Source organism: Neofelis nebulosa, chromosome 5 (genome assembly GCF_028018385.1).
Source record: "Neofelis nebulosa isolate mNeoNeb1 chromosome 5, mNeoNeb1.pri, whole genome shotgun sequence".
Classification (NCBI taxonomy): domain Eukaryota; kingdom Metazoa; phylum Chordata; class Mammalia; order Carnivora; family Felidae; genus Neofelis; species Neofelis nebulosa.
Genome location: NC_080786.1, coordinates 5,005,100 through 5,126,995, shown reverse-complemented (window position 1 = coordinate 5,126,995; position 121,896 = coordinate 5,005,100). Strand labels below are relative to the sequence as shown.

The window sequence follows — 121,896 nt, the reverse complement described above, 5'->3', positions numbered from 1 at the left end:
GAAGTAGCTCCAAGTATTTGGAGACTAGAAGTGCTTCCCAAACTTGGGAAGTAGGACTGGGAGGATAGGGCAAAATCGTGAAGAGTCTCAAATGCCCAGCTACCTCATCTGGTCTCTAGGCAATGGGGCGCCACTGAAGGATTCTGAACTGGAAGTAATGCAATGTGACATTTGCGGAAGATGAATGGACAGAAGAAATGGGAGGGACTGAGACTCTAGAAGCAAAGAGACCACCAGCTACACTGATAGGCTAGTTTTCTTTTTAATGTAATTTATTGTCAAATTGGTTTCCATACAACACCCAGTGGTCATCCCAACAGGTGTGATAGGCTAGTTTTTGACTCAGAGTAAACAGCGCAGAGAAGGACACGGGTTGTGTGCATTAGTTATGTCCGTGTGTCACCAAATCCTCCCTGCCTCATTGGAAGCTGTACTGCCCCTCTCGGAAAACTCTGTGGTGTTCTCCTCCCTGCCAGGGGGCTGCCCAGTGTGGTGGGCCCGGATTGATCAGAGAATCACCAGGTGGCAGTGCAGGCAAAGCCTTGTTGACCCAAGAGAGGAGCTTCGAGCTTCGCTCTCGGCTTGGGCCAAACCCCAGGTGTGTGGCAAAGTGATCCCCGTACCAGACAAGCTGGGGGCCAAACCCGAGTGGTGGTTGAGAGGCTGTGCAGCCCGTTGCGCCCATGACAACCGAAGGATAGATGGCAGTCACCTTAACTGTCTCTAACTCTTTGAGTCATCACTGCCCTTCCAGGAGCTTCCCGGCCATTCCGCCTGTAGGGAGAGGCGCACTCCTGGGCAAGTACAATGAACGCGGCTGTGAGCGTGGAGACGTCGGGGGTGTCCCTGGCCTCTTCCCAGGGACAGGGTCCCTGTCCCTGGTCCCTGAATGCCCAGCGTCCCCAGAATGCAGGCCCGAGCACACAGCGCTAGACAGCCAACGAGTGACTGCCCAAGGCGACCACGAAGTGGGAGCCAGTGGGCGCGCTGTTGGTTGCCTGAGCCTGGTGTCCCTGGTTTCTTTGCTGGAGGGGGCGGGAGGCAAGAGAGGAGGCGAGCTGGGGCCGTCAGCTGACCGTGTGCTCGGTTTACCCCACCATCCAGGCGGGCCCAGCCTGAGAACGCAGGAGTCCCCGAGGACCCAAACGTGTCGCAGGGGCGCGTGTGCGCGCTCGGTCCCTCGTGGCGGCCGGCTCGAAGCCCTCGCTTTTCAAAGGCGGCCCGGGAGCCACGCCATTGGAGCACTCGCACGCCTGATGGGAGACACCGAAACGCCTCCTCTGAACACGGTGACAAACACGCCCTCCCACCCAGCGGCGACGTGCACGTGACAGTCCTCGGGCTCTCGCAACTACGTGGAAACTTGGAATAGGTCTGCGGCTGCACACAGCCCGGACGCCGGGGTCCCCGCGCCCCCGCCCCCTCCGCGCGGCCGGGGAGCCGCGCCGCCGCCGGCAGGGGCCCCCCGCGCGGCCGCCGCTCCCGCCGCCCGCGCCCGGGGCCGCGGCTCTCGGGCTCCGGCGCCGCGCCCTGCCCCCCCCGGGAAGCAGCCCCCCAGGCGGCGGCGGCGGCCCCGGCCATGTGGGACCCGCGGGCAGCTAGGTGCGTAGCGGCGCGGGAAACGCGGGGAGCGCTTCTGGCCTTGCGGGCCCAGCGCCTCTGCCCGGCGGGAAGCGGCGGCGCGCTGGGGCTGGCGACCCCCGAGCGGTCGTGGGGCCGGGGGAGGGCGACCCGGGCCTGTCGCGCGGGGGGCGCGCAAGCGGGGGCGGCTCCGGCCCGGGGGGTGGGGTGGGGGACGAGGGCTCGCGCGGCCACGGGACCGCGGCGGCGCGCGGCCTGCCCCGTTCCCACCCGGGCGCCGAAGCTGCGGCTCCCGGGCCCACCTCCCACCTCCCGCGGGGGGACCCCGGGGCCGCTGGCCGGTGGCGCGGCGCGGACCGGCGGACGCGCCCCCGGGGCACGCAGTCGGGGCTGGCAGGTCCGGACGTGGGGCGGGATTTACGGGAACTTGGACGGCGCCGGCGGCCCCCCCCCTCTCCCCCGCCGGCGGGAGGAGGCTCGCGATTCCGGCCCCGGGAGCCCTCGTCTCCAGCCCGCCCGGTCGGGAGCCGGGCTGGCCCGCAAGGGGCCGTCCGGTCCTCCATCCTCGGCTAAACGCGCCTGGGGCGGGGGCAGCAGCAGGGCCCCGCGGCCGAGAAGCGGGGGGTTCCGCTGGCGAGCGTTGGCAGCCGTGGGTTCCCAGCCCGGAGGCCGGGAGGCGCTCTCCGCCCCCCGCGCCGCGCGCCCCCTCGGAGCCCCGCGGCGCGGCTGGAATAGCGCCTCCCTTGGGTGCGCCGCGCGGGCCGGCTCCTCGCCCGGCCGGAGGCGGTTCCGGGAGCCCGAGAGCCTTCGTGCTTCCCCGGGACAATTTCTAGGGAGGTGTCCAATTTGGAAAATAAAGGGGAAATTTTTGAAAAGGGGGGGGGGGCTCTGAGGTCTCTAGCCCCCAGCCCAGCTGCTTTCGGTCCGATTTCTGTCGGTGGATCTTTAGCAGGGAGAACGAGCGGGGAGCAAAGGGCCTTGCGTTCCCAACGCCCAGGCTCTCCTCCGCTCCCCCGTGTTGAGCCTCCCGGGTGCCAGGAGCCTTTTGGAGGCAAAGCTTTTACCCGGATGACTTGGTCTTTTGTGGAGTATCCTGTTTTGTGTCTCAGTGAAAGGGCTATCGTAGTAGGAGAGTCAGAAGTTTGTTTCAACTGTTTTCCAGTCTAGTCTGTTTTGTAGAATTGCAGGCTGGGTGACTGAGTTCCAAGTAACCTTTGCTGGCTCCTGTATCCTCCGCAGGGCGTGGAGGTAGGAGAGGTACGTGTGGCATTCACCCCCTGGAGTAGGATCCCACTGCCTCAGGATGTGGGTTTCCCCATTTTAAAAAAATTTTAATTTATTTTATTTTTTAATGTGTGTGTGTGTGTGTGTGAGAGAGAGAGAGAGAGAGAGAGAGAGAGAGAGAGAGATTGTGAATGGGGGAGGGGCAGAGAGAGAAGGAGACACAGAATCCGAAGCAGGCTCCAGACTCTGAGCTGTCAGCACAGAGCCCCTCCTTGGTCTGGAACCCACAAACCCAGAGATCATGACCTGAGCGGAAGTCAGAAGCCTAAAGGACTGAGCCACCCAGGCGACTCTCCCCATCTTTTTTGAAAACCAGATCCACAGTCCAGACCCACCCCTGCCCCCATATATACAAGTATAAAATTGCAACAAGGACTTTACAGTATATTATTCTTTCTTTTTTTTTTTTTTTAAATTTTTTTTCAACGTTTTTTATTTATTTTTGGGACAGAGAGAGACAGAGCATGAACGGGGGAGGGGCAGAGAGAGAGGGAGACACAGAATCGGAAACAGGCTCCAGGCTCCGAGCCATCGGCCCAGAGCCCGACGCGGGGCTCGAACTCACGGACCGCGAGATCGTGACCTGGCTGAAGTCGGACGCTTCACCGACTGCGCCACCCAGGCGCCCCAGTATATTATTCTTTCTACGGGGTGGGGCACAATGATATTTTCTATTTTGTTCTATTTTCTGTTGCTCAAAAACGCTAGTCATAATCCGTGAACTTGATTTTGTGATCGACTAACCACTTTTAGGTGGCAAGTGCAAAGCTCTCTTTAGGGCTGAGGAGAACATCCGCATTTCGCGGAGAAACCAACTTTGGGAGGGGGGAGTGGGTGCCGGAGACATGAAGGAGGCTGAAGTTCAGACCGGAGTAAGGAAATTCATACCTGGGTCCTGAGAGCACCACAGGGCATGGCTGTGTGGTTCCCATCAGTAGCATCGACAAAGGCAGACCAAGGGATGCTTCCAGTTACTGTGGTTCTGTCTGTCCACAAGGAGCTCGCCACCTGCCATGGAGGCCAGTGGAGCCTTGGTTAAGTTTTGGAGAGATAGGGGCGTAATGTCTCCTTGGCGTGAGGCCTTTTTTGGGGTGGTGAAGGAACAAAGAAGGAGGGTGCTGCAAAGCTGCCTCAAATTCTGGATTCATAAATTCAAAAGAGGATCCTTAACATCTCTGCCCAGAATTCCACAGTTGCAGTGTTAGGAGCAGGGCCATGAACATTGTATAGATGGAAAGACAGAGGCCCATCACCTGTTAGTCATTACAGCTAATGAAGGGTAGCCCTGGGGTTGAACACCCACTGTCTTGACTTCTCAGCGCATGACTCTCAAGGACCAAATAGAGACTTTGCCCTTGTGGACTTCTCAAACTCCTCTTTGCCGATTCTTTGTTTCCTGGGTCCCTACCAAATGCAGGCATATACCATCTTACCGTTTTATCTTTGCGTCTTGGGATGAAGATTCTTTTTTTTTTTTTTTTTCTTTTCTTCTTCTTCTTTTTGCCTGGGTTTCCCCTGCATTTGCTAGACTCAGGAAATGCTTTTTGGCAATAAATTGTGACAACCGTAAGGTTCTCCCTCATTTGTTTCCCATCTCTCAAGATCACTGGCCTTCCCCCTGACCCTGGCCTGGTTTTGGAGTCCATAGCTGCTGAATTTATTTTAGTTTATTTATTTATTTTTTTAACTTTAGATTCACTGAAAGTGTGACCCCATCTTTCCTCTTAAAGCCTTAGCTGCCACTGGGAAAATGTCACAAAGAAATGTTTTGGATTACAGTACCACCTTTTATCCTCCCTAGATACCGAAGATAAATGCTGTAAAAATCATTTTATGCATTTACTATTTACTCAAAACATTTGGTGAACATCTACCATATCCTGGTCACTGTTTTAAGGGCTAGCTTATTTATTTATTTATTTATTTATTTATTTATTTATTTTGGGATTTGTCATATGCCAGCCATATAACCTCATTAATTATCAATTAAGATTTGAAATTGTGTTGAAGGTGGTGGCTGTGTCTTAGATATCTTTGAATCCTTTTCTATTCATAGAACGGGTAACAGCATTCTGTACATATGGGTGTTACATTCAGAGTGAATTGAATGATGGAAAACAAAAATAAATGAAAATCTTTTCTCCAGAGTGAGAGATGCAAAGTTAAATCAGTTATGTTTTCTTTTTAATTTTCCTTTTTTAAAATCTTTAAATTTTTTTTATTTTGAGAGAGAGAGAGAGAGAGAGAGACAGAATGTGAGCAGGGGAGGGGCAGAGACAGAGGGAGACACAGAATCCAAAGCAGGTTCCAGGCTCTGAGCTGTCAGCACAGAGCCCGATGCGGGGCTCGAACCCACGAACTGGGAGCTCATGACCTGAGCCGAAGCCAGACGCTTAACCGACTGAGCCACCCAGGCGCCCCTTTTTAATTTTCTATTTAATAAATTTATACCCCCTTCACCCATTTCTCCCATCCTCCTTCCCCACCTCTGGCAACCACCAATCTGTTCTCTGTATCTCTGAACATTTTTTTTTTTAAAGATCCCAGGTATAAGAGAGATCGTATAGTTCTGCAGATTCTTTTAGTAGCCAAAGTGAAGCCCCTAGGTCCCGAGTTTGAGGAAAGTAAAGTGATTCTGTGGATGTTTTCAAGAACTGACGCGGAGGTTGGGGCCTGGGCCTCCGGCCATTGTCAAGGGCGTGGCATTGTTTCATTTGACCTTGAGGAACAAGCTCTCTGTTACCTTTCCCCACCTTGGGAAGTCGAGCCCATAAGTCACTGGCTTGCCTCTGGTTTTCCAGTCAGTGACACAACTGACGGTGGGCTCATGGCTTTCTATGTTTTAAAATTTCTTTTACTTCTTAATTTATTTGATTTATTTACAAATATTTTTAATTCAAATTTTAATTAGCATACAGTGCAATATTGGCCTCAGGAGTATGGCTCATGGCTTTTGTAACAAGTTTCCTTGGAGTGCAGCCTGAAGTTTTCAAGGCCAACAAATCCTTGGTGGAAGAAATCTTTACAAGGAAGAGGAATTTGGGGGAAATGGATAGTCTCCTCAGCAGAGGTGACACTTCAGGTTGCAGCAGAGACTGATGGGGACGGTGGCAGTGGTGAGAAGAACATTCAGGCTGAAACTCAAAAACTATTGAACGAGGTGAACAGACACGTCAGAACCCGCAAATGTCACAGCACCCAGACCAAGAGCAATGCTCGTCTGTTCTGCCTGACCAGACATTTTTCTTGGTCTCAACATTCATGAGTAAGCACTGCCTTGTTTCCTTGTTTCTTGTTGAATTTTTGGACAGGTGAACGAGCCTTACCTGTGACACCAGTTTAGCCGAATTGACTCCATCTTTTGTCCGGTCAGTGTCAGTGCCCACCTGCCCTCACCATGACATGTTTGCCCGAGCTCTTGTGGGCCTGGCTAGCTGATGGGACTCACTCCCTGTGTGTCTGTTAGAGCCGGGACAGGTGCGAATTTGGCTCTGTGTTTGAAGTTCCAACCACACGTAGACTGAGAATTTTTTTAAGCGCTGGGTCCTCCGATCCGTGGGGCAGCGCTGGGAAAGGGAACACGAGTGCCAAGCCTGGAAAACGCTGATGCTATCTGGGGGGAAACCATGCCACTGCCCGACAATGCAGAAAATATGGAGAATTACAGTGCCATACTGGGCAATTTGATTCCCTGTGACCAGAGTACTCGGGTCACAGCCTTGAGTCATATCCAGCTCTGGCTTCCAGGGTGCTCTCCTTTGGTCACCTTTGGGCCAGCTCATCCCTCAGCCCATTGGGGTCCCCTCTCCCTGGAGGCTCAAAATATGGTGACTTTGAGGGCTCACTCAAGTCTAAACTTGTTGGCCAGGGTCTAAGGGTCCTGATTGGCCCTTAGACTTTCTCTCTGACGAGCCCTTTCTTCTCCCCTCGGGGTTTTACCTCTTCTTACCTCTTTGCAAGTCAGTTCTTCTCATATAACTGAAGGCCCTGGATTGGCCTATGGAGGATAGAAACATCTGAGACACAGTTGCTTCTCGTGCTGGTAGAACAAAGCTGATGGCGGGCAGACCCGTGAGAAGACCTCAGTGGAGACGTAGACAAGTGCCCCGAGACAGTTCCCAGCTCCTGAATCCTTCCCAGGAGGAAGTAAGGGAGGCCACTTTTGAACGAGGCCTAGACAGACAGGAGAACTTCCAGCAGGCAGAGTGAGGGGGGCCAGGAGGGAGAGAGGGACAGTCCAAGTGAAAGAAGCAGCTTCTTAGTAAGAATAATACTGAACAAAAGGGCTTAGACTCTAACCGTCAAGAGAATACTAGCAAGGATAATAACGGTTGACCTGGAGCCCGGCTCTATGTTTGGTGTGTTTCAGACATTCCGTTATGTGATTCTCACAGAAGCATTGTGAGCAATACCCATATTTCAGATGTCCCTGCAGCAGAATGTAAGCTTCTGGGCAGCAGTGTTTTGGCCGGTTACGCTCAGCCCCATATCCCAGGCATCCAGCAGAGTGCCTGGCACGCGGTAGGCATTCAACTCATTTGTGCTGACTGACTGAGGACACAGGGAGTCCCGTCAGATAGGTGATGCTGTCCCTGTTTCCCAGGATGGACACTGAGGCCTCGGCTGCTGTGGTACCAGGTAACGTGTGACTTGATCCCACGTGTTGGGCCTTTCTTTCCTATGAGGAGGACACACTCGTATCCTCATATTCTCCTCTGACACGTGCCCCAGCCTTGCAGAGGCATGGGAGAAGGAGGGAGCCAGAAAAATCTGGGGTCGTGTGGCTACAGCAAGGCAGGCGTAGTGTTGGAGAATGCTGGAAAGCTAAGTTGAAGGTGGTGTGTGTGAGAGGCTGAGAATGGGAATCTAAGCTATTGAGAGTTTATTCTAAACTGTTTTAAGAGCCATGGAAAGTGTGTGCGTGTGTGTGTGTGTGTGCGCGCGTGTGTGTGCATGTGTGTACATGGTTCTGTGTTTTATTAAGAAGGCTGAGATTGTGGATGAATACATTGTTCAGCCTGGCCAAAGTTCATACTTTTTTCAAGGCCAAGTTCAAGGCCCTGTGTTTTGGGAATCTGTCAGCTGGTGTTAGAGAGGGAGCTAGAGCTCAGCTCGTCCCGGTGCTGCTAAGGGACCTCCCTTTCATGGGGTTGTCCTTCAGGGGCCCCTGTCTGGGGGAGACTGGCTTATGAGGCGCTCCTGGGCACCTCCAGACCCTCCCCACGCTGCAGTAGATGGTGTTTTAGCCTCTCTGCAGGGTTTGTCTTGCCTTCGAGATTGAGGGGGAAGCAGACTGCTGTGGTTTGAGGATGGGAGGTGCAATGGAGGCCATTAATCAGCATTTGAAAGGTTGCGGTTGTGGAGAGGCTTGGGGGTGGACCTGGGGGAGGAGGTGACTGGGCTGTGAGTATTCAAACTGAGCCCTCTCTGAATCAGAAAGCACCTTTTTTCAAGGGCTGTCGTAGGAGGGCTTTGTCTCTTCCTCGGGAGCTGCCCCTGACTTCACAAGCAGGTGCTCCCCGTGAGGGGAATATGGCAGTTATTCTGGCACAGAAGCCAGGTCAGGATTTGTAAGCAACCTGTGGTGGCCGATGCTTACCTCCCTCATCTGTCCTGAAGCAGAGTACAGAGTGCTCACTTTTCAGTTTCCTTCAGGTTTGCTTTTACGGGGATTTTATTTCATTCTTTCAAGAGTTTATTGTATTCAATTTATTTTTTAAAAGTTTATTTATTTTGGGGCGCCTGGGTGGCACAGTCGGTTAAGCGTCCAACTTCAGCCAGGTCACGATCTCGCGGTCCGTGAGTTCGAGCCCCGCGTCGGGCTCTGGGCTGATGGCTCGGAGCCTGGAGCCTGTTTCCGTTTCTGTGTCTCCCTCTCTCTCTGCCCCTCCCCCGTTCATGCTCTGTCTCTCTCTGTCCCAAAAATAAATAAAAAATGTTGAAAAAAAAATTAAAAAAAAAAAAAAGGTTTATTTATTTTGAGAGAGAGAGAAAGAGAGAGAGGGAGAGAGAGAGAATCCCAAGCAGGCTCCGTGCTGTCAGCGCAGAGCCCGATGTGGGGCTCGATCCCATGAACCGTGACACCTGAGCTGAAACCAAGAGTTGGATGCTCAACCGACTGAGCCATCCAGGTGCCCTATTTTTAAGGACTCTCTGTACCCAGTGTGGGGCTCCGGCTCGCAACTCCGAGATCAGGAGTTGCATGTGCTACCAACTGAGCCAGGCAGGCACTCCTGGATTTGATTTCAATTTTGAAGGCCATCCTTTATGTTTTCCCCGGTCACCCTCACCCTTCCTACATCCATCTCCCCGAGGAGCTGTGGACACAGATTTTTGGTAGCAGACTGGGGTTTGTACCTTGCTTGGAGAAATCCCTTCACCTTGATCAAAAAAGTTTCCTGATGTGTACAACCAGGATAATACTTACACCTCCTCCACTAGCACCGTCAGGGATGTTCCGTGAGAAAATGCCGGAGGAGGTCTCAGCACGGGGCCCGGCACGTAGTAAGTGCTCAATAAAGTTTAGCCGATGTGACCTCAGGCTGCTCTCATTCCAACAGCAAAATGGAAGGGTGCCGATCTGTGCACACACTGAGGAGAGGCCGTGCCCACCGCTAGCCCCTGACTGGGAGGGACGTCGAGAGTCCAGGACTCCAGTTCAGAAGTAGGAGTTGCGACTGAGCCAGCTTTGCATGCAGCGATATTTCTTGAGTAGCTTTCAGAGACCTGGTGTGGTTTTGGGAACTTGGAATGTCTGTCTCTCAAAGCTCATACCATCGGCACACTATCGAAGCCTACGATGCAAAGACCTTGGCCGATCCTTTTCCAAGAACGGCATTCTTTAGTCTGAGTTTACATTCTTCTTTCTTCTTCTTTTTTTTTTTGGAGTTAAAATGTTCCTTATTTTGTGAAATTATGGGATGGTGGAGGGTACACGTAGACATTAAAAAAAAATTTTTTTTTTTTTTTTAAATTTTTTTTTCAACGTTTTTTATTTATTTTCGGGACAGAGAGAGACAGAGCATGAACGGGGGAGGGGCAGAGAGAGAGAGGGAGACACAGAAACGGAAACAGGCTCCAGGCTCCGAGCCATCAGCCCAGAGCCTGACGCGGGGCTCGAACTCACGGACCGCGAGATCGTGACCCGGCTGAAGTCGGACGCTTAACCGACTGCGCCACCCAGGCGCCCCCAAAAAATTTTTTTTTAATATTTATTTTTGAGAGAGACAGAGACAGAATGCAAGTGGGGGAGGGGCAGAGAGAGAGGAGGAGACACAGAATCCGAAGCAGGCTCCAGGCCCCGAGCTGTCGGCACAGAGCCCGACGCGGGGCTCGAACTCAAGAGCTGCGAGATCATGACCTGAGCTGAAGTCGGACACTCAACCGACTGAGCCACCCAGGCGCCCCAACATTTTTTTTTAATTAAAAAAATTTTAAGTAAACTTTGTGCCCCATGTGGGGTTCAAACTCATGACCCAGAGATCAAAGAGTCACATGCTCTACTGACTGAGCCACCCAGATACCCTTGGCTCCATGGTATCCTTTTTTTTTCCTTTTTCAAGTTTTTATTTAAATTCCAGTTAATTAACATGCAGTGTAATATTAGTTTCAGGTGTAGAATGTAATGATTTATCACTTACCTGCCACATTTAGTGCTCATGCCAACAAGTGCCCTCCTTAATGCCCATCCCCCATTTAGCCCATCCCCCCACCCATCTCTCCTTCAGCAACCCTCAGTTTGTTTTCTATAGTTAAGAGTCTGTTTTAGGGGCGCCTGGGTGGCTCAGTCGGTTAAGCGTCCGACTTCGGCTCAGGTCACGATCTCGCGGCTTGTGAGTTCGAGCCCCGCGTCGGGCTCTGTGCTGACAGCTCAGAGCCCGGAGCTTGTTTCCGATTCTGTGTCTCCCTCTCTCTGACCCTCCCCCGTTCACGCTCTGACTCTCTCTGTCTCAAAAATAAACGTTAAAAAAAATTAAAAAAAAAAAAAGAGTCTGTTTTATGGTTTGCCTTTCTCTCACCCCCCACTGTGTTCATTGGTTTTGTCTCTTACATTCCACATATGAGCGAAACCGTATGATATTTGTCTTTCCCGGACTGACTGACCTTGCTTCGCGTAATACACTCTAGTTCCATCCCCATCTTTGCAAGTGGCAAGACTCCATCCTTTTTTATGGCCGAGTAATATTCCGTTGTATATGTATTATCACGTCTCCTTTTTTTTTTTTTTTAAGTTTATTTATTTATTTTGAGAAGAAGAGGTGGGGGGGGGCAGAGAGAGGGAGGGAGAGAGAGCGAATCCCAAGCAGGCTCTTCATCGTTGGCATGGAGCCCCAGGTGGGGCTCGAATCCATGAAGCATGAAATCATGACGTGAGCCAAAACCAAGAGTCGAATGCTTAAATGACTGAGCCACCCTGGCGCCCCAGTTACCATGATCACATCTTCTTTATCCATGCACCAGTTGATGGACATTTGGGCTCTTTCCGCAGTTTGGCTGTTGTCAATAATGCTGCTGTAAACAGCAGGGTGTATGTAACCCTTTGAATCAGCATTTTTGTATCTTTTGGGTAAGTGGTAGTGCAATTGCTGGATTATAGGGTAGTTCTATTTTTAACTTTTTGAGGAGCCTCCATACCGTTTTCTAGAGTGGCTGCACCAGTTTGCATTCATTCCTATCAACAGTGTAAGAGGGTTCCCCTTTCTCCGCATTTTCTCCAACATCAGTTGTTTCCTGTGTTGTTAATTTAGTCATTCTGACGGGTGTAAGGTGATATCTCATTATAGTTTTGATTTCTATTTCCCTGATGTTGAGTGATGTTGAGCATCTTTTTAATGTGTCTGTTAATCATCTGTATGTCTTCTTTGGAAAAATATTTATTCATGTCTTCTGCCCATTTTTGAACTGGACTATTTATGTTTTGGGTGTTGAGTTTGAAAAGTTCTTTATAGATTTTGGATCTTTACAAGATTGTATCCAATATGTCGTTTGCAAATATCTTCTCCCATTCTGTAGGTTGCCTTTTAGTTTTGTCGATTGTTTCCTTTGCTGTGCAGAAGCTTTTTAGGTTGATGAGGTCCCAAGAGTTCATTTTTGCTTTTGGTTCCCTTTTGCCTCCAGAGACATATCTAGTAGTTGCTATGGATGATGTCAAAGAGGTTGTTGCCTGTTTTCTCCTCCAGGATTTTGATGGTTTCCTGTCTCATATTTAGGTCTTTCATTCATTTTGAATTTATTTTCATATATGATGGTACACTTAAAAATTCCTTTTAATGTTTATTTATTTATTTATTTAATTTTTAAATGTTTATTTATTTTTGAGAGAGACAGACAGAGCAGGAGCGGGAGAGGGGCAGAGAGAGAGAGACAGAATCCAAAGCAGGCTCCAGGCTCTGAGCTGTCAGCACAGAGCCCGACACGGGGCTCGAACCCACGAACTGCAAGATCATGCCCTGAGCCGAAGTCGGACACTTGACCAACTGAGTCACCCTGGTGCCCCGATCCTGGAGGCTTTTTAACCCCACACAGAAGGCGATGTGATGGATTTGGGGACCATCTCCCTGGTGGCGGTGAGGAGGCCAAGCTGGAGTCGGGTGAGGCTGGGGTAAGGGGAGGGTGACAAGGCGGATACTGTAGTAACCCAGGCCGACGAGGAAGATGTCTCTGGAGGGTGTGTGTGAGCCAGACTTGGGGACAGCTCTTCTGGAAGCTGTATGCCGAGGTGGGGAAGAGCTGACTTGTCTTCGGTCTGTTGTTTCCTAGTCACGGCACTGTGGGTGTTCGTGCTTAGATGCCCAAGTTGATTTTTGGCCCAAATCTTTGGTGTGCAACTGGGAGTGGCACATAAGATTCGTCTGGGGCAGGGTGTACCTCCTAGGGTCAGTGTGGAGGGAAAGATTCTGAGGCCTCGTCGAGCCCTGCAGGGAGGGATACTGTGACTAGAGATGTCTGGAGTGGGGTGGAGGCAGGACACCCCTGATTTAGACCCTTGTCTAACGTGAAGCTATAAAGAGGCATGAAATGGGCACGCTGCTCTCCTTTCCCCCTTTCTAGCAAACGAAAATAACAACGATTCAAATTGCTTAGGTAAAAGAAGGAAAGTTCTAGAAGGTGGCCCATGACTTCAGTAACTAGGGAAGAGGCAGGGGAATGTGGAGGGAGCCCCTCTTTCTGCCTCTTCCGCTCTCTGTCCACTCTCAGTCCAGAGTGGCTTCTTCTCGGGGTGGGGGTAAGGCTGTACCCCTTTGGAGCCTCCTACCTCAGCTGCCACTACCAGAGGAGCTCTTCCCAAAGTTCAGGTTCAAAGTCCCAGGGAAAGGTTCTGTCGGGGAACGCTGGCCTGTAGGTCTGGCACATAGAACAGGTGTGAGGGCTGGGGTTTACCTCTGTGCACCTCACACCTCCTGTCAGAAGGCCTCTGTGGTGAGCCAAGCAGCCATCCCAGAGTGCGTTCACGTCGGTTCATTGGCCGCCTTGTAGAACTTTCCTTCTTTTACCTAAGCAATTTGAATCGTTATTTTCATTCGCTAGAAAGGGGGGGAAGGAGAGCAGCTTGCCCATTTCGTGCCTCTTTACAGCTTCACGTTAGACAAGGATTTATTAAGGCCTGTAAGCAAGTGTGGACCCTTCTTTTCAAAGGAACAATCACAGCAGAGAAGGAGAAAGTTGGGGGCCATTTTCAGATGTTGCAGTGCTGACCCCCTCTCTCCCCTCATCCAAGGCCTCAAATCTCCGATTTTCTCAGCTATAGCTATTTAACTGACTGGTAATTTCAGGGATCCCCTGTGGAAACAGGCAAATACTAAGGCTGTGTTTTCTACCAAATATTTTCTCTTTGCTGGGTAAACAAAGCAAAGGTTCTGTAAATGTTGCAGGGATTACACTCAAATAACCTATGGAGGTTGTCACGGCTGGTACCGTTAACCGAAACCTTCACAGACCAGGGGCAAGACCTGGGTTCTGGCCCTGGCTCTTTTGCCCCCGCAACAGGTGGTGTGGACCGGGGTGCCGGGGTCCAGGAGATAAGCCCAGGTTTGAACTCTGGTGCTCACTACATTGTGACCGCGGTCAGGCCCCCAAATCTTTGAGCCTTATTCAAATCTTGAGCATATTCAGTGAGGGTGTCATACTCGTTTGCTAGGGCTGCGATAACAAATTACCACAAAGTGGGTGACTGAAGTCAACAGAAGTTTATTCTATCATAGTTTGGGAATGTTCTTCCCATTCCCAGACCTACTCCCCAAAGATAACCACTCTTGTTCGCTTCTTTTTTTTTTTTAATTTTTTTTTTTAACGTTTATTTATTTTTGAGACAGAGAGAGACAGGGCATGAACGGGGGAGGGGCAGAGAGAGAGGGAGACACAGAATCAGAAGCAGGCTCCAGGCTCTGAGCCATCAGCCCAGAGCCCGACGCGGGGCTCAAACTCACGGACTGTGAGATCGTGACCTGAGCTGAAGTCGGACGCTTAACCGACTGAGCCACCCAGGCGCCCCTCTTGTTCGCTTCTTAAGGCCTTCCAGAACTTCTCCCAGTAGATCGAGCGTACACACATACACAAATATGTCCCTAAGCTTTCCAAGCTCTACAAATTGTTCTCCAGTTTGCTTTATTCACGTCATCGCGCATCTTGACATGGCTTCCTCTTACTTAGATCAGCCTCATAGTTTAAAAAAAATTTTTTTTAATTTAAAAAAAAATTTTTTTTTAACGTTTATTTATTTTTGAGACAGAGAGAGACAGAGCATGAATGGGGGCGGGGCAGAGAGAGAGAGAGAGGGAGACACAGAATGGGAAGCAGGCTCCAGGCTCTGAGCCATCAGCCCAGAGCCCGATGCGGGGCTCGAACCCACGGACTGCGAGATTGTGACCTGAGCTGAAGTCAGACGCTTAACCGACTGAGCCACCCAGGTGCCCCTAAAAAAATTTTTTTTTTAAGAGAGAGACAGAGAGACAGAGCATGAGCAGGAGAGGGGCAGACAGAGAGGGAGACACAGAATCCAAAGCAGGTTCCAGGCTCTGAGCCATCAGCACAGAGCGCGACATGGGGCTCGAACTCACAGACTGCGAGATCATGACCTGAGCTGATGTCGGAGCTTAACCAACTGAACCACCCAGGCGCCCCTCGTTCTTTCTTTTTAAACACTTTTGTAAGACTTTGTGGTGGAGAGCTGCACTGTGATTTATTAAACCAGTCTCCTGTCAAGGGGCATTAATGCTGGTCCCAGTCTTTTCTAATTACAAACAGGTTGACAAGTGAATAATCTTGTACATGTTCCATTTCCAGTGTGTGCAATCAGTCTGTAAGATTGATTTCCGGAAATGGAATCGCCAGCTCAAAGGCCGTGTGGATGTGTCACTTGGTTCAGTATTCCCAAATTTCCTCCTAGAGCAGCTGAAGATGAGCTAGAATGTGTACCTACATTTTCTCTTACGGCTTTTATGGTTTCTTTTCCTCAATTTTTTTTTTAATGAACTATTTGCATGTAATAGAAGGCACAGATTTTAAGTGCACTATTCAATGAGCTTTCGCAGGTATATATACCTGTGTGGCCACTAGTTCATCGAAATCTAGAACATTTCCATTCCCCGCAAAAGTGGCCCTCCCTCCTTAGGCAACCGCTGTTCTGATTTCTGAGATTTGCCGGTTCTAGAACGTCATCCAAATGGGATCACACAGTGTGTCCTCTTTTGAGTCTGGCTTCTTTTGTTCAACATATTTTTGAGGTTCTTTGTGTTGCTGTGCATTTTATCATATGACTTGTATTGGTTTTCTATTGCCCCCGTGTCAAATGCCACAGACTTGGCCACATAAACGGGTTGTGTCACAGTCTATGGGTCCGAAGTCTGGGTTAGCTTGGCTGAGGTCAAGGTGTTGGCTGGCTGGGCTCTTACAGGAAGGTCTGCAGAGAAGCGCCTTCTAGGCTCATTCACGTTGCAGGCAGGATCTAGTTCTTACAGCTGTAGTGTTGAGGGCCCTGTGTCCTCACTGACTGTCACCCAGGGGCCTCTGTCCCTTCCTCTTGACGTTGCCTTCTCTCCACCAGCAAGGCAGTCAGTGATGGGGCTGGGCTTTCCCTTGTTCCACATCATGTGCCACATCTCTCCCGCCTTCTTCCCTGGCATCTTCCTGACTCCAGCCGGAGAGGTTTTCTGCTTGTAAAGGTTCAGTGATTAGGCTGGGCTCACCCAGATAATCCAGGATGATATCCTTGTCTAAAGGCCTATAATCTTAACTACATATCCAAAGTCCCTTTTGCATTCACGGGTTCTGGGGATTGGGGCGCGGGCAGATTTGGCGGGGGTGTGTGTGTCCATTGTTTAGCCTAGCACACGGTATGAGTTAGAAATTTAACTTCTTTTCCAGATGGTCAGCCAGTTGTACCAAAGTGACTCATTCTTTTCCTATCTATTAAAAATCCGTCCTTATCACGCATGGAGTTCTTTGATAGTAGTATATATTTGTTTCTGGATATTCTATTTTGTCCCACCCATCTGCCTACTCCCATGTTAGTATCATCCTTTAAAAATCAGATAAGTTTTGTAAATATATTTTAAAATGTTAGAGATTTTCTCTTGATCCTTTTTTCTCTTTTTCCTGTAGAATATATTTCTACTTGGCACATCCCTGACGGCCGCACGTGATCCATTGTCAGGCTTCTGTGTGTTTCCCCAAATTGGGTACTTCACACCGTTCCATTCAGTGCCATCAGAATGGATCCTCAGGGCGAGGCTATGTGTGTGTGTGTGTGTGTGTGTGTGTGTGTGTGTGTGTCTGGAAGATAATTCAACATTATATCCATTTGTGTTTGAAACCAGAGCTTTCTATATTTCTTTAAAAAAATTTTTTTAATGTTTATTTTTGAGAGAGACAGAGCACGAGTGGGGGAGGGGTAGAGAGAGAGGGAGACACAGAATCTGAAGCAGGTTCCAGGCTCTGAGCTGTCAGCACAGAGCCCGACGCGGGGCCTGAACCCACAGACGGTGAGCTCATGACCTAAGCTGAAGTCGGATGCATAACCGACTGAGCCATCCAGGGACCCCTAGAGCTCCTATTTCTGTAACGCAAGGCTAATTTTGACTAAAAGCTTTGGAGTTGACTCTTCCTGCCCTTTAGTCCCATGGAGAGTGTCTGCCTCCTGAATGTGCCTTACACTGGTTCATTTCTCTCCATCTTGCCTGCAGCCAGCATGATGGAGTTAGTTTTTGTTAATCCCCAGCTCAAAAGCCTCTGGTGCTGTCCTGTCCAGTATGGTAGCCATGGGTCATAGGTGGCTGTGTAAATTAAGGTTAGTGAAGCTGAAACAAACAATTCAGTTCTTCTGTACCAGCCACATTTCAAATGCGTAATAGCCACAGGTGGCTGGTGGCCACTGTCTACAAAACAGAACATTCCCGTTATCATAGAAAGTTGGAGTGGACAGGGCTGCTTTCTCAATCGTATGTAAGATGAATTCTGGTATCCTTGGTCGGCCTTCATGATCCCAGATTATTTATCTCTTACAGCAATTACCAATTACTTCCCAGCCTCACTTCTGTCCCCACCCCCTGGCAGTTCTTGAACGATGAAGCTCAGGGCCTTTGCATATACTGTTGCCACAGCCCTATTCTTCACTGGGCCAACTACTCATTTTTGGGGCTTGGCTTACATGTCACTTGCCCTCCCCATTCTAAAGTTATATTCTCATTTTAAAAAAAAAAATTTTTTTTTTTTTTTTAGATTTATTTATTTATTTATTTATTTTTATTAATTTATTTTTGGGACAGAGAGAGACAGAGCATGAACGGGGGAGGGGCAGAGAGAGAGGGAGACACAGAATCGGAAACAGGCTCCAGGCTCCGAGCCATCAGCCCAGAGCCTGACGCGGGGCTCGAACTCACGGACCGCGAGATCGTGACCTGGCTGAAGTCGGACGCTTAACCGACTGCGCCACCCAGGCGCCCCTATATTCTCATTTTATAAGCTTTCTTTTACCCTCTACTTTTCTGCTTCAGAGGAACAATCCGTTAGCTATAATATTTGTGTGGTTATTTATTTTATGTCCATCTCTCTAACAGACAATAAACTTCTTGCAGGTGAAATAGTGGTTGCCCTTTCACCACGAAACCCCCGATGCCCAGGACAGTGCCTCACCCAGGTTAATTCCATGTAAATATTAACATTGGAGTAATCTAAAGTTCTAGATCCTCTTGAGAGGCACGAATATGTTGGGTGAGTAAGTGAAAATTTCATTAAAAGAGGCATAGCTTTAAAAGCAGTCAAGAGGGGCGCCTGGGTGGCACAGTCGGTTAAGCGTCCGACTTCAGCCAGATCACAATCTCGCGGTCCGTGAGTTCGAGCCCCGCGTCGGGCTCTGGGCTGATGGCTCGGAGCCTGGAGCCTGTTTCCGATTCTGTGTCTCCCTCTCTCTCTGCCCCTCCCCCGTTCATGCTCTGTCTCTCTCTGTCCCAAAAATAAATAAAAAACGTTGAAAAAAAAAATTAAAAAAAAAATAAATAAAAGCAGTCAAGAGACCCCACATATTAGGGAGATTGTTATTTATTTACGTTTAGGATGTAAATTTCACAAGGGTGGTTTGATGCTGAACTAGTCCATTGGTTTTCGAATCACAATCCTGACTTTGGTGAACGCGTAGTTGGGGGTAACTGAGGCTATAAATTAAGGTGGAAGTCATTTAAAGTTGTTGGATAAAGGGGGTTGGCTGGATTAGGACAGCCCTGGGGTTTATGGCAGGCCACTGAGCTGGGCTTTGGTGGGTTGGTGCAGGCTGGTGAGACGTCTGTGGGGTGGACACGGTTATCTGGTCTTTCTTGTTCTAATTAAACACCCAGGTAGGAAAAGCTTGGGTCCAGCACCTCATACTTTTCCACAGGCCTTTTGAAAAAAATTTGGGTGAGTTTCTCCAAAAAACCTCTACTCTTCCCCATCAGCATTTACAAGCCTTCCCCCCGGGGGGAGGAGGGGGGAAAGAAGAGAAAAGAGAAGAAAAGAAAAAAGAAAGAAGGGCAAAGAAAACAAATTGGAATCTCCAGAATGAGTTCTGACTTTGGATTTCTATCCCAGACTGTCTGTGGCCACCTTCTCTCCTGTGGGGAGTAGGAAGGAGTCAGTTTTAAGAACTCTTCCCCCTGGCCTTGGTTCGGAACTGTCTATCCCCAGCATTCCAGGGTTCGTCTTAAATCATTGACTGTCTTTGCAGGGTTTTTTGAAAGGATTTTCATAAAAAAGAAAAAAAAAACCCCAAGAACAAGAAAAGTGAATTTGCTATCAAGATTTCTAGTGCTCAGATGACGCATGAAGGTAAAGCTTCCCTGTGCCCATTTTTAGTGGCCCCATGCCCAGCCCTGTCTGAAGTTTTTGCTCTATTCCTATAAGGCAGTTACAGGGTTTCATGTGTATATAGACAACAAGTAATAAAAGCTATAACAACCTGGATCTGCTTTGTTTCAGACTTGCTGGTTTAAAAAAATCTACCGAGGGCACTTGTATTTTTCTTATTTCTACTTCCTTGGGTGTAGCCAGGCAGCCCATGACACCTCCCCACAACTGGACCTTGAATCCTGACGGGAACACAGTGAAAATGACTGCCAGCCAGCACCACAGCTGTGAGACTATCTACTTTGGGCTTTCATCACACCAAAAAAGACCCTGGAAGTGAGGGCTCGGTGCCAGCCAAATCATCACATGCCTTGGGGATTGACTGGGTGCTGACCTTTGAGCCCCTGTCCTGGCCTTTCAGACTGTAGTTCAAGGTCACGTCACCTAGGTGTGCACTGTAGTGCCACGACTTTCTGTGTCACTGCGGCAAGTAGCTTAACTTCTCTCTGCTGCAGTGTCCCTGTGTGTCAAACGGGGATGCAGTCATGACTCCCTCGTGGGTTTTCTTGTAAGAATGAAATGGCGTGATTGATGTCAGGCACATAGTAGGCACTGGGTACGTATTAGCCATCAACTGTATGTCATTACCATTTGTACTTAACAATTTCATCCTATAAACAGACTGCCCGGTTGCTTAAAAAAAAGCAGACTCAACCACCAAGCCCTCTGTGTTCTAAGGAAGAGATATAAAGCATTCTTCCCTATCATGAGACCGTGGCTGCTAATAAATCCTAATAAGAAGCCAAAAGCCGGGGCGGGGCACCTGGACGGCCCTGCCGGTCAAGCATCTGACTCTCAGTTTCAGCTCAGGTCATGATCTCGCTCTTTCGTGAGTTCGAGCCCTGCCTTGGGCTCTGCGCTGACCGTGCGGAGCCTGCTTGGGATTCTGTCTCTCTCTCCCGCTCTCTCTGCCCCTCCCCCACTCACGCTGTCTCTGTCTCAAAATAAATAAATAAAAACTTAAAAAAAAAAAAAGAGGCAAAAAGCCTTCTGTGTGGCTGGCAATCCCCCTATTTCCTGTGACGTCATCTTACCGAGAAAAAGCAGAAGCAAGAGAAAGAATACATTTGACGTTTGCTCACCTAACATTAAAAGCTCACTGTTGGTGGAAACAACCCGAAAATTCTGACATGAATTGTTTTTGTTGTATTCGTAAATAGAGTGGAAATGTTTTGTGTTTGAATTCTTCAATTAAGCCCTTAAAGAGTCTCATTTTAATAACATTTATATTCTGATTATTAATGTACATTGTAGAGCAGCTGGGAATTCAGAAAAGTACAAGAAGGAAAATTAAAACCCTGCCTAATCTCAATGGTGCTTCATTTTGGCATATTTTCAATATATTATATGTGTTAAAAATTCAGTTTGGGATTATACACCTATTTATGTAGACTGTACTTTTCATTTACTAACATAGCCAATCATTAAATGTTCTTTTACAACATGACTTTTAACGTTTATTTATTTTTGAGACAGAGAGAGACAGAGCATGAACGGGGGAGGGTCAGAGAGAGAGGGAGACACAGAATCGGAAGCAGGCTCCAGGCTCCGAGCCATCAGCCCAGAGCCCGACGCGGGGCTCGAACTCACGGACCGCGAGATCATGACCTGAGCCAAAGTCGGCCGCTTAACCGACTGAGCCACCCAGGCGCCCCTACAACATGATTTTTTAATTAATGGTATTCTCCCATATGGATATATTAAAAAAAATTTTTTTTTAATGTTTATTTATTTTTGAGAGAGACAGAGACAGAATGCAAGTGGGTTAGGGGCAGAGAGAGAGGGAGACACAGAATCCGAAGCAGACTCCAGGCTCCAAGCTGTCAGCACAGGGCCTGACGTGGGGCCCAAACTCACAAACTGTGAGATCATGACCTAAGCGGAAGTCAGAAGCTCAACCGACTGAGCCACCCAGGTGCCCCCCCCCCCCCCCCCCATATGGGTATTCTATAACCGATTCAAATCCATTACGAGTCATAGGACATTTAGGGTTATTTCCACATTTCACTGTAGCAAACATCCGTAAGACTGAATCTGTCCGTGATGTAGTACATTTCCCCTCTAAGCGGTATATGACAGCCCCCAACATTTGGGGTCATTCTTTTAATTGTTTAAGTATTTCCCCATGATACCTTGTTGCTGTAATTCTTCATTTCTTTGCTCTCTAGTGAGAGTGATCTTTTTTATTCACTCTCCATATATTTAGAAATTACTTGTACTCCTCTGTGAATTGTGGGCTTACAGCCTTACACATTTTGGACAAATTTGTGGCCTTTTCTTGCAGTGGAGAAGTATTTTTTAAAGTTTTTATTTATTTTGAGAGAGACAGAGAGAGAAAGAAAGAGCTAGCAGTGGAGGGGCAGAGAGAGAGAATGCCAAGCTGGCTCGGTGCTCAGGTCAGAGCATGACGTGGGGCTCGATCTCACAACTGTGAGCTCATGACCTGAGCCGAAATCGGGAGTTGGACGCTTAACTGACTGAGGCACTCGGGTGCCCCGGGGAGTTATTTCTTTTTTTTTTTTTTTTTTTTCAACATTTTTTATTTTATTTTTGGGACAGAGAGAGACAGAGCATGAACGGGGGAGGGGCAGAGACAGAGGGAGACACAGAATCGGAAACAGGCTCCAGGCTCCGAGCCATCAGCCCAGAGCCTGACGCGGGGCTCGAACTCACGGACCGCGAGATCGTGACCTGGCTGAAGTCGGACGCTTAACCGACTGCGCCACCCAGGCGCCCCGGGGAGTTATTTCTAAAAGAGGCATATTGGGACACCTGGCTGGCTTAGTCAGTAGAACATGCAACTCTTGATCTTGGGGTTATGGGTTCAAGCTCCTCTCTACTACCTTTGCTCAGCAAACACTTCTGGGGTCCATGGGCAGGTGAGGCTCTGGACGCTTGTCTCCGACTACACATCAGAGAGAATCAGTAACAGGCAACCTTCTGGGTTGCCTGGGTTATGGCATTCCTTCTGGGTTTGGCATTCCAATCTGTTACACCATGAATATTTAAATGGCCCTCATATGCTAGTCTGTAGGGTGATAAAGTAAGACAGAAGGTACGACCTGCAAGAAGTAATCTCGGGGACAAATACTCTGGGGATTATATTAGAGTGTTTGAGAAAGGGGGGAGGGTGGAAGAGGCAGTGGCTGTGGCCCTGTGTCCTAACCCCTCGTATATGGAGGCCTCTAGACCTTTCCCCCCTTCCAAGAGGATGGGAGGGCTATCCACTGAGTTTCGCTGCTACCAGTAGTCGATGCGGTGCAGTGGTCAGGAGCAGAAACTTGGCCATCGGGTCGGAACCGGGGGCAGGTGACTTGAACCTCCAGGAGCCTCAGTTTCCGCCTCTGCACCGCGGGGACAGCGCCTCCTTACGGGGGCCGTGGTGGTGGGTAAACAAGAAGGTAACAACAGTGCCAGTTTCGGGAACAGCCGCCGCTTCTGGGGCACACACGACCTGCCAGGTGTCAGTCGTCTTGTGGGCAGAAGCAGCCTCACCACTCAGTGCCTGGCCGGGCCATTAGCACAGAATAAATGGAATCCACCACCACCACCCCCCCCCCCACCGGCTGCTGCCACTGAGGTCGGAAAAAGAAGAGCCCCGTGTGGTCCCCTGGTGGTGAGGGGTGTTGTCAGGATGTGCTTGGCAGGTGGGTGGGGCCAGAACGAACCAAGTGCCTCTCCACACAGTCAGCAATGCAGACGTGAAGGGAGAGCGGCCGGGCCGCCAGCCTTTTCCCCCCCGTCTCTCTGCTCACAGGATGGACCCCACAGCTTACGCTGAGCTGTTGAAAGAATATGGCAACCAAGTTCTTAAGAACGGGAACTTCTCTCTGGCCATCAGAAAGTATGATGAGGCCATCCAGATTCTCCTGCAGTTATATCCGTGGGGGTAAGTGCTGGGATTTACTCCTCACCTTTCGTTTTTTGTTTTTGTTTGTTTGTTTGTTTTGTAGCAAATGGAAGGAAACTCACTCTGCCGCTTATGTTTTCATTTCTTATCACGCTGCCTAGTTTCTGTTCTCTTTCTCGCCCACTTCCTATTTATCTGCTCTGTGCTGTGAGCTCAGAAACTGCACAGAGAATACCAAGTACCGGAGAAATAGAAAGTGAAACATAGGACGCTGTTGGTAAGCATTGCACAATTTCGCCTTCTGTCTGGTTGTGGGAATCTGAGTTCCTGGGACGATCCCAGCCCCCAGCCTCTCTCAGTGGCCATCTCTCTCACTTTCTTGATCATCTGTGATGTTTACCCCCAGGCTACCGTGTGTACCCCAGGGGGACTCAGGTCCACCTCTTCCTCTGCCCCCTCGGCTTTCAGGAGACCTGTTCCCAAACATTTTTATTATCGCAGCATGCTTAACAGCTAAGAGCTGTTGTCTGTGTAGGGTGTAGCTTTCAGTAGAGCCTGTATTTGAATTTAAAACGGAGATAAGCTTAAAATACGTTTTTAAGCATCTATTGAAAAGATCAGTAATAAGCCCATTATATGTTAACGGAAGTAACACATTATAATGCAAAATAAGTATGTTTTCCAAAGCTGAAAATTTAGTGAGAAGGGTGGCTGGCCCAGTTTTCATTTTTGCAGACCTCTTTAATGTCTGTCCCAACAGAAGGCATCCGACTTCTCGCATCTGCTTCTGCGTTCAATCCACTGTGATACCACGCGTCGTGTAGCCTCTGGAAAATTCCCCGCACACATGGGAGAGAATGTGTGAAAAAGACACACGCGTGGTCCCCTGTTACCGCTGTGACTAATGACCACAATTTAGCGGCTGAAAACACCGTTTATTATCCTATAGTTCTGGCGGTCAGAAGCTGAGATGAGTCTCCCGAAGCTAAAATCGGGGTGCTGGTGGGGCTGGTCTTTTGCAGAGGAGAACCCATTTCTTGCCTCTTTCGGCTCTGGCTGGCTGCCTGCCCGGCTTGGCTTGTGGTCCCTTCCTTCATCCTCAAAGCGTCTCTTCCCAGTGTGCTGCCACGTCATGTCACTCTCTCCTCTGCTACAGCCACGTCTCCCTCTGTCTCTCTCCCATAAGGACTCTTGTGGTTGTATCCCGATCCAGGATAATCTCCCCCCAAGATCTGTAAATTAATCACATCTGCAAAGTTTCTTTGGCCAATAAGTGGTACCATTACTAGGGGACTATTATTCAGCCTGCTATCGTTGTGAAAATATTTTGACCTTGTGGGCCACCTGAGATGGTCTTGGGGCACACCAGACACTCCCAGACCATACTTGGGGGACCGCTGCAGTAGAGGAGGCCGAGATTGGCATTTGTGGGGTGCCTGCGGCCTACATTTGTACTGGGAAATGCCCCGGGATGAAATTACTGAATCCCGGCTCCCACCTCCTGCCTTCTGTCACCTTGGTGTCTACCCAGTAGCTGGATGTGGGTTGAGTGTCATTGATTTGGACCTGTAATTCCGCCCCTCCCGGCTCAGATCAGAACGGTGTCAGAGCTGGGCCCCGAGCACAAAGCATTTGACTTTCTTAAACAGGCAGTCGGGTGTAGCGGTTATGGTTGTAGACTGACCCCGCACCGTGGGGCCACTAACGGGACCCCTGCCCGGACCCTCCCCTATTATCTCTCATAACCTTCCTGCCACTGTTCCCCCCTGCCGCTGCCGGCTGACATAGGGATTTAGGTGCATTTGGTTTGCTGAGCAAGTGCTCTCAGGAGAAGGGGACTGAGGGAAGGAGGACGGGGCAGGGGCAGGGGCTCCGAGCAGGGACGGTGCGTCCTCTGGAGGCAGCTTCAGCCTGATCCCCTGGGGAGCTCTGGCGCATGAGCTGGACTGCAGAGCCCGTCCCACTTTGGGGCCAGGGAGCTGACCTTCTGGTTCCCATGCCAGCCAACCCTCGGTTGTAGGCTGTCTGGCCCCGGGGAGTTGTCCTCAGGAGTCGGGCTTGGGCTGCCAAAACAACATGCCATTGACCGGGCGGAGTCAACAACAGGAACTTACTGCTCACGGTTCTGAGGCTGGTAAGTCTGAGATCAAGGTGCTGGCCAGCTCAGTTCCCGGTGAAAGCCCTCTTCCTGGTCTGCGGATGGGTACCTTCGCTCTGAATCATCATCACACGGCAGAGAAAGAGAGAGGGAGAGAGAGAGAGAGAGAGAGAGAGAGAGGGAGAGAGAGAACACGAGAATGCTCTCTGGTGTCTCTTCACATAAGAGCACTAATCTTATCATGAGGGCCCCACGTCATGACCTCATCTAAACCTAATTACGTCCTGAAAGGCTCCATCTCCAAATAGCATCGCACAGGGGGGCCAGGGCTTCGACATATGGACGGAGAGGCACAATTTAGTCCGCAGCAGGGGCACAACTTCCCGGGGAGAGGGCAGCTCCCGTTAGGTTGAGGGCGAATCTGGAGAACAGGGCCATGGGAGCCCCTAGTGGCAGCCAGTGCTCACTGCAGCTGTGGATGGCTGCACAGCCCAGGTTATCTGGGTGGGACACCTGCAGTCAGCCCCTGCTGATCGATCACCCACTGACCGCCCCACTGCCTCTTCTGTGCACCTCTGGGGCCTCATCCCTTCAACTTAAGGGGACAGAAGCCGGAAACAAAGCACTGACGATGGGGCAGTTGTAGAGGTGATGTTTACTTTGCTTTTTATTTGTGCTTATCTGCATCACCTAACTTAAAAAAAAAATTTTTTTTTAACACTTACTTATTTTTGAGAGACAGAGACAGAGACAGAGCATGATCAGGGGAGGGGCAGAGAGAGAGGGAGACACAGAATCCAAAGCAGGCTCCGAGCTGTCGGCACAGAGCCTGATGTGGGGCTCAAACCCATGACTTGTGAGAGTATAACCTGAGCTGAAGTCGGACACTTGACTGAGCCACCCCAGCGCTCCAGGACCAGTCACCATTTTCACAGAAGCTTCACCAACGGTCTCTAAAAAATGAAAAGATCCTGGAGATCAGTCAGAGGTAGAACCAAGGTGTTGAGAACATCTGTCATGAAAAGGAGCAGAGGATTTGGGAGTGGTTGCACTTTGCCAATGCCCCGGGATTTCTAGGGGCTGGGGGGTCAGATGTGATCGGTGTAATTGGGACCTTAGCTGGTGATGGTGGCAGTCAGCCCCAGAATTGTGACCTCGAAGGTGGTTTTCTGCATTTGCAGAAAGATGGCTCGGGCTCTACTGACCACCGGTTGGTTCTTTCTGACAGGGTTCCCCCCAGGGAGCTGGCCATCCTGCTGTGCAACAAATCCAGTGCATTTTACAGCCTCGGGAAATGGAATGAGGCCTTTGTGGCGGCCAAGGAATGTCTCCAGTGGGATCCAACCTACGTGAAGGTACGGGGACAGCTGGGGGGCCCTGCCTCCTTCCTCCCTTCTTTTTAAAATGGAAATATGAGGAGTGCATCTCATTCAATCCTTTGCACTTCACACAGGTGCCCGTAGGGCGTGTGAGCCTGTCTGGAGAAGACCGGGAACACTGAGGGCCAGGTGTGGCAATGCCCTTGCAGGTGGAGCTCGTTGTGCTCTGATGTAGTTTCACCACTACTCGTAGTCCGAAGTGTACTTTGATGTTTCCGAGTTTCATTTGAGCTAAGCTGTGTTGCAGGTGCAAGCTGGGTGGACCCACATGGCACCGATTACTTCTTCCGAAGCACTTCTTCGAAATCAGCTCCGTTGGAGGGATGGGGGTGGGGGGAGGTTCGAATGGCCAGCAATCCACCCCCACCCCCACCCCCCCACCAGGGGTTAACAAAGATCGGTAAATGAGTATTTAAATGAGTATTTGATTGTTTTCCGCAGCTAAAATGCTGTCAGTCTTCGAGTTCTTCCTGCCTCAGGGTGAGCAAAAGGCCAGGGAGACACCAGCCCAGCTGTTGAGTAACTCTCGGTCAAGTTGGGGAGAGGACAAAAAGCAAAATCGGAGACCATAAAGGAGTTGCCATTCTGGAGCCATCTGAGGCACAGACAATTAAGTGTCACGTGAGTGATACGGACCATTTATGGCGAGGCTCCGAGGTCAGAAACGCGTAGGCCTTTCTCCGCTGCTCTGCTGTGCGGCAGACTGGTTTCAGCATGGGAGGAAATGCGTTTCCTTCCTTAAGCCTTCCTTTCCCCGACTGTGTAGGGAGTGGCTGCTTAGGTCTCAGAGTCGCTTCAAGGATTAAGGAGACCTTGGTTCGAGTTGTTGGCACTCAGGACATAAGAGTTTGTATTGTCTTCTCAGGGATCTGCGTTTTGTGTACGGAACAGTGGGAAGGGGCAAGGGGTTTTGACCCGCATGTTCTCCATCCTCGAGGGAGGGATTTGCCGATTTCACCTTCAGCCTTTCCTTCAAAAAAATTTTTTTAAACATCTGTTCATTTTTGAGACTGAGAGAGACGGAGTGGGAGTGGGGGAGGGGCAGAGAGAGGCAGACACAGAATCCGAAGCAGGCTCCAGGCTCTGAGCTGTCAGCAGAGCCCGATGCGGGGCTCGAACGCATGAGGTGCGAGATTATGACCTGAGCTGAAATCGGATGCTTAACCGACTGAGCCACCCAGGCGCCCCTATACATTTTTAATAGAGTGGCAAAGTGTGGAGGCGGGACAGACAAAGGAGAGGGGTTTAGACTTCGGGGGCTGCGGACTGTGGGAACGCACATGCACACACGTGGGGGAAACTCATGAGAGGGGAGATAAGGGCTATCTTAGTAATGTTTAGCAGCGCTGGGCTGGCTCAGTGCCAATGTCCGTCTTCTTCATGGCCATAAAAATTCCCTGGGAGAGAAAATTTATGGCAGTCCTCATTTCTTAGACTTTCTGCTTTTACTCAGATCAGGGAGCTCCAGGAAGGTTTCCTTCCACATCTTTTGAATCTCAAATGCCTTGGGCTCAGGATAATCCTTGCCAAATCCTAGGCCAAAGTGCCATATTTTGGGGTGGCCTATTCTGAACCCCTTTCCTCTCCCCACCAAAATAAAAGATGAAAGAAACTAAAATCTGAGGAAGGGAAGGAAGCGGGGAATTCTGTATCCAGCTTACTGGGTTGGGCGAAAAAAACCCAGACATTCTCCCAACCCTTTTTTTTCTCGTTGTCATCTAATGACGTTTCAAATGAAGGTGAAAACAAATCAATAGTCAGAGATTTGGTGTTCAGTGGAATTTTTAAGTGCTTGCTTTTTGTGTGAACCCAGTTGGTGGACACCTTTCATTATCTTAGAATGTTGTCATGATAGATCCTGGTGTGGATTCCTTTAGAGAATCAAAGAGGGGGAAGGCAATGTCATTTTGCTCCTACTCAAGGCACACCATTTTATGTAGGCAAAAGTCAGCCATTTTCCTCCAGCAATCATTGTAATTTTCCTCTCCACAGAAATAAAAAATTTTTGCCTCCGGTATACAATGCCTATAACGTGGAGCTCGATATACCTCAACGCTTGTCATGACAACTTTTTTTCCAGCTGTGTACCCGTGGAAGTCGTGTTGACTTTGATTGAAAGGAGCAGCGAACAAGTTCTGTGTTTACATGACAATCTCATTCTTTTCTGGAACACTGTCGTCGGAGGATTTTTTTCATTCCCTTCTTGCCAGGGCTGTGATTTGTTGCGTGAATAACTAAGCCACACATGTACTTGGAAGCGGGCCTGCTTCCTTCGCTCTGTCCTACGTTAGATGCAGTAGAAGTCATGCATTTGGAAATGATTGTTTTCTTGGCAGTTAAAAAATGACAGGAAAACTGTGGCACAGAACGTAACGTGGAAATCCTGTAGCCAGTGCTTGTTAGAAATCTGTGTTGACACAGAAGTGAAACCTCTCCAGCTCATTTCCCCATGTCATCAATCTTGCCTTTCCTTTTAGCAGCTGGTTAGAGGGATGGGTGAGTTATGGGTTTGCTTTTCTTCTGTCCCAGGGATACTACCGGGCTGGTTACTCCTTGCTGAGGTTGCTTCGGCCTTACGAAGCTGCTCGAATGTTTTTCGAGGGTCTGCGACTTCTCCAGGGCAGCCCAGACCAGATCCAGATTGCTGATTTCCTTGTGGGAGTCTTTACCACTATGGGCAGTAAGTTGGAACCGCGGGAAATCTGCCTTTCCTCCTTCCTTCCTTCCTTCCTTCCTTCCTTCCTTCCTTCCTTCCTTCCTTCCTTCCCCTTCCTTCCTTCCTTCCTTCCTTCCTTCCTTCCTTCCTTCCTTCCTTCCTTCCTTCCCCTTCCTTCCTCCCTTCCTTCCTTCCTTCCTTCCCTCCCCTTCCTTCTTTCCTTCCTTCCTTCCTTCCTTCCTTCCTTCCTTCCTTCCTTCCTTCCTTTCTTCCCCTTCCTTCCTTCCTCCCTTCCTCCCTCCCTCCCTCCCTCCCTCCCTCCCTCCCTTCCTTCCTTCTTTCCTTCCTTCCTCCCTTTTTCCCTTCCTTCCTTCCTTCCTTCCTTCCTTCCTTCCTTCCTTCCTTCCCCTTCCTTCCTTCCTTCCTTCCTTCCTTCCTTCCTTCCTTCCTTCCTCCTTTCCTTCCTTTCTTCCTTCCTTCCTTCCTTCCTTCCTTCCTTCCTTCCTTCCTTCTGTCTTTCTCTCTTCCCTCCTTTCTTTCTTTCTTTCTTTCTTTCTTTCTTTCTTTCTTTCTTTCTCTCCCCCCCCCCCTCTTTCTTTCTTTCTTTCTTTCTTTCTTTCTTTCTTTCTTTCTTTCTTTCTTTCTTTCTTTCTTTCTTTCTTTCTTTCTTTCTTTCCTTCTTTCTTTCCATGTCCTTGTTATTTTATTTGAATGGCTCCTGGAGAGATAATTCCAGGGGGTTTCTTTGTGGCTGATGTATGCAGTTTGAATGAAACTGATTTTCACATTAGAAAGCATTTTGGAAGTTGGGGTGGCTCAGGTTCTTGTAAAAACACCGAAATCGTTTTGCAGAAATCACTTAGAGCTCCGCCACTCTTGTTTCAGACTTCAGTTTTCTGTGTTGCTACTGAGAGATCTTTCCCTATTCATACTACTCGTTTTACGTGAATTGTGCTCTTTCCTATGAGTTTTGCATGGATTTATCCCATACGTGGAGGCAATATTTTTGTTCGCTGTCTGAATAGCCTGGAAGGGGTGATGGAGGGTCCCACGGAAGCTGCCGCGGTGCCCGGCGTCTCGGCCGCTATGGTCAGTGACGCACGGGGCTTTCTGTGTCACTGCCTTGAGTTATTACTCTCATGACCTGGCCCGTGAGCCGGCTTTGTCAGTGGCCTGGATTAGACAAAGACAGAAAGCCGTAACACAATGTAATGTACTCCCTGCCTGTGACCACGGAACTCTTTCTGTGTTTATCTTGGCGCAGTCTAAAAGTTCTGCCAATGACCAGCCCATTGTTTTCAAATATTGTGTTTTATCACATTTAAGATTGTACCCATTTAAGATGTGCCACTGAAACAAATGCTTTGCCACTAAGAGACAAACTCAATCGTCACACGCGTCCCGATTCTAGAGATGTTAGGATGTGAAACATGGCACATGTTAGAACGGTGGGCAAATGGTCTTTGGCTTTCAGAGGTGGGGAAATAAATTCAACTGTGACAGAGCCACCTGTTCCCACTGGGAGTGTGGGAAAGCGACTTGTGTGGTCTGTGGCCAGCATGCCACAGATTTTGGCAAGTTTGGCACAGATGGGGGGTGAGAGCCGCATCAGGCAGTGAGTGGGGGGTGGTTGGAGGTAGACACAGCCACGTCCCCGCAGCAGAGAAATGGAAGATGCCCAGATGAGTGCTGATGGGTCACAGCTTTCCAGGCACCCTTTCACTTCCGTGACGGAGCCTGTGTCCCATTCCTCTGAACCTGATGGCTTGGCCATTCCCCTTCGATCCCTCATGTCTTTTCTGCATCTTTGTAAAGTCACCGTTCGTTCTTGGCAACTGCTCCCCTAAGAAATCTGGACGGTTTCCATTCTGCTCCCATCCTGAGAGCGGCATGTCGTAGGACTCCGTAGGGCAACTCATCCCAGACTTTTATACCAAAGGACTCCTGTTTGGAGGGTGAATGGATGCCCACGGCCCGATTTCTAAAATTTGAAAAATATGCCTATGGAAATTTTGTATCCTTTTGTGCAACATCTATTTATTTTGATAGTTACCTATCTGTGGAAATTGATAATCCTGGAGGAGGTGCCATGCTATTCTGGCACCTGCCTTGTCTCCTTGGATAATCTCACCCATGCGTTTGAGAAATGTGGCTTTTGGAGGATCATGAGATGCATTGGGCCACTAGGTTAGAAGAATGTGTGTTGAATAAGAGAGTTGGTGGATCTGGGTTCCCATCTGTTTTGTCGTTAACTGGTTGCGTGATATGCCATGAAGCCTGGCCTCGTTTGTCTCTGTTTCTAATTGGTTTGAGTGAGGATAATATTTGTCACATCTTTCTTTCTTTCTTTCTTTCTTTCTTTCTTTCTTTCTTTCTTTCTTCTTCTTTTTTTTTTTTATAATTTCTTTATTTTTTAAATTTACATCCAAGTTAGTTGGCATCTAGTGCAACAATGATTTTGGGAGTATATTCCTTAATGCCCCTGACACATTGAGCCCATTCCCCCTCCCACCACCCCTCCAGCAACCCTCTGTTTGTTCTCCATATTGAAGAGTCGCTTATGTTTTGTCCCCCCTCCCTGTTATATTAGTTTTGCTTCCCTTCCCTTATGTTCATCTTGTTTGTATCTTAACATGCCTCATATGATGTCACATCTTTCTTAAGGGAAGTGAGTTTTGTTTTTTTTTTAACTTTTTTGAGCTTCTATTTCTTCCTAAGTGGAGATAATAGGCAGTGCCTTGTCAGTATGTTTGAGGGATTAAATATTAGCACATATCACTGGGCTTCACATATAGAAGAGCTAAGTGAGTATTAGCTCACATTATACTGCTTAACCCTTGGGGCATTGAGTTTATAGGTGAACTTAAAATGATTGCTGCTTCAGTCAATTATATAGGACTTTTACTTTGAAAGTGCCTCTCTTTCTTTTTTCTTTTTTAAAAAGTTTATTTATTTTGAGAGAGAGAGAGAGAGAGAGAGAGAGAGAGAGAGTGTGTGTGTGTGTATGTGTGAGCAGGGGAGGGGCAGAGAGAGAGGGGGAGAGAGAATCCCAGGTAGGCTCTTCACTGTCAGAGTGGGGCTCTAACCCACAAACCATGAGATCATGACTTGAGCCTAAGTCAAGAGTCGGAGGCTCAACTGACTGAGCCACCCTGGTGCCGAGAATGCCTCTCGTTCTGATATCTTTAATTTACCATTTGTTTATGTGTGGTCCTAAATGGAGGACCTTTTCCCAAATGTTCTAGACTCTGCCTGGGTTAAAATTTCTAAACTGTGGAACTTTCTTTCAGGCGACCCCATTGTTTTGCAAAGTTTCTTGCCCTGTTTCGATCATATTTTTACTACTGGATTCTCAACAGAAGTGTGGCAATCTGTAATAGAAAAGTTGGCAAAGAAAGGATTATGGCACGTAAGTAAAAGGAGATGACTCTCTTGTGGGAAAAGCACATTCTTGATCAAACAGATTCTTTCTGCTGGCACTGGGGAGGGGGATTGTAATTTATTATTTGTTTATCTTGATGCCAAAATAACTTTTTAACTGACACATCATTAAAAATGGAAAGTCACTGAGGTATATTAATTAGCCAGTTTTTTTTTTTTAAGATAGGAAACGTATTCAGAACACCTATAATAACATTAGCTAACGTGTATCACCCTCTCTCCTTGCCCTGTGTCTCCATGGTTATCATAGAAGTGTAAAGTCCAGATGCCAATGGTAATATGGAATGAGGAAAATAAATTTTGGAATGTTCATCTTCATATAATCTTTTTTTAATGTTTACTTATTCATTTTGAGAGAGAGAGAGAGGGAGTACGCGAGCAGGGGAAGGGCAGCAAAGGAGGGAGAGAGAGAGAATCCCACACAGACTCCACGCTATGACTCCCTCCCGATGTGGGGCTCGAACTCACAAACCGTGAGCTCATGACCTGGGCCAGAATCAAGAATCGGACACTTAACCAACCGAGCCATCCAGGTGCCCTCATGCAATCTCTTCTATATTGCATTTGCTAGTGTGGGCTCAGGAGACCTGCCTGTGCTGCCCCCAGCGCTTCTGTGTAGGCTTAAGGGACCGCTGCCCGCAGGTAGCAGTGAGGCTGCAGAAGCCGGCCCGAGGCGGGGAATCCGTGGAAGGGATTCCCGGTGCCCAGTGCACCCGCAGCCTGGGCTTTGGTGTGACACAGATGCCTCCTCGAATCATCATCTTCCACTTTCTGTTTTGGACCAATTATTTCCCCTCTGGGCCTCATTTCCGCGTTTGTAAGTTTCAGGATATAAACTTACTCCCTCGGGGCTTTGGTGAAGTTTAGAAATACCGGAGCAAGAACGCCTAATAATAATATTAGCTAATGCTTGTCAGGGGCTTATGATGTGCCAGGCACTGAGCTAATGGAGCTTCATGGTAGCTGGCTGTGTTACGTGCCCAGTGCATAGTTGTCATTGATGGTGGCCTCTCCGTGCTCGTGAAAAGAGGCAGCCGTGGATGGGAGTTAGGTCAGGAAGGGCCTGCTGGGCTTTCTAAAGCCTGGCAGTCCAGAAAAGTCACTAAAAGCCAGGGCAAGCCGTAAAGACTCTAGAGCCAGGCAGGGCGAATGACTTTAGAAGACAGAATTCTTCAATTTTTAGAAAGCTCATGGATTCCACTGGAAATCTAATGAAATCTATGGGGTTCTCTTTGTATACATAGTTTCAGGGGGTTCATGGGACATCCCCTAAAATCCAGCCACGAGTTCCCTGGAACTCAGTCCCATATTCCAAGGTCTTGAGAAAGCAGGTAGGTAGGGAAGGGAAGGCCCAAGAAGGCAGCCCAAGGGGCAGGTGCACTTGGTCCAATACCCCAGCAGTGGGGCCCAGGTCATTTTCACATATTGGAAACAGAGACCAAAAAAAAAAAAAAAAAAAAAAAAAGCCGGGTCAGCAATCAGGATTGTTAGAACCCTGAGTATGTCATCTGAGATTGGGGCCTGTGTGTTCAGGGTGAGCAGTAAAGAGAGGGCAGCAGGCTGAAGGAACCTGGAAACAAGATGTGGCCATAGGCTCAGTCCCTGTGGTCCCCATGTCCACTGGGCATACACGAGGGAGACTGATGCGGAGCCCGGGTCCCCAGTCATGGCCATATTGGGATGAGATGCTTGTAAAAGATGGGATTCCTCTGCTTGCTCGGCTTTCAGGATTTTGCAGAGAATCACTTTTTTACCCACTCTGCCCTCGGCAATGCTGCTTAACGTCAGCTGCTCCCGTCTGCAGCAGGCTTTGAGGAAATGTGGAGACAGCTTAGCTGTCAGCAGGAGCAGGACATCGGCCAGACGGAAGGACTTCGATTATCATGGCTCAGGCTGTAAAGCTTGGCACGTAACTTAAAAAGAGCGACAGGGTTGGGGCGCCTGGGTGGCTCAGCTGGTTAAGCATCTGACTTCGGCTCAGGTCATGATCTCACAGTTCGTGAGTTCGAGCCTCGCATCAGGCTGTCTGCTGTCATCACAGAGCGTGCTTCATATCCTCTGTCCCCATCTCTCTCTGCCCCTCCCCCGGCTTGTGCTCGCTCTGTCTCTCTCTGAAAAACAAATAAACATTTAAAAAAGAGAGAGAGAGAGAGATAGGGCTGGAGGGTATTTTGTTTTGGTTTTTGCTTGTTTGTTTTCACCCCGAAGGTAACGTTTGTTCCAATAACCTACGTGGAGAGCATTATTATTCCAGGTTTTTCTCTTTCTCCCTTCTCACCAGTCGTTCCTACTTCTGTCAGCGAGAAAGGACCGGCTACCCCGAAATATCCATGTCCCAGAGTTATCACTGAAGAGTCTCTTTGAGGTGAGGTGCCTTCTTGAAACATACGGTTTTAAGTCAGGCCACTTGGGGCTTGTATTTGGGACCTCTGCTTGTATAAGGGGACTTCAGCTGCCTCACTGCATATCGGTTGTGTATAATGATCTCAGGCGTGGGCCACAGCGAATCTAGGTTTTGCTGATCCCAAATTTTATGAGTGAAGGGGTTTGACGTTTAATATTGATGTAGTGACTTCCATGATTCTTCCTTTGTGTTTTTCTTCCCCCCCAGAAATATGTCTTCATTGGGCTTTACGAGAATATGGAACAGGTGCCCAAGCTAGTGCAGTGGCTCGTCTCCATCGGTGTGAGTATCGAGACGATAGGACCATACCCTCTTCATGCCCTCATGCGGCTCTGTATCCAAGCAAGTGAGTGTTCTTCTGGTTCACCCCACCCAAGCCGCCCTCCCGGCTCTGAGCTCCGAGCTCTGCTGAATTTAGCCGCTTGAATTTAGCCACTTGAAGGTGGCATGTTCAAACGATTTGAATATTCAAATGGTTTGATTATTCAGATGAATAAAGGCAGCAGGGAGATAGCATTGTTTGGTTTTGGTTTTAAAACGTTTTATTTTTTTTATCTTACAGAGAGAGAGGGTGCGAGCAGGGGGAGAGGGGCAGAGGGAGAGACAGAGAGAGGGAGAGAGAGAATGCCAAGCAAGCTCCAGGCTGTGAGTACAGAGTCCGATGCGGGGCCCGAACTCACGAGCCGTGAGATCATGACCTGAGCCGAAGTCAAACGCTCAACTGACTGAGCCACCCGGGCTCCCCAGACAGCCTTGTTTTTATTTCGCCCGGGACCTAGTAGCTACAGGGGCCCAAGCTGAAAGGATTCTGTGTTCCTAGACAGATCCTGGCAGCACAGGGGCACTGAGACCGGAGGAGCGACCTTGGGACAGACAGCCTTTGCTGGGCGGAGCTCCCCGAGCCGCGGAAGGCGCGTGTGGTCTTTCCCCTTGTTCGGGTTCATTTTCTCTCTAGCCGGAGAGTCGACCGCTTCAACACTCTTCAACACTGGCTGTTGTTGATAGCATCTGCTGTGGTTCTTTTAAAGGACTCCGATTTTCATAGAATTCTTTTTTTTTTTTTTTTTTAAGTCTTCACCACTTGGCTATAGGAGTTCAATTTGAAAATATTTAAATTTTATCATTCACACGCACGCACACACAAGATAAAAGCTTGTTTTTCTTTTCCAAGCATGTATGGCACCAGAGTTAGACATTTACCCATACTGTTTTAGAGCCAGAAGAGGCAAGAGAATTGTCTAGACAGTCTTCCTCTTCTAGGCTGGATTGCCTTCCTGGGAATGAAGGAGTGAGGTGGGTGGGCAGGGCCTCCAAGACCTGGGCCCCCACTTTCCTTTAACCAGATTTCCATTTCATGTACTGTGGAGTCCATGAAATGTTTTATTCTTGCGCAGGGACTGGTGGATCAAACATTTAAAAGTAAAGTCTGACTAAAAGCAATTTGGTCCAATCCTCCCAGTTTTTTTAATTTTTACTTTTGATTTTTGAAGGGCAGAGTGGGAGAGAGAGAGAATCTTGAGCAGGTTCCACGCTCCGTGTGGAGTCCAGTTCTGGGCTCGATCCCACGACCGTGGGATCACGACCTGAGCTGAAAGCAAACGTTGGACGCTCGACCGACGGAGCCAACCGGGTGCCCCCAGTCCTCCCAGTTTTAAACTAGGAATCTGGAGCCCAGAGAAGTGTGCCTCTGGTTGTGAAAGTCATGATTCCCCGCTGTGTCTGCTCTTTACGTTAGCTCCCATGAGTACAGGCACGTGTCAATATGATCAAGCGTTCAAGGTTATCCCTGATTTGTTTCTCAGAGGAAAACTCTGACGTGGTGACAAACCGTGTTCAAAGAGTTGGCAGAAGTGTGTGGCTTTCCTTGATCCCAGGAGCTCCAAGGAAGGAACTTGGGAAAATAACTTTTAAATATATGTCCCATCGGGGCTTCTGGGTGGCTCAGTCAGTTGAGCGTCCGACTCTTGACTTCAGCTCAGGTTATGATCTCACAGTCATGGGATCAAGCCCCGCACCGGGTGCCCAGCTGAGTGCCCTTGAGCCTGCTTGAGATTCTCTCCCTCTCTTTCTGCCCCTCCCTTGCTTGCATGTGCGCTCATGCACATGCACTGTCTCTCGAAATAAATAAACATTAAAAAATATTAACAGTCTTGATTAACAGTCTTATTAGCAGTATTGATTAGGGTAACCTTTTCGGATACTGACCTGCTTTCTGACACGGGCACTGTTGCCTCTTTACTGGAGGCCTCTTTACGACTAGTGCTCCCATCCCCACCTGCTGTTCCACAGCTGCCTCCTTGGCCAGAGAGCTGCTCTTGGCCAATCAGCCCCCCATTCTCTGGAGGCGCTCCCCCCTCAACCACACTCCCTCCCTAGAGGTGTTCTGGAGCTCTTGACTGACTGACACAAAGGTTAGCCCCTGCCTCCTCGTGGGTCAACACCGTGGTGCAGCTCACGCTGCAGAGCTCCCTGTGGGGTCAGGCTGAGGCCGACTCAGGGGAGACCACATCTCTGCTCACCTCCTTCCCCTGCCCCGCCCTGCGTCCCTCACGCTCTTTCTCCTGAGCTCCCTGTCAACAACTCACACGTACAAGAACCCTGGTCTCGGGCTCTGCTGCTCGGAAATCTGGCTGAAGTTAGAACTCGTCCTTTTAGTTTACAAACTCTGTGTCTCCCATTCTCGTGGTGAGTGGCACACGTGTGTCGGAGTCCCCATTTGGCTCCCTCAGGACGGTACGTGTCGATGTGCTTTCAGATTGGTTTTCTGTGTGTGGAAAATAACATCAGGAACTCATTTTAATTCCCTTCAGAGGAAAACCATCTCTTCAGGTGGTTGATGGACCACAAGCCCGAGTGGAAAGGCCGCATCAACCAGAAGGACGGGGATGGTTGCACTGTTCTCCACATCGTTGCCGCGGCTCACTACCCAGGATACCTCATCAAACGTAAGTGGCGACACCAGGCTGGAGGGGGTGCTGTGGGCTGGATGACCTCAGGCGTTAGAGAGCCTGACCACACGTTTTTACCCTTTTCCTCCTGGGATGGGCTCAAGAGGGCTAAACCTTTTGTCGACCTAAGCATGCCTGGGAGGGCAGGCTATATGCAGGAAAGATGCGGGTCAAGGGAAGGAAGATGGGCTGGGGTCCCCATGCTCTTTGGGCTTCGATGGCTTCTGTGGGGTTGAATGTCTCCGGGATATGGGCCTCTGGCTGCCCTGTTCCTTCCCTCATCACACAGTTACTATAAGCGCTTTATTTTATGCCAAATCTACGCTAACGAGCCAGACCACAGAAGTGGTCCTGCTTCCTGGCCACTTAGAATCGAACGCGGGGATCGCATCCTCCATACCTGCCAAGGCCAGACAGGCCACGAGGAAGAGTGAGGCTCGTGCATGCAAGGATGAAGTTGATTCTTTTTTTTTTTTAATGTACTTTTTTAATGTTTATTTTTGAGACAGAGAGAGACAGAGCACGAGCGAGGGAGGGCGGGGCAGAAAGAGACACACACACACAGAATCCGTAACAGGCTCCAGGCTCTGAGCTGTCAGCACAGAGCCCGATGCGGGGCTCGAACCCATGAACGGTGAGATCATGACCTGAGCCGAAGTCGGACGCTCAACCGACTGAGCCACCCAGGCGCCCCCTGGAAAGATGGATTTTTAAAAAAATAAGACAACTCAAGATTATAAAATGTCTGCTCAAAATTAAACGTGCCTGTGGACTAGACGCAGCCTGGAGGGCTCTGGTTGGGGACGTCCCGGGCACTTGTAGTCTTTTTTCCTCAACGTGTCCCAGGGAAGCCCAGCGAGGATTGTTTCTCTAATGCCATCCCCAAAGAACTGCGTCCCAGGAACCCACATCTGGGGAAACGGAGAAAGGGTGTGCTACAGATACTGTTTGGAGCTTTATCGAAATATAATTCAGATGCCATATAATTCACCTGTTTCAAGGGTCCGATTGCCTGTTTTTAGCACATTCACAGTGTTATGCAACCATCACCACGATCAGTTAGAAAACATTCTCATCGTCTCCAAAAGAAACCGCGGATCCATCAACAGTCATTTCCCATTTCTCCCTACCTCTCCAGCCCTAAGCAACCACTAACCTACTTTCTGTGCCCGTGGACTTCCCTCTTCCGGACATCTCATACAAATGGAACCATACAGTCTCGTGACTGGCTTCTGTCACTGAGCATGCTCTCGATGTTCACCTTGTAGCATGTATCAGGACTTCATTCCTTATTATTGCCAAATAATACCCCGTTGTGTAGGTAAACCACATCTTATTTACCCATTCATCAGTGGATGGGCCCGTGTCTTGTTTCCACCCTTCGGCTATTACGAATAATGCTGCTATGAACTTTTGTGTATGTGTTTTTGTGTTGGAATATATTTCCATTTTTCTTAGGTAGATACCTAGGAGTGGTATTGCCAGACCATACGGTAACCATGTTGAATCCCTTCAGGAACTGCCAGACTGTTTTCCAAAGTGGCTACACCATTTTATACTCCCACCAGTAACGCACAAAAGTTCTCATTTTTCTAAACCCTTGCCGGCACTTGTTATTGTCTTTTTTGGTGTCCTGTGTATTTTACTACCTTCTTCTCTTGTCCAGATCCAGTCCTACGCTTCCCCAGCCTCCCCTTCTCTTCTCTTTGTCTCTCTGCAGAAGGGGATCCCTCCCCTCTGTTCCTCTGCCGCCCAATGTATCTCTCCCAGTTTGCAGTCACCCACTTATGGCCCACCAGTTTGTCCTGGTAGGTCCCTGGAGGCATCTCTGTCACTTTGCTACCCGGGGTCTTGCAGTTCAAAGTCCTTTGGACTCAACACTGCTGTGTTCGAGAGACGAGGGAACTTCGGATCCCCCTACTTCTCCGCCATGTAGGATCGCTTCCTATTTTAGTACCTTCTTAAAGGCAATGGTATCCTGGCAAATGTTTGACAAGTGGGTTCTTCAGAAGGAAAAGCCCTGAATTGTGGTGTTTGCCAATTTTCTTGGTGTAAATACACCAAGACTTGGTGCCCCGAGTTTTTTTTGTTTTTTTTTTTTTTAATTTTTTTTTTTTCAACGTTTTTTATTTATTTTTGGGACAGAGAGAGACAGAGCATGAACGGGGAGGGGCAGAGAGAGAGGGAGACACAGAATCAGAAACAAGCTCCAGGCTCCGAGCCATCAGCCCAGAGCCTGACGCGGGGCTCGAACTCACAGACCGCGAGATCGTGACCTGGCTGAAGTCGGACGCTTAACCGACTGCGCCACCCAGGCGCCCCCCGAGTTTTGTTTTTAATGTAACCTATTTATCGTAAGTTTAAATGGCTATGTTGATCAACCATCTTGTAACATTTCTAGACATTCGACTACTGGCCCTTGTGGACTAGGGTGATCTGGTTCCAGCTAATGATAATTACCCTGGTAATTTATGGTTAATGTCTGTCCAATCACTGTGCTCTCCTTACACATCCCTACTCTGAAAATGCCCCCCCCCCCAAAAAAAGTATTTCCAGACAGGACTTTTCAGTTTGCAAAGAAACACAGCTCCAAGTCTCCTGAAATCCAGGTGGTTTGCTCAGTGTGGGGTATTTTACATGCATGGAGCGCCTCGGGTGCCAACTCTCTGCATTGATAACTTGGCAAGCATTTCCTTTCCTGGGACTTATACAAGGACTGTCCAGTACAAGCATAATGAGAGCCACATATAACATTTTAAATTTTCTGGTAGTCATATGAAAAAGTAAAGGCAAAACAAGTGAAACTAATTTTCGTCATGTATGTTATTTAACCCATCTATCCGACGTGCGTTATCCAATAGATGTTATTTAGCCCATCCAATATATGTTTATATATATTTAGCCTATGTATTTAGCCAATATATATAGCCTATATATATATAGGCCAGTATACTTAGCCTATCCAATAGATGTTATTTAGCCCATCCAATATATGTTTATATATGTTTAGCCTATGTATTTAGCCAATATATATAGCCTATATATATATAAGCCAGTATATTTAGCCTATCCAATATATGTTATTTAGCCCATCTATCCAGCATATGATCGCTCACATCTCAGTGCAGACTAGCCACATCTCAAGTGCTCAGTAGCCATCTGTGCCTCACGGCTGCCATATGGAACGGCAGAACTTTATACTGTTTCTTACAAAGGCAGAAACCTTCGGACTTTCTGCAACATGGGAGAATAAGCACGTGAAGTAAAGAGAGGCTCCTTTCTCCATGCAGGTGTAAACATGGGCTGTCCCCCGGGCATTGCCAAATGAGGCTTCACTACTCTTGCAGGATGCTTCTCTTTTTCATCAAAGAAGCTTTTTTTTTTTTTTTTAAATCTTCAATTTCAACTAATTTTAGACATACAGAAAAGAGGCAAAAATAGTTCAGAGAGTTTCTGTATACCCTCCCTCAGCTTCCCTTAATCTTAGCATGTTACGTGTCAGAGTTTGATTGTCAAAATCAAGAAGTTAATTTTGACAGAATGCTATCAACATACACAGACCTCATGCGAATTTCACCCCTGTTTTCATGAATGCCCTTTTTCCGTTCGGAGACCTGTACCTCACTTCCTTGTCGGGGCTCCCTAGTATCCTCCAGTCTTTGACAGTTCCTCGGGCTTCTGTTATCTTGACCCTTTTGAAGAGTACTGGTCAGTCGTTTTGTAGATGATCTATCAGTTTGAGTTTGTTTGATGCTTTCTCATCATTGGAATAAAGTCAGGCATTTTTGGTAAGAATTCTACGGAAATAATTTTGTGTTCTTCTCAGCATTATATCCAAGAGTTCGTGATGGCAGTATGTCCTGTGACGTTAGCCTTGATTGGCTGGTTAAGTTGTGATCTGTGGGACTTCTCCATTGTGAAGTTACCATCTTTCCTTTCATAGTTGTTAAATACCTTGTAGGAGATAATGTGAACTCTCCAAATACCGTCTATGCAAATACTGTTTCCCTTTAAACTTTTGCACACTAATTTTAGTATCCATTGGTGGATCTTGTCAGCATCAACTATTACTGTGACCTTTGGTTAATGTTGATTTTTAATTTTCTTCTTTCCTTCTACATTTATTACTTGGGATTCTTTTGCTATGAAGAGCTATCTCTTCGATATATGTATGTATGTATGTGTATTTTAATATGGACTCATGGATATTTATTCTATGGGATAAAATCTAATACTATCATTATTTATTTTGTTGCCCAAGTTGTTCCAGCTGTGGCCATGAGGCACTCTTTCCTTCGGATTGGCTTCTGTGTTCCTTTGACGAGCCCTATCATACCTCTGATTGCAGACCAACACCATGGTCATTTAGCCTTTTAAAATTTGTGACCGCTCTCTTCTACAATATATTTACTTATGTGCTCACTTTTATGAGTTTCAGACCTGCTATCCCATGCCTCTTTGAGAAACACATCCACTAACTAGATTTATGTTTGTTTTATGTTCATTTTATGTTTGTCTGTGTTCAGTTCTTTTTGTCTTCAACTTTACGGCATCCAGTCAAGATATTAAGTTCTTTTCCTCCCCACCCTATTCACTGTAGGTATGCAGCTCATTTGTAGTACCCCGAGGATTATTTTTTCAGTGTTTGCATTTCATTTTAGGGTTCTTCTCATGTCCTGATTGGTTTTGTTTATGTTTTGGTATGTGAAAGGCACATATGTGAAACATTATTATGGTTCTAGGAGTCTGAACTTTACAAAAAGATATACTCAGAGAAGGGTCATTTCCTCCTCCTCTCTTGACACCCTCAGTTCCCAATTCCCCCCTGCTTTCTGCCCCTCTCCCATCCGCTCCCTGTAAGCGATCAGTTTCTTTTATATCAGGCCTATTTTTTCTGGATTCCCTTTGCAGTGATGGGCAGATACACGTGTATTTTCTTACATCTCCTTTTTTACATGGAGGGTCCCCTTCTACAGATACTGTTTGGCACCTGGCTTTTTTTTTTTCCATTAACAGTTATGTCCTGAAGGTCACCCCGTATCATAAGTGCATATTTAGTTCTGTTAGATATAGTCAGATTTCCATCTGGAAGGACTGTGTCAATTTGCACAACTACCTGCCATGTATGCGTCTTTCCCCACAGATTCACCAACAGAATTTGTTGTTGGATTTCTAAATTTCTTCTGGTCTGAGAGGTAAAACTTGGTATCTCAAGGTTGTTTACCTTCTAATTATGTATGAGTTTGGATGTTGAAAAATACATTTGAGAACCATTTATACACACACACACACACACACACACACATATATACACACACATACTTTTTTTTTTTTTTGTGAGTTATATGTTCATGTCTGTTTCCCCTTTTTCCATAGAATTTTTGGTCTTTTGCCCTCAATTTTTAAGAATTCTTTGTTCATTAGCTCTTTGTCTATGGTATAAGATATGAATTTTTTTCTCCCAGTTTTTCAGTTGTCTTCTGCCTTCTTTTTTTTGTCATGCAAATTTGGTTCTTTTTATGTAGTCAAATTTATTTTGACTGATTGATTGATCAGTCAATTTGATTGTCAGTTTGATTGATTTCTTGCTTCTGTATTTGGCGTCAGAGTTAGAAAATCTTTACCTGCATCAAAGTTAAAGACTTCTGTTTTTTTCTAGTACCTGTATGGTCTCTTTCTTTCTTTTTTTTTTTTTTAAGTTTCTTTTCTATTTATTTGAGAGAGAGATAGAGCATGAGCGGGGGAAGGTCAGAATGAGAGGGAGAGAGAATCCACACTCTTAGCATGGAGCACAACGCGAGGCTCAATCCCACGACCATGAAATCATGACCTGAGCTGAAATCAAGAGTCAGATGCTTAACTGGCTGGGCCAGCCAGGTGCCTGGTTTCCTTTTTGACATTTAGATCCTTGGTCCATTGGAGTTTACCATTTTCCAGACGTCCACTTATTTGTCTCAGCGTTATTTATTTATTTTATTTATTTTTCGGCATCATTTATTTTTAAAGTGTGCAAGACCTCAGGGATTTGAGATGCCACTAATTCTGAACTTTCTCTCCTGGTCTACTAGTCTCTTTGCCTGTTCGTAGAGGCTTCTTTGAATCACCTTTCAAAAACTAGTTTAAAAATTAAAAGTACGCTTCACACCGAGATGGCTGAGATATAAAAAGATGACAGGAACTTATTGACGAGGATGTGGAAAAATTGGGAATAAAAAATGGTGCACCTGCTTTGCAAAAAAGTCTGGCAGTACTCACGTCACCATATGATCTGGCAATGTTACCCCTAGGTATATGCCTCATGGAAATGAAAACGTAATCCAGCAAAAACTTGCCCGTGAAGGTTTATAGCAGCCTTATGAGATAAGAGCCAAAATAGTTCAGGCAACCCAAATCTCCATCAATTGCTGAATGGACAAAAAAAGGCAGTACATCCATACAGTGCAATATTATTCAGCCATAAAAAAGAAGGAAATATTGATACATGCTACAACATGGATGAACCTTGAAACATTATGCTGAGTTCGAGCCCCGCGTCGGGCTCTGTGCTGACAGCTCAGAGCCTGGAGCCTGTTTCAGATTCTGTCTCCCTCTCTCTCTGCCCCTCCCCCTCTCATGCTCTGTCTCTCTCTGTCTCAGAAATAAACATTAAAAAATTAAAAAAAAAAAAGAAACATTATGCTGAATAAAAGAAACCAGACACAAAAGACCACATACTGCACGATCGCATTTATATGAAATGTCCGGAATAAGGAAATCCCTAGAGACAGAATCAGATTCCACGTTGCCCCTGGGGGTGGGACAGGGGAAATATGGAGTGACTGCTAATGCATATAAGGTTTCTTTTTGGGGGGATGAAATGTTTTGGAACTGGATAGTGGTGATGGTTACACAACTTCATAAATACACAGAAACCCACTAAATTGTACACTTTAAAAAGGATGAATTTTATGGTATGTTCAATCAAAAAATATTTTAAGGGGCACATGGGTGGCTCAGTCTGTTAAGCGTCCGACTTCGGCTCAGGTCATGATCTCACGGTTCGTGAGTTCGAGCCCCGCATGAGGCTCTGTGCTGACAGCTCAGAGCCTGGAGCCTGCTTCGGATTCTGTGTCTCTCTGCCTCTCTCCCACTCACACTCTGTCTCTCTTTCAAGAATAAATAAACATTTAAAAATATTTAAAAAATATTTTAAAAGCAAAAAAGAAAATTGAAAGGCATGCTCTTGGTTGAAAAGAAATCCAAACATTTAAAAAAGATATGTGATCAAAAGTAAATTCTCTTTCACAAAGTCAGCTACCAAGCATTTTTTCGTGAGTCTTGCCGGGATATATACATGTGTGTACCTGTGTGTACATGTGCGTGTGTGTGTGTGTGTATCCAATTTTTATTTTCCTGCTTTAAATATGAATGTGGGCATACTCTACATTTTATTGAGTAATTTGCTTTTTCCCTGAACAATATCTTGGCCATTTTCCCCTAATAGTAACTGCATAGCTATTTCATTTTTTTTTTTAACAGCTCACAGTTTTTTCTGACATGGCTATACTTCACTGATGGGTGTGTAAATGGTTTTCAGTTATTTTGCTACCGAAAATAAAACTCAGAGAATATTTTCCTACATACATCTTTGTGCACTGGTGGGAATGTATCTGTAGGATTATTTCCTAGTTGAGGGATTGTTTGTTCAAAGAATTGTACATTTTATTTATTTGGATGACTCTCATTTTATTTAAATTTTAAATAGATTACATTCACAACTCAAACGATACAAAAAGTATTGAGAGTCTTTGTCCTTTAGCCTTAAAAACCAATGTTACCAATATCTTATGATTTTTTCCTACAAATATTCTATGAATGTATAAATAAAAACATATGTGCAACTTTAGGATGTTAGCATATTGGTATGCATCTGGCTTTTGAAAGCTATTGCTAATTTGAACCCCAGAAAGGTTGCCCCAACAGTGTATGAGTTTTCTCCATTTTTAATACTTTTTTGATACATGGAGAGTCAGGAGCTCTCCAGCGACTTTAACGTGGCCTGCATTCCAGATTCACCATTTAAAATAATTGCAGCATCATCGAGCCTCTGAAATCATCAGTTCTGTCGGCACTTTGGTGGGTGGCAGTGTTACTATGGTCTTCTTGGCTCTGGATCAATGTGGTTTGGGAGGCCCAGGAGTACAGTCTCAGGGAATTACCAGAGCCCGGCAGCAGCAGGACCCAAAGCCTAGAAGCGGTCATCTCCTACAACTGACATCAAGCCAGGCCGGGAGTCGTTGCACTGGACTTGGTTATAAGCTGCAGACGCTCCAACTGCAAGAAAGGGGATTTATTGGCTCATGTGACTCAAGAGTCCAGAGTTGGGTCCAGGTACTCCAATGGTGTTTTCAAGAATCTTTCTACCTCTCAGCTCTGCTTTCTTCTGTGTTAGGTTCCTTCTTAGGCAGGCTCTCTTTCAGTTGAAGCCAGCTGATATTAAGTTTATCTTATGCCTATTTGTCAATCGCAGCCAAAGAGGATACCTCCCCTCAGTATTTCAGCTCAAGTCCTAGGAAGGAGTCTTGGTGACTTGACGTTGGTCACATGCCCTCCATGAACCAATCAGTAGAGCCAGAAGGATGGGATGATCTTATTGGCTAGTTCTTGGTGAGGCATTTTCCCCGGAGCTGGGGCTGGGGCAGAGCTCCGGGATGGAATGATCTGGTTGTCCAGATCCCGATCAGGCGTTTGCCCCTGGATCTGGGGCTGGGGCTGGGGCCCTGGCCGAGGCCGTTGTGGAGGATGTCATGGTGGTAGAATGTGTGTCTGTCTGGTGTCTACTCACATCAAGTCAGGTAGGCTGGGAAAGGTGCTTCTCAAAGGAAAACTGGGCTGTTGTTACCAGGAGAAAGGGTAATGGGTGCTAGTCAAGTAAAAAAAAAAAAGTCTAGTGTGTCTTCAAATTTTGCCTCTTTATCTCCTTCAAGACTTGAAAACCTATGCACTTTACGTGTTTTCATGTTGACATCTAGAATTTTTTATCTGTGAGTCAAAAATGTGTAAGAAAAGGTAATTTTCAGAATCGTGTACACAGATATTTAAAAATACACCTATTCTCTCTCTCTTTCATTTGCATATACTAGAATATAAATGCTACAGCAATTTTGATGTCCTCTAACATCTGTGTAAAAAATGATGGACCAGCTCTTTAGCAGCCAAAAATATCAAATTGTTCATTCATTTTTTGGGGGGATCATATCTCTCGTTTACTTTTCAGAGAGTTTACCCTAATATAATTTATGCCTGAAAGTCTCATCAGCCGTCCAGTGATCTTCTTCTGGAACAAAAATACTTATATGGCTTTAGATTAAAAAAATTTTTTTTTCCCTGTGATTTAAAACTCTAGAGTTAGTCTCTTTTCTAGATTTAATTATTACAAAATTGCTACTCCAGGTATCAAAGCCACAGCACTCTATTAAAATCTTCTGTAACTAATTATTAAAGAGAAAAATAATAATTTCGGAGGACAGTACGAGGGGGTAGCCTGTAGTTCCTTCGAAAAGAGTCACCTGGCGGTCACCTGCTCCTCCCTTCTGTTGATACTCTGCGGGCCAGGAATTTTCACCTCCTTGGGGCAGTACATGAATTCGCGGTCAGTTCTCTAGGCTGTGTAGCAGATCCCTGTAAATGTAGTGGCTCAAAACAGCTCAGTTCTGTAGGACAGTCGTCTGATATGACGTGACTGAGTTTTCCACTAGGTGTCCCCTGAGGCTGGTGTCAAGGTACTGACGGGGCTTTGTTCTCATCTGGAATTCCGGGCCCTCTTTCGGGGTCACATGGTGGTGGCAGAAGCCGGTGCCCTGCGGTTGTAGGACTGAGGTTCTCGTTCCCTTGCTGGCTGGCAGCCAGAGGCTGCATCAGCTTCTACAGGCCCCACACATTCTTTGTCATGTGCCCCCCCCCCCCCTTCAAAGCCAGCAGGGGAGACTTTCTTTTGTGCATCACACCCCTCTCGTATTTTAATTCTTTGCCCTCTTCCTGACCTGTATACCTTTGACCTTTATGTAGTTCAGGTGGTTAGGTCAGGATAATCTCCATATCTTCAGGTCAAGTGCCTTGGGGCCTTGATTACCTGTGCGAAGTCTCATCACGTTTTGACGTTTAAAATTTTTTTAAATGTTTGTTTATTTTCAAGAGAGACAGAGACAGAGACAGAAAGCAAGCAGGGGAGGAGCAGAGAGAGGGAGACACAGAATCCGAAGCAGGCTCCAGGCTCCGAGCTGTCAGCACAGAGCCCGACGCGGGGCTCGAACTCATGAACCGTGAGATCATGACCTGAGCCGAAGTCGGACGCTTAACCGACTGAGCCACCCAGGCACCCCTGATGTTTGTTTATTTTTGAGAGAGAGAGAGACAGAGAGCAAGCAGGGGAGGGGCAGAGAGGGAGACACAGAATCCAAAGCAGGCTCCAGGCTCTGAGCTGTCAGTCCAGAGCCCGACGCGGGGCTCGAACTCCCAGACCGCGAGATCATGACCTGAGCCGAAGTCGGACGCTTAATCCACTGAGCCACCCAGGCACCCCATTACATTTATTCATTTTTGAGAGAGAGACAGAGCACAAGCGGAGGAGGGGCAGAGAGAGAGGGAGACCCAGAACCCGAAGCAGGCTCCAGGCTCCGAGCTGTCAGCACAGAGCCCAACGCGGGGCTCGAACCCACAAACTGCGTGCTGATCGATTGTGCCAGTGCAGCTGGGCAGTTGGGGGCTGTCTTAGAATTCTGCCTGCCCCAGTGAGATCCTTGATGGGTAAGAAGTTTGACTTTGTAATTTTGTCTCATTTTTGTGAATAGGAGAAGGGCAGTTGTGACTGGGGACATGGGAAAAGGGAGCTCCGTGAACAGGACGATGCCTGGATAGGTGCCTTGTCAAGGTGGTGAATTTTAGGAAAACATGGGCTTGGAAGTTGGGGATCAGGCGTTGGTTTGCTTAACTCTCTGTGCCCACATAAGTCCTTGTACCCCCAGGGCTACACCCGTTCCATTCGGAAACCTGTTGCATCCGTGACCACAGAGGCACCTTGGTGCTCGGCAAATAGATATGTCAAAGCAGCAAATGGAGCTGGCAGCCAGAGGGTTGGGTCTGGGAGGGTGGAAACAGTGACAACGAAAAGACCCTGATGCGAAAGCAATTGCCACTTTCTTCTATCCCCAGACAGGCTTCCCCCCCCCCCCTTTTTTTTTCTGGAAGAATATTCTGTTTCCCCTCTAGGGAATAAAGAAATCTGAAGTCACAGCTTGCTGTTATCCTTACAGCTGTAACTGTTGCTTAGTAACCAGATCCCCCCCCCCCCCCTCCTTGCATGTTGCCAAGGAGAGGGGAGAAAGGTAGAGAGGAGAGCACTTCTGAACCTCTTAAAAGCTATTGTCCTACCCACTCCACACAGGACTTCTCGCTCTGGGAGTTGGGTGGATTGCCCAAGGCCAGCAGTTAAGATTCTAGAAGCAGAGGGACCTTGGTCTCCTTGCCCCAGGCTGCTTGGGCAGGGAACTGGGAGGAAGAGCCTTCATGGGGACGTCTCCTTATAGAAGGAACCTCGACAATCCCCTGTTGTCGTTTTGGCCTGCTCTAGCACAAACAGAGGACGTACAGATGCTCCTGAGCTTTGGGGCAGACCCCACCTTGCTGGATCGACAGTCCCGGTCTGCCATGGATGTCCTGAAGAGGAATAAGAACTTCAAAGCCATCGAGAAAATCAACAGTCACTTGGAAAAGCTGGCCACATGTTCCAAGGACCTATCAGGTACAGCTTCCGGTGAAATAACTTTTTTGGAGGGGGGGGAGGTGCTAAAACTGGGTCTGTGATATTAGATGCGAATCACTTTATACTTTCTTAGTATATGATGATGGAGGTGAGACCCCTCAACTTTGGAAAACTTGTTTGCCTGTTTGGAAAGATACAGTAAGACAACTCTTACTTACAGAGTGTCTGTGACATTCTGGTAACTTTGCTAGGTCCGCCTTTGGGCGGTATAGGTGACTTTTTTTTTCCATGCATGCACACAGTAAAAAAAAAATACATATTCATACAAAACAGGAGATAACAAAAATGAAGCCTACTCCCCAGAAGCAACTACAGCCAACAGTTTAAAATACATTCGTATCTCTTAAACACATATGGTTTATCAGTATGGGACAGCATCTATTGACTGGCTGCCGTATCCGATGAAATGCAACAAGTTAGCCTAATTGTTGTATTTTGCCTAGTAATGTTATGTGTGTCGTTTACATTCTGCTCCTTACCGCTGAGTTTTCTGTGCTTCATCCACAGATGAATTCCTGAAATGGAATTCTAGTAAATGGCATTTACATGGTAGTGTGGTTATGTAAATGATTATGTAAATTATGTTCTGCAACTGGTAGCCTAGCTGAAGCCGTAGAAAAGAATCACCAAATGTCCCGAAAACTTTGCTCTTTAATTGTGATACTATTTAAGCATCCCGGTTTAACAAAACATATACATTATTGTGTGGATGTGTGTATTTTTCCTGGAGGAGAGACATGGATAGTAGACTCATGGAGTTTTTTGAAAATGTCTTTATGTTGTCCTTACATTGGTTGAGTATAGGCAGTGTTTTCTTGAACACAGGTATTGTGTTTTGTCGATTCTAAATTGCAGTTTCCCCCCACATTTTAACGTCTTTAAAATCGGAGTGTGTTTCACATGTGGCATGTCGATTTGGGGGCAGCTGTTTCTGGTGTGTCCGTCAGTGTGTGGGGTCTTAGATTGATAGAATATTCTGTAAAACCTTGTTCCTCCCAACTTTGGGGAAACTGTCATTGTCTTCTAGCCTCCATTTGCTACTGATTAGAAATCCGATGTCAGTCTCGTTTACTTTCCCTTCTAGGACTTTCTCTGACCTTCGAGTTTTGAAATGTCCCGGGGTATTTCTAGGTGTGGGTCCTTTTTCGTTCTTTCCGCTTGGCTCTTGTTGGCCCCTTTCAATCTAACTTTTTTTAGCACAGGGAAATTTATCTTTTAGCATTTTGTTCCCCTCCGATGCCTTTTTGGTGCTACCATTAAATGGCTGTGCTTCCTAAATTTATAACACGTCTCTCTATTTTTCCCAAGTGTTTTCTAGGTGCTTTTTCTTCCCAGATCTTTAACTTGGTCTCCAGCGTTTCTTTTATAACTCAGCTCGCTCTTTGCATATTTTAATTTGGAAACTCAGTTTTAATTTCTAGCAACTCTTGTTCTCTGATTCTTTCTTATCTATGGCAGCTCATGCTTGTTCCGCATTCGTGCCTGTTCTTGAATGGCGTTTGAGAATATTGCAAATTTCAGGGCGTCTGTGTGGCTCAGTTGGTGAAGCATCTGACTTTGGCTCAGGTTATGATCTTGCAGTTCGTGAGTTCGAGCCTCGCGTCAGGCTCTCTGCTGTCATTGCAGAGCCCGCTTTGGGTTCTCTCTCTCTCTCTCTCTCTCTCTCTCTCTCTCTCTCTCTCTCTCTCCCCCTCCCCACTGCCCCTCTTAAAAGCAAATAAGCATTAAAAAAAAAAGAATATCAAGAATTTCTTTCCTAAAAGAACGTCCTCCTCTCTTCTCTGAATTATTTGTTTCTTTGGCGGTTATTTCTCTTTTGTGCTATTGCTCTTCCTTTTTTTTTTTAAATAACAAAATTTTTTTTTAATGTTTATTTTTGAGAGAGAAAGACAGTGTGCGAACAGGGGAGGGTCAGAGAGAGAGGGAGACACAGAATCCGAAGCGGGCTCCAGGCTATCATCGCAGAGCCCGATGTGGGGCTCAAACTCACGAACCCCTGAGATTGTGACCTGAGCCGAAGTCGGAAACTCAACCAACCGAGCCCCGCTGCCCTGCCCCTGGTGCCCCGCTATTGTTCTTCCTTAATTATCTTCTGATCTTTGGATGGTTTTTGTGCATGAATGAAGAGCTAGACTGCCTAATCCTCAATAGATGGTTAGTGTGTGTTTCCTGAAGTTATCTGGATGTGTTTCCCCCGGAAACACTGCCCCCCCCCCCCCCCCGGAGTGGGTAAGTAAGTGACAAGGTGAAGGAAGCCCATTGGGTGTGTGTGTTGGAACCAAAGGCAGTGGGACAGGCGAGGTCATCGCAATTGCCAGGGTACGGAAGGTTTTATTTGGGGGAGAAACTGCTTTTCAGTTAATATCCCTGTGCCCCTCATTGCCCTATGTTTTTATTTTCATTTACTTGTTTAAAATATCTTCTGTTTCCATGAGATCGTGGGAATGAGGGGACTGAAGTGTATTTGCAGAGTCGTCTGTTTCTCATAAATGATCTTCTAAAGCTGTGACATATCATGTTTAGTTTTTATTTATTTATTATTATTTTTAAATATAATTTATTGTCAAATTGGCTTACATACAGCACCCAGTGCTCATCCCCACAAGTGCTCTGCTCAATGCCCATCACCCATTTTCCCCTCTCTCCTACCCGCCCCCCCACCCCCCATCCACCCTCAGTTTGTTCATGTTTCGTTTTTAAATGGTTTTGTGATTTCTTCTGTAAGGTAGTGTAATTAACAAATCATTGTGAATTCTTTCCTGAGAGGTTTATGTCTGTAATCTCAGCTTCGGGATGGTTTCTACTGTTTGAGAAATTGACACTAACCAAACAGATTTCTTTGCCAGTGAATTTCCAGGTTTTAAAATAACAACAAAAAAGGACCACCTGTTGATGGTAGAAAATGGCCGATTTGTTTGCAGATTTTTCACTTATGTTTAATTTTGTGTTTGCAATTAATTCTAACCCTAATTCTTAGAATACTGTATGTGTGTGTATGTATGCTATATTTAGGGCTACAGACGTTAGCATTAAGTCATTCATTTTTGTTTAGTTTTCAAAGTTTTGATTTTTTCAAGTTTTTTTTTTTTTTAGACTAGAATCTTTGAATATCTGCTAATCCTAAAAGCATCTCAGTTTCTGAGACAGGGTCTTGTTCTCCTTTCCTCTCTCTCCACCTTCACCAACTAAATTTGTGGCCTAGGTTTGGAACTGGGAGAAGAGATTCAGTAGAATAGCAGCCAGTTCCCTTCTTACCTGTTAGAATTCAATTATACTCTCATGGGAAGAAAAGCACATTCAAGAGGAATGTGCCTTGTTCCAAGCCTGCCGTTTGTCTCACTGAGTAGTTTGTGATGACGGTGGATGCTGTGAAACCTACAGCTTGCGTTGGTAAGCTTATTGGATATTACTTTAAAGTTTTCCGGACCATCAACCACGAATTTTTTCTTGCCGTGTAGAAGAGTATTGAAACCATAGGGAAACCCTGAGTCAGAAAAGGCAAAAGAAACTGATAGATAGAAATTGGAGAAGAGGAGGATGACAGTTGTCAGGACGAGCTAGCGAGTTGGAGTCTTCTGGTAGTGTATTTCCCAAAGACTCTGAGCAGTGGAACCCTTGTAGAAGTCGTTGGAATATGTCTGTATTGAACGTCATTGAGCATCAATACGGCTGTGTAGAGTAGTGTGCGTAAATTTCATTTCTAAGATTTTTGCCAGTTGCACAAACTTTAAAATCTAAGGTGGGGCCCGGGAATCTTTGTAGACGAGTACCATGCAATATAATTTTCTGTAGTGATGTCAATGTTCTATATCTGCTCTGTCTCATGTGATAGCCTCTGGTCACATACGGCTAGTGAGCACTTGAAATGTGTGACCCATGCAACGGAGGAACTGGAAATTTCATTTTATTTAATGCATTTTAATTCTACTTAATTAAGTTAGTGGCCATCGTAGTGGACAGTGTAGTTTTAGACTTCAGCCCCAGCGTGGTCTTTCTCACCCGCGTAGTAGTTGAGAAGACAGGCAGAGGGAGGGCCCAGGGCTATGGGCATAAAGGTAACTCTCCAGTCATAAAGATTAGGGTTTTATGGACTTTAATCCTTCCCCATCCTCACACATTAATGGGCTGGTTCGAAACACACTATCTTTGGGAAGAGTGCTGCTAGAGAGATGGGGACCCTTGCTCCTGACCTGAGTCCACGAACTTAATCGTTTTGTTTTTTACATCTGGGGTCCCAAGTAAAGCGCCTTCAAGACCCTAGCTTTTCGTACCCGGACGGACAATATTCTAATGTACAGAGTAGGGTAAAAGAAGCTGTCACCCTGGGCTCATCCTGGGTGTCTCTGCGCCCCGTTTTGATGATTATGGCGACAACGTCTTTGGAGAGGATGGCTTTTGCACCTAGGTGAGAAATAAAGGGTCTTCCTGAAGACTTGTGCTGTTCTCTAAACCAGAGCTTCTGATGTTAATGGGAGCCATTTGGGAGGCTGTTAAAATGCAGATTTTGATTCAGCAGGTTCTGGGCAGGACCTGAGATTTTGCAGTTCTTGCAAACTACCTGGGGAAGCTAGAGCCCATTTGGAGGAGCAAAGCTTTAGTCCTAGAGTCGGGGTTACATACAGCAGTCCCCCGCCCCATCTGCAGGGGACACGTCCCGAGACTCCCCGTGGACGCCCGCAACCGTGGACAGTACTGAACCCCAGATGTCCTATGTTTTTTCCTATTCATACATCCCTATGATAAAGTTTAATTAGGGCCCAGCAGGAGATTGAAAACAATAACTAATATTAAACAGAACCGTTATAACAATCTAGACTGTAAGAAGAGCTAGGTGAATGTGGTCTCTCTCGCTCTCTCAAAACACTTTATTTGTACTCTTCTGGCCCTTCTTGTGATGATGTGCGACGATAAAATGCCTGCCTGATGAGGCGACATGAGTCTCAGGTGGGCACTGCGACAGAGCCTTAAGGTACTACTGACCTTCTGACGATTTGTGAGCAGGACCACCGTCTGTTTCTGCACTGCAGTCGACCGTCGACCGTGTAACTGAAACCTTGGTGAGGGAAACTCTTAATTGCCTTTCCCTGCCTCTCACGGCCACCACCAGGTGGCAGCAGGCCCACCGCTCTGGCCTCCGTCGCTCTTCTCTCAGGACCGGAGCCCTCATTTTCCTCATTTTGTACTATCTGATTCACTTAGAATGAGGACCATTCCAGGCCTCTGAGGCCTTCCCTCCAGGGCTCCAGTGGGAGCCAGCTGCGTTGTGTTGTGCACAGCCCTCGGAGGACACGAGAAGCTTCTCTCTGTGTGTGTGGGCTTCCCCCGTAGACGGAACTTGGGGCTCAGAGGCCCTGGTTTGTCATCTTACCAGCCCTCAGCACCGAGATGGTGCCCCATTTTCATACATACAGGAATCGACCTAAAAGATGTTCCTGATATGTTTTCCTTATTAAAAAAGCAATGTATTCTTTTTAAAAATTTCACAAAGTATAGAAAAGGAAAACAAGAAAATATTAATTTTCCATAAACTCACCTCCCTCCCCCCCCCCAAATTAATATGTTTGTGATTTGGTCATTTAGTCTTATTCCATGCTTTTAAGGTTATACATTTTTCTTTTCTTTTGTAAAAGTGAAATGAGTACATAAATTTAAATTGATAAAATGTGTGTACTGAAATTTAACCAGTTTTGCCTTTTTTAGCTTGAAAGAAGAATTTCAGGCAAAAATGAAATCTCTTTTTGAAATGGTTTGTTTCTATGTTCTAACACTTCTGAGCACGATTGCAACTCCAGAAGATCTCTTTTCGTTCTAACTTTTGATTTAATTTTTTTCCAAAAATTTTTAAATGTTTATTTATTTTTAAGAGACAGAGAGAAACAGAGCACGAGTGGGGGAAGGACAGAGAGAGAGGGAGACACAGAATCCTAAGTAGGCTCCTCAGAGGCCAGGCTCTGAGCTGGCCTCACGGAGCCCGATGTGGGGCCCGTGATATCGTGACCTGAGCCGGAGTTGGACCCTTAACCGACTGAGCCACCCAGGCGCCCCCCCAACTTTTAATTTTAAATCTGCTTATATATATATCTAGTAAACCTGATCATTGTAGAAAATTTGTAAAAACAGACTTTTATGTAAAAACAAACATTTATTTTATCCAGTCTTTTTGTTGTTGTTATTCAGCACTTACATAATCATCTTAAAAAAAAAATCTGTGATTATAATGTATAAGCAACTTTATATTCTGATGTTTCTCTTGTCTCTTATTAAGCTTATGGAAAATTTAGAACAAAACAGATTCAGAGTAATAAGCAAGTCGCCTGTGTCTGCCCAGAAACACCATCATCAGGGTGTTAGCACCTTTCCTTTTATGTGTCTTTTTAAACAGTTTTTTAAGTTTACTTATTTATTTTTGAGAGGGAAAGAGAGAGAAAGAGAGAGCACGAGCTGACAGAGAGGCAGAGACAGAGAGTCCCAAGCAGGTTCCGCACTGTCAGCACGGAGCCAGATGTGGGGCTCAAACTCACAGACCACGAGATCATGACCTGAGCGAAACCGAGAGTCAGATGCTTCGTCGACTGAACTGCCCAGGAGCCCCCTTTTACGCACCTTTACATTGTTGATATCATTCTCTGGTTTCTTTCCTGACGTGTGGAATTTTCTCTGACCCACTGCTTGACTATTCAGAACCACACAACCATGCGTTTATTATACAACCACATCTAATTGTCTGTATTGTCAAGCTAGGTATATTTCTGTTCAGTTTCAAGAAGACTTTTATACTAGCTTCCCTAGTGGAAGAATGACGTTCTAGAAAAGCTGTTGATGGCGTGAGGTCAGGCACACGAGACGGATGGAAGTGGCTCCTTTTCCAAGGGTCCGGTTGTTCTGTGAATTTCACTGTTGTGAGACACTGTTGTGTTGTTCTATGAATTTTCACTGTTTTCTATGTGTTCGTTGGCGTTTTAGGATGAACTTGGGAGGGCCGATCTGGGAGTGCTAGTCAGTCAGTGTTACACCACATACGCGTTTCCTGGGTCTCTGGCTGAGGTGATGTAGATCTTCCTTTGCCACGCGGTTTCCATTTCTTTCTCTGTGGAGGATGGTGTAAAGTGGGTCTTGCTTCTGTCTGGCACCTGGAGGTCTCTTGAGTAGAGGTCAAAGTGCGTTTGTCCCCGAGGTCAGTATGTATTGCTGTGTGGGTGTATGTGTGTGTGTTTCTGGTGCTGTGACGTGATGTGTTGAAAGGGGATCCCGGTGTATATCAGAAGGCACAGCAGGTAATGTTGGAACTGTGCTTGGATCCTGGGTCCCTTTCACCATTGTTGTGTGCTCCCTGACATGCTGTGCCTTCAGTGTGGGAAGCCAACACCCAAGGCTTGCTCTCGAGGAGACCGGCTTATGGAGCCAGTTTTGCTTGTGTTCCTTCAAACCAGGAGTGCTTGGGAATTTACACGCTCTCAGGGCAGCCTGCAGCCAGTGACACAGTGAGGTGAGCATTTGAAAGCCCGTCTCCCTGACTTCTCATGGGGACACCTGTTAGGAGTACTCACGTTGGAGCTCCCCTGTGGGTTCAGGCAAGGCCACCTGGCTTCCTCCCTGACCCCTAATCTGCTTCCCCCATTTCTCCGCTGGTCGCCTCCTTCGTGAGCAGCTTGCACACAAATCCTTGACTCGGGGCCTGCTGCTGGGGAAGCTGATGAAGACAGGATGCTTTCAATCTTTTTCTCATTTTCAACTAGTTCATCTCTTTTAAAGCGTCCCTGCTCTATTAGAACATGACGTTGAATATTCGTTCGTCTCTGCACGATGTGATGGCACTTGACGCCGTGGGCCAGGCCCTTTCCACTGGGTGTGAAAACACACAACCTATGTGCTCAGTAAGATTCCGTTGTAAGCACGAGCGCTTTCTGAGTGTATCACCTGATAGCAAAATAAAACATTTGCCCTTTTCAACATTGTCTCCGCGGAGGTTTTCTAATCATGGCGACTTTCTCAAGTAAATGGAACCAAGGGGGTATTGTCTTCCATTCTCTGGCCAGAGAGGTGGCTCCTTCCTCTTGGCTTTTTCCTGCTTGCCAGTAAGACTCACGGGTGGCTGGCGTATGGTTGGATGTTACTGTGGTGCTACGCCCTCCTCTTGCTGTCTTACTCCCCTGAACTGTTGTTATGTCAGTTATCTATAGCCGTGTAACACATCGCTCCCCAAATGTAGTCTCTTGAAGCAACCGGCATTTATTTCGCTCATGATCCTGCAGGTCAGTAGTTTAGGCTGGGCTGTTCTCGTAGCTTTAACTGAATTCCTCCAAGTGTCTGTGGACGTGCCGGTCTTGGCCAGGCCCTTTCACGTCTATGGAGCCTCAGTTTGGACAGCTGGACTGCTTTCCTCTTTGTTCTACGCTGTCTCTTGTCCTCCCAAGGACGAGACTGGACCTATTCCCATGGCAGAGGCCTGGGTCTCAAGAGAGCAAATAGAAGTAAGCCAGGCCTCTTGAGACCCCGCCTCAGAACGAGCATCAAGATCACACCCACTGCATTCTGGAAGTCCAGAAGCCAGGCCAGAAGCCAGGGTGGGGAGGAGAAAAGGCTCCACCTCTTGATGGAAGGTGATGCGAAGTCACCTGGCAAAGCACGGGCGTACACGGAGGGGTGGAGAACTGGGGTTGTTTTTGCAACCTGCCATGGCTGTGGCCCCTGTATTCAGAAGCACCGTCTGCTTGTTTTGTAGGACTGACCAATGGTGATGGACCCGCTAGCGAGACCGACACTTTCCGGAAGGCCGCTGAGCAGCTGGTCAAGTACATGAACTCAGGAAACCGGCTGCTGCATAAAAACTTTCTGAAGCAAGAGGTAGTTCAAAGGTTCTTACGCCTCCTTTCTTCTCTGCAAGGTAATTTTGCTCGCAACGTTCGGTTGTGCCAAAGGTGATTTATGCTCACTAAAACTCTTTTCTAGTATCCTTAAATTTTTTTAAACATTTATTTATTTTTGAGAGACAGAGAGAGACACAGCATAAGCAGGGGAGGGGCCGAGAGAGAAGGAGACACAGAATCCGAAGCAGGCTCCAGGCTCGGAGCCGTCAGCACAGAGCCCGACGGGGGGCTCGAACCCACAAACCGAGAGATCGTGACCTGAGCCGAGGTCAGATGCTTAACTGACTGAGCCACCCAGGCTCTCCCTGTTTCCTAATATCTTTAAAAAATTAATTAAAAAAAAATAAAAGTGATGAGCTACATGTAAAACATTCCAACAGCACAGAACATTATTCACTGGAAAGTCTAGATCATGCACCTTGAACTTTAGTTCCTAAATCCCACCCCCAGCATCAGCCTCTGTTTCCGGTTTATCATGTATCCTGCAACAGTTACTTTTACATATATGATCGTTTTTTAAATACTACAGATGTTTTTCTCTTCTATAGATAGTGGCTAATGTCGGGATATAAAGTTATTGTAGAATTGAATGTAATTTTTTTCATTAGGGGGAAATCAGGAAAGTTCTAGAAAAGAACTTCAGAGGCACATTCTAGATAACTAGGGAAGATTCTAGAAACCCTAAGTAGGTGAAAGTTAGTACTTTTAAAATTGGGCTGTAATGCATTCACTCGGACCATCCAAAGGGCTGAGATTTCTTAATTTTCCAGAGAATGCAGGAAGGAGTAGCCAGTGGAAGGAAAATGCTCTTCAGGGTATGCAGCAGATCTTTGTGTTTCAGGCTTGGAGTTTTGCATTTGAATCAAATGGATCTGTGGCCTTGGACCAATTATTTAACCTCAGGACCTTTGGTTTCCTCAACCCTGCGTTAGCTAGGGTCCCTACCTGCTGAGATGATGGGCGTAGAGCACCTCGTCCAGGGTCCTGTTTTTCTCGTTTTCAAATGACTATTTTCAACATTAAAGTGAGTGTTTATTTTAGAAATCTTCGAGAAAGGTGGGAAGCAAAAACTAGCAATGCACATTAAATTGCTCTCATTTAGGTAACTCTTGATTTCTTCCCTTCTTCTCTTCCTCCCTCCTTTCTTACTGCCAGGATTGCCAGACAAACTGCAGAATGCCAGTTGAATTATAATTAAAAAATTTTTTTAATGTTTTATTTTATATTAGAGAGAGAGAGAGAGAAAGCGTGCACAAGCAGGGGAAGGGCAGAGAGATGGAGACAGTCTGAGCTGTCAGCACAGAGCCCGACACGGGGCTCGAACTCACGAACTAACTGTGAGATCATGACCTGAGCAGAAGTGGGACGCTTAACCTACCGAGTCACCCAGGCGCCTCGAATTATAATTTTATTTAAAAAAATTTTTTTTTAACGTTTTATTTATTTTTGAGACAGGGAGAGACAGAGCATGAACAGGGGAGGGTCAGAGAGAGGGAGGCACAGAATCTGAAACAGGCTCCAGGCTCCGAGCTGTCAGCACAGAGCCCGACGCGGGGCTCGAACTCACAGACCGCGAGATCATGACCTGAGCCGAAGTCGGCCGCTTAACCGACTGAGCCACCCAGGCGCCCCTATAATTTTAGATAAACAATGAATATAGCTTAAGTGTGTCCCAAATAGTACGTGAAAGATTTAACTGGCATCCTATGTTTTTATTTGCTGAATCTGGCAATTTACTTACTGAGGACCTCTGTTAGAAGTTTCCCATCCATGGGCTATACCAGCGTCATGAACTGGGATAACATTATCTTGTCTCTGATGGAATACATCAGAGATCAGATGGAAACACTTGGCGTCTCGTGATGTGAAATTAGGAATTTGGGTTAAACCATCCTCTCGCTCCCATCCGGCAACTGTTGATGTAATTATTCTACAGTGCCTCGTTGCATTTCAGTGTTCCTTAAGCAGAAGACACTCTTTATATTATGCAAGACTTAAGGCAGGCTCTTGCCCTTCTAACCTCTGAAGAGTGGCCTGACTTACGTCTTCTTCTAAGACACAGTCATCTTTCTGCCCTCCTTCGGGGCCAGGCTCTACTCTCCTTCGAGTGTTTCTAACCCTCCCAAGAGGGTCACATGGCCGGTGCTGCTACTGATGTTTATGAGTGGCTGAGTTGTGTGCTCAAAGGAATGGCTTGTTTCTGTTTTCCCCAGTGCTTACAAACACTGACCGGTAAATTCCTGTTAATTATGCCTAAATGTGTTGAGCGGTATTTGCGTTCAGAAATCATATGCACCTTTTTTGGGGCGTGTGGTGTATTCTTATTTTTCAAAGAAATTCCTCCTGACCTGGTCTGTGACATTAACCGTGACTGCGCCAACACCTTCATCAAGTTTTTGCTGGAGAAACAGAAGTGGCCTGAAGTGCTTCTGCTGCTGACCCGCAAGGTAAATGGGGAGCCGCCCCTGGGCGACTGCCTCCTCAAGGGCTGCAACTTCTCCGACCTTGACCTCTGCGCCCTCATCCCCCGCCTCAGCGCTTGGGACCCTCGGAGGATGCAGCTCCTGGGCTGCCTCATCGACAGTGGAGGTGAGAAGGCCCGTGACGAGCCCTGGAGGCTTGTCCCCTGGGATGTCAGGCCACCGCTGGTCGCGGGGCTTTCACTTGGTTTTGGAGATTCCTCTAAATGTTGCCCCATTCTCTTCTTGGGGAGCGTCTCATTTTGCAACAGTGGCCGGGTTAATGCCCTGTCGGTTGGTGCTGGCCTGTAGCTGGCCTGTAGGAACTCTCTGCATCTTTGTGAATTCCACTTACCTTTCTTGTCTTGTCCTCTGCCTTGTGTGAGGAACCTCAGGTGCGTGGAGGGGCCCTTGGCCCTGGGTGTGGCCCACGGCAGTCTTTTCCTTCCGATGGCCGGCCGGACTCTTCCCTCCGCTCAGGATGCTGTGTGCATCCCTGTCAAACTCTGGCATTCTTTTCTAGTCAGTGGACTGGGATTTGGTGCTTGTTTTTAAAGACATGGCCAAATAATTGCTGGGTGGAAACATCTGCCATTGTAATCAGCACAATCACTGTATGTGGGTCAGTGTATGTCTGGAGTGAGCCGTCGAGTTGGTCTTCCTTCCTTCCTTCCTTCCTTCCTTCCTTCCTTCCTTCCTTCCTCTCTATTTCTTCCTTCCTTCCTTCCAACTTTTATTTATTTTTGAGAGAGAGAGAGACAGAGCATGCGTGCAAGCGGGGGGAGGGCCAGAGAGGGAGGGAGACACAGAATCCAAAGCAGACCCCAGGCTCCGAGCTGTCAGCACAGAGTCTGATGCGGGGCTCGAACCCATGAACCGCGAGATCATGACCGGAGCCGAAGTCGGACGCTCAACCGACTGAGCCACCCAGGTGGCCCGGATTGGGTTTATTTTAAAACTAATTTGGGAGCACCAGCCTCCTCCCACTTCCCTCTCTTCCCCCCTCTCCCCCCCTCCCCCCGCCCCCCAACTAATGCCACTACAAATTGTGGGGCTTCGGGCATGCTATTTCTGCCTTCATGTCCATCTTTATAAAATGAGAATGATAACAGCCCCCCCATTCTTAGGTTGTTTTGAATATAAAATGAGTTCATGCATGCAGCTTCTTGGAAGAACACCGTGGCTGTGTGGCTTTCTGCTTGCTTGGCTGTTTAAGGGGGAAGGCCGTTCATTGGTCCTCCGCTCTCAAAGTGCCACACAAAGCCTGCAGGCGTTGGCTGTACCCACATTTTCCAGGAGGTAGATGGAATGCCCCCCGTAGTTTAATGCCTTTAAACCCATTCCTCGAGCAGAGCGTTACTACTACCTTTGCCTGGACCCTGGCCGTCATGGGATTTCTCTTTCGTGCCCAAGTCAGCGAGCACTTAGGAAGTGCCTCCCTGGAATCGGGTTCTGGGGGGGCAAGGGCGGAGCGAATGTGTGGCTGCCGGGGGCGTGTGCGGAGTGTAGGGGTGGAGGTCGGCAGCCTGCGGTGCAGAGGGGGTGCGGACGGGGCTAGAAGGAAGCCGATGTCGGGGGTGGAGAGGTGTCACGGAAGATGGCACTTGAGGGTAGAAGGGCAGCCTCAAGAAGAAGCTCGGTAGATGCAAAAGATTCGGGGAAGCCATACTCCTATCACCTGATCACCGACTGTGTGTCAGGGAGGGCGGCAGGCAGGCCCCGGCATTTCCATTGTTCACGGGCCCTGTCCCCGCTCCCGGCCAGTGCTGAAGATGTGAGGGGGAGCAGAAGAGTGGGGAGCGGCACGGCCCGCGGACTTGGGCTTTCACCCGGAGGGCTCTGGGAAGCCTTCGCCTCCCAGAAGGGGTGGTGGTAAGAGGGGCTCAGAAGCCGGGTCGGCGTCAGCTCTTGGACTAAGTGGCAGAAGGGGGCCCCTCCTCCTCCGGTGAGCCAGGCTGTACCCCGTCACAGGGATGCAGCTCACGGGTGTCCTTCTCTTCTGCCTCCTCAGCCTTGCCCGAGGGTCTCCAGGACAGGCAGGAGACGCCGCTTGTCTTGTGCCTGAAACACGAGGACTTTGAGCTGGCTTTTCTTCTCTTGACCAAGGGTGCGGACCCCCGCGGTATCACCCTCACGGAAGGTGATACCCCTCTGCATGCTGCGCTCCACATCTTTTTAGATGTCAGAGGTAGGCCTTTATTTTTTAAGCAGTCTTCTCCTCGGAGGGGCAGCTGGGCATTAGAACTGATGCCGTGCTTTTTTGTCTTTCCTGTGGGGAAAGCCAGCGCTCTGAAAAAGGCCCATTTCTTGGTCAGGCCCACCTGTTGTCTCCCGGCCCCTCACCCATAGCTTGATGAGAAGGGGCAACCGTCACGGTGAAAGGTCGGCGCGGGTTGATTCTTCACCTGGTTGTCCGTAGCCGACAAATACTTCCCGGTTATCGACACCATTTTCAGGGGCCCTGACAAAAATCTTATGTCAGGAATTCTATGAAGCTATTTTAGGGTTTCTCAACCTTGACCCTATTGACATTTGGACTAGGCGATTCCTTGCTGTGGGGGCTGTCTCGTGCATTGTAGGATGTCTAGCAGCATCCTGGGCCTCTACCCATTAGATGCCCATCCCGCCTCCCAAAGTGTGACAACCAACGGTGTCTCCAGACGAGGCCAGGTGTCCCTCGGGGAGCAGACCGTCCCTGCTTGTGAACCCCTGGGCTGTCAAGTACTTGGGGGAAGTTTCGTGCTCTGAGATGCCCCTGGCTGGCATCTCTCCGAATCCAGGGGTCTCTGTGCCCTGGGGAGAGCGACGGAGCACTCACAGGGTTTGGTTTGTGTCTTTCAGCTGACATCGGTTTTAACTTCCTCAGCCACCTGCTGGATCTCTTCTGGTCCAACCCCGCTGAATTTTGCTACCTCAACCCCAACACCCAGGACAGCAACGGAAACACGCTGATGCACATCCTCTTCCAGAAGGGCATGCTGAAGCGGATGAAGAAGCTAATAGACCTGCTGGTGAAGTTTGACATCAACTTCAACCTGAAGAACAAAGAAGGCAAAGACGCGCGGCACCGGATCAAGAAGAACGACGCCCTGCTCTTGGCCTGGAACAAAGCTCTGGCCGAGTCCAGGCACAGGAGCCGGCAGGATTCTGCCGCCCACTCGGGGAGGCTCCCGAGGCCCGCCGCCCCCGGTCACACGTCTCAGCTCAGGTCCCAGGGTTCATCCAAGTCTCTGTCGTGCAGCATCAACGCCAGGACCCTGCCCAAAGGAGCTGTGGTCCCCGACAGCTGGGAGACTCTCCCGGATGCACAGGCAACGAAGCAGGAGCGGGGGGCCGTCAGGCCCTGCTCTCTGAGAGACCGGCTGGTGCGGGACATCACGGGTTTAATTCAGCAGCTTGAACCGAATCCGTCCCTCCCAGAGGACTGTTCTCAGGGCTCTGAGCCTCTGGAGACAGGAGCTGGTAGGGAGGTAAAGAAGGACGAGCTCCAGCGAGCCCTGGGGGCGCGAGGCTCCGACTCCAGTGGGAACAGCCACACCATCCTCGAGGCAGGGGGTGGACTTGCTCAGGCGGGCCTCGGGGCCTCGCAGCTCATTCCCGCTGGCCCCAGAGGGAGAGAAGGCAGTGACGATCTGGACAGCTGGAGCACGCAGGAGATCGAGGCCTGCCTCCAGGACTTCGAGAACATGACATGGGAGATCGAGTGCACTTCGGAAATGCTGAAGAAGCTGTCCAGTAAGGTAATGACTAAGGTCATGAAGAAGAAAGTCATCCTAGCCATCCAGCAGCTGGGGAACGGCGAGTGGACCCAAGGCCTCCAGAAGCGGCTGAAACATCTGAAAGGAAGCATCCGGCTCTTCGAGGCCAAGCTGGACAAGGGGGCCCGGATGCTCTGGGAGCTGGCCATCGACTTCTCCCCTCGATGCAGCGAGAACCCAGAGAAGGTCATCACCACGGAGCGGACCCTGCAGTGCCCGGAGAAGTCGGGTCGGGTCTACACAGAAATCATCCGGATCTGGGACATCGTCTTGGACCACTGCAAGCTGTCGGACTCCATCAGGGCCATCTGCAGCGCCTATAACCGGGGCCAGTCCTGCGTCCTGCGGAAGAAGCTGAAGGGCATCCACCAAGGCCAGGTGTCGGCCAACGTGAAGGTCCTCAAGCGCATACCCCGCTGCTACGTGGAAGACACGGAGGCCGAGGAGAGCCGGGGGCACGCGGACCCCGAGTACTTCCCGCCCGCCAGCGCGGTGGAGACAGAGTACAACATCATGAAGTTCCACAGCTTCAGCACCAGCATGGCCTTCAACATCCTCAACGACACGACGGCCACGGTGGAGTACCCCTTCCGGGTGGGCGAACCCGAGCACGCCGTGATCGGCCTCAACCCCCGGCCGCTGGAGCCCATCATCCTCATCGGCCGCAGCGGCACCGGGAAGACAACTTGCTGCCTGTACCGGCTGTGGAAGAATTTCCACGGTTACTGGGAAAAGGCTGGGCAGGCGGGAAGCCCGCTGCTGACCCGACAGATGTGGCTGAAGAGAAGGCTGGAAGTAGACCCCGGAAAGGAGGGTCCGGGTCCGGAGGAGGAGGAAGGGGAGGAGGAGGAGGGGGAGGGGGAGGAGGGGGAGGAGGAGGAAGGGGAGGAGGAGGAGCAGGAAGCGGAGGGCTCCCGGCAGGCGGAAGCCGTGGACGGCACAGACGAGGAGCAGGAGCCTGAAGCCCGTGCGGGGGGACCCGGCGGGGAGCCGGGGGGGCCTGGCCGGGGGGCCGAAGCGCGCACCCCAGAGCACCTCCGCCAGCTGGAGCATTTACATCAGATCTTCGTGACCAAGAACCACGTCCTGTGCCGGGAGGTACAGAGGAATTTCATCGAGCTTTCCAAGTCTACCAAGGCCACCAGTCACTACAGACCCCCGGAACCCAACGTCCACAAACTCCAGGACCTGAGGGACGAGAACTTTCCGCTGTTTGTCACTTCCAAGCAGCTGCTCCTCCTGCTGGACGCTTCTCTGCCCAAACCATTTTTTCTGAGAAACGAAGACGGCAGCTTGAAAAGAAGCATCGTGGGATGGTCCACACAGGAGGAGGTGACCATCCCCAATTGGCAGGAGGAGGAGGAGGAGGCCGAGGCGGACGGCGACAATGGTGAGGAGGATAGGGCGGCGGAAATGCGTCCGTGCGACAGTGACCCCCGGGTGTATGTGACATTTGAGGTGTTCGCCAATGAAATATGGCCCAAAATGATCAAAGGGAAAACCTCCTACAACCCTGCACTGATTTGGAAAGAGATCAAATCTTTTCTGAAGGGGTCCTTTGAGGCCCTCAGCTGCCCGCAGGGGAGACTCACGGAAGAAGCGTATAAGAAATTAGGGAGGAAGCGGTGCCCCAATTTCCGGGAAGACCGGAGCGAGATCTACGGTCTCTTCTGCCTGTACCAGCAGATCAGGTCTCAGAAAGGTTATTTCGACGAAGAGGACGTTCTGTACAACCTGTCCCGGAGGCTGTCGAAGGTCAAGGTGCTCCCGTGGTCCATCCACGAGCTCTATGGCGATGAGATTCAGGACTTCACTCAAGCCGAGCTGGCGCTGCTGATGAAATGCATCAATGACCCCAACGCCATGTTCCTCACGGGGGACACGGCCCAGAGCATCATGAAGGGGGTGGCCTTCCGCTTCAGCGACCTGCGCTCTCTGTTCCACTACGCCAGCAAAAGCACCGCGGACAAGCAGTGTGCCGTCCGGAAGCCCAAGAAGATCCACCAGCTGTACCAGAATTACAGATCCCATTCGGGTATGTCCGGGCTTCGTGCCTGCCTGAGGGGGAGGTGCCTGGGCGCTGGCCTGGCACTGCTGGGCTTTGGTAGCTGAAGTGAGGGGAGTGTCTTGGAGTCTGTGAGGAAATGAGCCCGTGAACGAGAGATCCTGTGGTTTCGGCTGCCGCTCATCCTTAGGCTGATAATTCAAGCTGCGGCCGAGTGGAAGGTGCATCTTGGGGACCTTGCCATGACGTGAGAACATTCCAGGGGAGCACTGAAAGTGCTCGAGAACGTCTGCTAAAACACTTGGGAAGCAGGAGCTTGTGCCATATACGGCAATATGCCGATGACCAGTTACTAATCCCCAAAGCGGCACTTCTCTCCAGGAGAAGCCAAAAGAGAGGGCTAGGAGGCAGCCGGGAATAGCACACACTCAGGTGCTTTTAACCTGAACCTCAGTTGTGCCCCTTCCTGGCGCCAGGCAGCCGATGCGGAGCACCTGTACTTGATCGTCACAAAAACCCTGCCGGTTAGGCATCCTTCCCATTTTACAGAGAACACCAAGGGGCAGAGGGTTTGAATAGCACCACATCTGCGCTGGAGCCCTTCCTTTATGGTTTACAGAATGCTCGCACGTTCACCCCCCTGTGTCCTGCATGTGTCCGTGAACAAGAGACTATCATTTTACACGCTCAGAAACTTTATCTGATGGCATCGTGCCAGACATATCTTCCTGCCACTTTGCATTTTTGCTTCATGCTATGTTTTGAGATTTCTGCATATGGACAATGTGGAGCTCTAGTCCCTGCAGTCGTGACTCCTGTCAGCGTCCTATTTTATGGCTGTACCACGATTTGTTATTCATTTTCCAGTAACGGGCATTAGGCTGGTGGCGGTTTTTCACTGTGATCCCGGAGTGAACCTTCCTGAGCAGATCTCTCTGGATCTGTGTTATAGCCTCTTGCTTTGCTCCTGGGGTAGGTGTGAAATGACGTCTGGTGTGGCTTGAATTTCCATTTTCCTGAGATGTGGCATCCTTTCCTGCGTTCACTGGCTATTCGGTATTCTGTGAATTGTCTGCTCTCCTGTGCCTGCCTTTTTAATGAGTCGTTTCTCTTACGGATTTGTTCCGAATTCTCTATGAATTCTGCCTTCACATCCTGTGTTGAGTATGTTTATTGCAGATCTTTTTCCCAATCCTGTGGCATGTCTTTTTAACTTTGTTACGGTAAAACGGTATATACTTAATGGTGCTCTTTAGTAGGAAGATACTTTAAATTTTAACCTATGAATGTTTTCTTTTAAGGTCTGTTCTTTTGTGTCTTACAAAATTCTTCTGATCTAGAGTTATTAAGATATTCTCTTAGATAATCTTCTAGTGATTTTAAATTTTGCTTTTTATATGTAGGCAGGTATTTAATGTTTATTTGTTTTTGAGAGACAGAGAGAGAGAGAGAGACAGAGCACGAGGAGGGGAGGGGCAGAGAGAGAGGGAGACACAGAACCCGAAGCAGGCTCCAGGATCTGAGCCGTCAGCACAGAGCCCGACGCGGGGCTCGAACTCACAAGCTGGGAGATCATGACCCGAGCCGAAGTCAGACGCTTAACTGACTGAGCCACCCAGGCACCCCTGTAGATGGGTATTTAAATTTGGGTAAATTTAACTAACTAAATTTAATCTATCTAAAATGTGTGTGTGGTGTGACAGTGTCTTTGTTGAACTAACCCCTCTTCTCTGATCTAATTTGACTTTTTTCCATAAGGAGAATCAGCTGTGTTGACGCCATTCGCTTCTTGGCCCACCTTTGCCTCTGATTTGTAAGGCTGCTTTTCTCCTGCATCTGTGACTCACGGTTTTCTTTGATTTGTCTCATTTGTCTGTTCTTGTACTATTATCACGATATCACATTTACCATAGTCATCGGATTCTCGGACTCTTTGTAATTTTGATTGGAATTTCATTGAATTTATTGCTCTTTGGGAAGAATTCACATCTCTCCATCCTTGGGATTTCTGAGCCATGACCTTGGCATGTTTCTCTATTCAGATCTTTTAGTGCCTTCAGTAATATTTTATCATTTTCCGCAGACATTTTACGCAGCTGTTAGATTGGTCCTCGGGATCTTCTACTTTTTGTGACTCTCATGGCTGCCCCCTTTTCCCGTTCAGTTATTTATTTTACATTTCTAGTCAGTTATGACTGGTATAGAGGATGCTGTTGGGTTTTATACGTTGATCTGGTCAATTTAACAATCTTGCTGAACATTCTAACTTTTAGATTTTGGCATTTTTCTGCAGATAAGGGTGGTATTTATCTTCTTTTCTATATTGACCATTCTTTTTTCCTGTTGTATTTCATTGGTTAGGATCTTAAGTAGTAGCTTTAACAGGTATCTGTTAAAGTCCACATAAGATGTAGTAGATTTTGGAGACTTTATAACAGATGCCTGTTATTTCTGAAGTTAATGGGACCATTTCTAATATTTCACCGTTTACGTCTGATGTTTCTTGTAGGATTTGATAGATGCTCTTTTTCTAGATGCATCTCAGATTGGCTTTGGTTTTGGTGGAAAGAGAAAATACATACATACCACACATACACATAGACATGCACATTCACACACACACACACACACACACTGTGAAATTAGATTAACATTCTGATTTGTTCAGCCAAGGAGTCAGAAAATGATCGGAAGGCAGGTGGCCTCCCAGAGTGCAGGGGACGCCACAGAACTCAGCCCAGCTTCCCGGGCTCCAGAAGACCTCACAGATGTTGCATTTGACTTGTGGGACCTGGCTGGGCCTGAGCAGTTCAACTTCTTGTTCTTCTGTGGTCTTATCCCTGAGACTTGGGTTGTGTAGGAAGAGCTGGCACAAAGTAACTTACGCTCTTCGTAGGAAATAGAGTCCTGACCCTTTTTCATCCGTTCAGGAATCATTTACAGAGCTCCTACCCTGCCTGGCACTGTGTGTGGACTGGATGACCCCCTCTTTTCGTCCCCAGGGAGTGGCTCCAGTGGCACCCATTTTGTGCCGTTGGATCCAGTGGCAGGATCTGGCGCGAGTGGTTGAATGAGCTCCTCATTCTGGTCGACCCCCTGGTTCAGCGCTGCTGGTCCGGGGCCAACAGCCTTTATGGTTGGCATGGTAGAGCCTGGCAGGGGGAGTTGTTCCTGGGACCAGTTCTGGTTACTTTGGCTAAGTAACCCGTGAGGACAGTGACTACATAGACCCCACCTCCCACCTCCTCTCTTGAGGTGGAGGGAAGACTGTGTGTATACGTTTCTGGTTATAGAACCGGGAAAAGCCCAGATAAGATGTACTAGATTATAGACACTTTGTGAAACACAGAAAATGTTTAAAAAAATTACAGGCTACCTGTAGGGCCGCTCACTGCTAGTATTTTGTTTCATGTCCTTTGGATCTTTTAAAAATATACATGATATGCATTTATCATGCACATGTATGTATTGATTATGTGGTGAATATACACTGTGTTTAGTGAATATTTTCCCTTATGCTGTATTCTTTTTTTAAAATTGAGATTCATGTAGTGCAGCATTCACCTGTTCATTTATTTTTTTATTAAAAAAATTTTTTTAATGTTTACTTATTTTTGAGAGAGAGGGAGAGAGACAGAGTGTGAGAGGGGGAGGGGCAGAGAGAGAGGGAGACACAGAATCCGAAGCAGGCTCCAGGCTCCGAGCTGTCAGCACAGAGCCCGACGTGGGGCTCGAACCCACGAACTGTGAGATCACGCCCTGAGTCCAAGTCATATGCTTAACCGACTGAGCCACCCAGGTGCTCCCGCATTCACTTGTTAAAAATATGGAAGTTAGTCGTTTTAATATATGCACAAGGTTGTACAACCGTCACCAACATCTAATTCCAGAACATTGTCACTCATCACCCCGGAAAGAAAGCCTGTACCATTAACAGTGACTCCCCGTTCCCTTCACCCTCCCTCCTCTGGAAACCACTAATCTACTTTTTATCTCTGGATTTGCCTGTTCTGGACATTTCATGTCACGGGAATCGTCCGGTATGTGGCCTTGGCTACGTGATTAGCATAGCGTTTTCCAGGGTCCTCTGTGTTGGAGGATGTGCCAGAATTTCATTCCTTTTTACGGTGGAACCATCTTTTATTCTTTGGGTGTGCTCGGTTAAGTTTCTCTAGAAGGCATTGAAGTGGGTTCCCATTTATCAGTGCAGCGAGCACTTCCCTGCCCTTTTCTGATGCTCCCATGAGTATGGATCTCTGGCCTTTGCTAGCTCTTAAGGGGGAGGGAGCCTCAGTAGCGGCTGATTTGCTTTGACTCAGTAGTTTCCACCTGTGGTCTCACTGTATACATCTAGTAATATTACTATTGGATAGTAAAAGTTCTCCTTATTATTTGGTGATGATAGCAATTGGGACACGTATGCCCATTTCGTGGCGTTTTACCAAGGACGTAGTATTCTATCTGGTGTTAGGCAAAGGACACGTGGCCCCTGTGAACAGCGGAGAGACCCAAGATGATCTGTGTTCAATTCAGCTTCAAATCCTGTCACTTGGAGGGGTTTGCTAACTTCTTGGACCTGGGAGTCTCTGCTCATAAAGGTGGGATTGTCTGGTCTATCTCACTGGGCAGTCCTGAGGATTAAATGAGATAATTTTATGAAGGTGTTTGTTGTGCGGTAGTGTTCAGCCAGCTGACCGGCTAAGACAAGACAAGATAGGATAAGACATGACAGGAGCTTAGTGAGAAACGGGTCCCAGGGAGAAAGCTCTTCGCAAAACCGCTCTCCATCTTAGTCCTATCTCGGCTGGGCATAAATGTGGTGGAAAGGTGATGGAGGCCTTGGCTGCTGCCCCCAGCTAACATCCAGCACTGCAGTTACCGTGGCAACATTTCCAGTGCTCCAAGCTCCAAGGGTCAGAATCACTTTTGTTTCCTCACCATCTATACCAGCCCCTTATATTAGCATCCTAACAACACTGATTGTTCAAATTACATTTCTGCCTTGACATTTCTTTATGAGGTGTTTTTCTCTAATATGAACGTAGGTCGAGAATGAGATCCCACCAACACCTTAGCAATGCGTCTCTGCCTTCATCCCCTGTCCCCAGAGTGATTCCGCACAGGGTCAAAGTGGTAACCTAATGGGAACCCGAAATTGGCTTGCAGTGATCCATACTCTCAGGGCCAATGCTGCTTCTCAGGACAAAACCACACACATAGCACCCCCCCCCCACCCCACCCCCCCACACACACAAGCACAAAAACACAAAAAAACCCAGTCATGTTGTTGTGTTGTTCATTATGTGACATGTGTTTTCTCCTTTATGTCAGGAATCCTTAATCTGGCATCTGGAGTGGTGGATTTACTTCAGTTCTATTTCCCAGAATCTTTTGATCGCCTCCCCAGGGACTCTGGCCTCTTTGATGGTCCCAAACCAACTGTCCTGGAGTCTTGTAGTGTAAGCGACTTGGCAATTTTGCTCCGAGGGAACAAAAGGAAAACCCAGCCCATTGAATTTGGAGCCCACCAGGTGAGCTTCTGGGGAATGCGTGTTGTGAAATAAAAAGCAGTGTGCAGTTGAGAAAAGGTTCGGGAGGCCGAATTATTCCACAGTGTAGAATTCAATAGGCCCTCTTCCTGAATGGGTGAGTGTCAGAGATGGGCGAGTGAACGGTTATAAATATTTCAGCTAGCCTGGTCGACCAATTCCTCGCCGGCCACTTCTCGTTTAAAGACGTTACTTGCCTCCCACAGAAATAGAGTGAGCTTTTACCAGATTTCTCTTTGTAGAATTTGATGGGTTTTTTCTTTCCTACCTTCTTCTTCTCCTCCCCTCCCTCCCCAGGTAATCCTTGTAGCTAATGAAGTGGCAAAGGAGAAAATTCCAGAAGAGCTGGGGTTAGCACTTGTGCTCACCGTTTATGAAGCCAAAGGCTTAGAATTTGACGATGTGCTCCTTTACAACTTTTTTACTGATTCTGAGGTATGTCATAGTGAATTCTGTTCACGCTGTGCATGCGTATGTATGAGCTGGGCTTCCGCTCTGAGAGAGGCAACTTGGAGCTGAGTAGAAGTGAGTCTGTCACAGGTACTGGTTTCCGTTTTAGAGCATCATCCATTTGGTGGTGGTGGGGGGGCTTGTTGTGTTTGGATACGGGTTTTGTCAATGGCTGCGTGTGGTTTTCTAGTGTGTCGGGCTGGTTCGCCCTGCCCTACTCTCTTGTATTCATCTTCTTCCGAGTGCCTGGTACCCAAGCGCCAGCTTCCAGTTTTCACTAGCTCTGTTATCCTTGACTCCCAAGGATGCTCCAGTTGGAGTGAGCTCTAAGGAGAGCCTTACAAAGGAAGGCAAGGTTAGCAGTGTCCACCCTATGAGGACAGAACTGGGCAAGTTCAGTTCATAGAAAGAGAAAACTCCGGGAAGACAAATGAGGCTTGGTTCCTGCCCACTGCATCAGGTAATGTGGGGGATGAGGACAGCTGCCCCGCCTGGGAGCTCCCTTCTGGCATGGCTTCACCACTGCTTGCGGCCCGTGTAGACGATGGCGGTGAAAGAGTCCCTGGGTTGACCCCCAGTGACCTCCGTGCCAGCCCACTGCTTTGACTTGGCTCCCGAGTCCTTGGGAGGGTCTTTCTTCCCAAGCTCAGTACACTGTGGGTAGAGTCACCAACTCGAGCCGCTGGTTTCTCTTCACCACTCTCTTTTGATGGGGGCTCAGGCTGGATGCCGACTGTGCTGTGGGGTCTTCTCTGGGGACGTAGCTGGCTGTGTCCTTGTCCCTGTTGCAGACTTCCCACTACACACGTGCATGCTTGAAGGGGCTGTTTTTCGTACTTGATTTAGGAGCACTGTTAGCTTTGACACCTTAAAATCTGTCCCGGAACTGACCGTTCACATGGGGTCCTTAGCGTTTTCTTTCCGGTCTTTTAAAAAATATGATTGCCTTGATGGTACCTAGGACTAATATTGCTATGGGTACTTTACGGCTTATGAAGTACTTTTTGAAGGCCTTGTTTCCCGTTATCCTCCTCTAACCCTCTGAGGTTGTGTGTATTTTCATCACCCTCATTCTACAGGTAGAGCTGAGGGTTGTGGGAAAATAGTCATGATGTAGGTGCCAGAGCCCGGAGACCAACTCAGATGCTTTCAGTTCTGAGTCTCGAGATCTTTCCTCTGTACTCCTTTCCTTTTAAAGCCCCGCATGCAAATGGGCTTCCAGAATCTTCCACGATGAGTATGACATTGCCAGACCTTAAGTGCATTCTTTTTCTATTGACTTTTGCTAAGGCAATCAGATGCACTCTCATTGACCCTGGAACCGTTTTTAATCTCTGAGGACTAACTCTTTTCTTCTCATAATACATCCATTGGTCATGGTTGGACCGAGGCTCTGCTGAAAGAGGAAGGGGTAAGACTTTGTTGTTCCTGTCCTTTATTAAGTGCCGGCTGTATGCTTGTGCCAGTAAGAAGCCTGAGGAGCTGTGGGCCTAGGGATCTGTAACTTGTGGTCGGTTCTACTTGTGAAAGAAAAATCCAGTTATCCTGTCTCACCTTGATCCTGGAAATGACAAAGGCGAAGACATCTTGGCCCTGTGCTCCCACCAATGGCTCCGTTTGTCGCATGAAATGAAAATAATGCCAAATGGAATCTTTTGGTAACCGCCACTTCATCTGTGCATGCGATAAGATTTCTAAAAAGGCTTCTGATGGGGTGCTTCTCCGTTCCCGGGGGATGTAACCATGCCTTCCCCGGCACAGAGCACACCCCCTGTTATCACGGACAAACTCAAGCCCAACAAACGTCTCATTTCTAAATGAGAGGAAATGCTTTAATTGAAGCAGAGGAAAGACGGGGATCACTTAAGTCTTCAGTCGCCTGTAGTCTGGCTCCTCATGTGGGGTTTCCTTCGGGGTGACTGGCTGAAGGCTGCTGCAGAGCAATGGTGTTTTGATACGGGCGACCGTGGAGAGTTCCCTTCTCCATCCCTGGCCTCTTCTTCTACCCCCAGTTTGTGTTTCTGGCAGACACTCTCTTTGAGCATGTGTATGTGGGGGGTGGGGAATTCTTGTTGCCCTCGTTTGTGAGTCTTCGGTCTGGAGGATTTGTTGTGACCTGTTCAACTGTAGGTGCCAGGGCCATCTTCTGAGACGGGAAAGGGACCAAGAACGGTTACACCAAACCCTTCTCTTCTAGGATCTGGCCTCAACTGGGGGGAGCAGCAGTCATTCTCCCAGTCACCCCCACACTCTCCTCCTGTGGGGACTCGGAAGGGTGCCTGCCGTTTACTCTGCCCCCGTGGGGACTCCTTTCCTTCACACTGGCCTGTGAAGAGGACGGGAGGGACTTTGGAAACCACAGCTTTTATGGGTTAATCACTTAGAGAACAGGCCCACCTTTGGCCTTCCCAATTCTCAGTCCCAGTAGAAGGAGCTGGAAGAGTTAAATCCTGCTTCTTTGATGCTCAGAGGTGCTGGAGGCCCGGATTCTTGCCACAAAGACACGTGCTCACTCCTCAAAGGCCCTGTCTTGAAAGTAAAGTGTGTTTTATTCCTGGAGGCAGGTTAGTCACGTGCCCGATGAGTGGCTTTGCTCCTCATTCAGTGGTTTTAAAATACGCTGGTGCTTCACAAGCCCTTCTAAGGTCAGCCGGTCTGCTCCTCGCGCTGTCCCCCAGGAGAGCCTCGCACATGTCAGAACACTTGTGTCTTTTGCCTGCCTTCGTTGGCACGCAATTCAGTGACCGTGAGCGGCTCTGTAAGGCCCATAGTCATAAGTACGTCTAGAAGGCTTTTTTTTTTTTTTTTTTTTTTAACTTCCAACCACTCAAATGATTACATGATTCACATCTTGTTCAGAGCGTGGTGATTCATCTCACAATTGGTTAGTAGCGTGACCATTTTTACGTAGTAGGCAGCATATAAAGCATTTACCCTAATACTTCTATAGCGTAAGTCCTGGAGTGACTTGAGGGACGTCATGAACTGTATTCTGCTTCATGTTTTCATCGTTCTTGAGAAGGTAGCACCATGTGATTTATTTATTTATTTATTTATTTATTTATTGTCATTCAAAGGATGAATTTTTATTTTATTTTATTATTATTATTATTTAATATGAAATTTATTGTCAAATTGGTTTCCATACAACACCCAGTGCTTCTCCCAACAGGTGCCCTCCTCCGTGCCCCTCACCCACCCTCCCCTCCCTCCCATCCCCCATCCACCCTCAGTTTATTCTCAGTTTTTTGTTTTTTGTTTTTTTTTTTTAAACGTTTATTTATTTTTGAGACAGAGAGAGACAGAGCATGAACAGGGGATGGGCAGAGAGAGAGGGAGACACAGAATCTGAAACAGGCTCCAGGCTCTGAGCGGTCAGCACAGAGCCTGACGTGGGGCTTGAACTCACGGAGTGTGAGATCATGACCTGAGCCGAAGTCGGACGCCCAACCGACTGAGCCACCCAGGCGCCCCTATTCTCAGTTTTTAAGAGTCTCTTATTTTGGCTCTCTCTCCCACTCTAACCTCTTTTTTTTTTTTCTTTTTTTTCCCTTCCCCTCCCCCCTGGTCTTCTGTTGAGTTTCTCAGGAGCCACATAAGAGTGAAAACATGTGTTATCTGTCTTTCTCCGTATGACTTATTTCACTTAGCACAACGCTCTCCAGTTCCATCCACTTTGGGTAGCACCATTTTATAAATGGAAAAGGTAAAGGCTAGGGACAGTTAACTAGCCACTTTCGCAAGACGCAGTAACGTCTGAAATCTGAAATTTCATGGGAATTCTGCCCTCTAAGTCCGGCATGTATTCTGGGCACTTTAGCTTCGCCACGGTCTGCCAGCCGTGACGGCCAAATCCAGCCTACTGTCTACTTTTGTACCGCCTGTGGCCTAACAGTGGTTTTTACATTTTTAAATGGTTAGAAAGAAAATCCAAGGAAGATAATATGACACATGGAAATCACATTCAATTCAGTTTCAGTGTTGGAAAACAATGTTTTATTGGAACACACCATGCCCATACATCTACATAATTGACTCTGGCTGGTTTTGCATCATAAAGGCAGAGTTGAGTAGTGGTGACAGAGGCCACATGGCCCGCAAAACCTAAAATATTCATCACCTGACCGTTTAGAGAAAAAAACTTGCCAACTTCTGGTCTACGTAGTCACTTTGTGGTATGAGTTTGGATAAAGGGACGCGTGGCTAAAATATCAACTCCTTGTCAAGCATCGTATTATTAGACCCTTGACGTTGATGATCTCCTTTTATTTCCCCCCAAACTTGGGTAGTTCTATCACCCCCATTTTTCAGAGCAGGAGTAGGAGACCAGCGGAAACAAATAAACAATTTGTCTGAGGTCACATAGCTGAGAAGAGAAAGAACTGAGATATAAATATGTTCTTTCTGACATCATTCTACTGTGTCCACAGTTCCTGAATGTTGTTCCATCTTTGCTTGAATAGTTAGAAGTGTTGTCATATATGTCTTCAGCTGACACTAAGTGGCATGTCTAACACGTTGTGAAAAGGGGTGAAGGGCACTGGATTCCTCCCTCCCTACTGCTTGCTGAAGTTACTGAAACAAGAAACTTCCTGGGTGCTTAGCATTCCTTCTGGAAGTGGGCACGTGTGCCTGGCTTCTCAGCTGTCTTGGCCGAGTGTCCGGGGGAGTTTTCATGGTGGCTTCCCCGTTCCCTGCCTGTGCAACCTGAGGTCCCCCCAACTGAGGCCATAGGATGGCCGCCTCCTTACAGCTGGGGCTGAGGGCCCCAGGCCAGGAAAAGGGGGCTTAATTCACCACGAAGCTGGGCGTACAGTTCAAAAGCATATTCTCTTGGTCTCTAATTTGTCCTTGTTGTTCAGGCTTACAAGGAATGGAAGATCATTTCCTCATTTACACCTTCATCATCCGACTCCAGACAGGAAAACCGGCCACTGATTGAAGTGCCCCTGGAAAAACCCAGCTCCTCTCAGGGTCGGTCTGTTGTGATGAATCCAGAAATGTACAAGGTGATTTTCTGCCATTTGTCCACACACTGGTTTGATGGGGAGGCAGTAAACAAGGTTTGGATGAGAAGACGAGGTTGAAAACAGAGTCTGGTACTTGACTGGTTTTTTTTGTACGTCAGCAATGGCGAGTGGAGGACGGGAGTGGGCATGGCAGGGATCTCAGTGTTGGCAAACTCTCTTTTCTCAGCAGAGAGTGGGGCTTGATGGGTGGGGCACTGTCTTGAACGTGGAAGGGGGAGGCTTGTTCTTTCTATCCATCTCTGGCACTCAGCTCTCTTTGGAAATTTTGATGTTGCCGACAGGGAACTCAGACGTGAAATGCAGGACAATAGTTAATAGAGACTTGTATACCAGCCTTAACTGTTGTTGGGGAGAAAAAATTTTCTCTACATTTGAGGAGTCTTCTATCTTCTAGTTGGTCTAAACATTAAATCGACAGGACAGGAGATAGATTAACAGAAGACAACAAAACTTAATTATGTATGTACAGCAAATCGACATAGACCTGAGATTCCAAAAACAAGCAAAATAAGGTGTATACGTCACCCTGAACCAAGGAGAAGGGGGTAGGGCTTTAGGGCTTCAAAGGGAAAGAAAGTAATTCACAAGAAGATGAAAAAGATAAACGTTTGGTAAGCAAATGTTTGCTGGGTCATCCAGAAACAATGGGACACAGAAAGGAATTTACACAGAGTTTGCTACCATTGTTCCTGTTTACCACCCCTTGTTCATATTATACTGTACTTGTCTCTGGTGATTGGCCCCTTCCTGGAGCAGGTCCTCTGTCTACATTCTTTTAGGCAGTCAGGGAGAAGGTCAAAGTTTCTTCCTGAGCCTTTCGTTTCTTAAAAATAATTGGCCCAGGGTGCCTGGATGGCTCAGTCATTAAGCATCTGACTTCAGCTCAGGTCATGATCTCACAGTTTGTGAGTTTGAGTCCAATGTCGGATGAGCACGAGCCCTGCTTTGGGTGAGTCCTGCTTCTCTCTCTTTCTTTCCCTCCCTCTCTCTCTGCCTCTCGCTCACTATGCCCTCTCTCTTTATCTCTCTCTCAAAAAGAATAATAATAATCCACATGCCAAAGAGATGGTAATCCACATTTTGGGGTGGCAGATTTTGCACGCATATACTGTTAAGGGACCTGGCTTCCCCTTCCCTACACCCCAGCTACCTCACTGAGAAAGAGGCTAAACCTGAACAGTTCTGCAGAGTTTTTGACCGGGGGAGGTTGATGGGGCCTCAAGAGAGTAAGGGCAACATCACAGAAAATTGAGCCAGCAAAACCAAAAATTTTGGGAGAAACTCCTGCCCTAGTTTAACGTCTCATACAAAGTGCAAAACAACCAAGCAGAGTAGCAGTCATCGGGCACTGCAGAATCAGAAGTTAAATCACTGCCAAGCTATGCAAACCTCTAGGTAGCCACAAATCGGCTCTTGTCTTGAAATGTGCATTATTTAATTAAGTAGGCCTTCTCCACACTCAAATCATAATACCCTTATATCTGTTGCCCTCAAGCGTGGCATAGGTCATGAGTAATTTTGTACTAATGACAGTGGTTGTAGACGTGTACGAGTGGCTTAATTTTTAAAAGTAAGTTACAGTAATTGTGTAAGATGCAACCATTGGGAAAACTTGAATGAAAGGTGCGTGGGACTTCTCTACACTGTCTTTGGAACTCCCTATGCACCTGTAAATATTTCAAAATATAAAATTACGTTAGGTCCAAGGGCAGTCCCGTGCTAGGGTTGTGCTCCCTTGTTAGAGCTCTGCTTACCTGTGCTGTGACCACAGTTGAGTTCCTCGTGTCCCGCCCATGCCTGGGCTATACTGACGTTTGCTTTTTGTGTTTCACCCACATGAGTAAGCCCATCGAAGTGTATTGCGTTGAAGGTTTAAACAAGAGGCTGTCTGTCTTTGTCCTCGATTTAGCTCCTCAACGGAGAGCTGAAGCAGCTATATACTGCTATCACACGGGCCCGGGTCAACCTCTGGATCTTTGACGAAAACCCAGAGAAGCGGGCTCCTGCTTTCAAATATTTCATGAGAAGAAATTTTGTCCAGGTTGTGAAGACAGATGAAAATAAAGGTGAGATCTCCTTAAACTCTTCTGGCTGTTGGATACAAAACTGGTTACCCCTGACTTCTTCTTACGATACCCGTGAAACCTATACAGGGTATAGGTTTTTGAGAGCGTGCTTTCTTTCCTTTGCACATTCTTCTGAGAAATGAGCGTTCGTATTTACCGCTAAGGTATGTGGGAAAGTGTGGTTGTAATGGGATGGGGGGAGGTTAACTCCTGCAGGGAAGATCTTTTATTGGTCCTTTGAAAGTGAAGGTCACGGAGGGCACCTGGCTGGCTCAGTCAGTAGAGCATCTGACTCTTGACCTCAGGGTCGTGAGTTCAAGCCCCATGTTGGGTGTGGAGCCTACTTAAAAAAAAGCAAAAGTGAGGGTCATGGGCGAGGGTGAGAAGAAATAGGCTCTGTTGGGGGAACACAAATTGCTATGGTCTTTGGACAGCTGATTGGCGATACCCATCAAAATAAAGAATGTGCAGCTTTAAAAGTGACTCAGCAATTCTTGTTCTAGGAGACTGTTCTAGAATATTCCTGTGTAAAACCTCAAAAGTTTATGCACAAGAGTGTTCATCACAGCACCATTTGTAATTATCAGAAACTAAAACAACCTAAGTGTCAAGTGTCCACCAACGAGGAGCTGTTTATGGCGGCTCCTCTGGTCCTGCGACACGTGAGTGTGGGTTGTTGAGTAGATATGGATGCCTTTTACTTTTTCCCTTCTGTGCTGTTTGCAGTGTTGAGAAAGCCAAACCAATATTGTGTGTTGTGATAACTTACAGAGACTAGCTAATTAAAAACCGGAATGGAGGTCTCCCGGTGGGAGAACTAACGGAGAAACAATCAGCCCTTCATAAAGGAGAAAACTGCTGTCTTTCTTGTGGGTTAGCTGTTGAGTTGGCTCCTCTAGGCCACAGTTAATTTCTCCAAGGATGGGGGGAGGCGCAGGGCTCAGCCACTGGTCTGCTGATTTGCTGAGCATTTTCCAGCCAGTTGTATGGAGACTATTTCTGGTTACAGCCAATGGCTCAGCTGGGGACCAGGGTGAGACGTTCTATTCCTGGACCCCGGCGGTTAGGTGTAACAGGGGAAGTTGAAGTCTTAGAGTTAAAAAACCCTAGCTTCTCATTAGAACTTTCTACCTATGTGGCCACATGACCTTGTTCAGGCACACTGTCTCACCCCGGGCTTTCACTTCCTCAGCGAAAAGGGAGCGAGTGGGCTGGCCTCCCATGGTTGTTCTTGGCCCCGCAAGAACAAACTCCTTTTGGTCTCAAAATAGATTCTGGCACCTGTTATAAAAGATCATCAGGAGAGGCAATTTTCCTTAATTTAAACATTCAGAATGAAACCAGATCACAATTTATTTTCCATCTTGGTGCATGAAGAATACAAGAAAAGGGCAGTCTTTGCTGTGTTGTAAGTTGCACATGGGAAAGTCTGTGAGAACATCTGTTCCCACTGTGCAGGGGAGCTTGGGCTGAGCGCAGGGACTGTGTTTTTTGGGTTTCTTCCTCATGGGCCGGCAGAGTTCATTGCCCTGTGCCGAGCTACTGTGGCGCTCTGCTGTGAAGGTAAAATGTCCCCCGGGTGCTGACAGCACTCGGGGAGTCAGGACAAGATGCTGCGAAGTTGTCTTTGCACTCACTGCTGCAGGGCATGGCACAGGGCTGGCGGGAAGGATTTTGCACCTTTTAAATGAAGCTGGCAGGTCCGCCTTGCTGCCCCCGTTGATATCCACGGGCCCGGGGATCCCGGACCCCTCTAGCCCAGATTGGCCTCTCAGCCTGGTGCTGCTATTCAGTCTTTCATGTACTTCCTGCAGCTGTGGCTCAGAACCAGCAGAGAGGGTTGCCCACTGCTGGTGATGCTCCGGGGCTGCAGGAGGGGTGTGATCTAGTCTCCAGCAGGCTAATGTGACGACAGAAAGGCCCGACAGCAGGTGGCTGCGATAGTCTGCGTCCACCAATGGGGATGCGACACGCTGCTTACCATGAGGGCAAAGTCTGGGCATCTGAAAACACTGTAAAGCACTCTTACCTTGTTCCTTGCTAAAGCCCCTGTGTGGGAGTTTGCTAAGAGCTACATGGCTTTGGATTTTTAAGGAGGAATAGACTTCGTTTTAAAAAAAAGATTTTTTTTTAATGTTCATTTATTTTTGAGAGAGAGAGAGAGAAACAGAGTGAGAGCAGAGGAGGGGGAGAGAGAGAGGGAGACACAGAATCCGGAACAGGCTCCAGGCTCTGAGCTGTCAGCACGGAGCCTGACACTGGGCTCAAACTCACGAACCACGCAACCATGACCCGAGCTGAATTTGGATGCTTAACCGACTGAGCCACCAGGCGCCCCAGAATTTGCTGTCTTCCAATCTATAGCCATAGGGGAGGAAGGTAGACTGAAGTTCAAAAACTGAGCAATATCCTTTCTCACCCCCACTTCCCCCTTTCCAAAACCCGCAACAACCTGGCTTGGTAAGCTAACATCGATCTTTTTTTTTTTTTTTTTAATGTTTATTTATTTATTTTGAGAGAGAGAGAGAGAGAGAGAGAGAGAGAGAGAGAGAGGGAGCATGAGACGGGGAGGGGCAGAGAGAGAAAGAGAATCCCAGGCAGACTCTGTGGTGTCAGCGTAGAGCCCAATGAGGGGCTCGATCCTATGAACCACAAGATCATGACCTGAGCTGAAATCAAGAGTTGGATGCTTAACCGATTGAGCCTCCCACGTGCCCCTAAGCTATGTATTAAAACGAGTACTAGAAAGACAGCACAGGTGTATTTGTCTGCCAGGGCTGCCATAATAAAATACCACAAACCTGATCGTCTACGTTCTGGAATAGTACGGTATTTGTCTCCAGCACTGCACGTGAGAAGTCCAAGACCACAGTGTCAGCACCTTGATCAGACCTCTTCTGAGGCCTCTCTCCTTGGCTTGTCGATGCTTTTCCCTCCGTGTGAGCCCCTCTTTCTCTGTGTTAATCTCCCTTCTAATAAGGACATAGATCGGATTAGGATCCACCCTAACAGCCTCCTTTTAACTTACTAACTTCTTGCAAGGCCCTGCCTCCGAGTATCATCACATTCGGAGGCCCTGGGGGTTAGGGCTGCAACATATACATTTTTGGGGTGAGGGAGGGGGGCAAACTTCAGCCCATAAGAGCACATCGAAGGGAATGAATGCCCAGAGAAGCAAACCCACTTTTCTTTTTCATTTCAGACTTTGATGACAGCATGTTTGTTAAGACCTCAACCCCTGAGGAATGGATCGCTCAAGGAGAATATTATGCTAAACACCAGTGCTGGAAGGTAAGTGCTGGACCAGGAGCCTGGGGGTGAGGTCTTTGTGACTGGGGACCTCATCAAGGCCCTGCAGACAGGTTTTCCGCCATCCAGCTTATCACCAGGATAGGGCAAAGGTTATGGCTGTTGTGCCACTTCTTCCGAAACATCAGGTCGCCCCGCGATGAAGTGAGCTTCCTGTCCTGCTCCTTCCCCAGTGCAAGGGTGACGTCCCTTCCCTGTGGCCAAGTGCCAGCATGTACCAGTAGGAAGAGGGAGTGTCATGGCTTCTGCCCCACCCACAGACCCTTCTGTTAATTTTCTTTTCCTCCTGTGCTCTTCGTTTCCACTTTTTTTGCTGTCATCCCACCGCGTTTTAAAATAGTAGCAGATTGGGGGCGCCTGGGTGGCTCAGTAGGTGGAGCGGCCGACTCCTGATTTCAGCTCCGGTCATGATCTCATGAGCCAGTGAGATGGTGAACCACGCTGACAGGGCAGAGCCTGCTTGGGTTTCTCTCTCTGCGCCCCTCCCCGTGTCTCTTTCTCCCAAAGGAAATAATAAATAAACGTTAAAGGAAATAAAACAGTAACAGGTTGGTCACTTGTTTCTCAAACTGATCCGACACAGACCTGACTGCCAGTCTGGGGCTAGTGAGCATGGGTTAAGCTTTATCACCAGACTGAGTTGACCAATTCTGGGCCACGAGCCGTGTTGCCAGCGTGAGCACCCTTCCTCCGGGCAACGTTATCGCTGCTGGTCCTTTTGAAATATTGAAGCCAGCGTGAGAAGCCCCATCCCTCTCCCACGGTCAGCATCCCTACACATCACACGGTCTCAGGTGAGGCCCCAGGGCCTGTGTGTTTCCCGTGATGCGGTGGTAACGATGTCTCCACCTACAAGGCACAGACACCTTCAGCCCAACAAGCTCATCGTGGGCCCCGTCTCATTCCGTGTCTTCCCTGTGTCATCTGCAGCTTGTCAGGTGACGTGATGACTGCAGCAGGTGGCTAAGCAGCTCATCCTCCCCAGCAGCAACCCAAGCAGGGCTGAGGGCAGGTACTTTTCTTCTCAGGGGTCTCTTTCTTTATCAGGAAGTCCCCCGTGGACTTCTTCTGACATCTCACTGCTCGGTACTAGGTCACGTGCCCACGCCTGGTGCAAGGGAGTCTGGGAGGGCAGTCCCATCCTGCGGTCTCAGCCCTTCATGGAAGGCAGGCTCTGCCATGACGCATGGGAGGGAGCGGGGAGTGCTGTGGGCAGCTAACCCGCAGCCGAGTTCGGCTGTAGCTCCTGTAAGTCTCAGCCAGGCCACCCGCGTCTGAACTCAGCAGCCAGTCGGCAAGCAGGTCGGCTTCTGGGGGTTAGTTGGCATTTGGCTCAGGTGATGGGGGTGAATGGGGACACGGGCCCCTCATCCTCCAGCAGATGAGCCTGGGCTGAGCAGCATTCCGAGTAGAGAGGGAGGCAAACCATAAGAGACCCTTAAATACAGAGAACAAACTGAGGGTTGATGTGGGGGGCGGGGAAGAGGGGAAAATGGGTGATGGGCATTGAGGAGGGCACCTGTGGGGAGGAGCACTGGGTGTTGTGTGTAAGCGACGAATCACGGGAATCTATGTATGTAACGCTGTATGTTAGCCAACTTGACAATAAATTACATTAAAAACAGAACGAAACAAAGAGTAGAGAAGCCCATGAGCTGGCCCTGTATTACTTGGCTGTGTTGTGTTGGCCAGAGTAGGTCACAGCCCAGATCTGAAGGGAGGAGACATAGGCAGCAGTCTTGGGAAAAGCTGCAGAATTATACTGTGAAGGGGCGTGGACCGCTACCGGGAGCACTGAAGGACTGTCGCCACCTTGCGATCAGTCCTAGGGGGTGAATATGTAGGATTTAGCTGCCAGAAGTGGACAGAGCTCTGAAACTTTACCCACTGCCCATCTTTGTTATAACTTGGATGCTGTTACAAAACCAAGATTCTCTTTGGGGGCAGCAGCAGAGAGGGGAAATATGGGCAGCAGGTATGGATATGAACTTGGAAAACTAGACGGTCTTTCCCTTTACTCCCTTCAGAACAGTGTTGGTGTAACCTATACATGTCGCCCAAGCATTTCCAAGTCTTTAGCCCTTTTTAAATTATTATTGTTATTATTAATGTTTATTTTATTTTTTTGAGAGAGAAAGAGAGCAAGCAGGAGAGGGGCAGAGAGAGAGGGAGACACAGGATCCAAAGCAGGCTCCAGGCTCTGAGCTGTCAGCACAGAGCCGACGCGGGGCTCGAACTCACGAACCAGGAGATCGTGACCTGAGCCGAAGTCGGAGCTTAACCGACTGAGCCACCCAGGGGTCCCTCTAGTTCTTTAGCCCTTTAAAAAGACCTTTTGAATGTTCGAAATCTAAAATCTTTTTATGGGAGCTGGCCCCGACGAGAATGCTATAAAAAGCTTTCTCCTCACCTGATTTTGTTTTGACTCTGCGAAAGGACTTCAGGACCCAGGTTGTTTATTGAGTTTTTGGCTGCATGTCAGTGAATGTTCCAGAACCACCATATAAATGGCAACCACTAGAGGTTCATTCACTCGATAAGCTCCTGTTGAACTACTGGCCAAACATTGCGTTTAGGTTGCAGGGATACGATGGTGAGCAGGACACACACGGAAGGGCTCACGGCTCCTCCTGCTGCACGTGTCACAGATGAGAGATGAGCTGCCCTTAGAACCAGCTGTCCTGGACAGGTTGGCCAGGAAGGATGCTCCAAGTAGGAGCCTTGAGCTGAGTCCTATGGGCTGAGTGAAGTTAACTGGGCAGAGAAGGAACGGGAGAGCGTTTCAGTTAGAAGGAGCAGCATGTGCAAAGGCCGGGTGGTTGCCAGGAGTGTGGCACAGGTCATTGGAACGCAAGGAGGCCCATGAGGCTGGGGAGGCTGAAGCAAAGAGCCTGAGGGAACAAGATGTTGTCCCGTCTACTTAATCCTTCCCTCGCCCACGCTGAGACCTAATCTTTACCTGCTGGACCAAACCTGACTTTTTGCCCTGTAGCCTGTGCCCTGAGACGTGGCGTCAGCATTCCTATTTTAGAAAAGCAGCTTTCTGCAGGCCGGGATGGGGGTCCAGGCCATTCTCCTGCGATGCTTGTATGCCCACCTACGTGCTCAACACAGAGGCGCATGACCCGGGGATCTGGCCAGTTATCTTTCAGAAGATCCCCGTCTCTATCCCCATCCCTACCCCCCTTTCTGTGTTCGCGGCTCTTCCACCAACACTCCCAGTTAGCTATTGTGGTTCCGGACTAGAAAAAACCCGTGTGGGTGCCTTTGGGCCAACGCTCCGTGTCTCTGACCTGAGGTTGCTAGTGTATACGACGAGAACGATGAAGCTTCTCACACGTGGCTTTTGGAAGATTAAGTGAGCGTGTTACTTACGGCGGCCTGTGAAACTGGGTCCTGAATCCCTTTTCCATGGATTCTGGGCACTTCCAAAAGGAACCTTTGAATGGGAAGGGTTCGCTGGTAACGTTACTGGGCTTTGTCCCGCGAGGTCGTTTTCTTTAGCTCATCGGCACGTTCCGGCTCCTCCCCTCAGGCTGGGCCGGGGTGAGACTCACTCCCTTGTCGGTACACACACGGGCGTGTGCGTGTGTGTGTGTGCGCGCGTGTGCGTGTGTTTAACCCTCGTTCCGTACGTCACCTCCAGTTCCTTGTTGGGAATCAAAGCCTTCTGCCCGTTCCAGGTGGCAGCCAAGTGTTACCAAAAAGGAGGTGCGTTTGAGAAGGAGAAGCTGGCCCTGGCCCACAACACCGCCCTGAACATGAAATCCAAGAAAGTCAGCCCCAAGTAAGAGTCCCGGGGGGTCATCTCGGGGCTGCTCTGGTGACAGCCGCGGGTGAAACCTAGCGGGGGCTCCGTCGCCGGTCCGCGGGCACTCTGTTTTGTCTCCTCCTCCAGGGAGAAGCAGGTGGAGTTCTTGGAACTGGCCAAGACCTATCTGGAGTGCAACGAGCCAAAGCTGTGCCTCAAGTGCCTGAGCTGCGCCAAGGAGTTCCAGCTGTCTGCCCAGCTGTGCGAGAGGCTGGGGAAGGTGAGGCCCAGCCTGCGCTGTCGCTGGGAGAACCGGGCCACCCCGGAGCCGACTCCCTCAGCCCCCGCTTGCGTCAGGGAGGGGCCCCCGGCCTCCAAAGAGGGACACGGCAGCCCCGAGGACTGCAGGGCAGTCGTTTTCTCCACGCGCCCGAGCGTTTCCACGGCTCCAAAGATGTGTGCGCGTGTCCACGTCCGTGTGAAGGTTTGCGATCCAGTGTCAATCACAGAGGGGCTGAGTGTTCAAATCAAAGGGCCGATGGGCTTTGGCATAGTCCTGCCTTCCTGTCCTCCCTGTCCAGGCCGGAGTCTGCCTGTGGCGATGGCCCGGCATGACATGGCGGTTTTCCCGCGTTCTCGGTCACTGCTCTAGTTGCCAACCCATCTGGCGGGCCGCTGGCCACAGGTGGCTATTTAATTTATAATTTAAGTTAATTAAAATGTCAAAAAATAAGAAATTCAGTTCCTCGGTCCCACTAGCCACGTTTCAAACGCGCATTGCTACGAGAACATTTCCATCATCGCGGAAAGCTCTGTTGGGCAGAGCTAATGGTCTAGAGCATAGCTACTCACTGCGGGGTCAGCGAGCTGGCGGGCGGGCCACGCAATTTCACGTGTCTGCACCAAGATTAGCACCAAAGGTGAAAGTGACCAGTGAGAGACTGTTAGGGCAGTTCGGCACTGCCGTGACATCCAAGTGGTGATGATTTTTTTGGCGATTCCTTTTTCTCCTCGAGACAGAATTGGCATGGAAAACCATCAGTTGTAGATGCACGACGTAATGATTCGATACATGTGCGTGCTGCGAGGTGATGCCCACAGTAGGTTGAGTTAACATCCATCACCGTACAAAGATTGTTTTCCCTCGCAATGAAACCTTTTAAGATCTGTTCTCGGAGCAGCTTTCAAGGGTGCGGTACGGCCTTATCTGTACTCACACGGTTCACGTTCAGTGTATCCCTTGTGAGGGATGGGAGGTGTAGAGCGAGGTGGTTCGAGAAGCTTTGCTCTAGAATGCCCAGCTCGGGCTGCGGTATTCCCCCATGTAAAAGGCTTTCCAGCAGGAAAGTGGGTTTCCACGCCTCTTGTCTCCCCGTGAAACCTAGTAGCTCCTGGATGTGCAGAGCATCCCGGGCATTGGATGGGGAAGGGAGCGGCACCCGCTGGGGACTTTGAAGTGTGGCCCCCAACTCAGTGTAAAGAGCATGAGGCCCTCATGGTGCTGCCTGCCCGGCCCCACATTTATTAGGGTGTGCGACCTGTTAGGGTGTGGGAGACGGGGATGGGATAGGGATTCCCCTCTGGGTGGGAGTTTGGGTCCTAAGATTCCGGGAACTAGCGTAGCTTCTAACCTTTCCACGTTCCTTAGCTACCAAATCCTCAATGCCCTGTGTCGCCACCTTGGACCTACTCGCTGACAACTACAGGGAACCAGCCTCAGCCTTTGCTTCCCGTTTTTGCCCAGCAGCGCCCGCCTTGACTGAGTCAGAGACCTTTTCCTTATCGACTCACTTTGCCCACCGCCCCACCCCCAGCCCCAGCCTGGAGAGCTCTTCCTCTGAGAGTAGGGGGCTCAGGGACCAGGAGGCCATAAGTACAGCCTGTGCTCCCTCCTCCGGGACTTCACCACCTTCAGAACGTGGAGGCCACCCTGCTCCCCTTCCGCGGGTTTGGCCTCTGGTGGCAGCCTCGTCTGCTTCCTCTCCCCAGTACATTCCAGCAGCTCCAAGCCCCAGCCAGGGAAGGGTCTGGTCCCAGCCCCCTCCCTGGAAGGGTGTGCAGCCCTCAGCCAGCCTCAGACCTCACGTGGTCATCCTGCCACACTAACCGGCACGATTCACGTTGACCAGCTGGGCAGCAGCCTTCGTCTGTATCCTTAGACCAAATTGCCCCCCTGTTCCCAGCCCCTAAATGTGTGTCACCCCTGCCAAGAAGTGTTTTTGCGGGGACCCTGGGGATGCAAGACCGTTTTGCAGGGATTCCTCTGCCTCATCCGCTTCTTGCCTCTTTCCTGAGAGCGACATTGGCTCCCTCGGAAACTTCTCAAGGCCCCTGCTCTGGACGGCAGGTGGGAGCCCTCCGCTCAGGGAGCAGAGCTGGTGGAGGAGGGAGCTGCTGCATAGAACCAGCCCTCTGCTCTCTCTCCGGTTGGGCACACGCTTGGCACCTGGTAGGGCCTGCCTTCACACGGGGGGGTTTTCCTTCAGAGTAATCAGCATTGTCAGGGGAAGAAAGAGGTGGGGTGGTAGGTAATCCGGTTATGGGGTTTTATTCATGTGGCCGAGATGGGTCTAGATGCTCCCGGCTCTATGAGGTCTCGGGACTTAGAAGAACCTCACACCCGAATCTTTCCTTGTTTTTTTATGTTTAGTTATTTCCTGAGAGAGAGAGACAGAGTGCAAGCAGGGGAGGGGCAGAGAGAGAGGGGGAGACACAGAATCGGAGGCAGGCTTCAGGCTCCGAGCTCTCAGCACAGAGCCCGACGCGGGGCTCGAACCCACAAACCGTGAGATCATGACCTGAGCCAAGGTTGGATGCTTCACTGACTGAGCCATCCAGACACCCCTCATACATGAATCTTCTTTGAATTTTGGCACTTGGTGCAGATGGTCTAGATAAATAAAAGCCAACTAAAATTTACTGGAGGGACTGGAATATATTTTGGCTTATTTCATTTTGGTTTTGTTTTCTCTTTGGACCTCAGGGGCCGTAAGTAGAATTATGAAATGAACTATTCAACAAACAGATGGGCCCGGGCTGTGTGCCGGGCACTGTGGGTGCTCAGTGGCCGGTAGGCGACAATACAGGGGCCTCTGCCTTGACAGAGCTTCCATTCCTAGTGTGGGAGAGGGACGGCGGACAAGCCAGTAGCATAGAAGATGCCAGTGGTGATGAGGCTGGGTGAGGGGAGAGGGGTGTCGGGTGTTGCTGTTTTGGGCAGGGGGCGGGCAGGGAGCTGTCTTGTGAGCAGAGATGGTGTGAACACCTGGAGGGCATCGTGGGCCAAGCGTCCTTGCAGGCAACAGCCCCCGAGGTGTGAGCGTGTGGGCGAGCTTGAAGAACAGCAAGGAAGCTGGTTGGGCCAGAGCAGAGTGAGTGGGGTAGAAGTGGTAAAATGAGCCAGAGAGGGCGGCAGGAGCAAGTCATGTAGGGCCTCCAAGTCCGTGGTAGGGACTGGATTTTGTTGACGTGTGACAGGGAGCCAGTGGAAGGTTCTGATGGCAGGAGCCACACGGAGCTCGTTGTTTGGAGGCTCTGCGGGGGGTCTGTAGGCAGCAAGAGTAGAAGCAGACAGGCCAGTGGATGTGATTTGGGTTGCCATGATGGTGGTGGGGTGCCGGGAAGGGGAATTGGGGAAACGTTGCGAGAGCCAAGCACAAAGGATTAACCAAAGGGCTGGATGGAAGTGTGGGGGGAAGAGTGGGATATGGTCTTCTGTTCACGGCAAACCCACTGTTGGGTTTTTGTTTGTTCATCCTCCTCTTCCTCTTCATGGCCAGTCTCTGGTCCCATTCTCTCGTCACTGGCAGCCATTCCAGTGGATTTAACGTGTCATCCCCATATGCATGCCTAATTGAATAACAAATTCTAGTATTTTCTATACATGTATGTTTTGAGCTTTTGTAAATAGCATATTGTTCTGGTTTTTACTCTTTCCACCCCCTGCTATAGTGTTGAGGTCCGGCCAGGTTTGTGACCCCTGATAGTATTCCAGAATGGGCATCCACTGTATTTGACTTTTCCATTTCCCTATTGGTGAACGTCCAAGTTGCTACCAACTCCCGGCTGCCACACACGGTACTATGTGGCACAGCACGTCTCCTGCCAGTCCTGCGTACTGCTGGAAATGGGCTTGCTGGCCCTAGGGTATGCATATACTTAATTTCACCAAGCGAAAGTGGAAGCCACTTTGCTTTCTAGAACAGCCGTACCACTCTGTGCAGGACGGTTCCACGTGCCCCATGTTCTTGACCACATTCAATGGGCTCTGGTTTTCTAATTTTTGCCAATCTCATGGATGTATCTCACTGTGGTTTTAATTGACGTTTCTCTATCAGTGAGCTTGAGCATCTTCATTGATTTGTTAGTCACGCAAGTTTCCCCCACTGTGACCTGCCTGTTTGTATCCTTTGCCTAGTTTTCTGTTGTGATTTCAGGAAAGTCTTTGTCTTGTGGTCGAAAGAATCCATTTTATGTTCTAGATCTGTCTGGTCAAATATGCTAGCCATTAGCCACATGTGGAAATTAAAGTTAAAATGAATGGAAATGGAATGAAATGAAAAATTCAGTTCCTTAGTTACGCTACCCACGTTCCACGTGCTCACTCTTCACACGTGCTTAGTGGCTACCATATTGGCTAGCATAGCTATAGAATATTTCCATCTTCACTGCAAGGTCTATTTGATGGCGCTGGTCTAGACGTTCGTGTTTGCCCTCTCTCTGTTAACTTTATTTCACATACCCTTTATTCAGCAGTTTTGATTCCATCAAAGGAAGTTTATGTGTTTTGGGTTTTATTGAAGACTTTCTTTAACCTCAAGGTCACAAAGATATTCTCCTACGTTTTTGTCCAATAGCTTTCACATTTAGGTCTTTATCCTATCTGAAGGTTAATTTTGTATATGGTGTGAGGTTGGGATATAACTTTATTTTTCTCTCTATAAATAATTCTATACAATATATAATATGTATAATACAATATGTATTACATTTTATATGTAATTTTTATGTAATTTTATATAAGGAAATTGTTTTCCTAATATCGCCTATGTCTTAGCATTTTTCACTGGGTCCTAACAAATAGCAGACATATTGTTCGTGGTATTGGCTTATTTTTAAGATCAAAAGTTATGCTATGAATACTCTAAGAGTGTATTTTACTCTGTCCTAGATAAAAGATGCGGCCTATTTCTATAAGCGAAGCCAGTGCTACAAAGATGCTTTCAGATGCTTTGAGCAGATCCAGGAATTCGATCTAGCACTCAAAATGTACTGCGAACAGGAGCTTTTTGAAGAAGCTGCTATTGCAGCTGAAAAGTAGGTGGTTTTATTCTTTCCCTTCCCCCACCCCGCTCCCTCCCTCCCGCTGCTCTCTGGGGGCAGCCTGCCTTGGAGGGTGTTATTCTGCTCTTCTGAAGCGGCCTGCCCGTGTCGCCCTCCTTCCACTCGAGTGGTGGCCTCGGTGCTGGGTCAAGAGCTCCTTGAAAGCAAGAACCAAGCCTAAAGGATTAACCGAGGAGCTGAATGGGAAGTGCGGGAGGAAAAAGAGTGGAATATAATCTCCAGTTCCCAGCAGAGTCATCATTGGTTTCAGTTTGTTCATCCTCTTCCTCGTCATGGCCAGTCTCCGTTCCCACTCTCTCATCGGCAGCCATTCCAGTGCCTTTAACATACACGCCCTTAATATATTCACATTTAATATATTCTACTCTCTTTATAAGCTTTGACACAGTGTCATGAGAAGAGGCAGAAGATGATGAAGGGTTTGTTACAAGCGTGTATATAAGACACATGGCAATTTTGTGCTTAATGATGGTTCTGTCCTCTACCCTTACCTGCTGAGGTAGCAATTTCGCCGAATGGACGGATGAAGGTAAGTGCACTAGTGGGCAGTCAGGCGTTTGCTTCACCGTGACCTATGGGCAGACCCTCAGCCATGCGGTCATTTATATGTGTACGAAATGTATGTTCACATACCCTCATAAGCTTCACACGTGACCCACCGGAGGCCTTCTCGAGCCTTTATCTAGCTCATATTCCAAAGATGATGTCGAGATGGGCAGGGCTAATGGTTGACAAGGAATACAGAAACGGCACGTTACTGGTGCCCCGAAGAGATCTTCTTGGTGGTATGGGGCAGCTAGAATGACAGAGACCGCTATTCTGTGTTTCTGTTTGAGTCTACTCTCAGCTCCTGGAGAAGCAGGGTGTGGGTTGGTTCTACATTTTCTTTGCTTTCTACCAAATTCTGCATGTGACAAAATGAACATAACGGACCCAGGTGTTCAAACTTCAGGTTTTTGGGAAGTTAGCTTTTGTTAAAGTATAATATATAGTCAAAAAGGTGCACCTAATTCTCAAAACATAGATCTACTTGTGTAACCAGCACCTCTATAAAGGTGCCCAGTACCTCGAGTTTTAGTTTTGGAAATGGAAAAGTAGGTGTTCTGTGCCATGGCTGGTAAAGTGAGCATATTCCTTCGTGAGGGTCTTTGGTACCCTTACGTTTATGATATACGCAACGGGTATGTAGTAGTCCGTTTAGGCAACCAGAACGAAATGCCATGGATTGAGGGGCTTAAACAACAGAAATTCATTTTCTCCTAGTTTTGGAGGCTAGAAGTCCAAGGTCAAGGCTCCGGCCGGTTGGGCTATTGCTGAGAGCTCTTTCCCTGGCTTACAGATGGCTACCTTCTCACTGTGTCCTCAGGTGGCCTTTCCCTGGCACTTCCACATGGAGAGAGACTGCAAAAGACAGGTCATTCTCTGGCGTCTTCTTATAAGGACACTAATCCTGTTGGATCAGGACTCCACCTTTGTGACCTCATTTAACCGTAGTCTACTTCCTTTAGAGATCCCATCTCGAAATCCAACCACACTGGGGATTGGGCTCCAATGTATGAATTTCAGGGGACACAAACTATCACTCCATAAAAGGGTGCCAGCTGTGCCATTTGTTGGGCACATAGTTACCAGGGTGCTATGCAGTCGTGATATGAGTAATTGACCAGACCAATTCCCTTGTGAAGTCATATGACAAAACTGACCGAGAGGTTGTTGTTTTTTTTTTAAGTTTTAATTAGTTATTTAAACTTCTGCCCTCAGGTTTTCAGCAGAGCATTGAATCGTCACAGATTTTCCCCAGAAACATATTTTTCTCTCATTATTCTTTTTCAGCTTGATTGAGGTATACAGCTGAGAGTTCCTATGTGTTGAGTTGAGATCTAAGCGTAATCTGAGTATTAACTGGAAACTCACGTTAGATCTGTCCGAGTGTCCTTTGAGCACCGTGCATATTGAGTGTAGAATTCAGTGGCTGATTGGCATGACCCAAAATGCATTGTGGACCTTGTAGATTTGAAAAGGAAATACCCGGGGAGTTCTTTACACTTTGCTGAAAGTACTCACTGCTCCATTAGCCGAAGCTCACGTGTGAAGTATACTCCTTTTCTTCATCTTTATTTACAACCCTTCATGGGAGACCTCTCGTAGAAGAGGAAAAGCTAGGAAAGCAGATGTTTGTAGGATAACTCTGAACCATCATAAGGAGCCCGGGCACTTCTCTGGTTGCGAGGAGACGGGTTTTGTCCTATCAGGGTTCAAAAGCACGCATGTTTTATTGGATTGTTCCAGTGCCTTGAAAATTGGTAGTGTGGGAGGTACTGACTTTGACCAGCAGAGTAAAGGGGAGCATTTGGAGCTTCATTAATCTCACTCTTATCAACCACGCTCGTACCTGGCAGAAGAGAAAAATCAGAGGTTGGGTGATGAGAGGAAGACCGATGTCGTTAATGTCACGCTGGCGTGTCATGCTCTGTCTTCACCCTTTCTCCTTAGTCCTGTCTCCAACTCAGTGGGGTTGTCAGCCCAAAATGAGGATCGTGCTTTTATGAAAATTTAAGGGTTTCTTTTTTTCTACAGGGATAATTTTGGTTATGCATAATCGTTGCCCTTCAGATTGACTTTCATTTATCTACTTAGTGTTCTTCTCAAAATTTTATTTACTTTTATTTCTTTAAATTCTCAGACTGACTTTCAAACCTAACTTCCATTCGCTTAGGTGGTCACGCCGTAACATTTCATTAATTGAACATACGAAAGCTTCGTTCCTTTGGAGAATAAAGAATTCATTTTACCCCCGCGAAATGAGCCACTCGTAAAGATGCCGGATAAGTTTAGGCCCTGTTTTGTAATTTAGATCTACACGTGGGTGGGACTTGTGTCTGACTTGCTCTGTGCTGTATCTTGGAGGAGATTTTCTCCTGGGTGGTAATGAGCTGACATTTGGGTCGTCTGTCATTGCAGGTACGAAGAAATGCTGAGGGCCAAGACCCTTCCCATATCCAAGCTGTCTTATTCTGCCGGTCAGTTTTACCTGGAAGCCGCAGCAAAGTACCTGAATGCAAACAAGATCAAGGAGATGATGGCGGTCCTCTCGAAGCTGGACATAGAAGACCAGCTGGTGTTCCTGAAGTCTCGCAGACGGCTGGCGGAAGCTGCAGACCTGCTGAACGGGGAGGGTCGGAGAGAAGAGGCCGCCTTGCTGATGAAGCAACATGGCTGCCTGTTGGAGGCTGCCCAGCTGACTGCCGACAAGGACTTCCAGGCCTCGTGTCTGCTGGGGGCTGCCCGCCTCAATGTGGCCAGGGATTCGGACGTGGAACATACCAAGGCCATTCTGAGAGAAGCTCTTGACCTCTGCTATGAAACCAACCAGCTGGCCGGCATTGCCGAGGCCCAGTTCCTTCAGGGGGTAATCCTGAGAGACTTTCAAAAGCTCAAGGACGCCTTCTTCAAGTTTGACACACTCAATCACTCGGCGGGAGTGGTGGAGGCACTCTACCAAGCTGCCAGCCAGTGTGAGGTCGAGCCTGAGAAGGTCCTGGCCCTGGCTCCGGGGGGCTTGGAAGTCCTCCTCAATCTGGTCAGGGCCCTCAAAAGAGTGACGAACAATGCCGAGAAGGAGATGGTCAAGTCTTGCTTCGAGTTTTTTGGGATTTCTCAGGTGGATGCCAAGTATTGCCAGATAGCTCAGAACGACCCTGGACCCATATCAAGAATCATTCTTGACCTGGATGTGAACCTGAGAGAGAAGAAAACAAAAGACTGTTTCTTGGTAACGACCGACCAGGTGAAACTGGCCCTCAACAAACACCTTTTGAGCAGGCTGCGTCAGATCACGCAGAGCCTGCTTGGGAAGACCTACGCAGGCGTCTGCGTGAGGTTTATCGTGGGCCTGAAATGTGAGGTCGAAAACTGTAAAGATTTCCACAGGCCCTTGCGGCGCTGCGAGGCCAAGTGTTTGGTTCAGTCAAAGATACACTTGGTGGCAATCAGCGGGTTGCTTTTGGAAGCCAAGAAAGTATTCCCTAAAATCTTAGCAGAGGAACTCGAAGAAATCGATTACGTTTCGTCTGGCTATATGTACGGCCTTTGCAAATCCTTCCTGAACGTCCTCTTCCCTAAGCATTTCCACCAGAGAGTGTTGTCAGAAAACCCCACGGCCTGCAAAGAGATCCTCAAACCGAACTACAAATCCTTTCGGTCGTACAGGGCAGCTCTGAAAGAGTACGTCCGTCTTCTGTTTCAAAACGAGAGGGCACGAAGCCGCCGGGAGTCTACAGACCTGTGGCTGAACGCCATGCAGGCGTTCCTGGTCTCCTCCAACTATCCGGAGGAGTTCGAAAAGCTGCTCCGTCAGGAGGAGGACAACTACAACAGGGAACTCAAAGCTCTAGAGGCTGAAAAGGAGGAAAGGGGCAGGGGGAGGGGCGGCAAGGTGAAGGGAATAGAAGGAAAATTCGGCATGTTGGTGCCCAACAAGGGCGATGGCGGTGCCGAGAAGACCCACCTGTGCTTCATCCGGCTGCTGGAGAATTGCATCGACCAGTTCTACGTGTACAGGAACCCAGAAGACTACAAGAGGCTCTTTTTCCGTTTCATGAACGTCCTCGTCAAGAGGTGCAAGGAACCGCTCATCCCCGGCATTGGAAACACGGTGGCCCTGTTGGAGTTCCAGTTCGTCCACTGCGGGGTGGTCCTGGCCCGCCTGCGGAAGAACTCCATCCTCCGCCTCCCCAAGAGCTACATCGCGCTCTTGCACTACTGGGAGTTCCTGGTCAGCAAGAAGGACAGGGAGCCCGGGGACGTGTTCTCCATCGTTCAGGAGTACAAGCCTAAGGACGTGGCCAGAGCCATTCAGGATTTCCGGTTCCACCTCTCCTACCTCGTCAAGGTGCTCTGCGGCCAAGAGAATGGGAACTTCAACGTCCTGCTCGACGCCTTCGGTGAGATAGACTGTGTGGTGTCCGGGGAGGCAGAGCGGACCCTGGTGCTGTGCTTGGTGATGCTGGTCAACGCCGAGGAGGTCCTACAGCCGTACTGCAAGCCTCTCCTGTGCCGCCACTTCCAGGAGATCCAGACGAGGCTGCAGCTGATGAGTAGGGACTGCCCCGACCGGGTGCCCGAGAGGCTCCTGAAAGCGGCGAAGCGGGTGTTGATGGCGGGCAACGTGAAGTCGGTGGCTGAGGCGCTGCGGGACCTGCTCTTCGAGCGGGACGAAGAGTACCTGATGGACTGCTGCTGGCGGTGGGACAGCGCGCACGCCAAAGGGCCCGTGGTCCGCGGCCTCTACCACGAGGAGGTGAAACTGAGCCGCCTGCCCAGTGTGGAGCCCGCGGACTACCTTGCTGACCCCGAGTGTGAGATCGGTCAGGACGAGACGGACGAGCTGGCGTCAGAAGACCGAGACCCCGTCCTCGCTGCCATTCTTTCCCGGAAGCAGCGGAGGGCTTCCGTCCGGCGCAAGTTGAGGAGGGTGTGCCTGGTCGTGTCCTTGTGCATCAGCTGGAGGAGAAGGGTGAGCACCCAGGAGGAGTGCTTCCGAGAGGAGACCAGGGAGCCCGGGGCCGGGAACTTTAAGAAGGCCGACATCGACAGGACCCAGTGTGACCTGTGTGGGGTGAAGTTCAGCCGAGGTCCTGACAACTATTTCGGCCCCGGGAAGGCACTTGAAGGAGCGGCTGCGGAGGCCGTGGCCCCTTCCACGGCCGAGCCGGGAGACGAGGAGGGTCCGGAGAAGAACAGCGAGTCTTACGAGCAGCACATCCGCCTAGAAAGCCATCAGAGGCAGCAGGTGGCCTACCAGAGGTACTTCGAATTTTTCCATGAGAAGGTGGAGCCGGCCGTCGACGAAGGCAAGCTGCTGGTGCAGGACATTGAGCAGAGCGTGTGGATCCGCAGTCACCTGGGCTCCAAAGAGCACAGCCACATGTTGCAGAGGAAGGTCCAGGAGAACATCAAGAAGGTCTCGGATACGGTGGAGGACCTCTACAGGCGGAAGGCCTGGGCTGGCGGTAAGGCGTCCCCAGAAGTTGGGGCCCGGGGCGGGGGGTGTCAGAACCCAGGCTTTGAGAACACATGTCAGATCAAGTCCTGGGAATGACAGAGCTTGGCGTGGGCAGAAATACAAGTGAGGAGCGGGTGTTCTCAAACCACGGCAAACCCCCATTATTTGAACCACCCTACCCCGCTGAAAACATGTGGTTATCTTGAGTCGGGATGGTTTCCCTGGCACCACACAGAAGAGAGGGCCTTGCTCACTAGTTCTGTGACGAGGACGTCGGGAGGGCGTTTCAAGTTCTGTGACAAGGACGTAGGGAGGGCGTTTAACGTCCCGAGGAAACTCTTCAAGCTTCCGATCTGTTCTCCAGTGACCATTTCTTGAGCACCTACTCTGTTCTGAACGTTTGACTAAGATCTGGGGCTGCATAGCTGGTCTCTTCCTTTTTAGGAGGGTTCTTAAACCATACCCGGCGTGAGACCTTAACAGTAAGAATTCTTATGTGGCCTTTGAATCAGATTTCCTCTAACTTCCTTGTTCACGATTTCCTAGCAACACCGAGTGCAAGTCGTGTTATGTACCAAATAAGTGAAATTTCGTGTTTAAAACTCATTCTGTCATCCAGACACTCCAGTGTAAGGTTTAAGGACATTTTGATGTTTATTTATTCTGGGGAGGGACAGAGACAGAGACAGAGCATGAGCCGGGAATGGCAGAGAGAGAGGGAGACACAGAGTCCAAAGCAGGCTCCGAGCTCTGAGCTGTCAGCGCAGAGCCCCACACAGGGGTCGAACTCGTGAACTGCAGGATCATGGTCTGAGCCGAAGTCCGATGCTCAGCCAACTGTGGGTTTAATGACATGCTGAACGAGGTTCCCTGAAAGGTTTGCTGTTGGCAGCCTCTACCGTCACACAGTGATGGCGTCAGGCTAGCATTTAATTGCAATTTACGTCTGAGGTGGCAGAAGGTGGCTGTGGGTCCTTATCCCGTCGTCCCCCTCAGAGGAAGCACACAGACGGCCCTTGGGAGGTAGGGGCTCTGGCTCTAGTACCGATTAGTCTGGTTCCTGCGGCAGCCCCTTCACTCAGAGCCCTTGTTCTTTGGTTCCTGTAGCAGAGGAGGTGATGGCTCATTTGGTCAACATGCTGATCCCGTCCGTCAGGGATGCGCGGGCATGGCTGATGAAGGCAGAGCTCCACTTAAATGAAGAAGGTAAGGAGCCCTTTATCCCAGGGCGATGCTCTGGGTCTCGTGGCTCTTGGTTCCACTCATTCCCAGGTCAACGCGAAGTGGGGTCACCTATAACGTCCACTCACTGTCTAGGGTCATCTTCCCCCAGTGAGTCGAGTAACATCTGAGATCCCCCCTCTGACCGAGGGCTCATGTTAGTTGCTTTTTCCAAAATCTCTTGTGCCGCTCATAGGCTCCTATCGATGACACCCAGTCACTACTCATGCTCAATACAGTGACTCCCATGCGTAGACAAAGTATTGAAGAGCCGTCTTTTGGCAAACAGGGTCGCCTCTGTCAACCATTCATGTAAGTCCGCGAATATTTATTGAGGGCCTAGTCTGTATCAGCGCTGTTCTGGCCTTGGGGATATAACGCCAACGCATTTGTGAGCAAAACAATATCACAGGGGAGACTTACACACCCCTTCCTAGAGGGTTAAGGGCTTGTACGGAGTGAGTCAGGTTTCTCTCCTGACAGAACGATCTTGCCAAATTCTGTATCATCCCTCTTGCCCATCCCAACTGCCACCCCCTCTTGGCCAGACCTAATCTTTTCTTAGTCCGTATATTTCATATGCCCCAGATTGCCCTTCTGTGGGTCCTCCTAATCCAGATGCTACTGGAAAATCTAGACCCCAGAGCCGGGGAAGACTAAAAGGGACTTGGCCCAAATATCTGTGTCGGGGAAAAATATCCTTAGAATATATTCCCTGCCAGGACCATGATTTTTGTGATTGTTTCAAAAGGGAGATGACTGGCATACCAACTCAAGTTTGTGGTTGAATTTGGGTTTTTGTTTGATTTCTTTGCCATTTAAAGGGCCTCTGAAATCAGGGCAGAGGCACCAGCCTGTATAAGAACTTAATTCTAGAGAAGGGTGTTTCCTTTGGCTCTGACCCAGGCTTTTTTGCCCTTTAATTTAAAACAATTACAGAGACATTAGGTTTTATTAGCACGTTCTGTTTTACAGTGGTGTGAAAAAAAAAAAAAAAATCACCGTTCTGTGCTTTGTTCCCAGTGTTGTGTTTGTTTCTTTTCGGCTTTTGAAACAGGTATCGTCCAGGAAGATGATTACGAAAATGAAGCCGAGGACTTTGGTGAGCTCCGTCCTCGAAGGCGTTCGCGGAAAGGTGGAAAGCCGAGAAAATACTAATGTCCGCTCAGCTGCTGCCTCCTAAGCCTTCAGAACATTCCATCCTGACTTAGAATTCCGAGTGCTGGGGCAGATGGGGGGAAAAAGAATGTAAATTAGCTTAAAAGGGGGAGTCTAGCCATGCCTTTGATTTTTATTCTTGTTACAAGAGCTGCGTGTGCCCAGGGTCCACGTAGGCCCTCTGCTGGCCACTCCTTACCCCCAGGCCACCGTCTGCTCATCTCTGAACCTCCTTACAGCAAGGGCCCTTCTGTTACGGCCTCTTGTCTCCGTGCAACTTTTCTGCCCTCCTTCTCCCCATTTTTTGTGACCATTTCCAGCTACCTGTGCGAGTGACGGTGAGACTACCTCAGAATGTAGTCAAGAACTCCCCAGCGTCCTATGGGTGGGAGCCTCAGGACCTTTGCCCTAGAAGGCAAGCCTGGGGGGCGCTGTGGGGGATTCCCAGCCTGCCTCTCCGAGGTGGTCCTAACTCTGCCTTGGCTATGGTGCAGACATTCCACAAGTGTTTGTATGTAGCCCCATGTGTCTCACTTTCTTGGTTGAAGGAGGCTCTTGCTTTACCCCCAACTCCCACGGAGCCAGCGGCCATCCGCATGGTCCCATTCTGGAGGCCTTCGTGCCGCTCACGCTTCCTGCCCACCCTCTGCCCTGCCCCCCAGCTCAGCCTGTGTGAAAGCTCGGCTTACGTCGGTCCTTCCCTGATCTGTCCTCGCAGCAGAGCCAACTTCCCCCCGCCGTGTTGCTGCTGCTTTTGCTGCTTAGCGTTTTCTCTTTATCGTCTTTCTAAATGACTCTATTTCCTTGTTTCTAATTTTTATTCCAGGTGGTTTTTATAAATTTCACTTGCCGGAAAAAAAAAATCAAATCTTGCCATATGATCACATTTTTATAAAGTGAAATCATTTCTCTTACGTGGAGCTGTCCGTTGACTTATTTCCGGTCTCCACTCAGTCAAGGGGTGGATCCTGGGGCTGGTTCTCTCTGGCCAGCTGGTTGACGCCTTCTGAAATGAAGACATCCGGGGACTCACAGCAGGTTGCGGTGTCTTGAGGGCTTGCCTGTGTCTCCTGAGCTTTTAGGGTGTGGACTGTGGGAGTTTTGTCACTGCTGCCTATTGGGACTGCCCCCAACAAGAACATTGCCCCGGGAGGCAGGAGACCCGGGGTCAAATCTTCTCCTGACCCCACTGAGCTGTGTAACCTGGGGTGGTCAGATCACTGAGTGCCTGGATGTGGCACTTGAGTCCGTGGGGGCTCAGGGTCTGCTGTGGGACAGAGGCGGTGACGTGGAAAAACAGCAGTGATAGAAATGCATATCATGTGGGTGGCAGCTTCATTTACATAACCCAGTGGGGCCTCAGTTTCCCCTTTAGGGGAGTTGAATGGTCTCAGAGCCCTTTGTGCATGCCCTGATGCCCAGTGGCTCTGTAGCTTTTGCCATGGGTTCGAGCACCCTCAGGTCTTGGCTCTGGGATCTCAGGATTTGCTTGCGTTGGATGAGCAGGACAGCTGAGTCTCCAGAAACAAAGCGTCCTCTGTCCTCTGATCCTATGCCTCAAGGTCCAGGAGGCTCATGACTGGGCCAGATGAGCCTGCTACCTTCTGGGTCAACGCTGTCTGATAGAACTCCCTGGAGAGAACCACTCCCGAGAATCTACCTCCTCGACTCATAGGGGTCCTCGACTCATAGGGGTGCAGAGGCTGGGGAGAGAGGAATGGGATTCAGCAGTATGGTCAGCAATTTCCCCTGATGACCTCAATCCTCAGGCCCCACCCAGTCCAGGGGCTTTGGTGTCCCAGGCCTTGCCTGGAAGTCCGGGAAGGGGGTAGGTGTAAGGGGTCCCTAAGAGCACTCTCATGTTCGGGAACGCTAGCAGGGCTCACGGGACTCAGCCAAAGCTCTACGGAGCACCATCTGTAAAGGGAAAAGGCACATGGGCGGAGTCGAGGGGGATGTCAAGTGCAGGCCTCTGAGGGTCCTCTCCCGGTGAACTCACACAGGATACACTTAATTGCCCCACTGACAAGTGTGACAACACATGTGAATTGTTGCCGATCAAAAATTATTAGCAACTCCGTGCTCAGAGTTTTTGACGGGGGCTGCTCATGTAGGCGTCTTCTGCCTAGCACGTGGCAAAGTCCCAGAGTCTCAGACGGAAAGCAGGTGTTCCGCATGAACTACGGTGTACAAACAGTGAGCACTGTGAGGTGCGGTTATCGGTTCTGAGGACGGCAGGAACCTTCCAGAAATTCAAGTTCCCAGACGCCAGCCAAGGGGCAGCTTTCCGAGCAGGCCTTTCAAAAGCTAACAGAACTACTGTGTTAACTCTCTTCCGCCTCAGGGGTCCCCCCAGGCTGGAGCTCTGTCGTGATCACCCCCACCCCCAGCTTGCTTTGTGGTCCTTCCCCCCCACTGTGTACCTCGCTGCTGGACAAGCGTGGACATAGCTAGTGTCTACCTCCCCAGTCAAGAGGGTGAATTCTCAGGGACAGATGACCTTCCAAAACCCCATCATGAACAATCAGCTGTTTTCCTAACTGCCTCAGACATGGATCCCACTTCTATGCAGTCAGCATTAACCATTTAGGGTGGTGTTTGGGGCCCTTGAGGATTGTTGGGGGAAGGGAAGGGGCTGGATGACTCCTACCAACACGTACATGCTTTGGCCTGACTGTTCTTAGCCGAGAGCCCTTGTTCTCCTCAAATTCTCTCTGGGGACAAAGGGCCAGTCTTGTAATGACTGGAGGAAGGAAGGACACTGAGGGTCCCTCTTCCTCACAGCCGGCTGCACATGTATGCCAGTGGGATAGGGTTCAGCTAGGATAGGAAGCACGGGACCAAGGTAGATCTGTGTGGCCTCTCGGGTTTCTAGAAGAGCCTCTTTTCTTACTGGATTATCATCAGCACAGGCCATATGACACTCTCACCGAAACACCTGAGTGGGTGAAGCGCGTTCTTCTCTGACCGTCTATTTGAACAAGTATTCGTCCACTGCATCCCTCCGTCTCGATTTCTAAAAATATCTTTACTGTTTCCTATGACGGCAAATATAATCCAAACTATTTTTGAAAATCAAGCTCTTACAGAGTCCTCAGTCACCAGCACCACCAATTTGGAATTAAATTTGTATTTATTTTTACAAAAGTGGATTGAACCATACGGCCTCCACTTTAGCTTGAGTTTTCAGTGAGCCATTGGTGTTTGCCATTTTTCCACGCCAGCACATTTAGCTCTTTTTAAAAACTGGACCACATTCATGGTCTTTAGCCATGCCCCCAGCTGAATACGTGAGTTGCTTCCAATTTTACACCGTCCCAGATGCTCCTGGACGCTTGCTGTAATGCTTCTCTAATTTAAATCCCTGAAAGTAGGAATGCTGGTAATAAACATACAACTGAATATGATTCGGCCTTAAAAAGGAAGGAAATTCGGACACACCCTATGACATGGATGAACCTTGAGGACATGATTCTATGTGAAGTAAGCCAGTTGCAAAAAGACAAATACTACACGAATCCACTTATATGCATCACCTAGCGTGCTTAAAATCGTGGAGAGAGAATGTGGAATGGTGGTTGTCAGACACTGGGGGGAGGGGAAATAGGGAGGTGTTGTTCAATGGGTAGAGACTTTCAGTAAGATAAAGTTCTGGAGACCGACTGCACAATGTGAATGTACTTAATGCTGTTGTGTTGCACGCACAAAAGTTTAAGGCGGTAGATTGTATATTACGTGCATTTTACCATGATTAAAATAATAATCTAATAATAATAAATAATTTTTTAAATCCCCCCAAACAAAAAGTGGGAATGTCAAGTTCAAAGGTGATTCCAGTTTGAATTTTAATAATGTTGGCGAAGTGCCTCCAGAGGGGCTGTCCCGGTCTTGTTTCCACCGCAGGGTGTGAGAGACCGCTTCTCCCACAGACTCTCCAACATGGGCATTGCCGATCTGTTCTCCATCATGATTTGGTCATGGCAAATGGGGACAGAGAGAGAGCAGAAGCTGACACTTAACTTGAAGTGTAACGAAAGAACGTTCTTCTGTTCAGCCCATCTAGACACTTGAGTGGCCACAAAGTGAATTTGGGTTACAGTGTTCTTCAGGGTAAGTGTAGATCTCTGTGGATGCCTCCGGAAACTCCAGACTTATTCTAGCTCTTCCCCATCCCATCCCACTCCCTAACCTTAAAACCATGACTCCAAATATCACGGACTGGCCTACATAGTTCCCTGAAACAGCTGTCCTGCAGAATCACTAAAACTTGGGTTAAAAATAGCCTCGGTCTCTAAAAGAAGGTTAAGTCCCTGGAAACAAAGCCCTCTTAGAAATGTCCCCACCTCCGTAAAGGGCACACAAAAGCTGCCCCAGCTCTTTCCCCAGAGCTGGTCTCTACTCGTGACTACCCCTCCCTGCCCTGGAAACAGATTGTTGCCTGAAATCTTTTCCCGTTCTTGGTCCATCGATGGAAGAAAAGCAGGGAATAAGGGAGTATAATGCAATTACAAACAAGCTACGAGCTCGTGTCCTTATTTCCATTTTATAAATGCCCAAATGGGCTCAGAGGCTTTAAAGAGCGTGTCTGAATTCCCATAACTAGTATAAGGAGCCAAATTTCAATCTTACGTCTCACTTCAAAGATACAGCGGTGACAGTACCCTGCTTCCCAAGGGCAACCCCTCCCCGCAAAAGGTCCTATCAGTCATTCAGGTCGCAGCACCACTGAGGAGGGCCAGATGATGTGTCAGGCAGAGAACAGAGAATTCTGCAGCACCAGGAGACGTTTCTAGACAACAACCCACCTAAAGAACGCCCGGTACCTTGCTGATGGCTTCTCCCTCCCCCTTAGCAAGTGGGAGACACATTTTCCCGGATGGTGGGTGGGAGCGAGGATCAGCTATCTCCTGTTGTTGGCAGACCCAGCTTCTCTGCTGTGGGAAGGACTGAAAGTTTATCGGGTTAAACAGGGAGCCTTCCCATGAGCTCTTAACCCCTGTGCTGTTACAGAAGTTGCCAGGTGGGGAGACGGCCTCTGGCCAGCCATCCGACTTTGCGCTCTGCGGTCAGGATCTCCAAAGCATATTTAGAGTGACAAGATCAGGCAAAGCCAGTCTCAGTTGCTTCGGAAAGATATTTGTGGCTGCAGGGAGAGCGGCCACTGTACCTGCTGTGTGGATTTGCCCATCCTTTGGGTCATAAACTTAAGGATGATCCCAGGGACACAGATGTCTGGCAATTGCATGGTGTTGGTCCAAAAGGACGTTCAAGGCATCCCAGACCCCAGATCAGCTTGCTGGAGAAGGCCAGGGATAATTTAGTGAGTGTGTGTGTGTGTGTGTGTGTGTGTCAGAGAGAGAGAGAGAGATGGAATTTGAGATGTTAGGCATTGAGATGGCTATTATGGCAGGAGGATCTATGAATCCTGGATTCCTGTCCTGCAAGGACCCTGAAGGAGACAGATGTGTGAGGAGAAATGACCAGAGAAGTACCACAACGTTGTACTGTTACCTAAACGCTCTGCCCCAAACCTGCAAAAAGAGTACATATCCACATCCCTCTCCAGATTATATTCCAGTAGTTGGGAGCCCCCTGCTCAAATCTTCCTGAGCTTCCTCCCCGCCAATGTGCTGGGTCAAGGGGGAGCCACGGGTGGCTCTTTCTCCTGCTCTTAACACTCTTGGCTCTACACCTTCTAACCCCCTGGCAGCAACCTTGACCTTGAGTCTCCCCACTGATGATACCCTCCTGCTACATTCCCTGGCATCTGTCCTGAGCTGTGAAGACACACTCATCTAGCTGTGGGGCTTAAGACAAGGCAAAGAGCTACGACAATCATAATGGCTGTCACTTAGTGAAAAAGTACTTCAGTACTGGCTCACGTAACTGAGCCACCACAACCTTCCCCATCCACCCAGGGAGACTAAGGCTCTGGGAGCTCTAGCCAGCCCTGTCCCTCAGGACTACCACCTGCTCCAGCCCCAGCGCATGGGGACCACAGAGAAGTTAGTTTGTGTATAGAGACAGAAAGGGTGGAGGTTTTCTTGAGAATCAAAACACTATTCTTCGGTCTTCTACTCCACCAACTTCCCCTTCCGTTCAGTTTCCCTTCAAGCAGACGTCAGCGTGTTTCCATTTCTCTGGAGTCCTTTGGCTTTTTTGATTGCCGACTTGCAGGTGTTAATTTGGCACTGGGGGAAGGAGGGGGCAGCATCTGTTTTTTGTCACAGTTCACAAAGTCCGTTGTCTTGGTGAGAGCTACGATGTTGGGGATTCTTGCCGCCATGTTGGTGGTCTTGTTGGCCTTGAGGGAGGACCCTGGGGACAATACAGGGGGTCTGGCACATCCAAGGAAGGGAAAGAGTCCCTCACACGGAATGCTACCGAGTTCACAAGGGAGGAAACGGAACTACAGATGAGGTGGGTGACTTTTTCAACTTTTTTTTCAAGCTTTTTCAGAGCTTCTGGGGCAGACGTAGGGGAAAAACACTTTAGCCCTTCTGCTAGGGCTCTGAGACCAGAAGAGCTGCATGAAAGGCAGCTGGTCATCCCAGACTTTGTGTCCCTGATGACACACACCTGAGCCCTCAGAACCACCCGCAGGATCACCGAGTTTCGTCATCAGCTCTTGTGGCTCATCAAAACCCAGACCTTAAGAACCCAAATTGGGTTAGAGTTCTCAGGGAGATCTAGGTTTGTAACTGAAGTGCTTTCCTGGAAGCACTTTCCTCCTATCAAGGGCTTTCAAATAAAAATCGTAAAGCAGCAGAGATCCTGTTAGAACAAAAATAGACTCTGGAGATGCCGGGCCGTCAGGCCATCTATGCTGAGGAGGGGGAATGTGGCCTGGGCACCAAGGGCACAGCTTCTGAGTGAGCAGGACTCTTGCCAGGAGTAGAGAATAGCATCTCTGAATGCTTTGCCTGCGCGCGCGCGTGTGTGTGTGTGTATGGAGGGCTGGGATATAAAGGAAGAAGGTACATGTGGTTGCATTTCTCATTCCGTCTGTTCCTTTGCATTTAATTTAAAGGGAAAAGAGTGCACGGGCTGTCCGGGGGTGTCCAGGTGAAATTAAACCACTGCCGTTTAGTTCAAGTGAACTGCACTCCACAAATATGTCTGAAAAGGAGTCTTTGCCAAAGGACAAACACTGTTTTGTCGACTCTTTTTATGGGAGTCAATTAAACAAAGTGGGAGCCTGCCATCTGAAGGGTCTACAAATCCCTGTCTCATCCTGAGGGACGGTAGCGGGCCTATGGGGTCAGGGTGGGGGCGGGGGTTGAGAGTGGGGGTTGGGGGTGGGGGGAAACTCTGCGCAGCGGGAGGGGGCTGTCTGACAGGAGAGAACTAGAGGCATTTTGGCCAAACCTCCCCCCGCCACTGATGATAACCAGGTGCATTAGTGGGCCAGGGCCGCCATAACAAGGTACCACAGACTGAGGGCTTAGAACGACAGAGATGCATTTCCTCACAGTTCTGGAGGCTGGAAGTCAGAGATCAAGGTGCCAGCAGTTTGGTTTTTCTGGAAGCTTCCTCTCCTATGCTTGGAAATGGCTGTCATTTCTGTGTATCTTTGCATGGTCTCCCCTTTTTGCGTGTCTGTGTCCCAATTTCCTCTTTCCATAAGGATACCAGTCATATTGGGTTAGAACCCATCATAATTAGCCTAAAGGCCCTATCTCTAAATACAGTTACACTCTTAGGCAGTGGGGATTAGGACCTCAATCCATGAATTTTGGGGGCCATGGCTCAGCCTGTAGCACCCGGTAAAGGCCCCAGCTTTGCTGAGCAACCCTTGAGGCAGAATGACTTTGGTTGGAGCTCTTAGCTCCAGTGGCCCAAGTGCAGAGGGCGGAGCCTGTGATGGTGACTTTGGGCTGTGGAGGGGGGACTGAGGGTTGATGGCATCTGGTTGACTCTACCGCTGAAAGTGGGGTGTGGACAGCTGGCTGGCTGCGGGGGACCTAGAGTCTGTCCAGTGAGCTTTCTCTTCTGCCTCCCTTTGCGCTTTTCTGATCCTACTGCCTGAACATCTCCCTCATTCCTGCAGCCTCAGTTTCCCTGCTGTGCTCGTGACTTCATAGCAAGTCTTCCCGCCCCAGCACCTCTTCCAAGGACCTGCTGACCCTTTCTGCCTTTAAGTGTCAGTGGCACACTAAACTCAAGCGCCCCAAATAAGTGCTCTGCCCCTTGGGCCATGTTTTGGTCCTGATTTCTCAATTTCCATCAAGGGCCCTTTTCCCTTCAGTCAGGAGTCTCAGAAGAGGCTGGTTGCGTCCCTCAACAAGACCGTGACCTCCCCGAGGGCAGGACTTGGGCTGTTCCACTGTGGCGTCCCCCGTGCCTCTGCGTGCATCCTTCAGTAGGCACCCAGGAGCTATCTGGAGACTGAGGGAATGAATCTCCAACTCGGTTTTATTCCCAAAGCTAATTTGTAATCGATCACCCAGCCTGAGAGATTGCTCAATGTCATCCACCCTTCCGCAAACATTTATTGGACACCTACTACGTGCTTTGACAGTCGATTTCATGGACTGAAATGTAGCCGGGTGCTAGGGATGTGGGACAGAGTAGGAGGTGCCCGGAGTGTCCTTGGAAGACAAGTCCACACTCCCCTGCCCCCCAACTGTTTCCTCCGTCCTGACTCAGGTGTTCATTCCCTCTCATTTGGACTACGGCACCCTGTTGGAGGCGGTCATGGAGAGGATGACCTCCAAGCTGGATCTGGTTCCTCCACCCCTTCCCCTGTCCTTGGAATGTTCATTTCAACCATCTTTCCCATGGTGGGAGCGGCTTTCAAGGACACTGCCTTGAGAGAGCAACGTGTCGTTGAAATGCTCTGGTCACACCGCCCTCAGTATACCGGTGCCGGTTTGTGGACCAGCACCCGCCCCGTCCGGGGCTGCTCAGCTTTGTGGCTTATTTGTGGCTTAGCCACACCGTCTGCTTCCTAAAGCTCACGTTGGCCACGTCGTTCCACTGCTCAGAGGCACCTGGACACCAGCCTGCTGATCAGGCTATCACTTGTCCAGACTCCTCTGCCCCCAAGGCACTTACTGTCTTTCCTACCCGTTCCGAGGGTTTACTGCACTTTCCAGCGTCTGCACTTTTGCCCATTGCTACTTTCTGCCTGGAAGTCCCTTTCCCAGCCAGACTCACCTGTCGAAACTTTTTCCTTCCCTTAATCCTCTTTTCCCCCCCTCCAGGCCGCCACCTCCAGGAAGACTTCCCTAACCCCCCACGTGGAAATTCTCCTATTGTTCAGGGGAGGGGTTGCCGCGCTGCTCCCCGGCGGGCAGTCTCCACACCTCCATTGCGCCGTTTTAGCAGAGGCGGAATAGGGCTTTAGTGCGCCTGCCTGTCCCCATCTAGCCCGGACTGCCCAGTAGAGCAGTCGCCAGCCACATATGGGGATTTTAAGTAAAATCAGCTCAGATGAAACATAACTGAAAATTCGGTTCCTTGGTCACACCAGCCACACTTCCAGTGCTCTGTAGCCACACGTGGCTGGGGGTTCTGTGGTCTAAAACGTTGCCATTGCCCCGAAACGTTCTGTTGGACAGCACAGCTCTAGATCCAGAGCTTCTGGAGGCCTGTCCTGGTGGTAAGCATGGGGCTTGACCCACGGCAAAGTGCTCCATAAAGGCTTGTTGAACGAAGTCGGACATGTGCTTTGGAGGAAGTAAAGACAAAATCTTTGGTGAACGCTGCGGTCGTCCAGAGTGAACCGGGAGCTGCCCCTGAGGGGCAGAAGGACGGGGGGTGGGGGTGGGGGAAGGGCAGGGAAGGCCTGGGAGCCGAGCACCTACTACTTTGCCAGGCGTAATGCACAGCCCCCTAAATTTGATGGGGCTGGTGCTGGCGGTGGTGGTGGTGGGGTGTGTGTGTGTGTGTGTGTGTGTGTACGTGTGGGTGCAGACAATTGCTATTCTAGACAGATTTTCCCATCTGGATGAGACACATTTTTGGCTCACAGCTTAAAACAGAATCAGGGCCAAGAGCGTGCTCTCGAGCGCTTGCGTCTGGGACTGTCATAATGTTTGAGTGCTGCTTGCTTTGTTCCCTGTCCCCCTGTGCTACGTTGCCCCGCCCTGCCCAGCCAGCCGGGCAGGCTGGCAGAGGAGCCGGGCCCCCACCCCAAGCCTGGCTTCTGAGAAGGGACATGGAGAGTGTAAATGCACGGAGGCCCCCGGTACAGGGGGAAGAGCAAGCCTCCTGGCTTTTTTCCAGCCCGAATCTGGGGCTGTATGTCAGTCTTAGCTTCAAACAGACGCACTTCCCTTGCAGCAACAACGAGCTGGTTTCTCCGGGAAACCCAGGCTGCAAGCCCTCCGGCTGTGAGTGGGAGGCTCTGAGCTCTGTCAGGTGCAAAGCAAGAAGTGGGGCATCTCCCCCGTCAAACTTGGTCGCCTTCCCCCTAAATGCTCCCAGGCGATCGTGTCACGAGATACTTTCCACGCCTGAGAATCAGTCTGTCCCTGGCCAAGGAATGGACACTCAGCTCCTTTTCCTTCAAGGATGTTCACGAGCTACCCAAGCACAGCAATTGTGGCCTCTGTGCGGAGCACCCGGTGCCCGGCAGGCAGCTCAGAGCTGTCGTTGTGCTTAATCTTCCCAGTGACCTTGAGAGGCAGGCAGTGAACGCTCTGCGGATGTAGAAACTGAGGTGTGAGGGGGCGAGGCTGTGTGCCGGGGTCTTTCCCTCACCCCCTCTCCGAGCACAGCTCCACACCTCACTGGTAGGAACACGAGGGATGTTACTGGCTCCCCCCTCCATGCCCTTGGCAGCAGTCGGATTGGCCCCTCCTGCCAGCCAGCCTGAGCCATGCACCCCAGCCAGACCCGATACAGCTTCAGGTACCTCTGACTCCCTCAACTCCTGTTAAACCATCAACCTATCAACCTCCGCCCCCCCCTCCCCCCCCGCATCAGTAGCACAGATGCCTTTACAGAAGATGACATTGTTGGGCAGGATGTGGGAGCTCTTAGCTGCCTACCACGTCTCCCAGCATTGCTTCCACCACGGACAGGGCAGCGACTGCTCGCTTCCTCCCTTGGGCTCTTCGCGGCTGAACTCACTCGTGCCCCTCTGCACGTTCCCGCCTAAGAGACACCCCCACCTCATCGCTCCTGTGCTCCCCTCCCGTCTTCAACTTTTCTCTCTCCACCCCCTCGTGGCAGATTGTGTTTTCCACAAATCGGCACAGAAATGTTTCTAGTCCACGTGCTTTACCGGCACTTGGACACCCGTCACCAAGAGATGCTTCATTTTCCCTCCTCTTGCACCAGCGGGACTTTGCTACTACCTTAAGGGACAGAATAGAGAAGACGGGAACTATTACTTCCAAGGCTAAGTCAGAAAAAGTGGTACGGCTTCCTCCCTCTCCTCACGATTCCTGCTTCTGGCTTCTGCTTAGCACATATCCTACAGGATAAAGTCCGTAAGACCACAGGGGATACGACCCTGTGTATTGCAGTTTTAAAAGACACTCCCCTGACCCAGTTTTGAGGTCCTAACTGGAAGCTGGTTAGTTCTTCTTCCTGATTAGCTAAATCCACCCTCGATCCAATCAGGTTTTTACACCTGGGCCACCACACACACGGGCTACCATACGGCTGCCCCAATTTCCCAGGGCCAGGAACCAAACAGTCAAGGACAGACTCTATGCCCCAGAAATTATTCACACTGGCCAGTCCTAAACCTGCTTATCCTGCCTGCCCCTTCCTTCCTTCAGAAGCCACAGTGCCCACAGTTCTCCTTTCTTGTTTTGCCTCCTGACCAAACCTGGTGCTTCCCTGAGTGGCCCTGCATGGTGTGCTGTGTTCTCCCAGGGAACGGTAAGTAACAAAGCTGTAAAAGTCTTTCAACTTTCTCTCTCTGGTCTCACCATACATCACCCAGGGTAATATCTCAAACACCTCGACACCAGCCCAATTGGTTAGAAGTTGTTGTGTAACAAACCACCTTAACAACCATTGAGAACAGCAGTCATTCATTATTAGAGCTCACAGGTCATGAGCCAGGGCTTGGCCGAGCTTAACGAGGCTTGCTCATGTGTCTGTGGGTCACCAGGGGGCTTTGCTCTGGGCTAAGCATGGCCAAGCAGTCTCATTTGGAATAGATCTGATCCGTCTGGCTTTCATTCCCCTCCTGGGACCGGTGGGTGAGCCTGGGCTTGTCCTTTTCGTGAAGAAAGCAGAAGCACAGGGAGCAAACTGAAATTCAGAGTCTCTCGAAGCCCAGGCTTAGAGCTTACCTCCACCCTCAGTCTCACGGTATTGACCAAAGCCAGCCACATGGATGTCAGGAGTGGGGAATTATGTCCCACCCATAGTGAGAGACCCCCGAACAAGTTATCTAAGAAAGACAAAGGGCATGGGTACAAGGAGGAACCAAGAACTGGGCTTATTAATGAAAATCTACCATTTCCCCCAAATACTGCTACATCCAGAGTTAGATTGGTCTTCATAAAACTATCTTTTATTATTGATCATTAAACTGAAAACAGCGATTTTGGAATAATATATTTTGAAATTGGTTATTTTCAACTGGGTTTTTGCCTGTAAACGCAACAATTACGCATACGAGACAAAACATTAAAATTACACGAGAATATACTATAAATATTAAGGTTTCTTTCCTCCTGACTTTTTAGTTTTCATTCCAATACTACTGCCCTTTTTCTTTTTCACTTAATAACATACCTTATATGTATTAATTCATAATAACATCCCTCTCTCTCTCTCTCTTTTTTTTTTTTTACAATTACAACATACATAGCTTAACAAGTCTCATATTGATGGATGTTAAAATTGTTCCCAATCTCTTACCATCATAAACAATGATGTCATTCATTCATCTCTGCATACATACGAGAACATGTCTGTAGGATAGATTCTTAGAAATGGATCTGGTGGGTTAAAGTGTGTGTGCATTTGAGATTTTGATAGGTTTTGCTAAATTGCCATGAGCTGATGGTTAATTGAGATGATTAATTTTACAATGTCTGAGAAATGTATTTTCCTATATCTTTACCAAAGTGTTATTACACTTACTAACCTTTGCCCATGGAATAGTTATATCCAGTAATCTGAATTTTAATACTCATTCCTCATATTATCAGTGAGCTTATGAGAACCTTTTCAGACATTTAAAATCCATTTGTGTTTACTTTTCAGTGACGTGTCTATTCATAATGTAATAATTTTGTACGATGACATAGGGTAACGATAGCTATTGTGGTGAGCGTTGTGCAAGGTATGTAATTGCTAAATCAATATGTTATACACCTGAAACTAACATAACATTGTGTGTCAACTATATTTCGATTAAGAAAAAAGATGGAGTAACAGGGACTTGACTTACCTTTCTGCTTGAACAACAACAAAACAAGGACAATAGTAAATGACACAATGGCACTTCAGACTCTGACCATCAGGAAAGTGAGCCTTGAGATGTGGGAAACAAATCAGGTGAGCCCTATGATGGCCACAGCTTACTGCCTGGAGGGCCTTCCTAGGACATGATGCATGGAGAGACAAGCTAGGCAGAGACCAGAAGTCTCCCTAAGCTGGGATGGAGTTGGGAGTCTGGTAAAGCCAAAGTGGCTAGAAGTCTCAGGACACAGTGCCGGAGACAAGTGAGTTGTACGAAGAGAGAACTCCAGAGATATGCAGAGGGCGCTGGTCAGGTATTTAGCCTAGTACTGTATGTGAGAAACTACCAGGGGCCAGAGGAAGAGCCATTCAAAAGGATTAGAGGGGGCGATGGTGCACGAAGCTCACCCAGGGCTTGGAATAGTGCCTGTTCTCAAAACCAGAGTAGAATACCTCAGAATTCATAAGGCATCCCAAAAGGGCTAAGAAAAGTCTTGCCTCGGAAGTGAGAAAAATTGACCCTACGCTACGTGACTGTCCAGTCCTACCTAACATTAAAAGGATCAGACTGTTTCCAAGTTCCTTAACTGTGCCCCAAAACAACGTTCGAGAGTATTTGTAAGACTGCGATATATCCAACAAGTTAAATTATGATGTGTAGCATTCAACAAAGAATTATTAAGAAGGCAAAGAATGGGGCGCCTGGGTGGCGCAGTCGGTTAAGCGTCCGACTTCAGCCAGGTCACGATCTCGCGGTCCGTGAGTTCGAGCCCCGCGTCAGGCTCTGGGCTGACGGCTCGGAGCCTGGAGCCTGTTTCCGATTCTGTGTCTCCCTCTCTCTCTGCCCCTCCCCCGTTCATGCTCTGTCTCTCTCTGTCCCAAAAATAAATTAAAAAAAAAAAAAAAAAAAAAAAAAAGAAGGCAAAGAAGAAGAAAAATGCAGCCCATATGAGGGGGAAAAAAATCAATCATTCCTGACCCAGGAATGACACGAGTGACAGAAGTAGTAGATGGGGACATCAAACGATGGTCATGACTATACTCCATGTGTTCAGGAAACTAGAGGAAAGATTGAATATGTTAAGTAGAGACACAGAAGATCTTAAAAAAATATCTGAATTGAACGTCTAGAGATGAAAACTATATTGTGTGAAATGAAAATGCACTGTCTAGGATTAACAGCTGATCAGACAGCTGATCAGAAGAAAAGATTAGCGAGCCTGAATGTATGACTATCAAAACCATCCAAAATCAAATGCATAGGGGAAAAAAAGAACACCGAACAAAACAAAACAAAGCAAAAGAACAGAGCACGAGTGAGCCCGCCAGTGGCACAAATTCAAATGGTTAAATGTAACTTTATTTAGAGCCCCTGAAGGAAGGAGGGAGCCAAATATATAGAGAGAACTAACAGCTGAAAGATTTTCCAAGTTGATGAGAATGATAAACCCATAGATCCAAGAAGCCCAATGAAACCCAAGTACACACACACACACACACACACACACACACACAAATCAAAGCAAATGAAACCAAAAACTGACTACAGCAACAAAACACACACACACACACACACACAAAACCGCACCAAGGCACATTACGATGAAATTTCTTATAAGCGGTAAAGAGAAACTTACAATGTAGCCAGAGAGAATAAAAGGCCCATTGTGAACAGAGGAACAAAGGTGAGAATGACAGCATATTTCTTGTTGGAAACAATGCAAGCTAGAAGACCCATCTCTAATGTACTGAGAGAAAAAAAATATCAAGCTGGAAACTATATGCTGCAAAAATACGTCAAAAATATGGTGAGGAGGTCACAAAACAATGCAATAAAGCCCTCTAAATTCCATCCTTCTATAAAAGCAGCAAACAATGGGCCAAATCTGTGAGAAGCAATGTTTTGAAACTCTGGAAATTAACCAAAGGCTTATAGCAACTCAGAGAATAGTTATTCAAGAAAAATGGCTGATTCTTGGTAACGATAAGGAGCTTTGCGGTGTTTTAACTTATCCCAACCCCATTCTTTACTCCCCATTTCAGTAGTACTTATTCTTAGTACCAGAGGAAACAGAATGAACCTCATTCACAAAGAACTATAATTCATTATTTGTTCTGACTGTATGGTGGTTCCCTGGAAGACTGGCTCAAAAGCTTGTCTTTATTTCGCCTAACTTGGACCTGGCCCACTGCTACATCTGCTTCCCGAAAGCCATTTGTCGAAAACCTTTACAAACTGGGGCACCGGGGGGGAGGGGGGGCTCTGCCGGTTAAGCTTCTGACTTCAGCTCAGGTCATGATCTCACAGTTCGGACCTCGTGTCGGGCTCTGAGATACCTATAAGGACTGTGAAAAGCTATGACAAATTTCTGGAACGATGGAAGTCCACGTGCAGACTCAGGCATGTACGCATGCTCTTAGGAACGACTACAAGAGGGTCCTCAGGATTAACCTGCTGCTGACCTTGAGGCTCTGAAGAAGCCGGAAGTGAAGGTTAAGGTAGGGTTCTAAAGCGTGTGACTGCATGTTAAACAGGTGCCTCACCAAGCACACAAAACTTCTCCCCAAAGATTAGAAGCGTTGTCGTTCAGGGCATCTAAGGAAACCTCTGTCTCATCATTAATTGACCACTATGGGAACAGAGAATTCAGACCACCCATGAAAAATGATACAGACTGTAAAATTAGTTCCCTCAATAAACGACTATAATAAACAGCAGCAACAGAAAACACCAGGGGAGGGAGAGAATCAGATTTCCAGTGTTGCCGGTTATAACATTAAAAAAGTACAATTTCCACAAAAATTAAAAGAAGCAAGAAAGTCCGGCTCATTCGTAGGAAAAGAGAAATTAATAGAAACTGCCCCCAAAGAAACCCTGACATTGGAATTACCAGGCAAAGAATTTCAATCAACTGTCTTAAGTATGCTCAAGGAGCTAAAAGAAATCACGGGCAAAGATCTGAAGACAACCAGGCGAACAAGCTCTCATGACATAGCGGACATCGATAAAGAGACAGAACTGATAAAAAAAGGAAATGCATAGAAATTTTGGAGGTAAAAAGTGTAACTGAAAATGAAATCACACGTAGACATGCCATACTCAAACTGTCGAAGGCCAAAGAGAGAATCTTGAAAGGAGCAACAGAGAAGAAACTGGTCACATACCAGGGATCCTCAACAAGACTTAAGAGCTGATGGATCGTCAGTAGGAAGAGATTCTCTGAGTAGTATGCTTGCACCGTCCTCCACTGAGGTTGAAGGAATGTACCTAATGCTGGTGATTGGGGGGTGTCAGCATGGGGGTGGGAGGGACATCCTTCCTGCTCAGTATAGGTGTCCACACCTCGGAGCCCTTTGGCCATCTGGGGACAGCCCCTGCTGCTGACTGCCTCTCCTACTGAGTGTCAGTTTGCTGGACGTATGGTGGGACCAGGGAGTGCAGGGAAGACACAAGGGCCAATCAGCTGAAAGCAGGGGGTGGGGGGAGGTGTAATCAAAAGAGACAGGGGGTGATCTTTCTGACCAAGAGTTACCTAGTCTATTGCTAAGCATTGTTGCTGTTGACATTAATCGTTTTAAAAAAAAAAATGTTTATTTAGTTTTGAGAGGGAGGAGGGGCAGAGACAGAGGGAGACAGAATCGGAAGCAGGCTCCAGGCTCAACTGTCAGCACAGAGCCCGACGTGGGGCTCGAGCTCAAAAACTGAGAGATGATGACCTGAGCCGAAGTCGGCTTAACCGACGGAGCCACGCAGGCACTCCAACGTTCACCGTTTTGAAAAGATGTTTCAATCTTGCCTCTTCCACGGACCAAGGGTTAGGACCTCTGACTCTGTCCCCTCAAAAGTGCTTCTCTTCCGCTCTCTCTTTCAAGGACCTATGGGGCAAGGCCACCCGGGCACAAAGATGCTCTGGATGAGAGCTTTCTTGCTTAGCAGAGGTTGGCTTCGCTTACCTGGGCTCCAAACTCATGGCCAAGATTGCCCGTGGCCTGGCTGGGTTGCCTGACCACAAGGCTCAGATGCCAAAATCTGCTGAAGTGACAGAGGGATCCATCCCCATGCCACCCCCCGCCCCCAAGGTGGTTCCCTTCTTCCTTGGAGGCTGAGGACTGCAGCCTTTGGTTGCCACCAGCATACTAGGCCAGAGGCCACTGAGAGGTCCACCTTCTCTAGCCCCTCAGCCACTTTCTGTCAAGCTTTCTGCTTAGAGAATTTCTCACAATTAGAAGTTATCTCGTGTATTTGTTTTCTTTTCTACTGTCTGTCTTCTCCCAACAGAATGGCAGTTCCTTGAGAGTTGGAATTATCCCTTTATTCACTTCTACATCTTTAGCACCTAGCAGTGTCCGTCCCTAGGGCCCTCACACATATTTCTTGAACAAGTGAATGATTGGAGGGGCAGGGGTGGGGTGATGAGCCTCCCGGAGGCTGTCTAAACTTCCCTCCATCCTTTCCCAAGGGTGCAGAGAGGCTGGGTTGTCAACGTTGTGCAATAAGGGAGCTTATAAAAGAAAAAGAGGAGGTAGGGCTAGGGAGCACGCCCTAGATCAGCCCAGGGGTCTGGACTGGCTGGATGTGAGGACCAAGGGTCACAACTGTGGCAGGTGACGTTCACAGCAAATAGTTCTGTGTCAGCTGCTCTGAGAGCTTACTTTTCGAAAATCCCCAGTTATACTTGGTATAACTTCTTGGTATAAGCCTTCCGTGGGAATAGATCAAGTACGGATCCCCATGGCTCTTCTCTACGTTTTTCCTGAACAAGTTCCCAGAAAGAATTTAGTGTTCATTATTAGCATGCTGGCCCTCCAAGCCCACTGGACTGGAACCCTCCAGACAAGCCCGAAGGCATTTAAGGTGATAGGCGTATCCCAGCTAACCTGGGTGTGGCCCCACATTTTAGCCCGATTTCTCGTGATCTCAACCAGGCACTACCTGGCTTTGCAGCTGCATCACATTTGAAGCGTCTACAAGGCTCTTATTCAACATAGCCTTGTAGGCAGGCAGCCCACTCAGTTCTTCAGTTTTGCGAGCGAAAAAGGAACATCTTTCCTCCAGCCTACAGGGACTCAAGGTTCTTTTACAAGCTCTGCTTCTCTGAGGGGCTAGGGTAGATACTGCTTGACCAATGCCACCAGTATCCTGTGTCCAGTCCCACCAGTATGGATTGCTTCTAGGCTGTCCCCAGTTGGTCCAGCCCAATGCTGCTCCTAACAAGAAAACTCAGATGGCATTGCTGATGTACAAAAAGTGACTCAGTCTTACCTTCTTTCATAGACCAAGAGTTAGGACTCTGTGCCTTCATGCAAAATGGTCAACGTCCTATAACCTGGGCTGCAAGACTGCTCTAGGCACGTTCCAAGCAGAGCATGGCAATTTCAAAAGAAGGCAAGACATCTAAAAGTCTTGACTTTATGCTGATTCATGCACAATGAACTCCCCAGATTCATTAGGCTTTAATCTGTTATTTTAATACAGATGCGTATCACTTTATATTACTAGTCTCTTTCCCAAATGCCGTGGCTATTCCTTTTTGAGTTCTTTCACATTCCATACACCAAGTCTCCGTAACACTATCTCCGCACAGGACTCCCCAGATATCCAGCAAAACACGGCGTCTGTGGGAGCAACCTTTAGGGGAGCACGAGCACTGAGCAAGTGGGTCAGAGCCAGTTGAGAAGCACACATTAGGTAACTGCCTCGGTTGCTTGTTGTCATAGCAACCGCTTATAAGGCATTGCGGATACATCCCCAGAGCTCCGGGGATGCATTGCTGTGTCACTTTTGGAAGATGGTTTTTGGTCTACCACCCATGCCCACCTCCATGGAATGGGGGAAGGAGGGTGAGTCTGCTTTATGGAGAGCTGAACAATGCCTGGAGAGGCATCTCTAAAGGAACATCATTGCTCTGCTCAAACACTTGCCACATCAGGGCTCAGATGATTCCAAGAGGGCTGAGATTTTAGCACTCACTATCCTTTGGGTCAGAGAACATAGAAAACATAGTTTAATACATACTTGCACACACTGCAAATCAGCTTCCTTTCTGGCTTTTTGCTCACCCTCTCCTTGGTCCTTATTCCCTTTGGGAAGACTACATCATCTCCAAAGTCTGGGTTTGAGCACTGTGTGTGCCCGTAAAATATGCTGTGATTGCCTTTTTACTTGCCTGTAACCCCAGCTAGCTCACTGACTTCTATAGATGGGGGATCACGTCTGTTTTGTTCACTCTTGTATCCACAGGGCATAGCATTGACATAGAATATATTCAGACAGAGTGAATATTTATTGTATGAATGAATCAGTGTAATTTAAGCAGACGGCCATTTTACCCAAACCACTGAACACAGAGGTGGCCCCTTAGAGAGACCTTGTTTCTTTTTTACCCATTTTGTAAATCAGCATTCTGGGATTTTTTTTTCCCCTTAGCTTTCCTCACTCTGGCTTTATTTTTAGCATTTTTTGTTTTGAACAATTTCAAACTTACAGAAAAGGTGTAATTGGGCCCAGGTCAGTCTGCCCCCAAATAGCCAAAGCGGTGTATTGATTATTTTTAATTAAAGTTACTTAAGAAACAGCTGATGTGGGAAGGACACTCAGACCCTCTTTTGTCTCCTGGAAGCAGGACGATGAATCTCCCATGTGGACGGGACCCTCCCTATACCAGGAGGAAAGGAGACGACACCCTTATTGCCGGAGATGGGGAATTGGAGGCCAAGAATGTACAAAATGCAACTTGTCGCTTCTTTACTAATGTACTACCCCTACCCCAAACTTCTTTGCCTCGTCAATTCCTCACAAATTTATTGTGTCTTTGTTTAAAAAGTATCAAAGCTACCTACTTTGGTCGCTTCTTCGGGTTGTGCATCTATGAGACCTCCGCACGTGTGGATTAAATTTCTTTTTTCTCCTGTTAATGTGTCTTGGGTCGATTTAATTAGTACACCAGCCAAAAGAACCAGGAAAGGTAGGGAGAAACTTCCCTTCCCCAACAGTTTGGGCACAGTTGACAGGCTCTGCTCGCTCCCGGGACTGTTGTGGATGAGAGATCCTGGGACCTCTGACACAAAGCCGAAGGAAGGTAAGAATTCCTGCTACGTCAGCCTCCTGAATCTCTGTCTGCAGGGTGTGGTGGCACCCGAGGTGCAAGAGTCTTTGTCCGAGTTTAAATCAGCAGGAGAAAATATTTGTGGAACTAGTCCCTTGGGTATGGTGACTCTGTTAAAGATTTGCTACGCGTACTCTCACTTTTTACGGATCCCTTTCCTCCCAGGGATGGTTACTATATTTCTTTGTCTCTGTCTGTTGTGTCATTTGTCATAAGGGAAAAAAAAAAAAAAAACCCAAAGGGTAGGACACAGGCATAGGATGCATCAGCCTGCTGTTCAAGCTGGTCTAACAGACTGGTGAGTTCAAGGTTCTAATCAGACTGGCGTCTGTTTAGACACGCTTTGTGGTGGGTCGTCTGCATAAAAAACGGACGGGGTTTTTCCCTTTTGTCTTGTTCTGCGTCCTGAGAACTCAGCTTTGTGACCAGCGAGAATGTTCTCTTTGGCCTCTGCCATTCAGAAGGCATACCTACCAGTGTGCATTGGTAGGTCACATAGACAGGGATTCTGAGACATACAGTTACACACAGCACACAGCCAGCTCTCAGGGGAGTTTGTCGTAAGAGGTCCCGGCACATAAGGACCCTTGTCATCTCAACCTTTGTAATCTTGTCTATGCTGGAAATT

At 48.5% G+C, this 121,896-nt stretch overlaps 1 protein-coding gene and 1 long non-coding RNA gene across 2 annotated transcripts; both read left to right on the top strand.

Annotated features, from left to right (window-relative positions):
* The first annotated feature begins 1,395 nt into the window (after positions 1-1,395).
* Positions 1,396-101,699, top strand: TRANK1 (tetratricopeptide repeat and ankyrin repeat containing 1). Its single transcript, XM_058729352.1, has 24 exons — positions 1,396-1,602; positions 22,997-23,128; positions 26,416-26,542; positions 29,096-29,246; positions 32,513-32,631; positions 34,945-35,028; positions 35,275-35,413; positions 37,878-38,012; positions 49,624-49,794; positions 58,538-58,699; positions 61,017-61,271; positions 63,153-63,329; positions 63,983-66,934; positions 72,236-72,435; positions 72,751-72,888; positions 77,766-77,912; positions 79,843-79,999; positions 83,202-83,290; positions 86,992-87,095; positions 87,207-87,339; positions 92,230-92,375; positions 95,364-98,413; positions 99,514-99,612; positions 100,685-101,699. The coding sequence occupies exons 1-24, from the start codon at positions 1,580-1,582 to the stop codon at positions 100,783-100,785; spliced, it is 8,991 nt and encodes a 2,996-aa protein (XP_058585335.1). The 5' UTR covers positions 1,396-1,579; the 3' UTR covers positions 100,786-101,699.
* On the top strand, positions 17,812-20,430 carry LOC131511576 (uncharacterized). Its single transcript, XR_009261598.1, has 2 exons — positions 17,812-18,072; positions 18,693-20,430. It is a non-coding gene; the product is annotated as an uncharacterized LOC131511576 (long non-coding RNA).
* Positions 101,700-121,896: the final 20,197 nt, after the last annotated feature.

Bases quoted from the DNA above. Each gene is read 5' to 3' on its own strand.
- TRANK1 (XM_058729352.1), top strand. From the start codon at position 1,580: ATGTGGGACCCGCGGGCAGCTAG. The intron at 49,795-58,537 runs GTACAGCTTCCG...CTTGTTTTGTAG, and splicing joins ATGTTCCAAGGACCTATCAG to GACTGACCAATGGTGATGGA. The intron at 58,700-61,016 runs GTAATTTTGCTC...TATTTTTCAAAG, and splicing joins CCTCCTTTCTTCTCTGCAAG to AAATTCCTCCTGACCTGGTC.